This window comes from Magallana gigas, chromosome 8 (genome assembly GCF_963853765.1).
Source record: "Magallana gigas chromosome 8, xbMagGiga1.1, whole genome shotgun sequence".
Classification (NCBI taxonomy): domain Eukaryota; kingdom Metazoa; phylum Mollusca; class Bivalvia; order Ostreida; family Ostreidae; genus Magallana; species Magallana gigas.
Genome location: NC_088860.1, coordinates 46879952 through 47011745, shown reverse-complemented (window position 1 = coordinate 47011745; position 131794 = coordinate 46879952). Strand labels below are relative to the sequence as shown.

At 36.3% G+C, this 131794-nt stretch overlaps 4 protein-coding genes across 8 annotated transcripts; all 4 read right to left on the bottom strand.

The window, feature by feature from the left end:
- Positions 1–70622: 70622 nt before the first annotated feature.
- LOC136270879 (dynein axonemal heavy chain 2-like) lies at positions 70623–80055 on the bottom strand. 2 transcript variants are annotated; one of them, XM_066069775.1, is made up of 18 exons: positions 79902–80055; positions 79690–79822; positions 79056–79200; positions 78583–78782; positions 78004–78130; positions 77653–77839; positions 77090–77295; positions 74647–74772; positions 74327–74518; positions 73782–73973; positions 73455–73639; positions 72923–73148; positions 72678–72794; positions 72165–72314; positions 71688–71864; positions 71501–71575; positions 71225–71375; positions 70623–70847 (listed from the first exon to the last, which is right to left on the bottom strand). In XM_066069775.1, exons 1-18 carry the CDS (start codon positions 80038–80040, stop codon positions 70693–70695), a joined length of 2883 nt encoding a protein of 960 aa, XP_065925847.1. In that variant the 5' UTR covers positions 80041–80055; the 3' UTR covers positions 70623–70692. The 2 variants fall into 2 exon arrangements, with proteins under 2 accessions (XP_065925847.1, XP_065925848.1); XM_066069776.1 differs by lacking the exons at positions 79690–79822; positions 79902–80055 and adding an exon at positions 79582–79610.
- A 1600-nt stretch (positions 80056–81655) lies between these two features.
- On the bottom strand, positions 81656–89606 carry LOC136270881 (dynein axonemal heavy chain 2-like). Of its 2 annotated transcripts, XM_066069777.1 has the most exons (7): positions 89561–89606; positions 89154–89299; positions 88689–88899; positions 88241–88357; positions 87892–88033; positions 82589–82714; positions 82195–82334 (listed from the first exon to the last, which is right to left on the bottom strand). In XM_066069777.1, exons 1-6 carry the CDS (start codon positions 89582–89584, stop codon positions 82593–82595), a joined length of 762 nt encoding a protein of 253 aa, XP_065925849.1. In that variant the 5' UTR covers positions 89585–89606; the 3' UTR covers positions 82195–82334; positions 82589–82592. The 2 variants fall into 2 exon arrangements, with proteins under 2 accessions (XP_065925850.1, XP_065925849.1); XM_066069778.1 differs by lacking the exons at positions 88241–88357; positions 88689–88899; positions 89154–89299; positions 89561–89606 and adding exons at positions 81656–81796; positions 85745–85909; positions 86085–86371 and having other exon boundaries at positions 82119–82334; positions 87892–88031.
- A 465-nt stretch (positions 89607–90071) lies between these two features.
- LOC117690516 (E3 ubiquitin-protein ligase TRIM71-like) lies at positions 90072–94210 on the bottom strand. Of its 3 annotated transcripts, none has more exons than XM_034474885.2 (2): positions 94152–94210; positions 90072–92239 (listed from the first exon to the last, which is right to left on the bottom strand). In XM_034474885.2, exon 2 carries the CDS (start codon positions 92204–92206, stop codon positions 90566–90568), a length of 1641 nt encoding a protein of 546 aa, XP_034330776.1. In that variant the 5' UTR covers positions 92207–92239; positions 94152–94210; the 3' UTR covers positions 90072–90565. The 3 variants fall into 3 exon arrangements, with proteins under 3 accessions (XP_034330776.1, XP_034330777.1, XP_034330775.1); XM_034474886.2 differs by having other exon boundaries at positions 94139–94190; XM_034474884.2 differs by having other exon boundaries at positions 94143–94190.
- A 5353-nt stretch (positions 94211–99563) lies between these two features.
- LOC105336490 (dynein axonemal heavy chain 2) lies at positions 99564–131418 on the bottom strand. Its single transcript, XM_066069774.1, is given in 55 exon segments — positions 99564–100236; positions 100589–100739; positions 100866–100940; positions 103393–103569; positions 103847–103996; positions 104366–104482; positions 104610–104835; positions 105142–105326; positions 105469–105660; positions 106080–106271; positions 106400–106525; positions 106650–106855; positions 107213–107399; positions 107564–107690; positions 108158–108357; positions 108606–108750; positions 109203–109335; positions 109447–109596; positions 111041–111191; positions 111488–111703; positions 111958–112083; positions 112814–112978; positions 113165–113451; positions 113929–114070; positions 114293–114409; positions 114728–114938; positions 115215–115360; positions 116265–116397; positions 116769–116908; positions 118424–118584; positions 118903–119070; positions 119440–119589; positions 119834–119964; positions 120256–120341; positions 120437–120625; positions 120956–121060; positions 121211–121435; positions 121885–122083; positions 122233–122477; positions 122915–123073; positions 123794–124074; positions 124390–124507; positions 124790–125005; positions 125185–125310; positions 125741–125893; positions 127078–127205; positions 127461–127641; positions 127842–128138; positions 128381–128812; positions 129171–129263; positions 129618–129835; positions 130106–130244; positions 130663–130843; positions 131088–131170; positions 131262–131418. Coding segments are annotated over 55 exon segments (9324 nt in total). The 5' UTR covers positions 131394–131418; the 3' UTR covers positions 99564–100081.
- Positions 131419–131794: the final 376 nt, after the last annotated feature.

The following is a 131794-nucleotide window of genomic DNA, read 5'->3' as shown; positions in this document are numbered from 1 at the left end:
TGTTTGTATTACCTCTCTTTTTCAAATCAATGTTATAAAGAAAAGCGTTCTTGTGAGAGAAAAAAAATTTGAAAAACTAAGCAAAAGATTTTGAAATATTGTAATTGATGATTTTGAATAAATATCATATAATATAGTTCTGGTTGGAACGCGCTTTTTGATTGGCTAAAAAATTATTTAAAATCGTAAAAGAATGTTGCCTACATCAAAGTAAGACTAATGTCAAAATGTATCAATCTGCCCGACGTTACGTTTAAATTTTGTACAATTTGACGTCATTTTAAAGGTCAAATAATTGTTTTTATCTACAATTAAGAAAAAAAATTTAAATCATATTCAATGAATTCAATATCTCTTAGTTTTAAACGATATAAAATGGTTTGAAACAGTTTACGCTATTTGTTAAAAAAAAAATCGGGGTTCATAAAATGTAAACTGTCCCAAAGAATTTTATACCGCATAAAACAAATAAATACTGCATTCATTCCTTAATCTAAAAATAGATCATGTCCTTTATTTCGGTTTTATTTGGGGCACATGCCAAAGTGCAATTTGTCGTTATTTTTCTTTATTTTTTCTTGAGAAGTACTGCGCAAACTAAAAACGAAAAAGTTTTTGTACATTATTTAGAGGTTTATTAATGAAACAAAACAATTATCCGAGTATGCTTAACATTGGTGTATGATAAAATACTTCATAACGTAAGCACAGGGGCGGTTTTAGACCATTTTCGATACGAGTATTAAAGCGGATCGAAATGTAAATAGTTTGTTTACTTCCTCAAACTTTGTAAACTAACCTATGTAGATGATTTTAAATAACTTAAGCTCACATATAGAACTCACTACTCTGACATCTCCGAAAGAAATTTGTGCATACCACATGTAAATGATGTTAAAAAGCGTATTGTACCAATTTGATTTATAGCAAGGTCAGCCACTACGTGAACTACATAAAGTGTGTATTGATAACGTAGAACAACTATACATTTCATAAGCGATTTCTTTAATTGGGTTTCAGTAATTGTGACGTAATATTGAGAAATCAATGTTTGTAACAATTACTCTTTTTAGGTGTGCAAAAAATCTGCGCAAATCGAATTAGATCCATCGTCCTTAACTTTTACTATATATCTTTACCAAAATGCAGATATTTAAATACAGCTAATAAATTTAAACGAACTTCTGGACAAAATCCACTTGACATCCGCTTAACATCTTTATAACTAACACTTCATTTACAATTAAGTAGCAAAAAGTAGCAAAAAACACAGCTGCATCCAGCGTTGCATGAGAGTTTGTTTATGTCGCCCGGACCTCCCTAAGTCAATTCAAGTGACCTCGTATTATAACAAAATTTGGATAGTCAGATATCTTAAAAATTATTTTTTTAATCTTAAAAAGGGGAAAACAGTTAGCCCTGTCACAGACGGAAACGCTATTTGAAGGAAATTCGGAAATAATTTTGCCTTAGCCAGGTTTTGACGTAAACCTACGGTGAAATACTTTTATGACACTAGCGTAGGAGCAAATAAAAACACATTTTTATGAAATTTGTTAAACAGCGACAAACCGTACCTCTCATAAAATGTAAACTTTCATTTAATTCAATGATATATCCTGAAATATACCTCAGAAAAGGTTGTCTAACAGATACTAAAATTGATGAGAAGCGGCTCTATTTTGTTTAATATTCTAACTTCCGGTAATGTTAATATATTGGAGGTCTTAGGCCCATCTTTGCATAAGGGTATTGGAGCAGAGGAGACGAAATATCGTTCGATTAAAGCTAGCAAATAAACATAAACAAATATAAAATATCATCTGATCTTTGTTATTGGCGACATTCGTATTTTCTATATTTTCTTCACAAAAAGCATTTACTGTGTAGTTGCTACATATTAGCAAAATTATAGTAAAACAAACTAGCAATATAAATATAAAATGATTGCAAAAGCGCTTGGTTTCAAGAAATGTCAAATCAATTACGATATTTTTAAATAAACTCTACGGCAGATTATTATTTTGTAAAATATAAATTTTGACTTTATAGTCTAATGGATAAAAATCTATGCTTCCAAGACAAAGATGCAGGTAAATTAATTGTTAGATGCTATAGTTGTGATATATTTTTTAAGTCATAAGCATTTTCTCTTCAGTGTACATGACATTATGAATATGCATTGATCAATTAAAAACATAAAGTTTCTATAAATAAAACATATCCGAATTCTGTTTCATTTCAGATTTCTGAGTAAGTGCATTTTTACAATACCGAACAAATTACGACTCAAATATGACTCTTAACTATATATATATATATATATATATATATATATTTCTAAGGAAAACAATTTCATAACTTATGTACATTCACCTAAAGAAGGATGTAAATCCAGAAAGCGCTAGTGAATAGAAACTTTGGAACTGTTCATTTTCTTTTTCTTTTTTGATTATTTATACTGTGTGATATCACCTTTCACTCATTTTGGATTATATATATATATATATATATATATATATATATATATATATATATATATATATATATATATATATATATATATATGAAAAAATGACAATAACAAACTGTCAGCCATCTCAAAAAATCCATAAAACGAAATACAAATTCAAAGCAGAGCAACACGGACCTTTAATAAGATAGAGGTAGGATCAGGTGTCATGGAGGAGAGAGCATTCTCTGCTGACCGGTCACACCCGCCCTGTGCTTTATATACATATTTAACATTCAGTATTTTTAAAAGCATTTTCTTCAAGGCTTGGTGCTTTTCAGTACTTTCAGGAGTTTGATTTTATTTACGACCCGCATTTTAAAACGCGCGGGTTTTTTACTAGCAAATGTTTCCCAAGTATTACAACTAAATACCAAATACATGTACCTGCTAAATCATTAAGTCATTTCGTTCGTTCAAAAGAGGTGAAGGGCTTGTTGTGAACGTGTAAACCTGTTTTAAAGTAGTCCGAGTATCGCACTACGTCATAATACGGATTTTACAATATTGGTTCGACTTTTACAAAGCGTTTTAGATACCCGGTATTGATTTTGCTCTACATCGCTGTTGTAAACAATGGCAATAATAAGCAATTACAACGGTAATATATGTATTCTATGAGAGATAGAAATGATTAAGGTTGAGAAACTCGATTCTGTTAAAGTAAAATGAAAAACGAGGTTTCTAATTAACCAGGATCTCAGGTATGCTTATATCTTCTTTGTTTTGATGCCCCCCCCCCCCCGAATTTTTCTTTTTCTTTTACTAAAACCGGTTTAAATTTAGAGACAGAAGCTATTTCGAATTGAACAAATCGTCAATTAATTAAATTTAAATGTTTAAATGATATCTAACATTGTTGACAGATCTAGGCAGAAAACTGTAGCAAAATGTGATTTTTACGGATTTTTTCATCAGGGTCTACTTGGTTTAGAGCTTATAGCGTGAAAAGTAATCCGTCAACATATAGTTTATTTTACCAAATTTTTCTAAGATGCCAATCTAAGAATAAACACCATGAATTTAAGTTTAAGTCCATAAAAATAACCAACGCGATACTAGCATTGCATTTTTTGCATTTTATTTTGATACATCAGGTCCATAAAGCGTACTTACTTACAAAAATTTGCGCAAAATTATTGATGAGATATGGCGTAAATAAATATTTATACTCTATTTTGTATGTTCAGTTCTAATTTTCCCAAAATTGGTAATTATTTTTAGGAAGAACGGACGTCTGGCAAATTTCATAATTGTCAATAATTTATAAGGGGGTACACCCGTCTGAGAGATGATAACAAACAAACTAGCATGTAAATATACATAATTTTTTTGTATACGTATTGCTAGAATGTATATTTATCATTTAAAGCTAAGCTTTAAATGATTGAGCCCATTTAGTGCCGAGTATAGGACTACCTTAATTATGGTTTATTTTAAATGGTTTATAATATCAAGCATTGTATCCAACTTTTTAACAAAAAATGTAACGTATTTTAGATAATTTTAAATCATCTTTAAATTTGCTTATTATTCTAATGACTTGTAAAATAATATAATAATAAAATGTCACCATGCTGCTCAAGATCTAGCTCTAGAATAACATTTTTACTAAAAATGGTAAGACTTTAAAAACCTCAAAGGAAAGAAATGGGGAGGTAAATGATATTGTTATTGATTTTTATTGCTATTTTTTTTTTACTGTTGTACGAGTGATATGAACATTTTGATTTAATCTTCTGATAATGTAACATCTAATTTTTTCTACAAAATTATAAACTAACATATTTTTATAGAAAGAATTAACTAGTATCGAGGATTGGCTTTGCTTTTATCTATATAAACAAACTTTCCTCGTTTCATTTCAGAAGTGTTTGTCAAATGTCATAGTTGAGTCCTAGTTGTTCAATTTATTTTTAAAAAAAGGTATACACTTGAAACAAACGAAAACGTTTGCAATTACACTCTATTTCACAAGCTTAAAATCAAACAAGAAATATTATTAAATATGATACATATGCATTCACCAGTTGTTTTTTTCTCAAGAAAGTAATATATATTAAGCAATATCAATCAAAATGACAGCAACAAACCATTTATGTTACCAAAACTTTAAATAAAGAGTTCAACTTGTAAATGGTGGATTTTCTGTTGTGTGTTTAAATATTTGAAAACTTTAAATAAATCGACCTATTCTATGCCATTGATATAAAAGTAAAATATATTACTTACACAGTCGGAAGAATGCTACTAATGACAAAGAAGCCACCGATTTTAACAATGCACAAAACTATTTTGAGAATATTCAATTGCGTTTCATTCAAAAAACACGTGGTTTCTTTTCTTGTATGCATTTCTACATTTCAGGGCGCTTATCTGTAACTAACCAGAACGTCAAATGTTTACCGGGAATAGCACCTGGATATCCAATACCTGGTTTTATGACTAATCATAAATCATCTTGTTCGTACAAGAGGGTAGAGAGGCTTGTGGTATCAGAATATTATATCGAGATATTCTTTCTAGATAAAATTGCATTTTTGGAAAATATATCTGTACAACATCGATACAAAATTTGTCCGAGTCATTTTTTTTCATACCTGATGTTAATATTTAACTAAGAATAAGTAATTTCTTGATACAAAATGTGCATAGAGGCACGTTATTTGTTTAAACTTTCTTGTATCTCTTATATATTTGTCTAACCACATAAAATGTTATAGCTCTTTATTATGAGAATATTTTGTATTGCATCTTCCTATTGCTAAAGATTTATTTTGACCATCGTATAAAGATTGATATGTTAACGTGTGATAGAAATATCTATAATGAGATATAAAACATGGAATGTAAAATATTGATGCAGTGAGATTCAGTCAAGGAGAAAAAAGGATGACATACCAAAATGAAAGGGAATTAATTAAAGTTATGTTTATCAAGATATTTTTAATTTTTAACAGACTATGCTGCGAACACAGTGTAATAAACTTTGCAGAAACCGACGTATAATAGAACAACACATACACAGGAATTAGCTTTAGACATCATATATGAGTTTACGTTGGTAAAAATTCAAACGTATCGAATTACGAAATACTACAGTAGTGTTTCTGTTTGCCATTCAATTAACTACATATTCTTTAGCAGGAATACTGGTAAGTCTGTTTATCTCATAAAGGTTGTCTCATAAAGGTGATGCCTCATAAAGGTGATACCTCTGAGTCTGTGTGCCCATCACCAGAGTCAGTACACCCATAACCAGGGCCAGGATGCCCATCACCAGGGTCTAAATACTTATCACCAGGAATAGTTTACGAATCAATAGGGTCTGTGTGCCCATCATTAGGGTCAGTATATCTATCACAACAGTCAGTGCACTTATCATCAGGGTTTGTACATCCATTACTTTGATCAGTAGACTTTCACCAGGATAACTGTACCTATTACCTATCACCAGAGTTAGTTTACCTAACGGCCGTGTCAGTGTACGCATCCGTGGGTCTGAGGGCCCATCTCCAAGGTCAGTATACCTATCACAAGAGTCAGTACATTTATCACCAGTATATCTATCACATTCTCTATCACCAGGGTCAGTATACCTATCGACAGAGTCAGTGTACGTATCACAAGGGTCTGTAGCCAATCACAGGGGTCAGTATGTATCCATCACCAGAGTCGGTATACAAAAACGTGTAGATATTCTAAGGGTCAGCATACGTAACACCAGAATCTCAAAATCTATAACCAGGGTAAGTATAACCATCACCTGAGACAGTATACCTATCACAAGGGTCATGAGTGTCCGTATCACCAAGGTATGTGTAATCTTCACCAGGATCAGTATACCTATCACCAGGGTCACTCTACTTATCAACAGGGTCAGTATTACCTGACTCAGGTAATGGATATACAAACCCTAATGATAAGTGCACTGACTGTTGTGTTAGGTATACTGACCCTGGTGATGGGCACACAGACCCTATTGATGCGTACACTATCCTGGTGAAAAGTATTAAGACCCTGGTGAAGGGTAAACTGACCTTTGTTATGAATATACAGACCATGATGATGGGCACACAGACCCTAGTACTACGAACACTGACCCTACTAAAAGGAATAATGACCCAGGTGATATGTTTACAGTTCTGGTGATACGTACTTTGACTCTGGTGATAAGCATTATGACCCTGGTGATAGGTATTGAGACCCTGGTGATGGGTATACTGACTTTGGCTACGGATGTACAGACCCTGGTCATGAGCACACAGACTCTGGTGATACATACTCTGACCCTGGTGATAGGTATTGAGACCCTGGTGATGGGTATGCTGACCCTGATTATGGGTGTACATACCCTGGTGATGGGTATACTGACCCTGGTTATGGGTGTACAGACTCTGGTGATACGCACTCTGATCCTGGTGATAGATATGAAGACCCTGGTGATGGGTATACTGACCCTGGTGATGGGTGTACATACCCTGGTGATGGGTATACTGACCCTGGTTATGGGTGTACATACCCTGGTGATGGGTATACTGACCCTGGTTATGGGTGTACAGACTCTGGTGATGGGTGTACAGACTCTGGTGATACGCACTCTGATCCTGGTGATAGATATGAAGACCCTGGTGATGGGTATACTGACCCTGGTTATGGGTGTACAGACCCGAGTGATTGGTATACTGACCCTGGTGATGGGTGTACAGACCCCGTTGTTGGGCACAAAAACTCTAGTGATGGATATAATGACCCTGGTGATAGGTATGGAGACCCTGGTGATGGGTATACTGGCCCTGGTTATGGGTGTACAGACCCTGGTGATAGGCACACAGACTCTGGTGATACGTATTCTGACCCTGGTGATAGGTATGGAGACCTTGGTGATAGGTATACTGACCCTGGTTATTGGAGTACAGACTCTGGTGATGGGCACACAGACTCTGGTGATACGTACTCTGACCCTGGTGATAGGTATGGAGACCCTCGTGATGGGTATACTGACCCTGCTTATTGGAGTACAGACACTGGTGATGGGCACACAGACTCTGGTGATACGCACTCTGACCCTGGTGATAGCTATTGAGACCCTGATGATGGGTATACTAACCCTGGTCATGAGTGTACAGACTCTGGTGACTGACACACGGACTCTGGTGATACGTACATTGACCCTCGAGACCCTGGTGATGGGTATACTGACCCTGGTCATGGGTGTACAGACCCTGGTGATAGGCACACAGATTCTGGTGAGACGTACTCTGACCCTGGTGATAGGTATGGAGACCCTGGTGATGGGTATACTGACCCTGGTTATGGGTGTACAGACTCTGGTGATAGGCACACAGACTCCGGTGATACGTACTCTGACCCTGGTGATAGCAATGAAGACCCTGGTGATGGGTATACTGGCCCTGGTTATGGGTGTACAGACCCTGGTGATGGGCACGCTGATTCTGGTGATACGTACTCTGACCCTGGTGATAGGTATGGAGCCCCGGGTGATGGGCATACTGGCCCTGATTATGAGTATACAGACCCTGGTTATGGGCTCACAAACTCTGGTGATACGTACTCTGACCCTGGTGATAGGTATGGAGACCCTGATGATGGGTATACTGGCCCTGATTACGGGTGTACAGACTCTGGTGATGGCCACACAGACTCTGGTGATACGTACTCTGACCCTGGTGATAGGTATTGAGACCCTGGTGATGAGTATACTGGCCCTGATTATGAGTAGACAGACCCTGGTGATGGGCACACAAACTCTGGTGATACGTACTCCGACCCTGGTGATAGGTATGGAGACCCTGGTGATGGGTATACTGACCCTGGTTATGGGTGTACAGACTCTGGTGATGGGCACACAGACTCTGGTGATACGTACTCTGACCCTGGTGATAGGTATGGAGACCCTGGTGATGGGTATACTGACCCTGGTTATGGGTGTACAGACTCTGGTGATGGGCACACAGACTCTGGTGATACGTACTCTGACCCTGGTGATAGGTATGGAGACCCTGGTGATGGGTATACTGACCCTGGTTATTGGTGTACAGACTCTGGTGATGGGTACACAGATTCTGGTGAGACGTACTCTGACCCTGGTGATAGGTATGGAGACCCTGGTGATGAGTATACAGACCCTGGTGATGGGCACACAAACTCTGGTGATACGTACTCTGACCCTGGTGATAGGTATGGTAACCCTGGTGATGGGTATACTGACCCTGGTTATTGGTGTACAGACTCTGGTGATGGGTACACAGATTCTGGTGAGACGTACTCTGACCCTGGTGATAGGTATAGAGACCCTGGTGAAGGGTATACTGGCCCTGGTTATGGGTGTACAGACTCTGGTGATGGGCACACAGATTCTGGTGATACGTACTCTGACCCTGGTGATAGGTATGGAGACCCTGGTGATGGGTATACTGGCCCTGGTTATGGGTAAACAGACAATGGTGATGGGCACACAAACTCTGGTGATACGTACTCTGACCCTGGTGATAGGTATGAAGACCTTGGTGATGGGTATACTGACCCTGGTTATGGGTGTACAGACTCTGGTGATGGGCACACAGACTCTGGTGATACGTACTCTGACCCTGGAGACCATGGTGATGGGTATACTGACCCTGGTTATGTGTATACAGACCCTGGTGATAGGTCATGGGTAGATCTACAAGGGGTCAGTGACCTGTTCACCCCAAATCCCCCCCCCAACAAAATAGGTCCTGAGTAAAAAAAAAAAGGAAAATAGATTTCTCCTTTTTTCCCCTCCTAGTCTTGGATTTTTTTATTTATTTTGGACTAAGGTGTTTGTAGAACCTGGTGAAAGGAACAATGCACGAGATAATATTGGTTTACATAAAGTCTTTATACTAGCATACATGTATGTAATGAAACCATGATATTTTGTTCAGGCACCTAGCATCGTAGCAAAGTGGAGGTATAGAATAGGGTACTTTTTATATCCTATAACCAGGCACTATAACCAGGATGTGCGCATGCGTAAACCAACTTTCCATCGGGATCGGTAAACGATTGGGAGGAAATTCGAAAGCTATTTGGAGGAACTTCGAACTGATATATGTGCAATTTAAAAATGCGATTTTTATATGAAAAATATGATCAGAAGTGATAAAAATGTTATGTACATTAGATTTTACACCAAAAAATTAAATAAACAATTGAGAGAACAATCAAAATCAATGTTACAGGAAAACAACAGGCACTTAGCATCGGAGGGGGGTTGGAATGGGGACAGGGACAGGGGGACGGGACTGCCCCCCTCCAGCACACGTTTTCTCGCAGCAAATATTTTTTTTGAATTAACTTATAAAAAAGTAAATTAACATACAGTTGCACCCCCCCCCCCCCAATTTTTTGGGGACCATGTAAAATTTGAAATGAAAGAGAGGAAATAAACTGTGAAATTGAAGTTAAAGGTACACTTAGCCCCCTACCCCCACGGATTAGGATTTTCAATTATTTAAAAAGTATTTTTGAGTTGGAGTTTTTTTCAAGGCAAGATTGGATGAGTCTGCCCTCAACCCACTTTGGAGGTATAGAATAGGGTACTTTTTATATCCTATAACCAGGCACTATAACCAGGATGTGCGCATGCGTGAACTAACTTTCCATCGGGATCGGTAAACGATTGGGAGGAAATTCGAAAGCTATTTGGAGGAACTTCGAACTGATATATGTGCAATTTCAAAATGCGATTTTTATATGAAAAATATGATCAGAAGTGATAAAAATGTTATGTACATTAGATTTTACACCAAAAAATTAAATAAACAATTGAGAGAACAATCAAAATCAATGTTACAGGAAAACAACAGGCACTTAGCATCGGAGGGGGGTTGGGGGTTGGAATGGGGGCAGGGACAGGGGGACGGGACTGCCCCCCTCCAGCACACGTTTTCTCGCAGCAAATATTTTTCTTGAATTAACTTATAAAAAAGTAAATTAAGATACAGTTGCACCCCCCCCCCCCAATGTTTTGGGACCATGTAAAATTTGAAATGAAAGAGAGGAAATAAACTGTGAAATTGAAGTTAAAGGTACACTTAGCCCCCTACTCCCACGGATTAGGATTTTCAATTATTTAAAAAGTATTTAAATTGATTTGGGGTTTTTTTCAAGGCAAGATTGGATGAGTCTGCCCTCAACCCACTTTGCTACGATGCTAGGTGCCTGAACAAAATATCATGGTTTCATTACATACATGTATGCTAGTATAAAGACTTTATGTAAACCAATATTATCTCGTGCATTGTTCCATTCACCAGGTTCTACAAACACCTTAGTCCAAAATAAATAAAAAATCCAAGACTAGGAGGGGAAGAAAGAAGAAATCTATTTTCCTTTTTTTTTTTACTCAGGAGCTATTTTGTTGGGGGGGGGGGGTATTAGGGGTGAACAGGTCACTGACCCCTTGTAGATCTACCCATGACCTATCACCAGGGTCTGTATACACATAACCAGGGTCAGTATACCCATCATCATGGTCTCCAGGGTCAGAGTACGTATCACCAGAGTCTGTGTGCCCATCACCAGAGTCTGTACACCCATAACCAGGGCTAGTATACCCATCACCAGGGTCTCCATACCTATCACCAGGGTCAGAGTACGTATCACCAGAGTCTGTGTGCCCATCACCAGAGTCTGTACACCCATAACCAGGGCCAGTATACCCATCACCAGGGTCTCCATTCCTATCACCAGGGTCAGAGAACGTATCACCAGAGTCTGTGTGCCCATCACCAGGGTCTGTACACCCATAACCAGGGCCAGTATACCCATCACAGGGTCTCCATACCTATCACCAGGGTCAGAGTACGTATCACCAGAGTCTGTGTGCCCTTTGTAATGAAGAATAATGACCCCCGTAGAATAATGACCGGGGGTCATTTTTCTACGTAGAATAATGACCCCCCTAGCTGAAGAATAATTGGATTTTTCTGAAGAAAAAAGACCCAGGGGTTATTTTTCTTCATGTTACACATGAAGAAAAATGACCCCCATAGAAAAATGACCCCCCCCCTGTAAACATGAATAGAAATTGGTTACACCGTATCCAAGATATGACTTTAAAATTTGCTTAATTTTTTACTCTGTTCAACTGCTTTTGAAGTTATAAACACCGAATTTGTAAATAAATCGCTGTATGTAGTTTTTCATATCCGTAGCAGGCATGCACAAAACACTCTTATATTGCCGTAAATTGATTGTTAACAGTTACGTCACTTCTCTCATCGACATACGACGGGAAATGACGCAAATAAAGACAGGTTCATACACAATGAGGATATTGTGTGATAATTAACGAACAATAATCATGAAAGAATAATAAGCAATATTCACTGGTGAATGAATTGTCAATCTTAGAATGATACATGTATATATCTTTATGGAAAAAGACTAGGGGGACAAGTAACGTAGGAATATGAATTCTTTTTATTTACATTTCGTGAGGAAAGTGATTTTTAAAAAATCATTTTGCGTTAGTTTTGTTTTCTTCTATGTGATACATGAACATCAATATTCTAAACATTTGTTGTAATGTTGTCTTTGTGATCATGAATAAACTTTATTCTTCTAGAGCAAATGTGTGAAGAGTACCTGACTATAGTAAATCTTAATACATAACACGCTTGGGGCGAATTACATTGTAAAGTAATGCATTACATTACCATTACTTCATGAATTTGGGCATTAAATTACCATTACCATTACTTGATTTTCTTGAAGTAATGCATTACCATTACCATTACTTTGTTTTAAAAAAGTAACGCTAATAAAGAGTTTTTGCAAATGTTTCAAATATAAAACACTCTTTAACATATCTACAGGTTCATGATCAGTATCAGGTTCAAATTCAATGACTTTACATGAGTTATTCTTTATTTGCTCAATATATAATCATCTTGTGGCATTATGAACTACATATTACATAAGTAAAATGATATTTATAGACATTTGGCATGATACAATGTAGGATACGAAATAGAGACACAGAATTACATACATAACAAAAAACAATTTATGGAATAATGTTGCGGTTATCAAAAGCTAAATAGAGATATTTCCCCAGATTACACAAATCTTTATAATTTTGGACACTTAATTGTATTAATTCATAAACAGATGGTTTTTCCGGGTTATATTTCTTAAGATACTGTATTTGAATCGTATTTCTTTCTACTGAGGACACTTTAAGACAAAAGATTGCTGTTGCACTTTATGATCGAAGTTTCAAAGGGTTTATCTTTTAACTGCATCCTGTTAGTTTGAAAATCTTCCCAGCTATACTAAATAAATTTTTTACAGGAGCAGTCGAAGCTTGGACTGAAAAGTACTGTTTGACGATCTTTATCTTAGGATATATTAAGTGCAATAATAGAAAAAAACACATGAATCTTGTATTTTCTAACAGTCCAAACTAATGTACGGTATACTTAATATACAAGAGAGAGACGAGAGAGAGAGAGAGAGAGAGAGAGAGAGAGAGAGAGAGAGAGAGAGAATAAGTAAGTAAAATTATTTTCAAATGGGTTGTAATATTGGAAGTGATATTGTTTTTCATCATGGATGGACAGTGCATTCATTTTGCTTTCAAAGGTGCATGTCTGTCGCCTATTCTATTGGGACATAGCGAAGGAAAGGGGATTGGGGTGTTTAGCACTTCTTATAACAATAGATTGTTTTGATACTTAGATTATCCTGGGGGGGGGGGGGCATAGTGTGTTGTTGACACATTTTTTATTGAAGTGCAAACTAATTGGAGTAAATTGTTTAAATGATTAAAAACTCTTAATAACAACACTCTTAAAAATGTAATATTAACAATTCAAAAAAGAATTTTTTAAAAATCTTTTTTTTAATAATACAATTAAAACATTTTTATCTCAAGAATTATTTCTTTCTTCTGAAAAAATAAATTTAGTCAAATTCAATTTCAACTATTCATTTATTCATCACATTTTTTAAAGTGAACATGCATAAATAAGCATAGTAATGCAAAGTAATGCCATGTATTGCCAGCATTACACTAGATTTTGGAAAGTAATGAATTACATTACCATTACTTGTAATGCTAATTTTGTGGCATTACACATTACTAGCATTACTTTGAAAACATGTAATGCATTGCAATGCATTACCATTACATTTAGCATTACCCCAAGCCTGATACATAATAAATACTGATCGATTATAATAAGAAAAGATTGTTTCTTAAAGCGTTGATAAGAGGATAGGGCCCATGTTAGGGGGTTTATATCCCCCTTGATTTTGATCACACGATCTTTATTGTATCCAAAGTAACAAATGCTCATACAAACTATTGTTGCATTAATCATCTTGGTATTAACTAAACTTACTAAAGTATGCCGACGATAAAGTAAAATATATTTTCTCAGTACTTTGACGATTTTCCTTATTGGCTGTTAACCTCTACTGGCGTAATGGCTGCTGTCAGTGCCTACTAACTTCAGCTTGGTTATAATCCCTAACAGTGGAGTAAACTTTAAATAATTTTGGTTTCATCATTAATTCCGCGTGATGCACTTGCATACCCAGCAGTTTGTAATAGTGGAAATCCTCAATGCAAGTATAATTCATGAACAATAGGAAGAATATAAAAGATGCTACGCCGAAGCGCGAACATGCAAAGACGAAAGTGCCAAGTTGGTGATAGGACAATACTATCGCTTCTTTGCCTTTGCAACTTCGCACTCTCGCCTTCGAATCTTCGCGCTTTCGCCTTTTTAGCTCACCAAGACGAAAGCAAGGGGAGCATTGGCGTCCGGAGCTGGTTAAAGTTTTTGGTGCAGGTCCTGTATCTAAGCTATTACTACTTCACCCAACCTGAATAGATGGTGAGTCTTATGATACAGATGCACCTGACAGGCATGGATGCTGAATCAGAGCCATAGGTTTGGGATGCCTGAGGAGGTAAAGTTTTTAATTGCTGGTGCCCTCTGATGATGATATCTTAGTTATTACTGGTCCTAACTTCACCAAACTTTCATGGATGGTGCGTCTTATGATACTGATGCACCTGGCAGGCTTGAATGCTGAATCTGAGCCACAGGTTTATGATGCTTGATGAGGTTTAGTTTTTCGGAACAGGTCACATGTTTTATAGATGATAGGTTGCATAGTTGATTTAACTATATTATAAATGAAACGCAGAGGTTGCTTCAGATGCAGAGCCTGATCTGCATTATCAAGGATGCTAAAGAAATTTCCTACCTCACTCAAACCTGCTTGATAATTAGATGTAGATGTTGTTAAATGATATAACATGATATCTATGATACAGTATTGTATGATATGAAACACTCTTGTTTAATAGGAGTCAATATAATACCATATGTTATAATGTAAAACGTTATATGATACGATATAATATTGTATTTTTTTTATATTTATGATATGATATTGTATCATGATATTGTTCAGTATATTATTGTATATTATGATACAATATTGTATAATATTATATTGTTTTATTAAGTAATTATTAAATCACATTATACTATTACATATGATATTGCAAAATGTAATATTGCATTCTATGATATAATATTGTATATTCTGTGATATTGCATCATACAGTATTGTATAATATGATATTGGTTTCTGTAATATTAAATTATATCAAATGAAATTGTATAAATGATATTGTAATATTATACAATATCGTATCATACGATATTGTATAATATGATATTGGTTTATATGATATATTATAATATTACATAAAATTGTATTTTATGATGTTGTAATATATTTTATTGTAGCACATGATACAATATGTATAAAATAATTGTATTAGAAAATATTTTATCTTATCCCATGATATTGTATCATTTGATATGATACAATGTTGTATCAAATTATATTGTATCACATAATACAATATCATATTATTTATCAAATATGATACAGTATCATACAATACAATATCATACTATATCATACAATATAATAACACAATGTTATGATGCTTTATTGCAATATGATATTGTTTCATATAATAATATATTGTATTATGTTTTATGATATTGTTTTATTTGATAAAATAAAATAATGTATAACACAATACAATGTCATACCATACGATACAATATCATATCTCACAATTTTTGTACGGTATTTTATGCTATTATATGATATATATTGTAAGTATATAGTATGCACTTTTTAATTTTATATTATTGTATTGATTAACATATGATCAAATGATTATCATACAATTTTTTAACAGATGATATGCGATAATGTGTCATAACAGAATCCATGAATATCCAAGATCATAAAGGATGGTTTTCATATAATATGATAAAGGTTGTCTCATAAAGGTGAAGTCTCATAAGGGTGATGTCTCGTCTCGGTGAGCTTTGTAATCTGTGATTACCTATGTTTGAAAATTTGGGTCAACTCGGGGTTTACTTTGGGTTTACTTTGAAATTGCTTTTGAAATCAACTGTATGCACTGAAGTGTGAAGCAGAATAGTATTTTATCTTACCATCCCCTGTAATTCCTACCGTTTTGTATATTCGGAATACACAGTTAGCGTCTGCTTTCAGGGGTATACTTCTGACTGGGTATACTCTCTGTGTCCACTCTGGGTTTACTTTCGTTTTACTCTGGGTTTACTCTGGGTCCACTCTAGTAAACTCAGAGTAAACCCAGAAAGTAAACCCATGGTTTAGTTGGGGTTTACTTTCTGTTAGGCTGGGTCTGATCGGTACTGTACCTGAATGTTGAGTTGAAGGCAACAGCAAGTGATACAAAATTTTCACGTACAAGCTTTTGAATATATTCTGATTCATAAAATTACAAAAATAGATCTGCTAACAATCAGGCACAATTGGTACCCATGGAAATTCCAACAGATTGTTGGAAGACTTGATTTCCAAACACTACATAGATGTTGTCTATCAGAAACTCAAGCATCTTTTTAATGTCAACGTCAGAGCACTTGTGTGTGCAATCAATGGTTTTAACAAAATAATTTTTTAGATTTCCAGTGACAAGATAAGCATTTTTACGGCTTCCATTTTTATTGAAGAAACGACTGTCGATGATATAAAAAAGTCTAGATTTTTATTTGTTATGGGGAACAATTGTATCAAGCGTTGAAAAATCGTACGTTCTGATGCTATTGATTTTGGTAAGATTTTGTGACCTCAAAGTTTCTAACAATTCTCTAGAGTTTGTTAGTATCCACATCTGATTCACACCACTTCTGTAGTATATTGTTGTACTGTACTCTTGAAGTTTCTCCTTCACTACTGTAAGAGTTTTAGTAAGGAGTAAAGATAGAGGTTTGGTAGAACATTTACTGGAACCTGCTATATATCTCTGTTTGTAAGGACTTTTGTGAAGCTTTGGAATCCAGAATAATACAAATCAAATTCATTTTGTGTATTGAGGATATTGAAGATATGCAGTCTGTCTAGTTCTTTTTTCACCTCTGCTTTACTGAAAACAGAAGGAGAGATGGTTTTCATTTGACCTCTCAGTCGTTTAATACGAGATTTTAATATATAACTGATGCTTTTAACCCACTCTGACAAGGTATCAAGTTCTTCTTTTACAGATTTTGCCAATCGCTTGGCGTAATCTTCACCAGAATTCATGACATGTATAAAATTACGACGCCATGTGAAGGGTCTAGGTTCCATGTGTGTGTTTATATATTAGATGCTAATTTGTTTTATTGTAATGTGCATGCTTGTAAATATGCTTAAATGCTGGACAACGTAAACATTGTCCACAATTTTAAGTCTTTAGATATTTATAAATACAGTTTTTATAAAACATTTTAAAACTTTAAATCTTCTATCGTGATGTAGTCTGTATGGTGTACCTCATTGTCATACGTCATCTCAAGCTATTTTCAAAGTAGCAGAGGACATTTAAATGAATTTCATTAAAAATGAAAAAGCGAGGTCAGCTGACGAGACAGCGCTCGGTCATAAAAATCGTGTCGACTGAGGTAAAACACCAATAGAACCAAAACAAACGATGGAGGAAGCAGGGCAAACATAGAAATATCCTAGTTTACTTATCCACAAGTATCACAAGCGATATTTTGATGGAGTTTGCGATTGTACCATCTTGCCAAACAGTGAACGCGGCAAATTACTCCCAGGACTATGACGTTATAGAAGCGTCGTCATAACTCAACCTCAGTTAGGCAATGTACATATAATGATAATTCCAATACAAAAATGTGTATTGCTCTGATTTTTATACGTATGCATTATTATCCTCTATATTAAAATATCATACTTTACTGAAAATGGCACCGTTATTTTGAATAAAATTACACGTGTCTACGAACTTTTTGGACAACCCTCGTAATTTAATATTATAAGGGATTTACATAAGCAAAATTATGCAAATACCAATTTCTACATCATTTATTTGTCAAAAAAAATGTTATTAAACATGTAACAAATTTTCCGTTGAATTGATTAATAATTTATATAATCATTACAAAATTAACTCCTTAATCTATATAGACGGTGTTTGTCATTAGATTTCATTAGCGGAAAGCTAGTTTGAGTAAAACTTGTGTGGATGGTCAAAGTGACATTATTTTATTCAAATTGTCAGATTGTTATTTCGCATCACAAAAAACCGTAATAAATTATTTTGAATTGGCGCAATAAAACAATAAAATTCATATTTTATCAACTTATCGAGCAAAGTTTATTGAATTTCAAGATAGCTATCGTGAATTGACGAGGTAATTTTGTTGACCAAACGTTATGTGTATGGCAGAAATATAGCATCATACGTATTTATTACAGGTGTCATTACAGTATTAAGGACGTCAGACCCAATTCACGTCTACAAAAGTGATTTCCATGAAAATTTATCATGAGTTAGAGTTGCCAAAGATTTGAACATCAAAATCATTCAAAAATAACAACAAAATTGTATAAGATTTTTAGTAGAGACCATTTCACAAAATGTTTGTATTACCTCTCTTTTTCAAATCAATGTTATAAAGAAAAGCGTTCTTGTGAGAGAAAAAAAATTTGAAAAACTAAGCAAAAGATTTTGAAATATTGTAATTGATGATTTTGAATAAATATCATATAATATAGTTCTGGTTGGAACGCGCTTTTTGATTGGCTAAAAAATTATTTAAAATCGTAAAAGAATGTTGCCTACATCAAAGTAAGACTAATGTCAAAATGTATCAATCTGCCCGACGTTACGTTTAAATTTTGTACAATTTGACGTCATTTTAAAGGTCAAATAATTGTTTTTATCTACAATTAAGAAAAAAAATTTAAATCATATTCAATGAATTCAATATCTCTTAGTTTTAAACGATATAAAATGGTTTGAAACAGTTTACGCTATTTGTTAAAAAAAAAATCGGGGTTCATAAAATGTAAACTGTCCCAAAGAATTTTATACCGCATAAAACAAATAAATACTGCATTCATTCCTTAATCTAAAAATAGATCATGTCCTTTATTTCGGTTTTATTTGGGGCACATGCCAAAGTGCAATTTGTCGTTATTTTTCTTTATTTTTTCTTGAGAAGTACTGCGCAAACTAAAAACGAAAAAGTTTTTGTACATTATTTAGAGGTTTATTAATGAAACAAAACAATTATCCGAGTATGCTTAACATTGGTGTATGATAAAATACTTCATAACGTAAGCACAGGGGCGGTTTTAGACCATTTTCGATACGAGTATTAAAGCGGATCGAAATGTAAATAGTTTGTTTACTTCCTCAAACTTTGTAAACTAACCTATGTAGATGATTTTAAATAACTTAAGCTCACATATAGAACTCACTACTCTGACATCTCCGAAAGAAATTTGTGCATACCACATGTAAATGATGTTAAAAAGCGTATTGTACCAATTTGATTTATAGCAAGGTCAGCCACTACGTGAACTACATAAAGTGTGTATTGATAACGTAGAACAACTATACATTTCATAAGCGATTTCTTTAATTGGGTTTCAGTAATTGTGACGTAATATTGAGAAATCAATGTTTGTAACAATTACTCTTTTTAGGTGTGCAAAAAATCTGCGCAAATCGAATTAGATCCATCGTCCTTAACTTTTACTATATATCTTTACCAAAATGCAGATATTTAAATACAGCTAATAAATTTAAACGAACTTCTGGACAAAATCCACTTGACATCCGCTTAACATCTTTATAACTAACACTTCATTTACAATTAAGTAGCAAAAAGTAGCAAAAAACACAGCTGCATCCAGCGTTGCATGAGAGTTTGTTTATGTCGCCCGGACCTCCCTAAGTCAATTCAAGTGACCTCGTATTATAACAAAATTTGGATAGTCAGATATCTTAAAAATTATTTTTTTAATCTTAAAAAGGGGAAAACAGTTAGCCCTGTCACAGACGGAAACGCTATTTGAAGGAAATTCGGAAATAATTTTGCCTTAGCCAGGTTTTGACGTAAACCTACGGTGAAATACTTTTATGACACTAGCGTAGGAGCAAATAAAAACACATTTTTATGAAATTTGTTAAACAGCGACAAACCGTACCTCTCATAAAATGTAAACTTTCATTTAATTCAATGATATATCCTGAAATATACCTCAGAAAAGGTTGTCTAACAGATACTAAAATTGATGAGAAGCGGCTCTATTTTGTTTAATATTCTAACTTCCGGTAATGTTAATATATTGGAGGTCTTAGGCCCATCTTTGCATAAGGGTATTGGAGCAGAGGAGACGAAATATCGTTCGATTAAAGCTAGCAAATAAACATAAACAAATATAAAATATCATCTGATCTTTGTTATTGGCGACATTCGTATTTTCTATATTTTCTTCACAAAAAGCATTTACTGTGTAGTTGCTACATATTAGCAAAATTATAGTAAAACAAACTAGCAATATAAATATAAAATGATTGCAAAAGCGCTTGGTTTCAAGAAATGTCAAATCAATTACGATATTTTTAAATAAACTCTACGGCAGATTATTATTTTGTAAAATATAAATTTTGACTTTATAGTCTAATGGATAAAAATCTATGCTTCCAAGACAAAGATGCAGGTAAATTAATTGTTAGATGCTATAGTTGTGATATATTTTTTAAGTCATAAGCATTTTCTCTTCAGTGTACATGACATTATGAATATGCATTGATCAATTAAAAACATAAAGTTTCTATAAATAAAACATATCCGAATTCTGTTTCATTTCAGATTTCTGAGTAAGTGCATTTTTACAATACCGAACAAATTACGACTCAAATATGACTCTTAACTATATATATATATATATATATTTCTAAGGAAAACAATTTCATAACTTATGTACATTCACCTAAAGAAGGATGTAAATCCAGAAAGCGCTAGTGAATAGAAACTTTGGAACTGTTCATTTTCTTTTTCTTTTTTGATTATTTATACTGTGTGATATCACCTTTCACTCATTTTGGATTATATATATATATATATATATATATATATATATATATATATATATATATATATATATATATGAAAAAATGACAATAACAAACTGTCAGCCATCTCAAAAAATCCATAAAACGAAATACAAATTCAAAGCAGAGCAACACGGACCTTTAATAAGATAGAGGTAGGATCAGGTGTCATGGAGGAGAGAGCATTCTCTGCTGACCGGTCACACCCGCCCTGTGCTTTATATACATATTTAACATTCAGTATTTTTAAAAGCATTTTCTTCAAGGCTTGGTGCTTTTCAGTACTTTCAGGAGTTTGATTTTATTTACGACCCGCATTTTAAAACGCGCGGGTTTTTTACTAGCAAATGCTTCCCAAGTATTACAACTAAATACCAAATACATGTACCTGCTAAATCATTAAGTCATTTCGTTCGTTCAAAAGAGGTGAAGGGCTTGTTGTGAACGTGTAAACCTGTTTTAAAGTAGTCCGAGTATCGCACTACGTCATAATACGGATTTTACAATATTGGTTCGACTTTTACAAAGCGTTTTAGATACCCGGTATTGATTTTGCTCTACATCGCTGTTGTAAACAATGGCAATAATAAGCAATTACAACGGTAATATATGTATTCTATGAGAGATAGAAATGATTAAGGTTGAGAAACTCGATTCTGTTAAAGTAAAATGAAAAACGAGGTTTCTAATTAACCAGGATCTCAGGTATGCTTATATCTTCTTTGTTTTGATGCCCCCCCCCCCCCCCCCCGAATTTTTCTTTTTCTTTTACTAAAACCGGTTTAAATTTAGAGACAGAAGCTATTTCGAATTGAACAAATCGTCAATTAATTAAATTTAAATGTTTAAATGATATCTAACATTGTTGACAGATCTAGGCAGAAAACTGTAGCAAAATGTGATTTTTACGGATTTTTTCATCAGGGTCTACTTGGTTTAGAGCTTATAGCGTGAAAAGTAATCCGTCAACATATAGTTTATTTTACCAAATTTTTCTAAGATGCCAATCTAAGAATAAACACCATGAATTTAAGTTTAAGTCCATAAAAATAACCAACGCGATACTAGCATTGCATTTTTTGCATTTTATTTTGATACATCAGGTCCATAAAGCGTACTTACTTACAAAAATTTGCGCAAAATTATTGATGAGATATGGCGTAAATAAATATTTATACTCTATTTTGTATGTTCAGTTCTAATTTTCCCAAAATTGGTAATTATTTTTAGGAAGAACGGACGTCTGGCAAATTTCATAATTGTCAATAATTTATAAGGGGGTACACCCGTCTGAGAGATGATAACAAACAAACTAGCATGTAAATATACATAATTTTTTTGTATACGTATTGCTAGAATGTATATTTATCATTTAAAGCTAAGCTTTAAATGATTGAGCCCATTTAGTGCCGAGTATAGGACTACCTTAATTATGGTTTATTTTAAATGGTTTATAATATCAAGCATTGTATCCAACTTTTTAACAAAAAATGTAACGTATTTTAGATAATTTTAAATCATCTTTAAATTTGCTTATTATTCTAATGACTTGTAAAATAATATAATAATAAAATGTCACCATGCTGCTCAAGATCTAGCTCTAGAATAACATTTTTACTAAAAATGGTAAGACTTTAAAAACCTCAAAGGAAAGAAATGGGGAGGTAAATGATATTGTTATTGATTTTTATTGCTATTTTTTTTTTACTGTTGTACGAGTGATATGAACATTTTGATTTAATCTTCTGATAATGTAACATCTAATTTTTTCTACAAAATTATAAACTAATTCTATGGTTGAGTCATTGAAATAGGGTCATATTTTTATAGAAAGAATTAACTAGTATCGAGGATTGGCTTTGCTTTTATCTATATAAACAAACTTTCCTCGTTTCATTTCAGAAGTGTTTGTCAAATGTCATAGTTGAGTCCTAGTTGTTCAATTTATTTTTAAAAAAAGGTATACACTTGAAACAAACGAAAACGTTTGCAATTACACTCTATTTCACAAGCTTAAAATCAAACAAGAAATATTATTAAATATGATACATATGCATTCACCAGTTGTTTTTTTCTCAAGAAAGTAATATATATTAAGCAATATCAATCAAAATGACAGCAACAAACCATTTATGTTACCAAAACTTTAAATAAAGAGTTCAACTTGTAAATGGTGGATTTTCTGTTGTGTGTTTAAATATTTGAAAACTTTAAATAAATCGACCTATTCTATGCCATTGATATAAAAGTAAAATATATTACTTACACAGTCGGAAGAATGCTACTAATGACAAAGAAGCCACCGATTTTAACAATGCACAAAACTATTTTGAGAATATTCAATTGCGTTTCATTCAAAAAACACGTGGTTTCTTTTCTTGTATGCATTTCTACATTTCAGGGCGCTTATCTGTAACTAACCAGAACGTCAAATGTTTACCGGGAATAGCACCTGGATATCCAATACCTGGTTTTATGACTAATCATAAATCATCTTGTTCGTACAAGAGGGTAGAGAGGCTTGTGGTATCAGAATATTATATCGAGATATTCTTTCTAGATAAAATTGCATTTTTGGAAAATATATCTGTACAACATCGATACAAAATTTGTCCGAGTCATTTTTTTTCATACCTGATGTTAATATTTAACTAAGAATAAGTAATTTCTTGATACAAAATGTGCATAGAGGCACGTTATTTGTTTAAACTTTCTTGTATCTCTTATATATTTGTCTAACCACATAAAATGTTATAGCTCTTTATTATGAGAATATTTTGTATTGCATCTTCCTATTGCTAAAGATTTATTTTGACCATCGTATAAAGATTGATATGTTAACGTGTGATAGAAATATCTATAATGAGATATAAAACATGGAATGTAAAATATTGATCCAGTGAGATTCAGTCAAGGAGAAAAAAGGATGACATACCAAAATGAAAGGGAATTAATTAAAGTTATGTTTATCAAGATATTTTTAATTTTTAACAGACTATGCTGCGAACACAGTGTAATAAACTTTGCAGAAACCGACGTATAATAGAACAACACATACACAGGAATTAGCTTTAGACATCATATATGAGTTTACGTTGGTAAAAATTCAAACGTATCGAATTACGAAATACTACAGTAGTGTTTCTGTTTGCCATTCAATTAACTACATATTCTTTAGCAGGAATACTGGTAAGTCTGTTTATCTCATAAAGGTTGTCTCATAAAGGTGATGCCTCATAAAGGTGATACCTCTGAGTCTGTGTGCCCATCACCAGAGTCAGTACACCCATAACCAGGGCCAGGATGCCCATCACCAGGGTCTAAATACTTATCACCAGGAATAGTTTACGAATCAATAGGGTCTGTGTGCCCATCATTAGGGTCAGTATATCTATCACAACAGTCAGTGCACTTATCATCAGGGTTTGTACATCCATTACTTTGATCAGTAGACTTTCACCAGGATAACTGTACCTATTACCTATCACCAGAGTTAGTTTACCTAACGGCCGTGTCAGTGTACGCATCCGTGGGTCTGAGGGCCCATCTCCAAGGTCAGTATACCTATCACAAGAGTCAGTACATTTATCACCAGTATATCTATCACATTCTCTATCACCAGGGTCAGTATACCTATCGACAGAGTCAGTGTACGTATCACAAGGGTCTGTAGCCAATCACAGGGGTCAGTATGTATCCATCACCAGAGTCGGTATACAAAAACGTGTAGATATTCTAAGGGTCAGCATACGTAACACCAGAATCTCAAAATCTATAACCAGGGTAAGTATAACCATCACCTGAGACAGTATACCTATCACAAGGGTCATGAGTGTCCGTATCACCAAGGTATGTGTAATCTTCACCAGGATCAGTATACCTATCACCAGGGTCACTCTACTTATCAACAGGGTCAGTATTACCTGACTCAGGTAATGGATATACAAACCCTAATGATAAGTGCACTGACTGTTGTGTTAGGTATACTGACCCTGGTGATGGGCACACAGACCCTATTGATGCGTACACTATCCTGGTGAAAAGTATTAAGACCCTGGTGAAGGGTAAACTGACCTTTGTTATGAATATACAGACCATGATGATGGGCACACAGACCCTAGTACTACGAACACTGACCCTACTAAAAGGAATAATGACCCAGGTGATATGTTTACAGTTCTGGTGATACGTACTTTGACTCTGGTGATAAGCATTATGACCCTGGTGATAGGTATTGAGACCCTGGTGATGGGTATACTGACTTTGGCTACGGATGTACAGACCCTGGTCATGAGCACACAGACTCTGGTGATACATACTCTGACCCTGGTGATAGGTATTGAGACCCTGGTGATGGGTATGCTGACCCTGATTATGGGTGTACATACCCTGGTGATGGGTATACTGACCCTGGTTATGGGTGTACAGACTCTGGTGATACGCACTCTGATCCTGGTGATAGATATGAAGACCCTGGTGATGGGTATACTGACCCTGGTGATGGGTGTACATACCCTGGTGATGGGTATACTGACCCTGGTTATGGGTGTACATACCCTGGTGATGGGTATACTGACCCTGGTTATGGGTGTACAGACTCTGGTGATGGGTGTACAGACTCTGGTGATACGCACTCTGATCCTGGTGATAGATATGAAGACCCTGGTGATGGGTATACTGACCCTGGTTATGGGTGTACAGACCCGAGTGATTGGTATACTGACCCTGGTGATGGGTGTACAGACCCCGTTGTTGGGCACAAAAACTCTAGTGATGGATATAATGACCCTGGTGATAGGTATGGAGACCCTGGTGATGGGTATACTGGCCCTGGTTATGGGTGTACAGACCCTGGTGATAGGCACACAGACTCTGGTGATACGTATTCTGACCCTGGTGATAGGTATGGAGACCTTGGTGATAGGTATACTGACCCTGGTTATTGGAGTACAGACTCTGGTGATGGGCACACAGACTCTGGTGATACGTACTCTGACCCTGGTGATAGGTATGGAGACCCTCGTGATGGGTATACTGACCCTGCTTATTGGAGTACAGACACTGGTGATGGGCACACAGACTCTGGTGATACGCACTCTGACCCTGGTGATAGCTATTGAGACCCTGATGATGGGTATACTAACCCTGGTCATGAGTGTACAGACTCTGGTGACTGACACACGGACTCTGGTGATACGTACATTGACCCTCGAGACCCTGGTGATGGGTATACTGACCCTGGTCATGGGTGTACAGACCCTGGTGATAGGCACACAGATTCTGGTGAGACGTACTCTGACCCTAGTGATAGGTATGGAGACCCTGGTGATGGGTATACTGACCCTGGTTATGGGTGTACAGACTCTGGTGATAGGCACACAGACTCCGGTGATACGTACTCTGACCCTGGTGATAGCAATGAAGACCCTGGTGATGGGTATACTGGCCCTGGTTATGGGTGTACAGACCCTGGTGATGGGCACGCTGATTCTGGTGATACGTACTCTGACCCTGGTGATAGGTATGGAGCCCCGGGTGATGGGCATACTGGCCCTGATTATGAGTATACAGACCCTGGTTATGGGCTCACAAACTCTGGTGATACGTACTCTGACCCTGGTGATAGGTATGGAGACCCTGATGATGGGTATACTGGCCCTGATTACGGGTGTACAGACTCTGGTGATGGCCACACAGACTCTGGTGATACGTACTCTGACCCTGGTGATAGGTATTGAGACCCTGGTGATGAGTATACTGGCCCTGATTATGAGTAGACAGACCCTGGTGATGGGCACACAAACTCTGGTGATACGTACTCCGACCCTGGTGATAGGTATGGAGACCCTGGTGATGGGTATACTGGCCCTGGTTATGGGTAAACAGACAATGGTGATGGGCACACAAACTCTGGTGATACGTACTCTGACCCTGGTGATAGGTATGAAGACCTTGGTGATGGGTATACTAGCCCTGGTTATGGGTGTACAGACTCTGGTGATGGGCACACAGACTCTGGTGATACGTACTCTGACCCTGGAGACCATGATGATGGGTATACTGACCCTGGTTATGTGTATACAGACCCTGGTGATAGGTCATGGGTAGATCTACAAGGGGTCAGTGACCTGTTCACCCCTAATACCCCCCCCCCCCAACAAAATAGCTCCTGAGTAAAAAAAAAAAAGGAAAATAGATTTCTTCTTTCTTCCCCTCCTAGTCTTGGATTTTTTATTTATTTTGGACTAAGGTGTTTGTAGAACCTGGTGAATGGAACAATGCACGAGATAATATTGGTTTACATAAAGTCTTTATACTAGCATACATGTATGTAATGAAACCATGATATTTTGTTCAGGCACCTAGCATCGTAGCAAAGTGGAGGTATAGAATAGGGTACTTTTTATATCCTATAACCAGGCACTATAACCAGGATGTGCGCATGCGTAAACCAACTTTCCATCGGGATCGGTAAACGATTGGGAGGAAATTCGAAAGAGTCTGTGTGCCCTTTGTAATGAAGAATAATGACCCCCGTAGAATAATGACCGGGGGTCATTTTTCTACGTAGAATAATGACCCCCCTAGCTGAAGAATAATTGGATTTTTCTGAAGAAAAAAGACCCAGGGGTTATTTTTCTTCATGTTACACATGAAGAAAAATGACCCCCATAGAAAAATGACCCCCCCCCTGTAAACATGAATAGAAATTGGTTACACCGTATCCAAGATATGACTTTAAAATTTGCTTAATTTTTTACTCTGTTCAACTGCTTTTGAAGTTATAAACACCGAATTTGTAAATAAATCGCTGTATGTAGTTTTTCATATCCGTAGCAGGCATGCACAAAACACTCTTATATTGCCGTAAATTGATTGTTAACAGTTACGTCACTTCTCTCATCGACATACGACGGGAAATGACGCAAATAAAGACAGGTTCATACACAATGAGGATATTGTGTGATAATTAACGAACAATAATCATGAAAGAATAATAAGCAATATTCACTGGTGAATGAATTGTCAATCTTAGAATGATACATGTATATATCTTTATGGAAAAAGACTAGGGGGACAAGTAACGTAGGAATATGAATTCTTTTTATTTACATTTCGTGAGGAAAGTGATTTTTAAAAAATCATTTTGCGTTAGTTTTGTTTTCTTCTATGTGATACATGAACATCAATATTCTAAACATTTGTTGTAATGTTGTCTTTGTGATCATGAATAAACTTTATTCTTCTAGAGCAAATGTGTGAAGAGTACCTGACTATAGTAAATCTTAATACATAACAGGCTTGGGGCGAATTACATTGTAAAGTAATGCATTACATTACCATTACTTCATGAATTTGGGCATTAAATTACCATTACCATTACTTGATTTTCTTGAAGTAATGCATTACCATTACCATTACTTTGTTTTAAAAAAGTAACGCTAATAAAGAGTTTTTGCAAATGTTTCAAATATAAAACACTCTTTAACATATCTACAGGTTCATGATCAGTATCAGGTTCAAATTCAATGACTTTACATGAGTTATTCTTTATTTGCTCAATATATAATCATCTTGTGGCATTATGAACTACATATTACATAAGTAAAATGATATTTATAGACATTTGGCATGATACAATGTAGGATACGAAATAGAGACACAGAATTACATACATAACAAAAAACAATTTATGGAATAATGTTGCGGTTATCAAAAGCTAAATAGAGATATTTCCCCAGATTACACAAATCTTTATAATTTTGGACACTTAATTGTATTAATTCATAAACAGATGGTTTTTCCGGGTTATATTTCTTAAGATACTGTATTTGAATCGTATTTCTTTCTACTGAGGACACTTTAAGACAAAAGATTGCTGTTGCACTTTATGATCGAAGTTTCAAAGGGTTTATCTTTTAACTGCATCCTGTTAGTTTGAAAATCTTCCCAGCTATACTAAATAAATTTTTTACAGGAGCAGTCGAAGCTTGGACTGAAAAGTACTGTTTGACGATCTTTATCTTAGGATATATTAAGTGCAATAATAGAAAAAAACACATGAATCTTGTATTTTCTAACAGTCCAAACTAATGTACGGTATACTTAATATACAAGAGAGAGACGAGAGAGAGAGAGAGAGAGAGAGAGAGAGAGAGAGAGAATAAGTAAGTAAAATTATTTTCAAATGGGTTGTAATATTGGAAGTGATATTGTTTTTCATCATGGATGGACAGTGCATTCATTTTGCTTTCAAAGGTGCATGTCTGTCGCCTATTCTATTGGGACATAGCGAAGGAAAGGGGATTGGGGTGTTTAGCACTTCTTATAACAATAGATTGTTTTGATACTTAGATTATCCTGGGGGGGGGGGCATAGTGTGTTGTTGACACATTTTGTATTGAAGTGCAAACTAATTGGAGTAAATTGTTTAAATGATTAAAAACTCTTAATAACAACACTCTTAAAAATGTAATATTAACAATTCAAAAAAGAATTTTTAAAAATCTTTTTTTTAATAATACAATTAAAACATTTTTATCTCAAGAATTATTTCTTTCTTCTGAAAAAATAAATTTAGTCAAATTCAATTTCAACTATTCATTTATTCATCACATTTTTTAAAGTGAACATGCATAAATAAGCATAGTAATGCAAAGTAATGCCATGTATTGCCAGCATTACACTAGATTTTGGAAAGTAATGAATTACATTACCATTACTTGTAATGCTAATTTTGTGGCATTACACATTACTAGCATTACTTTGAAAACATGTAATGCATTGCAATGCATTACCATTACATTTAGCATTACCCCAGGCCTGATACATAATAAATACTGATCGATTATAATAAGAAAAGATTGTTTCTTAAAGCGTTGATAAGAGGATAGGGCCCATGTTAGGGGGTTTATATCCCCCTTGATTTTGATCACACGATCTTTATTGTATCCAAAGTAACAAATGCTCATACAAACTATTGTTGCATTAATCATCTTGGTATTAACTAAACTTACTAAAGTATGCCGACGATAAAGTAAAATATATTTTCTCAGTACTTTGACGATTTTCCTTATTGGCTGTTAACCTCTACTGGCGTAATGGCTGCTGTCAGTGCCTACTAACTTCAGCTTGGTTATAATCCCTAACAGTGGAGTAAACTTTAAATAATTTTGGTTTCATCATTAATTCCGCGTGATGCACTTGCATACCCAGCAGTTTGTAATAGTGGAAATCCTCAATGCAAGTATAATTCATGAACAATAGGAAGAATATAAAAGATGCTACGCCGAAGCGCGAACATGCAAAGACGAAAGTGCCAAGTTGGTGATAGGACAATACTATCGCTTCTTTGCCTTTGCAACTTCGCACTCTCGCCTTCGAATCTTCGCGCTTTCGCCTTTTTAGCTCACCAAGACGAAAGCAAGGGGAGCATTGGCGTCCGGAGCTGGTTAAAGTTTTTGGTGCAGGTCCTGTATCTAAGCTATTACTACTTCACCCAACCTGAATAGATGGTGAGTCTTATGATACAGATGCACCTGACAGGCATGGATGCTGAATCAGAGCCATAGGTTTGGGATGCCTGAGGAGGTAAAGTTTTTAATTGCTGGTGCCCTCTGATGATGATATCTTAGTTATTACTGGTCCTAACTTCACCAAACTTTCATGGATGGTGCGTCTTATGATACTGATGCACCTGGCAGGCTTGAATGCTGAATCTGAGCCACAGGTTTATGATGCTTGATGAGGTTTAGTTTTTCGGAACAGGTCACATGTTTTATAGATGATAGGTTGCATAGTTGATTTAACTATATTATAAATGAAACGCAGAGGTTGCTTCAGATGCAGAGCCTGATCTGCATTATCAAGGATGCTAAAGAAATTTCCTACCTCACTCAAACCTGCTTGATAATTAGATGTAGATGTTGTTAAATGATATAACATGATATCTATGATACAGTATTGTATGATATGAAACACTCTTGTTTAATAGGAGTCAATATAATACCATATGTTATATTGTAAAACGTTATATGATACGATATAATATTGTATTTTTTTTATATTTATGATATGATATTGTATCATGATATTGTTCAGTATATTATTGTATATTATGATACAATATTGTATAATATTATATTGTTTTATTAAGTAATTATTAAATCACATTATACTATTACATATGATATTGCAAAATGTAATATTGCATTCTATGATATAATATTGTATATTCTGTGATATTGCATCATACAGTATTGTATAATATGATATTGGTTTCTGTAATATTAAATTATATCAAATGAAATTGTATAAATGATATTGTAATATTATACAATATCGTATCATACGATATTGTATAATATGATATTGGTCTATATGATATATTATAATATTACATAAAATTGTATTTTATGATGTTGTAATATATTTTATTGTAGCACATGATACAATATGTATAAAATAATTGTATTAGAAAATATTTTATCTTATCCCATGATATTGTATCATTTGATATGATACAATGTTGTATCAAATTATATTGTATCACATAATACAATATCATATTATTTATCAAATATGATACAGTATCATACAATACAATATCATACTATATCATACAATATAATAACACAATGTTATGATGCTTTATTGCAATATGATATTGTTTCATATAATAATATATTGTATTATGTTTTATGATATTGTTTTATTTGATAAAATAAAATAATGTATAACACAATACAATGTCATACCATACGATACAATATCATATCTCACAATTTTTGTACGGTATTTTATGCTATTATATGATATATATTGTAAGTATATAGTATGCACTTTTTAATTTTATATTATTGTATTGATTAACATATGATCAAATGATTATCATACAATTTTTTAACAGATGATATGCGATAATGTGTCATAACAGAATCCATGAATATCCAAGATCATAAAGGATGGTTTTCATATAATATGATAAAGGTTGTCTCATAAAGGTGAAGTCTCATAAGGGTGATGTCTCGTCTCGGTGAGCTTTGTAATCTGTGATTACCTATGTTTGAAAATTTGGGTCAACTCGGGGTTTACTTTGGGTTTACTTTGAAATTGCTTTTGAAATCAACTGTATGCACTGAAGTGTGAAGCAGAATAGTATTTTATCTTACCATCCCCTGTAATTCCTACCGTTTTGTATATTCGGAATACACAGTTAGCGTCTGCTTTCAGGGGTATACTTCTGACTGGGTATACTCTCTGTGTCCACTCTGGGTTTACTTTCGTTTTACTCTGGGTTTACTCTGGGTCCACTCTAGTAAACTCAGAGTAAACCCAGAAAGTAAACCCATGGTTTAGTTGGGGTTTACTTTCTGTTAGGCTGGGTCTGATCGGTACTGTACCTGAATGTTGAGTTGAAGGCAACAGCAAGTGATACAAAATTTTCACGTACAAGCTTTTGAATATATTCTGATTCATAAAATTACAAAAATAGATCTGCTAACAATCAGGCACAATTGGTACCCATGGAAATTCCAACAGATTGTTGGAAGACTTGATTTCCAAACACTACATAGATGTTGTCTATCAGAAACTCAAGCATCTTTTTAATGTCAACGTCAGAGCACTTGTGTGTGCAATCAATGGTTTTAACAAAATAATTTTTTAGATTTCCAGTGACAAGATAAGCATTTTTACGGCTTCCATTTTTATTGAAGAAACGACTGTCGATGATATAAAAAAGTCTAGATTTTTATTTGTTATGGGGAACAATTGTATCAAGCGTTGAAAAATCGTACGTTCTGATGCTATTGATTTTGGTAAGATTTTGTGACCTCAAAGTTTCTAACAATTCTCTAGAGTTTGTTAGTATCCACATCTGATTCACACCACTTCTGTAGTATATTGTTGTACTGTACTCTTGAAGTTTCTCCTTCACTACTGTAAGAGTTTTAGTAAGGAGTAAAGATAGAGGTTTGGTAGAACATTTACTGGAACCTGCTATATATCTCTGTTTGTAAGGACTTTTGTGAAGCTTTGGAATCCAGAATAATACAAATCAAATTCATTTTGTGTATTGAGGATATTGAAGATATGCAGTCTGTCTAGTTCTTTTTTCACCTCTGCTTTACTGAAAACAGAAGGAGAGATGGTTTTCATTTGACCTCTCAGTCGTTTAATACGAGATTTTAATATATAACTGATGCTTTTAACCCACTCTGACAAGGTATCAAGTTCTTCTTTTACAGATTTTGCCAATCGCTTGGCGTAATCTTCACCAGAATTCATGACATGTATAAAATTACGACGCCATGTGAAGGGTCTAGGTTCCATGTGTGTGTTTATATATTAGATGCTAATTTGTTTTATTGTAATGTGTATGCTTGTAAATATGCTTAAATGCTGGACAACGTAAACATTGTCCACAATTTTAAGTCTTTAGATATTTATAAATACAGTTTTTATAAAACATTTTAAAACTTTAAATCTTCTATCGTGATGTAGTCTGTATGGTGTACCTCATTGTCATACGTCATCTCAAGCTATTTTCAAAGTAGCAGAGGACATTTAAATGAATTTCATTAAAAATGAAAAAGCGAGGTCAGCTGACGAGACAGCGCTCGGTCATAAAAATCGTGTCGACTGAGGTAAAACACCAATAGAACCAAAACAAACGATGGAGGAAGCAGGGCAAACATAGAAATATCCTAGTTTACTTATCCACAAGTATCACAAGCGATATTTTGATGGAGTTTGCGATTGTACCATCTTGCCAAACAGTGAACGCGGCAAATTACTCCCAGGACTATGACGTTATAGAAGCGTCGTCATAACTCAACCTCAGTTAGGCAATGTACATATAATGATAATTCCAATACAAAAATGTGTATTGCTCTGATTTTTATACGTATGCATTATTATCCTCTATATTAAAATATCATACTTTACTGAAAATGGCACCGTTATTTTGAATAAAATTACACGTGTCTACGAACTTTTTGGACAACCCTCGTAATTTAATATTATAAGGGATTTACATAAGCAAAATTATGCAAATACCAATTTCTACATCATTTATTTGTCAAAAAAAATGTTATTAAACATGTAACAAATTTTCCGTTGAATTGATTAATAATTTATATAATCATTACAAAATTAACTCCTTAATCTATATAGACGGTGTTTGTCATTAGATTTCATTAGCGGAAAGCTAGTTTGAGTAAAACTTGTGTGGATGGTCAAAGTGACATTATTTTATTCAAATTGTCAGATTGTTATTTCGCATCACAAAAAACCGTAATAAATTATTTTGAATTGGCGCAATAAAACAATAAAATTCATATTTTATCAACTTATCGAGCAAAGTTTATTGAATTTCAAGATAGCTATCGTGAATTGACGAGGTAATTTTGTTGACCAAACGTTATGTGTATGGCAGAAATATAGCATCATACGTATTTATTACAGGTGTCATTACAGTATTAAGGACGTCAGACCCAATTCACGTCTACAAAAGTGATTTCCATGAAAATTTATCATGAGTTAGAGTTGCCAAAGATTTGAACATCAAAATCATTCAAAAATAACAACAAAATTGTATAAGATTTTTAGTAGAGACCATTTCACAATATGTTTGTATTACCTCTCTTTTTCAAATCAATGTTATAAAGAAAAGCGTTCTTGTGAGAGAAAAAAAATTTGAAAAACTAAGCAAAAGATTTTGAAATATTGTAATTGATGATTTTGAATAAATATCATATAATATAGTTCTGGTTGGAACGCGCTTTTTGATTGGCTAAAAAATTATTTAAAATCGTAAAAGAATGTTGCCTACATCAAAGTAAGACTAATGTCAAAATGTATCAATCTGCCCGACGTTACGTTTAAATTTTGTACAATTTGACGTCATTTTAAAGGTCAAATAATTGTTTTTATCTACAATTAAGAAAAAAAATTTAAATCATATTCAATGAATTCAATATCTCTTAGTTTTAAACGATATAAAATGGTTTGAAACAGTTTACGCTATTTGTTAAAAAAAAAATCGGGGTTCATAAAATGTAAACTGTCCCAAAGAATTTTATACCGCATAAAACAAATAAATACTGCATTCATTCCTTAATCTAAAAATAGATCATGTCCTTTATTTCGGTTTTATTTGGGGCACATGCCAAAGTGCAATTTGTCGTTATTTTTCTTTATTTTTTCTTGAGAAGTACTGCGCAAACTAAAAACGAAAAAGTTTTTGTACATTATTTAGAGGTTTATTAATGAAACAAAACAATTATCCGAGTATGCTTAACATTGGTGTATGATAAAATACTTCATAACGTAAGCACAGGGGCGGTTTTAGACCATTTTCGATACGAGTATTAAAGCGGATCGAAATGTAAATAGTTTGTTTACTTCCTCAAACTTTGTAAACTAACCTATGTAGATGATTTTAAATAACTTAAGCTCACATATAGAACTCACTACTCTGACATCTCCGAAAGAAATTTGTGCATACCACATGTAAATGATGTTAAAAAGCGTATTGTACCAATTTGATTTATAGCAAGGTCAGCCACTACGTGAACTACATAAAGTGTGTATTGATAACGTAGAACAACTATACATTTCATAAGCGATTTCTTTAATTGGGTTTCAGTAATTGTGACGTAATATTGAGAAATCAATGTTTGTAACAATTACTCTTTTTAGGTGTGCAAAAAATCTGCGCAAATCGAATTAGATCCATCGTCCTTAACTTTTACTATATATCTTTACCAAAATGCAGATATTTAAATACAGCTAATAAATTTAAACGAACTTCTGGACAAAATCCACTTGACATCCGCTTAACATCTTTATAACTAACACTTCATTTACAATTAAGTAGCAAAAAGTAGCAAAAAACACAGCTGCATCCAGCGTTGCATGAGAGTTTGTTTATGTCGCCCGGACCTCCCTAAGTCAATTCAAGTGACCTCGTATTATAACAAAATTTGGATAGTCAGATATCTTAAAAATTATTTTTTTAATCTTAAAAAGGGGAAAACAGTTAGCCCTGTCACAGACGGAAACGCTATTTGAAGGAAATTCGGAAATAATTTTGCCTTAGCCAGGTTTTGACGTAAACCTACGGTGAAATACTTTTATGACACTAGCGTAGGAGCAAATAAAAACACATTTTTATGAAATTTGTTAAACAGCGACAAACCGTACCTCTCATAAAATGTAAACTTTCATTTAATTCAATGATATATCCTGAAATATACCTCAGAAAAGGTTGTCTAACAGATACTAAAATTGATGAGAAGCGGCTCTATTTTGTTTAATATTCTAACTTCCGGTAATGTTAATATATTGGAGGTCTTAGGCCCATCTTTGCATAAGGGTATTGGAGCAGAGGAGACGAAATATCGTTCGATTAAAGCTAGCAAATAAACATAAACAAATATAAAATATCATCTGATCTTTGTTATTGGCGACATTCGTATTTTCTATATTTTCTTCACAAAAAGCATTTACTGTGTAGTTGCTACATATTAGCAAAATTATAGTAAAACAAACTAGCAATATAAATATAAAATGATTGCAAAAGCGCTTGGTTTCAAGAAATGTCAAATCAATTACGATATTTTTAAATAAACTCTACGGCAGATTATTATTTTGTAAAATATAAATTTTGACTTTATAGTCTAATGGATAAAAATCTATGCTTCCAAGACAAAGATGCAGGTAAATTAATTGTTAGATGCTATAGTTGTGATATATTTTTTAAGTCATAAGCATTTTCTCTTCAGTGTACATGACATTATGAATATGCATTGATCAATTAAAAACATAAAGTTTCTATAAATAAAACATATCCGAATTCTGTTTCATTTCAGATTTCTGAGTAAGTGCATTTTTACAATACCGAACAAATTACGACTCAAATATGACTCTTAACTATATATATATATATATATATATATATATTTCTAAGGAAAACAATTTCATAACTTATGTACATTCACCTAAAGAAGGATGTAAATCCAGAAAGCGCTAGTGAATAGAAACTTTGGAACTGTTCATTTTCTTTTTCTTTTTTGATTATTTATACTGTGTGATATCACCTTTCACTCATTTTGGATTATATATATATATATATATATATATATATATATATATATATATATATATATATATATATATATATATATATATATATATATATATGAAAAAATGACAATAACAAACTGTCAGCCATCTCAAAAAATCCATAAAACGAAATACAAATTCAAAGCAGAGCAACACGGACCTTTAATAAGATAGAGGTAGGATCAGGTGTCATGGAGGAGAGAGCATTCTCTGCTGACCGGTCACACCCGCCCTGTGCTTTATATACATATTTAACATTCAGTATTTTTAAAAGCATTTTCTTCAAGGCTTGGTGCTTTTCAGTACTTTCAGGAGTTTGATTTTATTTACGACCCGCATTTTAAAACGCGCGGGTTTTTTACTAGCAAATGTTTCCCAAGTATTACAACTAAATACCAAATACATGTACCTGCTAAATCATTAAGTCATTTCGTTCGTTCAAAAGAGGTGAAGGGCTTGTTGTGAACGTGTAAACCTGTTTTAAAGTAGTCCGAGTATCGCACTACGTCATAATACGGATTTTACAATATTGGTTCGACTTTTACAAAGCGTTTTAGATACCCGGTATTGATTTTGCTCTACATCGCTGTTGTAAACAATGGCAATAATAAGCAATTACAACGGTAATATATGTATTCTATGAGAGATAGAAATGATTAAGGTTGAGAAACTCGATTCTGTTAAAGTAAAATGAAAAACGAGGTTTCTAATTAACCAGGATCTCAGGTATGCTTATATCTTCTTTGTTTTGATGCCCCCCCCCCCCGAATTTTTCTTTTTCTTTTACTAAAACCGGTTTAAATTTAGAGACAGAAGCTATTTCGAATTGAACAAATCGTCAATTAATTAAATTTAAATGTTTAAATGATATCTAACATTGTTGACAGATCTAGGCAGAAAACTGTAGCAAAATGTGATTTTTACGGATTTTTTCATCAGGGTCTACTTGGTTTAGAGCTTATAGCGTGAAAAGTAATCCGTCAACATATAGTTTATTTTACCAAATTTTTCTAAGATGCCAATCTAAGAATAAACACCATGAATTTAAGTTTAAGTCCATAAAAATAACCAACGCGATACTAGCATTGCATTTTTTGCATTTTATTTTGATACATCAGGTCCATAAAGCGTACTTACTTACAAAAATTTGCGCAAAATTATTGATGAGATATGGCGTAAATAAATATTTATACTCTATTTTGTATGTTCAGTTCTAATTTTCCCAAAATTGGTAATTATTTTTAGGAAGAACGGACGTCTGGCAAATTTCATAATTGTCAATAATTTATAAGGGGGTACACCCGTCTGAGAGATGATAACAAACAAACTAGCATGTAAATATACATAATTTTTTTGTATACGTATTGCTAGAATGTATATTTATCATTTAAAGCTAAGCTTTAAATGATTGAGCCCATTTAGTGCCGAGTATAGGACTACCTTAATTATGGTTTATTTTAAATGGTTTATAATATCAAGCATTGTATCCAACTTTTTAACAAAAAATGTAACGTATTTTAGATAATTTTAAATCATCTTTAAATTTGCTTATTATTCTAATGACTTGTAAAATAATATAATAATAAAATGTCACCATGCTGCTCAAGATCTAGCTCTAGAATAACATTTTTACTAAAAATGGTAAGACTTTAAAAACCTCAAAGGAAAGAAATGGGGAGGTAAATGATATTGTTATTGATTTTTATTGCTATTTTTTTTTTACTGTTGTACGAGTGATATGAACATTTTGATTTAATCTTCTGATAATGTAACATCTAATTTTTTCTACAAAATTATAAACTAATTCTATGGTTGAGTCATTGAAATAGGGTCATATTTTTATAGAAAGAATTAACTAGTATCGAGGATTGGCTTTGCTTTTATCTATATAAACAAACTTTCCTCGTTTCATTTCAGAAGTGTTTGTCAAATGTCATAGTTGAGTCCTAGTTGTTCAATTTATTTTTAAAAAAAGGTATACACTTGAAACAAACGAAAACGTTTGCAATTACACTCTATTTCACAAGCTTAAAATCAAACAAGAAATATTATTAAATATGATACATATGCATTCACCAGTTGTTTTTTTCTCAAGAAAGTAATATATATTAAGCAATATCAATCAAAATGACAGCAACAAACCATTTATGTTACCAAAACTTTAAATAAAGAGTTCAACTTGTAAATGGTGGATTTTCTGTTGTGTGTTTAAATATTTGAAAACTTTAAATAAATCGACCTATTCTATGCCATTGATATAAAAGTAAAATATATTACTTACACAGTCGGAAGAATGCTACTAATGACAAAGAAGCCACCGATTTTAACAATGCACAAAACTATTTTGAGAATATTCAATTGCGTTTCATTCAAAAAACACGTGGTTTCTTTTCTTGTATGCATTTCTACATTTCAGGGCGCTTATCTGTAACTAACCAGAACGTCAAATGTTTACCGGGAATAGCACCTGGATATCCAATACCTGGTTTTATGACTAATCATAAATCATCTTGTTCGTACAAGAGGGTAGAGAGGCTTGTGGTATCAGAATATTATATCGAGATATTCTTTCTAGATAAAATTGCATTTTTGGAAAATATATCTGTACAACATCGATACAAAATTTGTCCGAGTCATTTTTTTTCATACCTGATGTTAATATTTAACTAAGAATAAGTAATTTCTTGATACAAAATGTGCATAGAGGCACGTTATTTGTTTAAACTTTCTTGTATCTCTTATATATTTGTCTAACCACATAAAATGTTATAGCTCTTTATTATGAGAATATTTTGTATTGCATCTTCCTATTGCTAAAGATTTATTTTGACCATCGTATAAAGATTGATATGTTAACGTGTGATAGAAATATCTATAATGAGATATAAAACATGGAATGTAAAATATTGATGCAGTGAGATTCAGTCAAGGAGAAAAAAGGATGACATACCAAAATGAAAGGGAATTAATTAAAGTTATGTTTATCAAGATATTTTTAATTTTTAACAGACTATGCTGCGAACACAGTGTAATAAACTTTGCAGAAACCGACGTATAATAGAACAACACATACACAGGAATTAGCTTTAGACATCATATATGAGTTTACGTTGGTAAAAATTCAAACGTATCGAATTACGAAATACTACAGTAGTGTTTCTGTTTGCCATTCAATTAACTACATATTCTTTAGCAGGAATACTGGTAAGTCTGTTTATCTCATAAAGGTTGTCTCATAAAGGTGATGCCTCATAAAGGTGATACCTCTGAGTCTGTGTGCCCATCACCAGAGTCAGTACACCCATAACCAGGGCCAGGATGCCCATCACCAGGGTCTAAATACTTATCACCAGGAATAGTTTACGAATCAATAGGGTCTGTGTGCCCATCATTAGGGTCAGTATATCTATCACAACAGTCAGTGCACTTATCATCAGGGTTTGTACATCCATTACTTTGATCAGTAGACTTTCACCAGGATAACTGTACCTATTACCTATCACCAGAGTTAGTTTACCTAACGGCCGTGTCAGTGTACGCATCCGTGGGTCTGAGGGCCCATCTCCAAGGTCAGTATACCTATCACAAGAGTCAGTACATTTATCACCAGTATATCTATCACATTCTCTATCACCAGGGTCAGTATACCTATCGACAGAGTCAGTGTACGTATCACAAGGGTCTGTAGCCAATCACAGGGGTCAGTATGTATCCATCACCAGAGTCGGTATACAAAAACGTGTAGATATTCTAAGGGTCAGCATACGTAACACCAGAATCTCAAAATCTATAACCAGGGTAAGTATAACCATCACCTGAGACAGTATACCTATCACAAGGGTCATGAGTGTCCGTATCACCAAGGTATGTGTAATCTTCACCAGGATCAGTATACCTATCACCAGGGTCACTCTACTTATCAACAGGGTCAGTATTACCTGACTCAGGTAATGGATATACAAACCCTAATGATAAGTGCACTGACTGTTGTGTTAGGTATACTGACCCTGGTGATGGGCACACAGACCCTATTGATGCGTACACTATCCTGGTGAAAAGTATTAAGACCCTGGTGAAGGGTAAACTGACCTTTGTTATGAATATACAGACCATGATGATGGGCACACAGACCCTAGTACTACGAACACTGACCCTACTAAAAGGAATAATGACCCAGGTGATATGTTTACAGTTCTGGTGATACGTACTTTGACTCTGGTGATAAGCATTATGACCCTGGTGATAGGTATTGAGACCCTGGTGATGGGTATACTGACTTTGGCTACGGATGTACAGACCCTGGTCATGAGCACACAGACTCTGGTGATACATACTCTGACCCTGGTGATAGGTATTGAGACCCTGGTGATGGGTATGCTGACCCTGATTATGGGTGTACATACCCTGGTGATGGGTATACTGACCCTGGTTATGGGTGTACAGACTCTGGTGATACGCACTCTGATCCTGGTGATAGATATGAAGACCCTGGTGATGGGTATACTGACCCTGGTGATGGGTGTACATACCCTGGTGATGGGTATACTGACCCTGGTTATGGGTGTACATACCCTGGTGATGGGTATACTGACCCTGGTTATGGGTGTACAGACTCTGGTGATGGGTGTACAGACTCTGGTGATACGCACTCTGATCCTGGTGATAGATATGAAGACCCTGGTGATGGGTATACTGACCCTGGTTATGGGTGTACAGACCCGAGTGATTGGTATACTGACCCTGGTGATGGGTGTACAGACCCCGTTGTTGGGCACAAAAACTCTAGTGATGGATATAATGACCCTGGTGATAGGTATGGAGACCCTGGTGATGGGTATACTGGCCCTGGTTATGGGTGTACAGACCCTGGTGATAGGCACACAGACTCTGGTGATACGTATTCTGACCCTGGTGATAGGTATGGAGACCTTGGTGATAGGTATACTGACCCTGGTTATTGGAGTACAGACTCTGGTGATGGGCACACAGACTCTGGTGATACGTACTCTGACCCTGGTGATAGGTATGGAGACCCTCGTGATGGGTATACTGACCCTGCTTATTGGAGTACAGACACTGGTGATGGGCACACAGACTCTGGTGATACGCACTCTGACCCTGGTGATAGCTATTGAGACCCTGATGATGGGTATACTAACCCTGGTCATGAGTGTACAGACTCTGGTGACTGACACACGGACTCTGGTGATACGTACATTGACCCTCGAGACCCTGGTGATGGGTATACTGACCCTGGTCATGGGTGTACAGACCCTGGTGATAGGCACACAGATTCTGGTGAGACGTACTCTGACCCTGGTGATAGGTATGGAGACCCTGGTGATGGGTATACTGACCCTGGTTATGGGTGTACAGACTCTGGTGATAGGCACACAGACTCCGGTGATACGTACTCTGACCCTGGTGATAGCAATGAAGACCCTGGTGATGGGTATACTGGCCCTGGTTATGGGTGTACAGACCCTGGTGATGGGCACGCTGATTCTGGTGATACGTACTCTGACCCTGGTGATAGGTATGGAGCCCCGGGTGATGGGCATACTGGCCCTGATTATGAGTATACAGACCCTGGTTATGGGCTCACAAACTCTGGTGATACGTACTCTGACCCTGGTGATAGGTATGGAGACCCTGATGATGGGTATACTGGCCCTGATTACGGGTGTACAGACTCTGGTGATGGCCACACAGACTCTGGTGATACGTACTCTGACCCTGGTGATAGGTATTGAGACCCTGGTGATGAGTATACTGGCCCTGATTATGAGTAGACAGACCCTGGTGATGGGCACACAAACTCTGGTGATACGTACTCCGACCCTGGTGATAGGTATGGAGACCCTGGTGATGGGTATACTGACCCTGGTTATGGGTGTACAGACTCTGGTGATGGGCACACAGACTCTGGTGATACGTACTCTGACCCTGGTGATAGGTATGGAGACCCTGGTGATGGGTATACTGACCCTGGTTATGGGTGTACAGACTCTGGTGATGGGCACACAGACTCTGGTGATACGTACTCTGACCCTGGTGATAGGTATGGAGACCCTGGTGATGGGTATACTGACCCTGGTTATTGGTGTACAGACTCTGGTGATGGGTACACAGATTCTGGTGAGACGTACTCTGACCCTGGTGATAGGTATGGAGACCCTGGTGATGAGTATACAGACCCTGGTGATGGGCACACAAACTCTGGTGATACGTACTCTGACCCTGGTGATAGGTATGGTAACCCTGGTGATGGGTATACTGACCCTGGTTATTGGTGTACAGACTCTGGTGATGGGTACACAGATTCTGGTGAGACGTACTCTGACCCTGGTGATAGGTATAGAGACCCTGGTGAAGGGTATACTGGCCCTGGTTATGGGTGTACAGACTCTGGTGATGGGCACACAGATTCTGGTGATACGTACTCTGACCCTGGTGATAGGTATGGAGACCCTGGTGATGGGTATACTGGCCCTGGTTATGGGTAAACAGACAATGGTGATGGGCACACAAACTCTGGTGATACGTACTCTGACCCTGGTGATAGGTATGAAGACCTTGGTGATGGGTATACTGACCCTGGTTATGGGTGTACAGACTCTGGTGATGGGCACACAGACTCTGGTGATACGTACTCTGACCCTGGAGACCATGGTGATGGGTATACTGACCCTGGTTATGTGTATACAGACCCTGGTGATAGGTCATGGGTAGATCTACAAGGGGTCAGTGACCTGTTCACCCCAAATCCCCCCCCCAACAAAATAGGTCCTGAGTAAAAAAAAAAAGGAAAATAGATTTCTCCTTTTTTCCCCTCCTAGTCTTGGATTTTTTTATTTATTTTGGACTAAGGTGTTTGTAGAACCTGGTGAAAGGAACAATGCACGAGATAATATTGGTTTACATAAAGTCTTTATACTAGCATACATGTATGTAATGAAACCATGATATTTTGTTCAGGCACCTAGCATCGTAGCAAAGTGGAGGTATAGAATAGGGTACTTTTTATATCCTATAACCAGGCACTATAACCAGGATGTGCGCATGCGTAAACCAACTTTCCATCGGGATCGGTAAACGATTGGGAGGAAATTCGAAAGCTATTTGGAGGAACTTCGAACTGATATATGTGCAATTTAAAAATGCGATTTTTATATGAAAAATATGATCAGAAGTGATAAAAATGTTATGTACATTAGATTTTACACCAAAAAATTAAATAAACAATTGAGAGAACAATCAAAATCAATGTTACAGGAAAACAACAGGCACTTAGCATCGGAGGGGGGTTGGAATGGGGACAGGGACAGGGGGACGGGACTGCCCCCCTCCAGCACACGTTTTCTCGCAGCAAATATTTTTTTTGAATTAACTTATAAAAAAGTAAATTAACATACAGTTGCACCCCCCCCCCCCCAATTTTTTGGGGACCATGTAAAATTTGAAATGAAAGAGAGGAAATAAACTGTGAAATTGAAGTTAAAGGTACACTTAGCCCCCTACCCCCACGGATTAGGATTTTCAATTATTTAAAAAGTATTTTTGAGTTGGAGTTTTTTTCAAGGCAAGATTGGATGAGTCTGCCCTCAACCCACTTTGGAGGTATAGAATAGGGTACTTTTTATATCCTATAACCAGGCACTATAACCAGGATGTGCGCATGCGTGAACTAACTTTCCATCGGGATCGGTAAACGATTGGGAGGAAATTCGAAAGCTATTTGGAGGAACTTCGAACTGATATATGTGCAATTTCAAAATGCGATTTTTATATGAAAAATATGATCAGAAGTGATAAAAATGTTATGTACATTAGATTTTACACCAAAAAATTAAATAAACAATTGAGAGAACAATCAAAATCAATGTTACAGGAAAACAACAGGCACTTAGCATCGGAGGGGGGTTGGGGGTTGGAATGGGGGCAGGGACAGGGGGACGGGACTGCCCCCCTCCAGCACACGTTTTCTCGCAGCAAATATTTTTCTTGAATTAACTTATAAAAAAGTAAATTAAGATACAGTTGCACCCCCCCCCCCCAATGTTTTGGGACCATGTAAAATTTGAAATGAAAGAGAGGAAATAAACTGTGAAATTGAAGTTAAAGGTACACTTAGCCCCCTACTCCCACGGATTAGGATTTTCAATTATTTAAAAAGTATTTAAATTGATTTGGGGTTTTTTTCAAGGCAAGATTGGATGAGTCTGCCCTCAACCCACTTTGCTACGATGCTAGGTGCCTGAACAAAATATCATGGTTTCATTACATACATGTATGCTAGTATAAAGACTTTATGTAAACCAATATTATCTCGTGCATTGTTCCATTCACCAGGTTCTACAAACACCTTAGTCCAAAATAAATAAAAAATCCAAGACTAGGAGGGGAAGAAAGAAGAAATCTATTTTCCTTTTTTTTTTTACTCAGGAGCTATTTTGTTGGGGGGGGGGGGTATTAGGGGTGAACAGGTCACTGACCCCTTGTAGATCTACCCATGACCTATCACCAGGGTCTGTATACACATAACCAGGGTCAGTATACCCATCATCATGGTCTCCAGGGTCAGAGTACGTATCACCAGAGTCTGTGTGCCCATCACCAGAGTCTGTACACCCATAACCAGGGCTAGTATACCCATCACCAGGGTCTCCATACCTATCACCAGGGTCAGAGTACGTATCACCAGAGTCTGTGTGCCCATCACCAGAGTCTGTACACCCATAACCAGGGCCAGTATACCCATCACCAGGGTCTCCATTCCTATCACCAGGGTCAGAGAACGTATCACCAGAGTCTGTGTGCCCATCACCAGGGTCTGTACACCCATAACCAGGGCCAGTATACCCATCACAGGGTCTCCATACCTATCACCAGGGTCAGAGTACGTATCACCAGAGTCTGTGTGCCCTTTGTAATGAAGAATAATGACCCCCGTAGAATAATGACCGGGGGTCATTTTTCTACGTAGAATAATGACCCCCCTAGCTGAAGAATAATTGGATTTTTCTGAAGAAAAAAGACCCAGGGGTTATTTTTCTTCATGTTACACATGAAGAAAAATGACCCCCATAGAAAAATGACCCCCCCCCTGTAAACATGAATAGAAATTGGTTACACCGTATCCAAGATATGACTTTAAAATTTGCTTAATTTTTTACTCTGTTCAACTGCTTTTGAAGTTATAAACACCGAATTTGTAAATAAATCGCTGTATGTAGTTTTTCATATCCGTAGCAGGCATGCACAAAACACTCTTATATTGCCGTAAATTGATTGTTAACAGTTACGTCACTTCTCTCATCGACATACGACGGGAAATGACGCAAATAAAGACAGGTTCATACACAATGAGGATATTGTGTGATAATTAACGAACAATAATCATGAAAGAATAATAAGCAATATTCACTGGTGAATGAATTGTCAATCTTAGAATGATACATGTATATATCTTTATGGAAAAAGACTAGGGGGACAAGTAACGTAGGAATATGAATTCTTTTTATTTACATTTCGTGAGGAAAGTGATTTTTAAAAAATCATTTTGCGTTAGTTTTGTTTTCTTCTATGTGATACATGAACATCAATATTCTAAACATTTGTTGTAATGTTGTCTTTGTGATCATGAATAAACTTTATTCTTCTAGAGCAAATGTGTGAAGAGTACCTGACTATAGTAAATCTTAATACATAACACGCTTGGGGCGAATTACATTGTAAAGTAATGCATTACATTACCATTACTTCATGAATTTGGGCATTAAATTACCATTACCATTACTTGATTTTCTTGAAGTAATGCATTACCATTACCATTACTTTGTTTTAAAAAAGTAACGCTAATAAAGAGTTTTTGCAAATGTTTCAAATATAAAACACTCTTTAACATATCTACAGGTTCATGATCAGTATCAGGTTCAAATTCAATGACTTTACATGAGTTATTCTTTATTTGCTCAATATATAATCATCTTGTGGCATTATGAACTACATATTACATAAGTAAAATGATATTTATAGACATTTGGCATGATACAATGTAGGATACGAAATAGAGACACAGAATTACATACATAACAAAAAACAATTTATGGAATAATGTTGCGGTTATCAAAAGCTAAATAGAGATATTTCCCCAGATTACACAAATCTTTATAATTTTGGACACTTAATTGTATTAATTCATAAACAGATGGTTTTTCCGGGTTATATTTCTTAAGATACTGTATTTGAATCGTATTTCTTTCTACTGAGGACACTTTAAGACAAAAGATTGCTGTTGCACTTTATGATCGAAGTTTCAAAGGGTTTATCTTTTAACTGCATCCTGTTAGTTTGAAAATCTTCCCAGCTATACTAAATAAATTTTTTACAGGAGCAGTCGAAGCTTGGACTGAAAAGTACTGTTTGACGATCTTTATCTTAGGATATATTAAGTGCAATAATAGAAAAAAACACATGAATCTTGTATTTTCTAACAGTCCAAACTAATGTACGGTATACTTAATATACAAGAGAGAGACGAGAGAGAGAGAGAGAGAGAGAGAGAGAGAGAGAGAGAGAGAGAGAGAGAATAAGTAAGTAAAATTATTTTCAAATGGGTTGTAATATTGGAAGTGATATTGTTTTTCATCATGGATGGACAGTGCATTCATTTTGCTTTCAAAGGTGCATGTCTGTCGCCTATTCTATTGGGACATAGCGAAGGAAAGGGGATTGGGGTGTTTAGCACTTCTTATAACAATAGATTGTTTTGATACTTAGATTATCCTGGGGGGGGGGGGGCATAGTGTGTTGTTGACACATTTTTTATTGAAGTGCAAACTAATTGGAGTAAATTGTTTAAATGATTAAAAACTCTTAATAACAACACTCTTAAAAATGTAATATTAACAATTCAAAAAAGAATTTTTTAAAAATCTTTTTTTTAATAATACAATTAAAACATTTTTATCTCAAGAATTATTTCTTTCTTCTGAAAAAATAAATTTAGTCAAATTCAATTTCAACTATTCATTTATTCATCACATTTTTTAAAGTGAACATGCATAAATAAGCATAGTAATGCAAAGTAATGCCATGTATTGCCAGCATTACACTAGATTTTGGAAAGTAATGAATTACATTACCATTACTTGTAATGCTAATTTTGTGGCATTACACATTACTAGCATTACTTTGAAAACATGTAATGCATTGCAATGCATTACCATTACATTTAGCATTACCCCAAGCCTGATACATAATAAATACTGATCGATTATAATAAGAAAAGATTGTTTCTTAAAGCGTTGATAAGAGGATAGGGCCCATGTTAGGGGGTTTATATCCCCCTTGATTTTGATCACACGATCTTTATTGTATCCAAAGTAACAAATGCTCATACAAACTATTGTTGCATTAATCATCTTGGTATTAACTAAACTTACTAAAGTATGCCGACGATAAAGTAAAATATATTTTCTCAGTACTTTGACGATTTTCCTTATTGGCTGTTAACCTCTACTGGCGTAATGGCTGCTGTCAGTGCCTACTAACTTCAGCTTGGTTATAATCCCTAACAGTGGAGTAAACTTTAAATAATTTTGGTTTCATCATTAATTCCGCGTGATGCACTTGCATACCCAGCAGTTTGTAATAGTGGAAATCCTCAATGCAAGTATAATTCATGAACAATAGGAAGAATATAAAAGATGCTACGCCGAAGCGCGAACATGCAAAGACGAAAGTGCCAAGTTGGTGATAGGACAATACTATCGCTTCTTTGCCTTTGCAACTTCGCACTCTCGCCTTCGAATCTTCGCGCTTTCGCCTTTTTAGCTCACCAAGACGAAAGCAAGGGGAGCATTGGCGTCCGGAGCTGGTTAAAGTTTTTGGTGCAGGTCCTGTATCTAAGCTATTACTACTTCACCCAACCTGAATAGATGGTGAGTCTTATGATACAGATGCACCTGACAGGCATGGATGCTGAATCAGAGCCATAGGTTTGGGATGCCTGAGGAGGTAAAGTTTTTAATTGCTGGTGCCCTCTGATGATGATATCTTAGTTATTACTGGTCCTAACTTCACCAAACTTTCATGGATGGTGCGTCTTATGATACTGATGCACCTGGCAGGCTTGAATGCTGAATCTGAGCCACAGGTTTATGATGCTTGATGAGGTTTAGTTTTTCGGAACAGGTCACATGTTTTATAGATGATAGGTTGCATAGTTGATTTAACTATATTATAAATGAAACGCAGAGGTTGCTTCAGATGCAGAGCCTGATCTGCATTATCAAGGATGCTAAAGAAATTTCCTACCTCACTCAAACCTGCTTGATAATTAGATGTAGATGTTGTTAAATGATATAACATGATATCTATGATACAGTATTGTATGATATGAAACACTCTTGTTTAATAGGAGTCAATATAATACCATATGTTATAATGTAAAACGTTATATGATACGATATAATATTGTATTTTTTTTATATTTATGATATGATATTGTATCATGATATTGTTCAGTATATTATTGTATATTATGATACAATATTGTATAATATTATATTGTTTTATTAAGTAATTATTAAATCACATTATACTATTACATATGATATTGCAAAATGTAATATTGCATTCTATGATATAATATTGTATATTCTGTGATATTGCATCATACAGTATTGTATAATATGATATTGGTTTCTGTAATATTAAATTATATCAAATGAAATTGTATAAATGATATTGTAATATTATACAATATCGTATCATACGATATTGTATAATATGATATTGGTTTATATGATATATTATAATATTACATAAAATTGTATTTTATGATGTTGTAATATATTTTATTGTAGCACATGATACAATATGTATAAAATAATTGTATTAGAAAATATTTTATCTTATCCCATGATATTGTATCATTTGATATGATACAATGTTGTATCAAATTATATTGTATCACATAATACAATATCATATTATTTATCAAATATGATACAGTATCATACAATACAATATCATACTATATCATACAATATAATAACACAATGTTATGATGCTTTATTGCAATATGATATTGTTTCATATAATAATATATTGTATTATGTTTTATGATATTGTTTTATTTGATAAAATAAAATAATGTATAACACAATACAATGTCATACCATACGATACAATATCATATCTCACAATTTTTGTACGGTATTTTATGCTATTATATGATATATATTGTAAGTATATAGTATGCACTTTTTAATTTTATATTATTGTATTGATTAACATATGATCAAATGATTATCATACAATTTTTTAACAGATGATATGCGATAATGTGTCATAACAGAATCCATGAATATCCAAGATCATAAAGGATGGTTTTCATATAATATGATAAAGGTTGTCTCATAAAGGTGAAGTCTCATAAGGGTGATGTCTCGTCTCGGTGAGCTTTGTAATCTGTGATTACCTATGTTTGAAAATTTGGGTCAACTCGGGGTTTACTTTGGGTTTACTTTGAAATTGCTTTTGAAATCAACTGTATGCACTGAAGTGTGAAGCAGAATAGTATTTTATCTTACCATCCCCTGTAATTCCTACCGTTTTGTATATTCGGAATACACAGTTAGCGTCTGCTTTCAGGGGTATACTTCTGACTGGGTATACTCTCTGTGTCCACTCTGGGTTTACTTTCGTTTTACTCTGGGTTTACTCTGGGTCCACTCTAGTAAACTCAGAGTAAACCCAGAAAGTAAACCCATGGTTTAGTTGGGGTTTACTTTCTGTTAGGCTGGGTCTGATCGGTACTGTACCTGAATGTTGAGTTGAAGGCAACAGCAAGTGATACAAAATTTTCACGTACAAGCTTTTGAATATATTCTGATTCATAAAATTACAAAAATAGATCTGCTAACAATCAGGCACAATTGGTACCCATGGAAATTCCAACAGATTGTTGGAAGACTTGATTTCCAAACACTACATAGATGTTGTCTATCAGAAACTCAAGCATCTTTTTAATGTCAACGTCAGAGCACTTGTGTGTGCAATCAATGGTTTTAACAAAATAATTTTTTAGATTTCCAGTGACAAGATAAGCATTTTTACGGCTTCCATTTTTATTGAAGAAACGACTGTCGATGATATAAAAAAGTCTAGATTTTTATTTGTTATGGGGAACAATTGTATCAAGCGTTGAAAAATCGTACGTTCTGATGCTATTGATTTTGGTAAGATTTTGTGACCTCAAAGTTTCTAACAATTCTCTAGAGTTTGTTAGTATCCACATCTGATTCACACCACTTCTGTAGTATATTGTTGTACTGTACTCTTGAAGTTTCTCCTTCACTACTGTAAGAGTTTTAGTAAGGAGTAAAGATAGAGGTTTGGTAGAACATTTACTGGAACCTGCTATATATCTCTGTTTGTAAGGACTTTTGTGAAGCTTTGGAATCCAGAATAATACAAATCAAATTCATTTTGTGTATTGAGGATATTGAAGATATGCAGTCTGTCTAGTTCTTTTTTCACCTCTGCTTTACTGAAAACAGAAGGAGAGATGGTTTTCATTTGACCTCTCAGTCGTTTAATACGAGATTTTAATATATAACTGATGCTTTTAACCCACTCTGACAAGGTATCAAGTTCTTCTTTTACAGATTTTGCCAATCGCTTGGCGTAATCTTCACCAGAATTCATGACATGTATAAAATTACGACCCCATGTGAAGGGTCTAGGTTCCATGTGTGTGTTTATATATTAGATGCTAATTTGTTTTATTGTAATGTGTATGCTTGTAAATATGCTTAAATGCTGGACAACGTAAACATTGTCCACAATTTTAAGTCTTTAGATATTTATAAATACAGTTTTTATAAAACATTTTAAAACTTTAAATCTTCTATCGTGATGTAGTCTGTATGGTGTACCTCATTGTCATACGTCATCTCAAGCTATTTTCAAAGTAGCAGAGGACATTTAAATGAATTTCATTAAAAATGAAAAAGCGAGGTCAGCTGACGAGACAGCGCTCGGTCATAAAAATCGTGTCGACTGAGGTAAAACACCAATAGAACCAAAACAAACGATGGAGGAAGCAGGGCAAACATAGAAATATCCTAGTTTACTTATCCACAAGTATCACAAGCGATATTTTGATGGAGTTTGCGATTGTACCATCTTGCCAAACAGTGAACGCGGCAAATTACTCCCAGGACTATGACGTTATAGAAGCGTCGTCATAACTCAACCTCAGTTAGGCAATGTACATATAATGATAATTCCAATACAAAAATGTGTATTGCTCTGATTTTTATACGTATGCATTATTATCCTCTATATTAAAATATCATACTTTACTGAAAATGGCACCGTTATTTTGAATAAAATTACACGTGTCTACGAACTTTTTGGACAACCCTCGTAATTTAATATTATAAGGGATTTACATAAGCAAAATTATGCAAATACCAATTTCTACATCATTTATTTGTCAAAAAAAATGTTATTAAACATGTAACAAATTTTCCGTTGAATTGATTAATAATTTATATAATCATTACAAAATTAACTCCTTAATCTATATAGACGGTGTTTGTCATTAGATTTCATTAGCGGAAAGCTAGTTTGAGTAAAACTTGTGTGGATGGTCAAAGTGACATTATTTTATTCAAATTGTCAGATTGTTATTTCGCATCACAAAAAACCGTAATAAATTATTTTGAATTGGCGCAATAAAACAATAAAATTCATATTTTATCAACTTATCGAGCAAAGTTTATTGAATTTCAAGATAGCTATCGTGAATTGACGAGGTAATTTTGTTGACCAAACGTTATGTGTATGGCAGAAATATAGCATCATACGTATTTATTACAGGTGTCATTACAGTATTAAGGACGTCAGACCCAATTCACGTCTACAAAAGTGATTTCCATGAAAATTTATCATGAGTTAGAGTTGCCAAAGATTTGAACATCAAAATCATTCAAAAATAACAACAAAATTGTATAAGATTTTTAGTAGAGACCATTTCACAAAATGTTTGTATTACCTCTCTTTTTCAAATCAATGTTATAAAGAAAAGCGTTCTTGTGAGAGAAAAAAAATTTGAAAAACTAAGCAAAAGATTTTGAAATATTGTAATTGATGATTTTGAATAAATATCATATAATATAGTTCTGGTTGGAACGCGCTTTTTGATTGGCTAAAAAATTATTTAAAATCGTAAAAGAATGTTGCCTACATCAAAGTAAGACTAATGTCAAAATGTATCAATCTGCCCGACGTTACGTTTAAATTTTGTACAATTTGACGTCATTTTAAAGGTCAAATAATTGTTTTTATCTACAATTAAGAAAAAAAATTTAAATCATATTCAATGAATTCAATATCTCTTAGTTTTAAACGATATAAAATGGTTTGAAACAGTTTACGCTATTTGTTAAAAAAAAAATCGGGGTTCATAAAATGTAAACTGTCCCAAAGAATTTTATACCGCATAAAACAAATAAATACTGCATTCATTCCTTAATCTAAAAATAGATCATGTCCTTTATTTCGGTTTTATTTGGGGCACATGCCAAAGTGCAATTTGTCGTTATTTTTCTTTATTTTTTCTTGAGAAGTACTGCGCAAACTAAAAACGAAAAAGTTTTTGTACATTATTTAGAGGTTTATTAATGAAACAAAACAATTATCCGAGTATGCTTAACATTGGTGTATGATAAAATACTTCATAACGTAAGCACAGGGGCGGTTTTAGACCATTTTCGATACGAGTATTAAAGCGGATCGAAATGTAAATAGTTTGTTTACTTCCTCAAACTTTGTAAACTAACCTATGTAGATGATTTTAAATAACTTAAGCTCACATATAGAACTCACTACTCTGACATCTCCGAAAGAAATTTGTGCATACCACATGTAAATGATGTTAAAAAGCGTATTGTACCAATTTGATTTATAGCAAGGTCAGCCACTACGTGAACTACATAAAGTGTGTATTGATAACGTAGAACAACTATACATTTCATAAGCGATTTCTTTAATTGGGTTTCAGTAATTGTGACGTAATATTGAGAAATCAATGTTTGTAACAATTACTCTTTTTAGGTGTGCAAAAAATCTGCGCAAATCGAATTAGATCCATCGTCCTTAACTTTTACTATATATCTTTACCAAAATGCAGATATTTAAATACAGCTAATAAATTTAAACGAACTTCTGGACAAAATCCACTTGACATCCGCTTAACATCTTTATAACTAACACTTCATTTACAATTAAGTAGCAAAAAGTAGCAAAAAACACAGCTGCATCCAGCGTTGCATGAGAGTTTGTTTATGTCGCCCGGACCTCCCTAAGTCAATTCAAGTGACCTCGTATTATAACAAAATTTGGATAGTCAGATATCTTAAAAATTATTTTTTAATCTTAAAAAGGGGAAAACAGTTAGCCCTGTCACAGACGGAAACGCTATTTGAAGGAAATTCGGAAATAATTTTGCCTTAGCCAGGTTTTGACGTAAACCTACGGTGAAATACTTTTATGACACTAGCGTAGGAGCAAATAAAAACACATTTTTATGAAATTTGTTAAACAGCGACAAACCGTACCTCTCATAAAATGTAAACTTTCATTTAATTCAATGATATATCCTGAAATATACCTCAGAAAAGGTTGTCTAACAGATACTAAAATTGATGAGAAGCGGCTCTATTTTGTTTAATATTCTAACTTCCGGTAATGTTAATATATTGGAGGTCTTAGGCCCATCTTTGCATAAGGGTATTGGAGCAGAGGAGACGAAATATCGTTCGATTAAAGCTAGCAAATAAACATAAACAAATATAAAATATCATCTGATCTTTGTTATTGGCGACATTCGTATTTTCTATATTTTCTTCACAAAAAGCATTTACTGTGTAGTTGCTACATATTAGCAAAATTATAGTAAAACAAACTAGCAATATAAATATAAAATGATTGCAAAAGCGCTTGGTTTCAAGAAATGTCAAATCAATTACGATATTTTTAAATAAACTCTACGGCAGACTATTATTTTGTAAAATATAAATTTTGACTTTATAGTCTAATGGATAAAAATCTATGCTTCCAAGACAAAGATGCAGGTAAATTAATTGTTAGATGCTATAGTTGTGATATATTTTTTAAGTCATAAGCATTTTCTCTTCAGTGTACATGACATTATGAATATGCATTGATCAATTAAAAACATAAAGTTTCTATAAATAAAACATATCCGAATTCTGTTTCATTTCAGATTTCTGAGTAAGTGCATTTTTACAATACCGAACAAATTACGACTCAAATATGACTCTTAACTATATATATATATATATATTTCTAAGGAAAACAATTTCATAACTTATGTACATTCACCTAAAGAAGGATGTAAATCCAGAAAGCGCTAGTGAATAGAAACTTTGGAACTGTTCATTTTCTTTTTCTTTTTTGATTATTTATACTGTGTGATATCACCTTTCACTCATTTTGGATTATATATATATATATATATATATATATATATATATATATATATATATATATATATATATATATATATATATATATATATATATATATATATATATATATATATATATATATATGAAAAAATGACAATAACAAACTGTCAGCCATCTCAAAAAATCCATAAAACGAAATACAAATTCAAAGCAGAGCAACACGGACCTTTAATAAGATAGAGGTAGGATCAGGTGTCATGGAGGAGAGAGCATTCTCTGCTGACCGGTCACACCCGCCCTGTGCTTTATATACATATTTAACATTCAGTATTTTTAAAAGCATTTTCTTCAAGGCTTGGTGCTTTTCAGTACTTTCAGGAGTTTGATTTTATTTACGACCCGCATTTTAAAACGCGCGGGTTTTTTACTAGCAAATGTTTCCCAAGTATTACAACTAAATACCAAATACATGTACCTGCTAAATCATTAAGTCATTTCGTTCGTTCAAAAGAGGTGAAGGGCTTGTTGTGAACGTGTAAACCTGTTTTAAAGTAGTCCGAGTATCGCACTACGTCATAATACGGATTTTACAATATTGGTTCGACTTTTACAAAGCGTTTTAGATACCCGGTATTGATTTTGCTCTACATCGCTGTTGTAAACAATGGCAATAATAAGCAATTACAACGGTAATATATGTATTCTATGAGAGATAGAAATGATTAAGGTTGAGAAACTCGATTCTGTTAAAGTAAAATGAAAAACGAGGTTTCTAATTAACCAGGATCTCAGGTATGCTTATATCTTCTTTGTTTTGATGCCCCCCCCCGAATTTTTCTTTTTCTTTTACTAAAACCGGTTTAAATTTAGAGACAGAAGCTATTTCGAATTGAACAAATCGTCAATTAATTAAATTTAAATGTTTAAATGATATCTAACATTGTTGACAGATCTAGGCAGAAAACTGTAGCAAAATGTGATTTTTACGGATTTTTTCATCAGGGTCTACTTGGTTTAGAGCTTATAGCGTGAAAAGTAATCCGTCAACATATAGTTTATTTTACCAAATTTTTCTAAGATGCCAATCTAAGAATAAACACCATGAATTTAAGTTTAAGTCCATAAAAATAACCAACGCGATACTAGCATTGCATTTTTTGCATTTTATTTTGATACATCAGGTCCATAAAGCGTACTTACTTACAAAAATTTGCGCAAAATTATTGATGAGATATGGCGTAAATAAATATTTATACTCTATTTTGTATGTTCAGTTCTAATTTTCCCAAAATTGGTAATTATTTTTAGGAAGAACGGACGTCTGGCAAATTTCATAATTGTCAATAATTTATAAGGGGGTACACCCGTCTGAGAGATGATAACAAACAAACTAGCATGTAAATATACATAATTTTTTTGTATACGTATTGCTAGAATGTATATTTATCATTTAAAGCTAAGCTTTAAATGATTGAGCCCATTTAGTGCCGAGTATAGGACTACCTTAATTATGGTTTATTTTAAATGGTTTATAATATCAAGCATTGTATCCAACTTTTTAACAAAAAATGTAACGTATTTTAGATAATTTTAAATCATCTTTAAATTTGCTTATTATTCTAATGACTTGTAAAATAATATAATAATAAAATGTCACCATGCTGCTCAAGATCTAGCTCTAGAATAACATTTTTACTAAAAATGGTAAGACTTTAAAAACCTCAAAGGAAAGAAATGGGGAGGTAAATGATATTGTTATTGATTTTTATTGCTATTTTTTTTTACTGTTGGACGAGTGATATGAACATTTTGATTTAATCTTCTGATAATGTAACATCTAATTTTTTCTACAAAATTATAAACTAATTCTATGGTTGAGTCATTGAAATAGGGTCATATTTTTATAGAAAGAATTAACTAGTATCGAGGATTGGCTTTGCTTTTATCTATATAAACAAACTTTCCTCGTTTCATTTCAGAAGTGTTTGTCAAATGTCATAGTTGAGTCCTAGTTGTTCAATTTATTTTTAAAAAAAGGTATACACTTGAAACAAACGAAAACGTTTGCAATTACACTCTATTTCACAAGCTTAAAATCAAACAAGAAATATTATTAAATATGATACATATGCATTCACCAGTTGTTTTTTTCTCAAGAAAGTAATATATATTAAGCAATATCAATCAAAATGACAGCAACAAACCATTTATGTTACCAAAACTTTAAATAAAGAGTTCAACTTGTAAATGGTGGATTTTCTGTTGTGTGTTTAAATATTTGAAAACTTTAAATAAATCGACCTATTCTATGCCATTGATATAAAAGTAAAATATATTACTTACACAGTCGGAAGAATGCTACTAATGACAAAGAAGCCACCGATTTTAACAATGCACAAAACTATTTTGAGAATATTCAATTGCGTTTCATTCAAAAAACACGTGGTTTCTTTTCTTGTATGCATTTCTACATTTCAGGGCGCTTATCTGTAACTAACCAGAACGTCAAATGTTTACCGGGAATAGCACCTGGATATCCAATACCTGGTTTTATGACTAATCATAAATCATCTTGTTCGTACAAGAGGGTAGAGAGGCTTGTGGTATCAGAATATTATATCGAGATATTCTTTCTAGATAAAATTGCATTTTCGGAAAATATATCTGTACAACATCGATACAAAATTTGTCCGAGTCATTTTTTTTCATACCTGATGTTAATATTTAACTAAGAATAAGTAATTTCTTGATACAAAATGTGCATAGAGGCACGTTATTTGTTTAAACTTTCTTGTATCTCTTATATATTTGTCTAACCACATAAAATGTTATAGCTCTTTATTATGAGAATATTTTGTATTGCATCTTCCTATTGCTAAAGATTTATTTTGACCATCGTATAAAGATTGATATGTTAACGTGTGATAGAAATATCTATAATGAGATATAAAACATGGAATGTAAAATATTGATCCAGTGAGATTCAGTCAAGGAGAAAAAAGGATGACATACCAAAATGAAAGGGAATTAATTAAAGTTATGTTTATCAAGATATTTTTAATTTTTAACAGACTATGCTGCGAACACAGTGTAATAAACTTTGCAGAAACCGACGTATAATAGAACAACACATACACAGGAATTAGCTTTAGACATCATATATGAGTTTACGTTGGTAAAAATTCAAACGTATCGAATTAAGAAATACTACAGTAGTGTTTCTGTTTGCCATTCAATTAACTACATATTCTTTAGCAGGAATACTGGTAAGTCTGTTTATCTCATAAAGGTTGTCTCATAAAGGTGATGCCTCATAAAGGTGATGCCTTTGAGTCTGTGTGCCCATCACCAGAGTCAGTACACCCATAACCAGGGCCAGGATGCCCATCACCAGGGTCTAAATACTTATCACCAGGAATAGTTTACGAATCAATAGGGTCTGTGTGCCCATCATTAGGGTCAGTATATCTATCACAACAGTCAGTGCACTTATCATCAGGGTTTGTACATCCATTACTTTGATCAGTAGACTTTCACCAGGATAACTGTACCTATTACCTATCACCAGAGTTAGTTTACCTAACGGCCGTGTCAGTGTACGCATCCGTGGGTCTGAGGGCCCATCTCCAAGGTCAGTATACCTATCACAAGAGTCAGTACATTTATCACCAGTATATCTATCACATTCTCTATCACCAGGGTCAGTATACCTATCGACAGAGTCAGTGTACGTATCACAAGGGTCTGTAGCCAATCACAGGGGTCAGTATGTATCCATCACCAGAGTCGGTATACAAAAACGTGTAGATATTCTAAGGGTCAGCATACGTAACACCAGAATCTCAAAATCTATAACCAGGGTAAGTATAACCATCACCTGAGACAGTATACCTATCACAAGGGTCATGAGTGTCCGTATCACCAAGGTATGTGTAATCTTCACCAGGATCAGTATACCTATCACCAGGGTCACTCTACTTATCAACAGGGTCAGTATTACCTGACTCAGGTAATGGATATACAAACCCTAATGATAAGTGCACTGACTGTTGTGTTAGGTATACTGACCCTGGTGATGGGCACACAGACCCTATTGATGCGTACACTATCCTGGTGAAAAGTATTAAGACCCTGGTGAAGGGTAAACTGACCTTTGTTATGAATATACAGACCATGATGATGGGCACACAGACCCTAGTACTACGAACACTGACCCTACTAAAAGGAATAATGACCCAGGTGATATGTTTACAGTTCTGGTGATACGTACTTTGACTCTGGTGATAAGCATTATGACCCTGGTGATAGGTATTGAGACCCTGGTGATGGGTATACTGACTTTGGCTACGGATGTACAGACCCTGGTCATGAGCACACAGACTCTGGTGATACGCACTCTGATCCTGGTGATAGATATGAAGACCCTGGTGATGGGTATACTGACCCTGGTGATGGGTGTACATACCCTGGTGATGGGTATACTGACCCTGGTTATGGGTGTACATACCCTGGTGATGGGTATACTGACCCTGGTTATGGGTGTACAGACTCTGGTGATGGGTGTACAGACTCTGGTGATACGCACTCTGATCCTGGTGATAGATATGAAGACCCTGGTGATGGGTATACTGACCCTGGTTATGGGTGTACAGACCCGAGTGATTGGTATACTGACCCTGGTGATGGGTGTACAGACCCCGTTGTTGGGCACAAAAACTCTAGTGATGGATATAATGACCCTGGTGATAGGTATGGAGACCCTGGTGATGGGTATACTGGCCCTGGTTATGGGTGTACAGACCCTGGTGATAGGCACACAGACTCTGGTGATACGTATTCTGACCCTGGTGATAGGTATGGAGACCTTGGTGATAGGTATACTGACCCTGGTTATTGGAGTACAGACTCTGGTGATGGGCACACAGACTCTGGTGATACGTACTCTGACCCTGGTGATAGGTATGGAGACCCTCGTGATGGGTATACTGACCCTGCTTATTGGAGTACAGACACTGGTGATGGGCACACAGACTCTGGTGATACGCACTCTGACCCTGGTGATAGCTATTGAGACCCTGATGATGGGTATACTAACCCTGGTCATGAGTGTACAGACTCTGGTGACTGACACACGGACTCTGGTGATACGTACATTGACCCTCGAGACCCTGGTGATGGGTATACTGACCCTGGTCATGGGTGTACAGACCCTGGTGATAGGCACACAGATTCTGGTGAGACGTACTCTGACCCTGGTGATAGGTATGGAGACCCTGGTGATGGGTATACTGACCCTGGTTATGGGTGTACAGACTCTGGTGATAGGCACACAGACTCCGGTGATACGTACTCTGACCCTGGTGATAGCAATGAAGACCCTGGTGATGGGTATACTGGCCCTGGTTATGGGTGTACAGACCCTGGTGATGGGCACGCTGATTCTGGTGATACGTACTCTGACCCTGGTGATAGGTATGGAGCCCCGGGTGATGGGCATACTGGCCCTGATTATGAGTATACAGACCCTGGTTATGGGCTCACAAACTCTGGTGATACGTACTCTGACCCTGGTGATAGGTATGGAGACCCTGATGATGGGTATACTGGCCCTGATTACGGGTGTACAGACTCTGGTGATGGCCACACAGACTCTGGTGATACGTACTCTGACCCTGGTGATAGGTATTGAGACCCTGGTGATGAGTATACTGGCCCTGATTATGAGTAGACAGACCCTGGTGATGGGCACACAAACTCTGGTGATACGTACTCCGACCCTGGTGATAGGTATGGAGACCCTGGTGATGGGTATACTGACCCTGGTTATGGGTGTACAGACTCTGGTGATGGGCACACAGACTCTGGTGATACGTACTCTGACCCTGGTGATAGGTATTGAGACCCTGGTGATGGGTATACTGACCCTGGTTATGGGTGTACAGACTCTGGTGATGGGCACACAGACTCTGGTGATACGTACTCTGACCCTGGTGATAGGTATGGAGACCCTGGTGATGGGTATACTGACCCTGGTTATTGGTGTACAGACTCTGGTGATGGGTACACAGATTCTGGTGAGACGTACTCTGACCCTGGTGATAGGTATGGAGACCCTGGTGATGAGTATACAGACCCTGGTGATGGGCACACAAACTCTGGTGATACGTACTCTGACCCTGGTGTTAGGTATGGTAACCCTGGTGATGGGTATACTGACCCTGGTTATTGGTGTACAGACTCTGGTGATGGGTACACAGATTCTGGTGAGACGTACTCTGACCCTGGTGATAGGTATAGAGACCCTGGTGAAGGGTATACTGGCCCTGGTTATGGGTGTACAGACTCTGGTGATGGGCACACAGATTCTGGTGATACGTACTCTGACCCTGGTGATAGGTATGGAGACCCTTGTGATGGGTATACTGGCCCTGGTTATGGGTAAACAGACAATGGTGATGGGCACACAAACTCTGGTGATACGTACTCTGACCCTGGTGATAGGTATGAAGACCTTGGTGATGGGTATACTGACCCTGGTTATGGGTGTACAGACTCTGGTGATGGGCACACAGACTCTGGTGATACGTACTCTGACCCTGGAGACCATGGTGATGGGTATACTGACCCTGGTTATGTGTATACAGACCCTGGTGATAGGTCATGGGTAGATCTACAAGGGGTCAGTGACCTGTTCACCCCAAATCCCCCCCCCCCCCAACAAAATAGGTCCTGAGTAAAAAAAAAAAGGAAAATAGATTTCTCCTTTTTTCCCCTCCTAGTCTTGGATTTTTTTATTTATTTTGGACTAAGGTGTTTGTAGAACCTGGTGAAAGGAACAATGCACGAGATAATATTGGTTTACATAAAGTCTTTATACTAGCATACATGTATGTAATGAAACCATGATATTTTGTTCAGGCACCTAGCATCGTAGCAAAGTGCGTCCATCGTACAAACGTGTAGGGGGTAAATTCGTCACTTGGTTAATTCGGTACCCAATAAACTCGTCAATGATATAATTATATGGAACTTACGAAATCGTATTAGGGCCGCAGCAGTTATTTTCATTTTTATTAATTTGTTATAACAATATATTTATATAATTTATTTTATTGTATCCTTGAATAATTTTTAAACTCTTTCAAATCTTATTTACGATTTCTAGAGGGTACGTTTGCTCCAAGATGAAATGTCATTATGTGCCTGTACGTTTTTCGTGGAGCTGGAGACACGTTTTCTCCTGGATACGTTTCTCCGGTATTCTATAGTATGTTGTCTTCGGTATATTTTTAACAAGAGGCCCATGGGCCACATCGCTCACCTGAGCAACAATGGCGAACTACATTGACTTAACACACTTTACGGTCAGACGCGACCTATCTTCCATTATTTTCTATTTTTTCCTATCTCCACAATGTGAAGATTTCCACCAAGTAATTCCATAATTATATTTTCCTGTTATAAAGTGTTCAATTGAAAATATATACTATGACTTTATTTATAAGCATTCAAATGCATTTTGCATGCTATTTAAAGGAAAATTCTAAATATTATAGCTCTAAAAATAGCCTGGTAATAAACCTTGAATCTTTTGGAATTAACAGGTTTAAATGTTAATAAATAAGGAATAATTTATCAAGGAAAATAATATAAAATTGAGGAACGTCTCGTGTGTCCTTAAATAATTATGAACTGTAAAATTTAATATTTAGCAAAGTTAAGTACCATGATAATTTTCTGACCTAAAACTCAATATTTTATGAAGGGGTAGGGGTGAAAATATATTGTGATATATTAATTATATATAACACCGGTATATTATTTCCTACAGTTTTTGCACATATGTGAACAGTATTAGCTCATTTAAGATAAAAAAAAATCATACATTTCCGAAGACGTATATCAGTTAAAACATCAGCACCCATTGTGGGCCTACCTTATTGTGTGTAATCATAAATTGAACATTTTGAATCTACACAATTAAAGGATGCCAACATTTTATTTCATTAATATGTTGTCTTAGAGGCTATGCAATGCATATTTATTTTATATGATGAAAATACTGGAAAAGGTAGTTACCATTTACTGCAATATTTCTTGTTTGGTATATTGGTATTCATGAAAAAAAATATCGAACTTAAATTAGTGTAATTATCATTTTCCACATCTAAGTGAATATTTTTTGTTTGTTTATTTAAGATGCCAAGCTCTATGAATATACCATGCAGATGAGATACATTTCATTTTCACAGCTGATATCTCATATGTGAAAGTTAACAAAGATTGACGGACAGAGAATCGCCAGCTAGTCTGAGAAGCAGTACGCAGTGTTTGAACTCTGTGGCAAAAGTTGCTAAGGCTACATTAAAAAACTTAATTGGTCTTCTTTTAAATAATTGTTTACCTGATGTAAACTTGTGTGACGTTTTATATCCTGACTCACTTGACCGATGAAAACATTTGACTGGAAACTGTTGTCACATGATGTGTTAAAAAGCTATATATTAATTTAATGTATAGTCAGGCATACAGGTATCAGTTCTGTACTAAGGCCCATTAATTATTTCATATTCCCTCAAAAACAACAAACGGCTACAAACCAAGATGAGTTTCTGCTGCAATATTTTCTTTAAAATAATGATAATGCACGGATATCCTCATAATTATAATGTGTCAGAACTGTTAAAAAGAAGTTTTTATTTACTCGTTTGAAAAATACCAAAATTGTTGCAGATTTCAAATAATTTATCAAATGAGAAAGGACCCCAGAAAGTAGTTATAGCACATCATCCTTTTGATTTTTCTGTACACAAGTATATAATGTTTACCAAGACAATTCCAATGATCAACAAACATTTCAGCGTCAGTCGTAGAATGATAGGCAACTTTTAAAAACTTATCCAATTTGTTAAATTTCATTTTATTTCATGCATTCATACATTATATAGATAAATGTTTTGTAATTGAGTTAGCCAGGTGACACAAAATCAGTTTATGCACTGTGTATTTTGGAGAAATTAGTCCTACCCTATGACCCAATTACAACAGTTTTTAGTTTTGAAGATAACTGTAAACAAACGGTTTTGCATTAATTTGGCAGAGTTATTAAATAATTACAAGTTACCTTCTTATTGTAGTATCATCAAGAAATGTAATGATTATCGATTGTAATTTTCAATGCACGGTATTATAGCATTGAATGATTTATTTTTGACGTCGTCGTGTCAATAACTGCCGTCAGGTGAGCAGACAAATTGAAGAACGCGCGTTAGCGCGTTATGATAATTTGTTTGCTCACCTGACGGCAGTTATTGACACGACGACGTCAAAAATAAATCATTTAATGCTTATATTTACATTCCCTTACTGAAGAAATCAATTGTTTACTTAAATAAATCGATATAAAGTGCAGATCACGGAGGGAGTGAGTAAGTAACAGAAAGAACAGCTGTTTTGCAAAACCGGTTCAAACTGGTTTTCACATAGACTGTTGAGATGTGATCGACGAGCATGAAAATATAATCCATGATAAATAACTCTTGAAATGTTGTTTTTAACAATAAAGTCAACTTTTTTGTTGAATAATTATAAAACATGGTGTTTTGACAACATTCATGCAATGCATTTTTAACAGATAACATAGGAATCACTGTTTGAGAACTACTTATGTAAATTACTAGTAAATTCATACGGTGAATAGGTGTTGCATTTAGAGGCATTTAAACATCACGGAATTTAATGGAAAAACACAGAAGAATGTAAATATATGTGTTTGCATCACCCGTATTTATAACCTCTAAAGATAAGACAGTCGCGGGTGATTCATCACAACAGGGTTTAACTGAGGCTGTGAAAACGTCTTTTCAAATTCATAAACATCTTTTTATTGTCTTTGAATTTAATTTACACGATTATGAACTCGGAATACATGGCTACTTCAAATTCTCTTTCGGAGGAAATTTCGGCGAAGTTACCGATCAAAAATCGATTATTTCAATCAAAGTCGCTCCCTTGTTTGATTTTTGTTGACACAATTAGAATCTAATAAACAATAAAAACAGAGGGAAATGCACTTAAGTACGTTCTAAATGCATCAGATTTTATCATTTTCGCAGGTTAACAATCAACTGCCTATTTACCGAAGTTTATGTTCCAAATACATGGCGACTGTTTCCCAAGTTAAAAAGCAAAATGAAACGAAAAATTCAAAACAAGCTAAAACCACCCTCACAAGTGAAAATGACAACGCGTTGAAATATTTAACCTCCATTTACTTCACAATAATCGGCACCAATGTTATTTCCATGTTTCATAGATTATATTTCGCACGTGAACTGTTGCACAACAAACTGCCAGCTTCAAACAAAGAACCTCGATCGTTTTCGAGATGCGGTAGACTGGCGATGCCTGTCATAAGACCAGTCTATCGCAATGAATTGCCAGTCTACGATATATGGAATAACGAGCCATTCTTTATTAGTATTTTCGCAATTATCTCAAATTTGGAACAGAATTCGCGTATAATTTTTGCAATTTATATTTTCCTTTCCCTAAGGATGATTTATGCTTAATTACGTCAAGATTAGCTCAGTACAGTCATTTCATGCATATCTTTTACAATTTAATGCTATGCTATGGTATGCGATTTTAATGATATGCTATGAGATTTGTATGCTATGCTATGAGATTTGTATGCTATGCTATGAGAAATTAAAATGAAGGGCTTAATGATATGGTATGCTATGCTATGCTATGGTATGCTATGAGATTTGAACAAAAACGCCCCAATACACAGAAGAGTTCCACACAGTTCGAAGTAAAATAATAAAAAGCCAAAGTTTACCACAAATCTATCATGTAAACATTTATTTTTTCAAATAAAAACATTTAAAACCGAGTTAAAAAAAATGTTTATGCTATGGTATGGTATGCTATGGTATGATATGACGAATGCGATTCTATGAGATTGTATGCTATGGTATGAGATTCCAATGCTATGCTATGAGATTTCAATGCTATGCTATGAGATTTCAATGCTATGCTATGCTATGGTGTATGTTGTAAAAGATATGCTTGAACTGACTGTAGTTCTTGAGAAGAAGATTTTTTAAAATGCACCCCCCCCCTTTTTTACAGTTTCGAGGTAATACACCCTGGCCTTTTATTTTTGCAATTTATATTCACCTTCTTATAAGGACGATTTGTGCCAAATTTGGTTAAATTTGGCCAAGTGGTTTTAGAGAAGAAGATCAAAATGTAAAAAGTTTACAGACGGACAGACAGACGGACAGACAGACGGACGGACAGACGGACGACGGACAACGGGTGATCAGAAAAGCTCACTTGAGCTTTCAGCTCAGATGAGCTAAAAATCTATAAAATGTTTTTTTGGGGGGTTTTTTTTGGTGATGATGGATATGATATAGGTAGCAAAATTGCAGAGAAAATATATAACTCGTCATATATTTATATTTTTACCCCCACCGAGTATGATTCCTTCCATTTTTTTACAGAAATTGATTGTAGTTTATAGCTCTGGAAAAACTGACAGGACTGAAATCACCGTTTATCGATTGGTCAAAACCTTCAACTAACTATTTAGAACACGAGGCCCATGGGCCACATCGCTCACCTGAGGAACAATAGGTATGATAAAATCAGCTTAATGGAATCATAATACAAACTATCTGATCATGATTTTCACAACTTTGAATCTACACGACCTGAGGATGCTTCCACACAAGTTTCAGCTTTCCTGGCTGATTAGTTTCTGAGAAGAAGATTTTTAAAGATTTACTCTATATATTCCTATGTTAAACTTCAACCCCCATTGTGGCCCCACCCTACCCCGGGGGTCATGATTTTCACAACTTTGAATCTACACTACCTGAAGATGCTTTCACACAAGTTTCAGCTTTCCTGGTCTTATGGTTCATGCGAAGAAGATTTTTGAAAATTTCTCGAAAATTATCATAAATTCCTAATTATCTCCCTTTACAAATAGGCGTGGTCCTTAATTTTCACAACTTTGAATCCCCTTAGGCTAAGGATGCTTTGGGCCAAGTTTGGTTGAAATTGGCCCAGTGGTTCTTGAGATGTTGAAAATGTGAAAAGTTTACAGACAGACGGACGGACAGACAGACGGACGGGCGACAGACAAAATGTGATCAGAATAGCTCACTTGAGCTTTCAGCTCGGTGAGCTAAAAATCACGGAATGCACAAAAAAATATTGACGATATGTCATAATTTTTCTGTTTCTTTTATCTAATGTACTTATGACATGTACATTAAAAATGATGTAGTTAATTTTATTTTTTTAATGATCAATTTATTTAATTGTTAAAAAAGATGTAAATATATGGCACGGTACGCCAGAGGTTCGAGTCGCGGTTGAGACTTGACTTTCCACAATCTGTTACAAATATCGCCCAAGGTACAATTCCCAAGGTCACTCCCTAGGAACACGTTTCACAACTTTTCCCTAACTCGTAGAATTCTACTCGTAAATTCGAGGACGAATTTCTACCAGAGAGTATGTGACAGGGTTAACAGGTGTGTGACTTTCAATCAATAATCGGGTCTCTACATCTCAGTGGTTAGAGCGCTGGCACGGTATGCCAGAGGCCCTGGGTTCGAGTCCTGGTTGAGACTTGACTTTTCACAACCTGTTACATATATACAACATTGGTTATCAGTACTAGCTGTCACCAGATGTGGTCAGAAACGCTGTCACATAAATCATATGATTGGTCAGAATCCAGGTCATTACATTGTCACCTTCTACAGAAAAATGAAACAAAAGTATGAGATTCTTTATAATTCAACAAGTTTAATAGATTCAATAAATTAATGTTCAAAAATAAAACAATGGAATGTTAATACACAGACGGACGGACAGACGGACGACGGACAACGGGTGATCAGAAAAGCTCACTTGAGCTTTCAGCTCAGATGAGCTAAAAATCTATAAAATGTTTTTTTGGGGGGTTTTTTTTGGTGATGATGGATATGATATAGGTAGCAAAATTGCAGAGAAAATATATAACTCGTCATATATTTATATTTTTACCCCCACCGAGTATGATTCCTTCCATTTTTTTACAGAAATTGATTGTAGTTTATAGCTCTGGAAAAACTGACAGGACTGAAATCACCGTTTATCGATTGGTCAAAACCTTCAACTAACTATTTAGAACACGAGGCCCATGGGCCACATCGCTCACCTGAGGAACAATAGGTATGATAAAATCAGCTTAATGGAATCATAATACAAACTATCTGATCATGATTTTCACAACTTTGAATCTACACGACCTGAGGATGCTTCCACACAAGTTTCAGCTTTCCTGGCTGATTAGTTTCTGAGAAGAAGATTTTTAAAGATTTACTCTATATATTCCTATGTTAAACTTCAACCCCCATTGTGGCCCCACCCTACCCCGGGGGTCATGATTTTCACAACTTTGAATCTACACTACCTGAAGATGCTTTCACACAAGTTTCAGCTTTCCTGGTCTTATGGTTCATGCGAAGAAGATTTTTGAAAATTTCTCGAAAATTATCATAAATTCCTAATTATCTCCCTTTACAAATAGGCGTGGTCCTTAATTTTCACAACTTTGAATCCCCTTAGGCTAAGGATGCTTTGGGCCAAGTTTGGTTGAAATTGGCCCAGTGGTTCTTGAGATGTTGAAAATGTGAAAAGTTTACAGACAGACGGACGGACAGACAGACGGACGGGCGACAGACAAAATGTGATCAGAATAGCTCACTTGAGCTTTCAGCTCGGTGAGCTAAAAATCACGGAATGCACAAAAAAATATTGACGATATGTCATAATTTTTCTGTTTCTTTTATCTAATGTACTTATGACATGTACATTAAAAATGATGTAGTTAATTTTATTTTTTTAATGATCAATTTATTTAATTGTTAAAAAAGATGTAAATATATGGCACGGTACGCCAGAGGTTCGAGTCGCGGTTGAGACTTGACTTTCCACAATCTGTTACAAATATCGCCCAAGGTACAATTCCCAAGGTCACTCCCTAGGAACACGTTTCACAACTTTTCCCTAACTCGTAGAATTCTACTCGTAAATTCGAGGACGAATTTCTACCAGAGAGTATGTGACAGGGTTAACAGGTGTGTGACTTTCAATCAATAATCGGGTCTCTACATCTCAGTGGTTAGAGCGCTGGCACGGTATGCCAGAGGCCCTGGGTTCGAGTCCTGGTTGAGACTTGACTTTTCACAACCTGTTACATATATACAACATTGGTTATCAGTACTAGCTGTCACCAGATGTGGTCAGAAACGCTGTCACATAAATCATATGATTGGTCAGAATCCAGGTCATTACATTGTCACCTTCTACAGAAAAATGAAACAAAAGTATGAGATTCTTTATAATTCAACAAGTTTAATAGATTCAATAAATTAATGTTCAAAAATAAAACAATGGAATGTTAATACCATGATAGATGAAACAACACATAGAGATGAGTTTTTATGCACACAAAAAAAACCCTATAACTATTCATAGAACAAGTTGCACAATTATCAATATAGTTGATATCACAAAAATAAGAGCACTGCTTTGTCAGCTGTGTGTGGTGTACAAACTCGCAGAAAACCAATATAAATAATTATAGAAGTATTTGCACAATCATTCCTCATTATAATTGATATCACAAAAATAAAAGCACTGGTTTGTCAGCTGAGTGTGAGTGGTGTACAAGTCAATTCACAGATCTATCAAAAGTCACACAAGATTCTTGTCTTGACAATATAGTATTATATTCGTATTTGGATCCTTCTAAACTATCTTGGATATCACAGAAATCTCATTACATGGGTTATACATGTATGTACACAGAATCATTCAGAGATGAATTTTTACACACAGATAGTTAAAGATCACAGAAGTATGTAGTCTTCAGGGATTCAATATTCACAGATTTTTTTCCCCACACAAAATAGAATACATATTTCACAGAAAGGAGGATCTCTCCATTTTATAACAGGGAGATGTTATTGTCAGAGTTAGTAGTCCAGACTCATCAGCAGGGCGGTTCCCCTCTTGACCCAGTGGTCCGGTGATTTCTCTCCCGCCTTCAGCTCCACGGCCACCACAAAGGAGGGTCTGCCCATGCCTCCCGCTCGGTTGGGGTAGTAGTAGCAGGGGGCCATGTACATTCCTGTTGACACAAAAAGACATTGGTCACTACGACTCTACAGCTTGATATAGTCAATCTGTATATGGATTGATTTTTACAGATACATGTATTATCAATTTTGGCATACTGTAATTAAATTCTTTATTTCACGCAAGTACGCGTGTACTTAATTCCGTGATTCTGCTGTTTCGCATCAAATCGCCAGAATATTAAATTGCAAACACTTATTTTTTTTAATTTCATATACAACTGTAGTTCAACACTGTCTGAAAAATAATTACATCGACTTTGTAATATTTGAGGGTTGTTTCCTGCAATTTTACGCGAATATTAATTCCTTGTGTTTAATAAGGAATTTACAGTTACTGTATTTACCGGTAATCATTGGAGAGACGAACCTTTAGCAACTTTCTTCTTGTTCTCAACAGGCTTGAAGTGGATGGTGGGCATCAGACACACCAGCTGCATGGGGTTAGCCTCCACCAAGATAGAGTTCTTCTTCTCCCAACCCGCTCCCTGCAGGAACAGGCCTTTGATGTACACACCGTCCTGAAATCAAACAAGCCCTTTATGAATACTGTACAATTTCACTTTAATGATAACACGTCGTGAATACTGTAAATTGTATGAGGTAAAATTAAATAAATGTTGTATATATAAACATTGGGGGTTACCTTGGGTGGTCCGGTAATGTTGGAGTCATCCACCGTCATCACACTGAATTCCCATGACAACGAGTCCACGGATACCTATAAAACACACAATGACAAATGAATAATCAGATTATGTTATTTATAAAAATTATTTAAAACTTAGATTTCATTGATTCCTACAACAGTGACATAGAAATGTACAACTTACGCTGTTCATACGAGCAGAGGTTTGAAGGACAGCTGTCAGGAATCCAGTGGGGAACGTGAACCCAGACATCCAGAAGATGGTTGGGGGGTGGGCGGTCAGGGCCCACTTCTCAAACTGCTCCACTCTCTGTACCAGGTCTCTGGTCCAGGCTGCCAGGGGCTTCAGTGAGGGGTACGCCTACAAAACATGTAATAATACATCAAATATGGGACAAATAGGGAGTCAATGCTGTTGGTTGTGAGGACTGTGTCTACAAAACATGAAATTATGGAAGGCTAAAAACCTAACAAACAGGGTCGTCTGTAAGGGGTACCGGTACATGTATGCCTACAAACAATAAAATGGGGAAGGGGGGAGGGGTATTAACTGACAAACCTGGGAATTATTCTATTCAACATAAAAGAATTCTTTATAATTGACACACTTTGAACTGTTTGACAGTGTAAATGTAACACTGAATGTTGTAGAGAGACGTACCCTTAACCAGGACGGGGGGACATTGCCGTCAAAGATACACTGGAATATGTTCTCCAGTTCCACAGTCATCACCACCAGACCCTGGATACCTTTCTCCAGGTCGGTCAGCGAGCGACGAATCTCCTCCATCAGGGCATTGTACCGCTGTATCTGTATATAAAACAAAGTCACAGTCAGTTAATTTACTGAGAGAGAGAGAGAGAGAGAGAGAGAGATAGATAATATCTCCATTAGTGAGGGCATTTTATCGCTATATAAGTATATATGTATTAAACAGAGTCAGTTATAGATTTAAGGATTGCGAGAGAATCTCCTCAATCAGGGCATTGTTCTATTAAATCTGAACAGTCAGTTACTTTACTCACAGCAATAAGGAGAGAGAGAGCGTGAGAGAGAGAGAGACATACAGAGAAAGTGAGAGCGATTGAGCTAGGGAGACAGTAAGATATCAAAAGAAACACAAACAGATTGACAGATGGACAGACAGACAGACATCACATGTGTAACACCCACCTCTTGAAGCAGCACCACATTCAATGGTGACGGATCGACAGACAGGATTTTAGCGGTGTTGTCGTAGTCGATGTTCTCTGGGATCTGTTTGAAGATGTTGGCTGCTAGATCTAGGACCTGTAGTAATACATAGGAAGCAATCAGAAATACATGTCAAACAGTGTCATTGATTTAACATATATAGTGTAGGTTAGAGTCTGACAATGGCCTTATCCTTGCATTTTTTCCTCAAATCTAAAACTGACCTTGTCCTCGCGACTCTCGCCCCCGCTGGCAGCAGAGATCTGGGGCTGTAGGGACAGCAGCGTGTTGAACAACATCCTGGTCTCCTGGATCTGGGACTGGATGTCCGCGTTGGGGTGCTGACCGAACGCCTCGGGGGGGTCCACATTGGGCAGCATGCTGACATACTCCTTGTAGGAGGACAGGGGGCCGTCCTTGGGCACGTAGTACGTCGGCACAGAGGACACTCTGGGCAAGGAAAAATAAAACAAATAAATGACTTTTTACCAGTACTTTGGTTTAATTATATATTACTTAAGAAATTCTTAAATTCAACAGTTTTACTTCTTTTTTTTAAGAAGTAACACTGGGAAAATTCTTTTAATTTTTAGTCCTGTTCCATCAAAAATCTTAATATTAACTAAATAAAATTGAAATCTATCTTCATCTTATTATTTCATACAAAAAGCGAAAATATTTATCTAGAATTAACATACAGAGATAAAGATCCATTAATACTAGTATCAGAGCAGTCTTAAAGTAGATATAACCTACTTGTAAAAAGGCACACTGAGGACTTGGTCTTGGAACAAATCGGAGACGTAAGTCATCAACAGTCGCCGATCCCAGTCATCCGTGACATGACCACCATAGCTGATTCCAGCGATCAGGTATTTCAGGGCCTCCCATGGGGTTTCCTCATACTCGTCCAGGTAAATACTCAGAATGCTCTCCGATACCTGGGGAATATTGTCAACAATCAGTAGTTAGCATAGGACCTTTGTTAATTTTGTCAAATCCAACAAAAATGACAACAAATACAGAGACAAGAAAATATTTGGAGTTATAAAACAATTCAGAAAGGTGGTCCATTTTCTATACCTCAAAGTCTGAATCGTTGAACTCGTAGGCGATGTTCCATCCAAGCATCAGGAACTTACGTCGCTCGAGCAGCACAGAGTGGAAGAAGCAGAGCGAGAAGAGCAGCTTCCTGTACTTGTCCTGTTTGGTGCAGCGCTGGAACTGAGGCTCCGTGATCAGGTTGTACAGACGCTTCATGTTGGCCTTCAGTCCCTGTAACAAAAACATTTACTTGATTTTTTATAATTTTTGTACATGGCATACATTATAATTGTATTTTTAAGCCAACATTCATTATTTGTCTATCCAACTATGAAAATTTTTGTAAGACAAATATTTAGACTTAGATCAGCTTGCCGAGAAATTAGCACACACCCACCAATCTTTCTTGCCTGATCAATTTTGATTGACAGTCTTCCCCAAGACTTTTCATTGCCCTACCATCAGTGGCTTTTGTTTGCCCCTCCCCTTCCTAAACTTTTGATTGCTTTACCTTTTGTGGTTTTGCAATCCTCTTTATTAAAATTGTATTGCCCCTCCCCTCTTTAGAGTTTTGATTGTTTTACCTTTGGTGGTTCTGTGGTCATTTTGATGCCGGTCTGTAGGATGGAGATGGGGAAGTCAGGGTGGGGGCTGCTACTGAGCCACAGGCGGAACTCTGGGTGGGGGTCCTCCACCTGTAGCTGCTCCACTAACTTGTCCAGCTGGGGCATCCAACTCAGCGACAGATGACAGTTGGCCAGGAACACCCAGTTACCCTGAAACAATCAGACAAGTGAAACAGTAACCCATATTGAACTAACGGTCATATGACAGACGGCCAAAATTACCCAGATGTTGCCACCCAGAAAAGGTTTTGGAAAAACGACACATAAAATGGTCCTACCTCTCTCACGCCCTGTTTGATCATCCTGGTTGCTATGGGAGCCTGTCCTTGCCCCAGGGAGAGGGAATAGAACCTCTGGGCCATCCCACTGGACTCAGACAGCTGGATCAGGGAACTTGTAGGGTCCTGTACAAATACAAAGAAATAACCAGGTTATTGAGTATAGAATTGTTAATTTTGTAAAATCCCTTATACAGTCGCACCTGTTTTAAGCGGCCACCTGTGGGACAATGCCAAACTGGCCGCTAAAGACAGGTGGCCTCTTATTCCAGGTTTCAAATTAATGGGGAAAAAACATCGAGTATTTTCATTTTGGCTCTATTGCATAGATTTATTAATAGCATCTGTAATGGCGGCGTACACAGAGATGGTGAATGCACAGCTCGGATTGCTAAAAAAACAGTTTATATTAATTTTAAATGGCCATTTTAATTCCATTTATCTATCAAGGGATTAAGAACAAAACATTTTCTGCTAAATACGCCCAAATGATAATTTTTGACGGGATTAAATGCAGTAAACAAACAGAAGTAGCGTTTCCGTACAAAGGCTACTTACTGAACTACGATAGCTGATGTTTTACCTTTTAACAAGAATAGAATTCCACGGTCCCCCGCCGGTCAAGCAGTATACTAGTATACTGTATATTGGAATATTTTCAAACATTCAGGGCTGTTCCAGAATTAAATGTGTGGGGAGGTTGGGAGGAACATTTTTTTACCCCCACCACCCATTTTTTTTTCTATTTTTCCTGTCGCAAATAAATCCAAAATACTACAATCTAAAAGAACTTGACCAAGATAATAGTGGTATAAACATTTGGTATAAATTTAATGAAAATCCGTCAAAATTTGTAGGCATGAGAGCGCTTACAAAAAAGTGTGATAAATCCGTCACAAAGTTCCATAACTCCAACAAAAAGTATCAACCAATGCTGATTTTCGAACTTGACCAAGGTAATAGTAGTATAAACATTTGGTATAAATTTAATGAAAATCGGTCAAAATTTGTAGGTATGAGAGCGCTTACAAGGTCAATTTTTTTATAAAACGGAGACGTTATTGTGGTCAAAGTCCCATTACTCCAACAAAAAGTATCGACCAATGATGATTTTCGAACTTGACCAAGGTAATAGTAGTATAAACATTTGGTATAAATTTAATGAAAATCAGTCAAAATTTGTAGGTATGAGAGCACTTACAAGGTCAATTTCTTTATAAAACGGAGTCGTTATTGTGGTCAAAGTCCCATAACTCCAACAAAAAGTATCGACCAATGATGATTTTCGAACTTGACCAAGGTAATAGTAGTATAAACATTTGGTATAAATTTAATGAAAATCCGTCAAAATTTGTAGGTATGAGAGCACTTACAAGGTCAATTTCTTTATAAAACGGAGTCGTTATTGTGGTCAAAGTCCCATAACTCAGACAAAAAGTATCGACCAATGATGATTTTCGAACTTGACCAAGGTAATAGTAGTATAAACATTTGGTATAAATTTAATGAAAATCTGTCAAAATTTGTAGGTATGAGAGCGCTTACAAGGTCAATTTTTGGATAAAACAGAGTCATTATTGTGATCAAAGTCCTATAACTCCAACAAAAAGTATCGACCAATGCTGATTTTCGAACTTGACCAAAGTATTAGTGGTATAAACATTTAGTATAAATTTAATGAAAATCGGTCAAAATTTGTAGGTATGAGAGCGCTTACAAAAAAGTGTGACGGACGGACACACGGACGCACGGACACACGGACACACGGACGCACGGACGCACAGACGCACGGACGCACGGACGGACGCCCGGCATTTCTATGTCCCCGCACCGCGTTGCGGCGGGGGACAAAAAAGTATCAAAATTCCATTCTTATATATATTAAGAACCCGTTTTATTATCTCAAAGAAATTTTCTAGGAAAAAAAGTGCATATTACCGGCTAATTGCTGCACATGTTAAGCTGTTCCGCGCAAGACTGGCCATATACAATGACTTTGTAATGAAGTATATAAGTACGTGTCGATATATAAACAACACAAAACAGGTGTTATGATAATCAATTTTGACATTAAATCTGAGCAGACTTCAAATAACACACTCAATTATTTGTCATTAACTCATTATCAGCTTTCGAAGTTTGGCTTCTTTCGATACGGGGTCACATGTCAGATTCAAAAGTCATGTGACAAAACAGACAAAATGGCCGTTGAAAACAGGCATGTTGAAGCCACGGGACCTAAAAACAGTGGCCGCTGGCCGCGTTAGACAGGTGGCCGCTTAAATCAGTTAAAATGTAGTGTAAAACTAAACGGGCGGGATTAAAACTGGCCGCTCATGGCGAGTGGCCGCTGATTAAAGGTGGCCGTAACAGCAGGTGCGACTGTACTTTCAATGTAACACTTTGTTACAAGAATATCCTACAGCCCAGGACAAATACTGACCACTCCTGGGGACAGGACAAATATGAGGGGGGTCCTGGTTGTGGAGTCCTCCACCACCTGCTGCATGTCAAGGACAGGTGGCTCTGTGAACTTTGACCCCAGGTTGTTGATGATGAAGGAGGTGGCACAGAAGGAGACTCGGTCAGGACGCAGGGAACGGACCAGTAACATCCTCTGTAGCTCATTACACGCATTGTCCCATTCACCTGTGATTAAAGACAGAGGTAAAGAGACTAATTACATCACCTGTTACTTAATGAACATTCATAGAGGAAAGCCTTAATTTCTCTAACTTCCATATCTAGAAATTGAATCCAGAGGATCACAGTGCCACTTGTACAATAATAATATTCTTACTTCCAGGTGCAAGGATTATTGAGATCTCACACTTATGCAAGATATATCATATACAACTTTAAGTTTTCGTATATGCCTTGTAAACTGCTTATGCAGAGAATATAAATTGCTTTTCAAATGTCATCCCTGTATAAGGCTGTTACAGAAACTATTTTTTACAGTACCAGTACCTACCATTCCAAACAGTGACTACAAACAGTACAGACCTGGTAGGGGGGCGGTCTCTGGCTGGGCCGCAGTGTACCAGATGTTCCAGTCACGGGGGTACTGCTCGAAGGAGGTGATGATGCCGTGGAAGTTGGTCAGCTTCTCCATCTCTGTGATGTTGTCCCAGGCCACATCTCCCAGCCATCCCGAGCACGGGTTGTCCATCTGGTTCTCACGGTCCAGTACCTGGGGACAGAGTCAGAGGTCAGGGGTCAAACAGTGACCTTGAAACACTGCATTAACATCATATGACCAAAATGCTTAATACTGAACCCACGAAAATTTCTCTTGAAGTTCCCAAAATTATTTTACAACAAACACATTTTTCAATAATACTCTTAGATACTGACCACTCCTCCACGCAGGAAGAAGTTGTACTCGTCCATGTTGATTTTGCTGGCTGCCTCCAGGATCTTGGCGCACATTTGGAAGGAGAAGAGCAGCTTGTGTCGCTCAAACAGACCGCGACAGGTGTACCTATATACATCACACAATTATCACAATTTAATGTCCAATGTTTTTTTTAAATTCTAATTCATTATGAAGCAATAAATAGAAAAAAATATATCTTAAATTTTGTTGTAACAATAAACGTACCAAAAAATATTTGTCACTTTTTAAGACTAATTCTAAAATTTGGCACCATCATTGACAGATAGCAAATCAAATAAGCATTTTATATAAAAAAAGCTTCCATGGGAAAAAACTTAAAGTAAAGCAATAGGCACGATGGGTAAAAGAAGTGTGACTTGATGTGTAAAGAAACATAACTAATAAGAAGAGAAACACGGCACGATGGGTAATGAAACATTGCATGATGGGTAGAGAAACATGGCATGATGGGAAGAGAAACATGACATGATGGGTAGACAAACATGGCATCATGGGAAAAGAAACATGGCATCATGGGTAGAGACATTTAGCGTTACCTGTAAACAGCGTAGGTGTGGTACTCATTCAGGTTCTGAATTCTCTCCTCCAGTTTAGAACTCCTCCGACTCTTCTCAATGGACATGATGAAGAGTTCTATGTAGGCATCCAGAGAGAACTGGTACATGGGATCTATGCGGCCCATGTCATTCAGGACAAAGAACAAGATGGAGGCTCTCTGAGCAGACGGTCTGTAGCCCTGCAGGCAGAAAACAAAATTGAAGCTACAGAATCTCTATCAAATTAAATTGAAATCACATCTAAAGACAATTAGAAATGTACAGATTTTTTTTCATCATACATCTTATAAAATCCAATTTTCAGTGCATAAAATCACTACGTACACTTTATCTCATGGATAAATTACATGTATGTACGCATTATCTCAAGGATAAATTATGTACACTTTATCTCAAGGATAAATTATGTACGTCACTTTATCTCATGGATAAATAATGTCCTTGTCACTCACCTCTCTGGCAGCGTCAATCTTGACCTCGGTCGTCTCGGAGATCTGTAGCTGCTCCGTCACTTCCTGTGAGGTAATCTTGGACGTCTGCAGTGTGTTGACCAGCTGTTCATCGTCCAGCAGTGAGCCCTTGGTCTCATTCAGCAGCCTACAATCAGAATCAGTGGATGTCAAATACTGATAATTAGTTGAAGTTTGTCTTGTATTATTTTATAGAATCCCTCTACAAATCATTACATGTACATTGAATTCCTCTTTAGCTTTTGAAGGATCATTTCCCCAAAGAGTATCTGATCAACTTTTTTTGCTTTGAGATGGGGGGGGGGATAGTAGAAAATGTCAATTTTTAAATGATTTCATAAAAATTATTTTCGTACAATAGTTTGAATATATATTGTGCCTTTATTGCAAACACTACAAGATAAGAGTGGAGCCTATCCTGACAAAACAATTGAGATCCCTTAGTGGTACAAGATTTTATCCACAGATATCAGTTATGATTCTGACGGTGCTACCCCTTTGGACAGACCTGAGAATCTCATCCTCTAGCCTCATAAGTTTTTTTTTTCATGTATATTTAATAATAGATACTACATATCATATATAAAGATCTGTAGATATAGACAAAGACACAGACCTGAGAATCTCGTCCTCTAACTCGACAAGTTTCTTTTTCCTGGCCGCGATGCTCCGGACCGGGCTGTCCTTCTGCTCCTCCAGATCCGGACGTTCCTTTCTGACCACGATTCCCAACAGTTGGGCCTCCAGACCTACAAGGAGATGCAGTACATTACATCATCCACATTCCTTGTTGTACAATCAATCAAAACACATAGACAGAGACCGTACCTTGCTCTTTGATAGCAAAGTTGACAATGGTGGACTTGGTGGAGATCTCGGGTGTGTAGTGGGGGTTACTCAGCTTAGTGGTGATGTAGAATCGGAACTCTGGGTAGTACTCAATCTCTTTGTCTCCCAGCTTTATCATGTAAGCTCCACCTACAAACATACAAACAAACAAATTCTCAACTCAAAAAAAGTTTAAAAAGAATAGAAATAGTTCCCATGGTAGGAAAATTCTCATCTTAACAGTTTAAATCTGCTTATTAATAAGTGCCGTAAGTACAGAATAACCTTCTTAAACTATTGAAGTCTCTAATTATTTTGACCAGTGACTCCTATAAGGAGGTTCCTAACTATTTTATCAGTGACTCATAAGGTAGGTCCTTACCCATCTTCATCAGTGACTTGAATAGGGAGGTCAATATATTTACTCGTTGGTGATTTGTTCATGGAGTTTTCAACCTATTCTGTGACTTGTACAATGAGGCCCCTACTTATTTTAATCTGTTCAGTAATTTGATTAAGTTCAAAAGGTCCCTTCAAATATTCATCACACACTTGTACAAGTTAAGGAGGGCCAAACCTTTTCTCACCGCTGACTTGTATGATGTCCCTACCTATTCCTATGTGACTTGTATAGGATGGTCCAAACCTTTAATCACCACTGACTGATTTGAGGGGGTCCCTATCTATTTCCATCAGTGACTTGTATAGGATGGTCCTAACCTTTATTCACCACTGACTTGTATGATGTCCCTACCTATTCCTATGTGACTTGTATAGGAAGGTCCTAACCTTTATTCACCACTGACTTGTATGATGTCCCTACCTATTCCTATGTGACTTGTATAGGAAGGTCCTAACCTTTATTCACCACTGACTTGTATGATGTCCCTACCTATTCCTATGTGACTTGTATAGGAAGGTCCTAACCTTTGTTCACCACTGACTGGTTTGAGGGGGTCCCTATCTATTTCCATCAGTGACTTGAGTAAGCTAAGGAGGTCCCTACTTATCAGAGACTTGTACAAGGAGGTTCATATATTTTGTATTCAGTGACTTGTATAAGGAGATCCCACCCTATTTACATCAGTGATTGTTTGAAAAGTTCTGAGGTCCCTATCTAGTATCTTTTCTAAACAGTGACTTGTATAAGGAGGTCCCTACCTATTTTCATCAGACTTGTTTAACTAATTATTGAGGTCCCTACCTATTCTTAGCAGTGACTTGTTTGATATGTTTTTGAGGTCCCTACCTATTTTCATCAGAGACTTGTTTAACTAATTATTGAGGTCCCTACCTATTCTTAGCAGTGACTTGTTTGATATGTTTTTGAGGTCCCTACCTATTTTCATCAGAGACTTGTTAAGCTAGTTATTGAGGTTCCTACCTATTCTCATTAGTGACTTGATCAATTACTTTTTAAGGGTCCTACTTTTTTTCATCAGAGACTTGTTTGATAAGTTTTTGAGTTCCCTATCTATTTTCATCAGTAACTTGTTTAACTAGTTCTTGAGGTCCCTCGCTATTCTCTTTAGTGACTTGTCTAATTACTTTTTAAGGTCCTTACCTATTCTAATTAGTGACTTGCTTAACAAGGTTTTGGGGCCCCTACCTATTTTCATCAGTGACTTGTTTAACTAGTTATTGAGGTCCCTACCTAATCTCATCAGAGACTCGTGTGATAAGTTATTGAGGTCACTACCTATCCTCATCAGAGACCTGTTTTATTAGTTATTAAGATCCCTACTTATTTTCATCAGAGACTTGTTCAGCACTGGATCCAGGGAAGGATCCAGCTTTTCCTGTACGTTCTGCAAGACGACCGGCAGACAAAACTGGATGGCAGACTCTAGAGTCCTCATATAATCTGACTGCTGCAAGTCTATCACTTTGAGGCCCTAGACAGACACAGAATAGCAAGTGATCAGTACAATGGATCAAAAAAATTAGTTATTGAATGAAAAGTTAGATATTATGATCAGGTGAACAGACCAAAGACTAAAATCAGAATGTTTCAATAGATAATATGCAATTGTAAACATATCTGTTTACACTAGTCATTTAATCATTGTGAAGAGTGTTAATAATCATATGAACAAGAAAACAAATTGAGAGTCAACACAGAAATGTCATGATTTACAAAAGTATACCTATCCAGGAATGTTTCAATTACTGATAAAATTTTCACAGTACATGCTTTCAGAGACAGAGCTGACTTACTCATGAGGCCTCCATGTTCTTGATCCACTTGATGGCCTGACCTTGAGGGTCCACCATCAGGGGCCACCGATTGGATGAGGTCACGATGACTCCATTCTCCGTGGAGAAGGCATCGCTAGGCAACCCCTGGATGTTCCAGTCCCTGACCTGGGTCGGCTTGGCCATGAACTCACAGAAATTGAAGTTTGGTGCACAGGGAATTCCCAGCTTACGAACCTGTCAATTACAACAATTCTATCATTGTAAAATGCAAAATATAGGACTAGCAGGTTCAAGTAAAACAAACAAAACCAGGTTAAACCTGCCTCAAAGTTCAATGCATCGAATTGCAACCTTCATATGAAAACAATTATCATCAATAAACACTTAACACAAAAATTTAAGTCAAATTTTGATAACCGTCGACAAAAATGTCCTCCAATCAGTTCATCTAGATCTTGAATTCACTGTTTACAATTTTCACACAGTACCTCCTCAATCCATTTCTTCTGGACCAGTTCGTCTCTGTAGTTGGACAAGAAGGGCCCCATGTAGGACATGAAGGCAGCGGCCATTAGGCAGTCTCCAGAGAGGTAGCCCATTCTCTCCTCCAGATCCTGAAGAGTTACACAAATTCCAGATTAGTTAAGGTACAAAATATATCAACATAACCTTCTACATATTAAACCTACAAATGACAAAAGCTTAGAGAAGGCAGTGGTACATAGTAAGGCAGACCAGTTGATACAATGGTAGATAGATAGACTGGTAGATTGATTGATAAACTGATACATATAGTTAGTCACAGACAGGTAATACAATGGTAGATAGATAGACTGGTAGATTGATTGATAAACTGATACATATAGTTAGTCACAGACCAGTTAATACAATGGTAGATAGATAGACTGGTAGATTGATTGATAAACTGATACATATAGTTAGTCACAGACAGGTAATACAATGGTAGATAGATAGACTGGTAGATTGATTGATAAACTGATACATATAGTTAGTCACAGACAGGTAATACAATGGTAGATAGATAGACTGGTAGATTGATTGATAAACTGATACATATAGTTAGTCACAGACAGGTAATACAATGGTAGATAGATAGACTGGTAGATTGATCGATAAACTGATACATATAGTTAGTCACAGACAGGTAATACAATGGTAGATAGATAGACTGGTAGATTGATTGATAAACTGATACATATAGTTAGTCACAGACCAGTGGATACAATGGTAGATAGATAGACTGGTAGATTGTTTGATAAACTGATACATATAGTTAGTCACAGACCAGTTAATACAATGGTAGATAGATAGACTGGTAGATTGACTGATAAACTGATACATATAGTTAGTCACAGACCAGTTGATACAATGGTAGATAGATAGACTGGTAGATTGATTGATAAACTGATACATATAGTTAGTCACAGACAGGTAATACAATGGTAGATAGATAGACTGGTAGATTGATTGATAAACTGATACATATAGTTAGTCACAGACAGGTAATACAATGGTAGATAGATAGACTGGTAGATTGATTGATAAACTGATACATATAGTTAGTCACAGACCAGTTGATACAATGGTAGATAGATAGACTGGTAGATTGATTGATAAACTGATACATATAGTTAGTCACAGACCAGTTAATACAATGGTAGATAGATAGACTGGTAGATTGATTGATAAACTGATACATATAGTTAGTCACAGACAGGTAATACAATGGTAGATAGATAGACTGGTAGATTGATTGATAAACTGATACATATAGTTAGTCACAGACCAGTTAATACAATGGTAGATAGATAGACTGGTAGATTGATTGATAAACTGATACATATAGTTAGTCACAGACCAGGTAATACAATGGTAGATAGATAGACTGGTAGATTGATTGATAAGCTGATACATATAGTTAGTCACAGACCAGGTAATACAATGGTAGATGGATAGACTGGTAGATTGATTGATAAGCTGATACATATAGTTAGTCACAGACCAGTGGATACAATGGTAGATAGATAGACTGGTAGATTGATTGATAAGCTGATACATATAGTTAGTCACAGACAGGTAATACAATGGTAGATAGATAGACTGGTAGATTGATTGATAAACTGATACATATAGTTAGTCACAGACCAGTGGATACAATGGTAGATAGATAGACAGGTAGATTGATTGATAAACTGATACATATAGTTAGTCACAGACAGGTAATACAATGGTAGATAGATAGACTGGTAGATTGATTGATAAACTGATACATATAGTTAGTCACAGACAGGTAATACCATGGTAGATAGATAGACTGGTAGATTGATTGATAAACTGATACATATAGTTAGTCACAGACCAGTTGATACAATGGTAGATAGATAGACTGGTAGATTGATTGATAAACTGATACATATAGTTAGTCACAGACAGGTAATACCATGGTAGATAGATAGACTGGTAGATTATAGCATTGAATCATGATTTTTTGAAGTATACACTCTCATAACTGCAGCGGTGTGTGCATACAAATTGAGTAACGCGCGTTAGCGCGTTATGAAAATTTGTATGCACACACCGCTGCAGTTATGAGAGTGTATACTTCAAAAAATCATGATTTAATGCTTATATTTACATTTTTTTTAACTTCTTGCCTTGTCTGCAAATGTGATTCATACCTTAAAATTCCTATCTTATCCTAAGGGTAAGTTCATATTAATGGAAGAGCCACAGTAACAGCCACAAGCGTGAACTTTGATTTTCGCTTGTGACGTTGCAGTTTACAGCGTTCAACGTTTGTGACGTCATAATAAAACTCGTCAATTTGACCTTTGACTACTTGTTGCATTTAGAGGCATTTAAACATCACGGAATTTAATGGAAAAACACAGTAGAATGTAAATATTGATTGATAAACTGATACATATAGTTAGTCACAGACAGGTAATACAATGGTAGATAGATAGACTGGTAGATTGATTGATAAGCTGATACATATAGTTAGTCACAGACAGGTAATACAATGGTAGATAGATAGACTGGTAGATTGATTGATAAACTGATACATATAGTTAGTCACAGACCAGTTAATACAATGGTAGATAGATAGACTGGTAGATTGATTGATAAACTGATACATATAGTTAGTCACAGACAGGTAATACAATGGTAGATAGATAGACTGGTAGATTGATCGATAAACTGATACATATAGTTAGTCACAGACAGGTAATACAATGGTAGATAGATAGACTGGTAGATTGATTGATAAACTGATACATATAGTTAGTCACAGACAGGTAATACAATGGTAGATAGATAGACTGGTAGATTGATTGATAAGCTGATACATATAGTTAGTCACAGATAAGTCGTTACATTGGTGGAAACAGTGGTAAATAATGGTACTAGATCCACCAGTAGATAGAGTGGTATACAGTGGTACACAAAATGGTAGACAAAGTAGGAGTAGTAGACAAGAATGGAAGACCATGGTAAACAAACTGGTAGATAGAGTGGTATACAGTATGGTAGACAAAATGGTAGGCAGTGGTTGACAGAATGGTAGACAAAATGGTAGGCAGTGGTTGACAGAATGGTAGGCAGACTTCTAGTGCCATTACCTTGACAGTCTCTTGCCAGCGCTCCTTCTCGCCGGCGAGTCCAGACATAAGTTTGGTTGCTCGTTCCAACATGAGCTCAGTGTACTCAGCCTTCCTCTTGAGCTCCTCCTTCTGAGCGAGCTTCTCGTCATACTGCTGCTTCAACTCAGCCATCTTGGCTTCAACCTGTTAATAATTTAAATTACTTTAATATAGATTTGACATAGTCGGTTCAGCCACATGCATGCCATGCAGTTTGTAATAGTACGCAATAATAGTCATTCTAAATCTCCAGCAATACTCTGTCTTCCTGTTTCTATGACAACATACACCATACATCTGACACACACTTTCACTTTACCTCAGCGAGCTTGGCTTTAGCGTCGGCCAGTGCGTCCTGTTTCTCCTTGAGCTGTGACATGGCGGCATTCAGTCTCTGTTTCTTGGGCTCCACTACTCTGTAAACGCGTCCATACACCTCCATGGCCCTGACCCACATACACAGTGACTTAGCGGCCCTGGACACGCGCCTGATGATGTCTGGCTAGAAGTCTGACTGGGAGCAGTAACTCCCGATCTTCTTTAGGACACGGTCCGAAATGTTGTCCTTGTCAAAGTTCATCAACTGCTTGATGAAGGTAGACTCTCCTGTATAATTATAAAAAAGAAATTCTATTATTGCAACTTTTTGAATAAACTGGATATTAAACTATGTTTCATCAATCTCCGTATGGTACGAAGAATTCTATTGGCTGAAGATAGGTCACATGAGGGAAAGAAAATAGAGAAGGATAGGACAACATTTATTGAAATAACAACACCTCAAGTTGTTCATTAGGTTAAGAAAGACGTTTTCTGAATAGAGTTCAATAACTGACAGAAAAAATCTATCTAAGGTAAAGTGTTTAATCCGGCTATGTAACAATATTGTTTGGGCACTGACCAATTAAGCTGTCTCTTGGCCTTTCTATACATTACAATTATTGTATTACAAGCATTTTGGGGGCTGTGAGTTAATTCATTCACTGACCAAGCTCTCTTTTTGCTTCCCTATACATAAGAATATATTATATTTACCGTATTTCACGGAATTTAGGTCGATACTTTTTTCCCCTGACATGTGGACCTCGCCCTATTCATCGCTTCGCCCAATTTATGTTTTTTTTTTTGGTTGGCATTTTGCAAAAATTTATGCAACCCTCCAATAAAATCATGAGTGTTTACTGTAATACTGCTTGAATTTCTGTGTAAAAATCGTATGGATTTTAATCAATATACTGTAGTAATTTATCATTTAAACAAAATTAAATGTAAATAGATTTATTTCTTCTTACATTTCTTACTTAGATCACTGACTGAATCATTAAATGCTGTCATGCATTTTGATCGTGTGCTTACGATAAACAGGAAATCGATTTCGCGCGGTAAAAGTAAAATGAGAACCATACAAAGGGTAATTACGGGGGGAAATATCGTCGGGTAGAAATTAAAAAAAAACAATTTGTTTTCATAATAGAATACATGAACAAGTCTTTTTCTGTATATTCAACATAAAACTTTCGATGAAATTTTAGCCAGGTGTCTCTGAAATCAGTCTGGGTAGCGCTGACTTTATTTATACACAGTTGAACTCTCGGCACGTGCTACTCATGCCTGCAGGCTTCAATAAGATCAGAGGTTGACTCGTGTGTACTATATACACAGTAAAAAGTCACATAGAGACACAGGGTGGCATGTGCTACCGTAGTCATGCCTCTAGGCTAGGTAACTATCCCCTGGTTAACACCAGTTTGTACACATGGCAGGGAAGTAATAAAAAACGATCTTAAATTAAAACCGGCCGTACTGAATTATTTGGTTTGAAAATTTTGACGCAATTTCAGACATTTTCTTACGATGTTTTCAAGAAATACATTTTATTTCCCTTTTGTTTAAAACTGTGAAATAAGATTAAAGGCTACTATATGATAACGTTATTGGTTTAAACCATTTATTCATTAGAACTAGCGGTAATTTTTCGACCAATTCTTCGAAGTCGACCTATTTATACTTTTTTTTATTTTATGGCTAAAAACGGCCTCCTTCGCCCAATAAACCGTATCGACCTAAATTCCGTGAAATACGGTATTGTATAGAATTATTTGTGTATAGCTTTGTAGAGTACTGACCGAGCTGTCTTTTGGCCTCGGCCCAGGTCGGCTCGCTGCCCCTCAGAATCATCACAGCCTCCATCACCTTCTCTACCAGCAAGGGCGGACGTCCGTACGACTTAATCTCTGTCATGTCCTTCTTGTTCAATGACTCAAGAGCCTGAAAACATTATTGATTCAGTTCTTTATTCACTAGAGTAGGTGATCTTAATATTCTTCAGAGAAAGAGAATTTAATGGGTGTATTTAACACAAAGACTGTTCCTTGCATGCTCTAGAGCCTGGAAAATTGAACAACACATTGCTTATATAACCTCTCTGAGCGATTCACTTAAACTAAACAAGTCAAAGCAGAGACTGTTCCTTACAGCAATGGCTTCCTGTAGAGTGGGCAGGGCTTCATCCAGATCGTGCTGAGCCAGATCGGCCATGTGTTGACACTTGGTCTCTTCCTCTGCAATCCTTTCTCCCTTCTGAGCCACAGACTGAAAGTCAGACAAATTCAAAAGATTTGTTTATCAAGTTGTTGACAAAATCAAAAGATTTGTTTATCAAGTTGTTGACATAATCTTTAAGAGGGACTTATTTATTCTTTTTGTATTTCCTACTTATAATCATACTGTTCACATATTATACCGGGTAGTCATTTTTTGGTGGAGAGGTGCCTCCACAATAAATGCAGAGAGGAAATTACTGACGTGAATATTTATGAATGTATTGATTTACTACTTAAATTAAATTTCTTTCTTTGAATGTTAAAGCCTTTTTCTTCAAAATCTACACTATGACACCCGACAGTTATTTAGCCCCCATTACCTTCTGTTGTTCGTCGGCCTCTCGTTTCTGCTGTACAATGATCACCAGGTACTCGTCACACTGCTTCTGGAACTGGGCCACCTTCGTCTTCGCGTCCTCCAGCTCGATCGACATCTTCTCCACTTTCTGTCTCGTGTCGTCTATCTTACTCAGACCGTTCCTCAGTTTGTCGGCTGCTCCTCCCAACTCGTTCTTCTTGTCAAACAGCAGTCTAAGAAATCACATCATAACAAAACATAAACCTTTTTGTAAAATGATTCTGTAATTTTTTTAGTTCCGAAAAGATTGGCGGTACTTTTATTTATTGTACAGGCAATACACGTATTTTACTGAACCAAATATAATTTCAGCATCAAAGAGAAAACTGGAAATTTACAGTTTCACTACATTTTGCCAATTACTTCACAACTGCACATATGTTTCTGAAATTCAATATGAGATTTATGACGAGAATAAATTGTATACTTCTTGTATCCAGACACCAGTTCCAGATAGTTGGTTGGAGTGACGTAGTTATGTCTGCGGAGCTCCGCCAACATCCTCTTGGAGTACTCCGATACAGACTTGTGCATCACAGAGAACATCTTGGCTAACGATGGCTTCAGTTTGTCCTGAAATTGAACGAACTCTCGATTAGTCCAGTTTTTTATTTTATATCTGAAACATTTTGTGGGATAAGACACATCATTAACTGAATAATTTTTGATATGCAAAATTTTGGTAAGGAAAAAAAGTTGTCATCATATAATATTAGTATGAAAGTTAAAAACTAGTCTCTTTTCTATGCGGTACATGTACTAATAAAAGAATAACATACTGATAGAATTTTGACATCTTGGCAGGATCTCGTTTTAGGGGAGACATAACTTTACCCCCTCCTCTGATCCCAGAGACATACAGGTACATTTCCTCTTGGAGACAACGCACCCTAGAGAAATCGTAAATAAGATATGATTCATAGTACATCGGTCCAATTAGAGGTTATTCCCTGGCATATTTTTTCATCCGGAACCCATTACAGTTGTGTGGGTGTTGACAATAAAGATAAAGTTCCTTGTCTATATAAGGACACATGGTCCCACTAAATCAAGTGACCACATCAGGACTTGAACCAGTGACCTTTGGGTGACTGACCTAATACTTATGACCACTTAGCATATATATTCTTTTGACATTAAAAACTAAGGAACCAAGCACAGTACAGAGTCAGGTGAGACAAATATCACTGCTGAGCCATCTGCTTCACCTTTCCCATCAAGATATGCATTAATCAAAATGAATTTGAAAATTAAATTTGAAAATTTGAAAAATGCAAAAATTCACAACTATTGATCCGACATTCTGTCATCCATAAAATCAAATAATTGAACATAAAGGACATAATTCAGATAAACAAATGTACAGTGGTTGTTTTATTAAACTCAATATGTTATGAGTAGTGCATCCACATAATTTACCAGTAATATCTAAATACGGTAATCATGCAAAATCATAAAAGGATACATCAAATGTAGAACAAATGATGTCAACACGAGTTTTCTTTGTCGACTACTCAATATGAAGTCAATAACAAATGAAGCCATCATGCACATTATGCATCAATGTTTTGTTAGTAAAATGCATCTTATATAAAACTGAACTGTGTTGTATAAAACATGTGAGCCCTCTGGACTTATTTAAACTAACGGACATCCCTATGTAGAACAATTCTTTATGTGGAATCAATAAACATGTACACAAAATGTCCATATGTAATTTGTTTACATGACAAACAAGCAGTTTTCATCAATACCAGTGTATATACGGAGTCTATCTAAATGTAATTACACATCATCTTATGTTTGTGTATTGTCACATGTATTGTTTATTTACATCAATTACATGTAATATTGTATTTTCTTCACTTTACCCATTACCTCAGCCACAAAGAGGTTGTCTCTGGTGTCCACACATAAACCCCATGGATACTGTAGATGACAGTTGTCAATGTAGCGGAGGAACTGTCCGTCCTGATCCAGGATGTGGATACAGTGGTTGGTACAGTCTGCTATCAGGATCCGACCCTGGCTGTCTGTTGTGATGCGGCGGGGATCAAATGGTTCCTCAGAAGAAGAGGGAAGACCAGTGTAGGAAAACCGGAGTTTCCCGGACTGATTGACCACCACTACTGCATGGGCTTCATAGTCTGACACACAGATATCTAGGTTCCTGTTCTCACTGATGGATTTATAGTCACCAAATGAGTAGAGAGTTTGTCCTTTGTCGTCGTACTGAATACTTTGTTTCTCTGTGGAGCCAGAGTAACGCACAACTTTTGTTTGTTTACAATCATCACTGACCAAGACAACCAGGAGGTCACCAGAGGAGGTACTACAGACACCACGAGGTCTCCACCCCTGTAGTCCGATCACTGTCTCTATCTGTGTATTCTTCACTATGTTCACAGTTCTATCATTGTCATCAGTATAAACTAGATCCCCACTCCTTGTCACTGCTATGTCCCATGGAACAATCCCTGACTTGGTTTGGACTGACTTCACTATTTCCCTTTGCAGGTTGTAGAGACTCATCATGTTGTCATATAAGCTACACGTCCAGATATCTTCATCACTCACACAGGACACACTGGATAATCCAAAAACCGCAGTGTTTATCTCTGTGATAATCCGTGGTACTTCAATGAGCAGTCTGTCCCAGTAAGAATCCATTGTGTAGCCATGTTCTTCTGTTTTGATAGATGACGCTGACAGAGAACCAAACTGTTGATAAAGCTGTTCTTTGTTGATCTTCTGAGAAATAAAACTTGGTAAGGAAACAGTGAGTTTAGGAGGCAATCTTCTGAATTCATCATTCCTGGATTTGTAGGCAGAGACACGGCTGACATCATTGGAGTCCAGTAACTTCTTCAGATCAGCAATGGTCTGTGTGATTTCAGAAATGGTGCGTGTGATTTCATCTTCCTGTTTGTTTAAGACAGCCAGGTGTTTGGTGTCCATTTCATCAAGATCAGATTTCAGTTTCTGTATGATGACGTCTATTTCTCTGTGCGAGTCTTCTCCGTGTTTGTCGATTGCTGTTGTCAATTTCTGGGAGTTTTCATTCAGATCAGCCTTTTGCTCTGAAATGCTAGATAAAATCTCTTGATATTTAGGATGAATTAATTTTTCAAAATCTTGTAAATCTTTCTGTAAGAATTGTGTTTTGCGTTTTAATCTTTCCAAAATGTCCACTACATCATGAGTTTGGTGTTCCTGAGAGGAAACACAGAGTTCACAAATAGGAATGTTGCATTGCTCACAGTATTGGTCACATATTTTTGTGCAAAGTTTTTGACATTTAGGAAAAGATTCCCGATATTTGAATGGCACCACTTTGTGTTGTTTGGATTTATCAGAGAGATGTTTCCCCTCACAGTCTCCACACAGATGTATGTTACACATGACACAGTGTAGAGGGGGGACCGGGGTCTCACAGAGATGACACCGTACCACATCCTGGAGGCTGTACTCAGGGTCCATGGTCAAACGATTTCTTCACAACTGTGGACAATTCTGAAATTAAGAGAACAGCAATTCTTAGATCATTTTTGCCAATGAATTATACAACGTAACTTAGCTTCCTGACTTTATTACAATTTGAAGATGATCGAGTTTAGAAATTTAATTATGTTATGAAAGTATCCAATCAATAAAAACACTGGAAAAGATCAGATTGAAAATATGGGTTTGTTTTATTTTTTAAAACAATGATTCATCATGGTCATATGTCAGTACTTAATATGTGCATTAAATAAATAATCCGTTCTATAACCCTCAGCATTAGCAACACACTTAGCAACTGGTAACACTATATAAATAGTGCCTGTTTGGGAGGGTAACAGTTGAAATTGACTCCCCGAGAAAACCATTGTCAACCGACGCGAAGCGGAGGTTGACAATGGTTTTCGAGGGGTGTCAATTTCAACTGTTATCCTCCCAAACAGGCACTATTTATTTTGTTATACTGAATGTCTTTTTTAAAATTTTTAAGAAAATTTTACTGCTTTTATATAGGAATAACGTGAATTCTACAGCGAACCGTACGCGCATAATTTTCGCGCATGTAACATTTTTTAATGTTACCCGTTGCCAAGTGCGTTGCTAACGCTGAGGGTAATAGTAAATATTATTAACTGCGTCTTAACCAATCAGATTTCAGTATTTAACATGAAAGTATAACAATTCGTTTTGTTATACTTTCATGTTAAATACTGAAATCTGATTGGTTAAGACGCAGTTAATAATATTTTCTATTACCCTCAGCGTTAGCAACGCACTTAGCAACGGGTAACATTAAAAAATGTTACATGCGCGAAAATTATGCGCGTACGGTTCGCTGTAGAATTCACGTTATTCCTATATAAAAGCAGTAAAATTTTCTTAAAAATTAAGACATTCAGTATAACAAAATAAATTGTGCTTGTTTGGGAGGATAACAGTTGAAATTGACACCCCTCGAAAACCATTCGCGTCGGTTGACAATGGTTTTCTCGGGGTGTCAATTTCAACTGTTACCCTCCCAAACAGGCACTATTTATATATTGTTACATGCGCGTAAACTATGCTCATACGGTTCACCAAAGAATTCACGTCATTCATATATAAAAGTTTTCTTTAAAATTAAAATTTTCTTTGCGTCGGTTGACAATGGTTTTCTCGGGGTGTCAATTTCAACTCTTACTCTCCTAAACGGGCACTATTTATATACTAGTATATATTGGCTAGTATCTACAGTAACTGTTAATTCCTTGGAAAATTAAAAGGTTCTGTTTTTGTTACAAAAATGTGTTGCCTATATAGATACAATATTTTTTTTGAAGGAATTAAAAAATATTAAAGATGAACTTTTTGACATATTATTTGAAAAGCTTCTTCAATTGTAGTTTCATTTGAAATTATCTATTACGTGGAAACGAAATTTTATTTCGTGGGAACGACTTTGATTTTGTGGCCACAACTTTTATTTCGTGGCCACGAACTTAAAAAAAAAATATCTCAAGCATATGTCCTATGGCAGCCACCGTAATTTATATTAGCGATCGACTCATTGAGAGAAATTCAGAGGCCGGTGGCAGTTCAAAATGATTTTTAAAAAGCATTCTTCGGTACTTACATGTGTGTACAATTGGAACAAAAAACCCTTTAATCGATTGGTTTTTTTTTTAATACCTTTTAACATATTTAACAGCAGATTTGGTCAGTTTTAAGAATAAACAAGTCAATTCAAGAAATATGTACATTTTTGGTCCTCATATGTATATACACAAGATCCCTCAAGTTTCACCCACACTATTATTATTGAATTATGTGTGTGTACCGATATTATTGATGCCTTATGTCATACATGTAACTAAGGTGATGAAATGTAATCCGATATTATCATATTCATTTCTTATTTACTTGTGCTTGTACAAACCCCTCTTACATGGCAACCGCAGGTATGATATTACTTCCTGGTCTGAAGCTCATTCCCACCAATGGTCGTTTGCTGCGGTACAAACGTGTAGACGGGTAAATTCGTCACTCGGTTAATTCGGCACCTAATAAACTCATAACAAAAAAAATATCAATTTGTTATAACAAATAATGAGTAATTTCATATAAATTAATTATTAATAATTTGTTATAACAAGTAATCAATTTGTTATAACAAACTAATATTTTGTTTTAACAAAGTAATAATAGCATAGAGATATCATAGCATTGCGTAGAAATCTCATTGCATTGCATTTTTATGCTATTTTTTGGTAAATTGAAATGAAATGCTTTATGATGATACAGTAACTACATGATTTGGTATGCTGCGCCAGGTTATGTTATGCTATGATGAATGGTAATCAAGTGATATGCTGTAAGATTCCAATGTTATGTAATATATTATTTAAATTTCATAGCTAGCTAGAGCGTAGCATTGAATTACATTATTTATATAGCATTGAAATCCTATATTATATTATCATATGATTCTCATTAATCATAGCATAGCGTACCACGTCATCATTAAGCATTTCGTTTCAGTTTAAAATAGCATAGGATTCTTACAAAATTGCATAGGAATCTCATATCATTGCTTATCAATCTCAAAGCATTATTTGTAATATTGTAGCACAGCATAGTATGAGATTGTAATAGATATGCACAAAATGACGGTCAAATAACATAGCAATGGTATCTCATGACATTAACACATTGAAAATATTATAGCATTGCATAAATATCTAATAGCATTGCACTTTTATGCTATTCTTTGATAAATTGAAATAAAATGATTTATGATGATATGATATGATATTCTTTGTTATGCTATGACGAAAGAGAATCAAATGAAATGCTATGATATTTCGATTCTATGCAATGTTATTGAAATGAATTGCTTAATGATGTGGTATGCTATGCTATGATGAATGAGAATCAAATGATATGCTATAAGATTCCAATGGTATATAATGTAATTCCAATGCTATGCTATGTTTGAAAAACATACATGTATCATTGGAACTACATTGCATAGGAATGGAATCATATAGCATATCATTTGATTCTCATTCATCATAGCATAACAAAACCTAGCAAAGCATAGCATATCGTGTATCATCATCATCATCATATCAAAGCATTTTATTCAAGTTTATCAAAGAATAGCATAAAATGCAATGCTAAAAAATTTCTTTGCAGTGCTATGATATTTTTAACTATATCTAAAAATATATAGTACAGTCATGCACCAGTGACTCATCCCAACATAACGTGGTCCAACCTACTGGAGCCCCAGTCCCGATTCTCTCAGTCTCTCATACCATACACCCGTGTCTGATGTACGTGGTTATGTATAAAGATAAATTACAGAACAAAAGATAATGATACAAATTTTTATTATATTTGTATAATTTATTTTATTGCATCCTTGAATAGTTTTTAAACTCTTTCACATCTTATTTACGATATTTCACTAGGGTACGATTTCTCTAAGAGGAAATGTACCTGTAGGTTTTTCGTGGAGACACGTTTTCTCCTGGATACGTTTCTCTGGCATTCTGTAGTATGTTGTCTTCGATATATTTTTCGATATAAAATTTCTTTTTTTTTTGTTTTTTGTTGATGATGGATATGATATAGGTAGCAAAATTGCAGACAAAATGTATAACTCGTCATATATTTACCACCACCAAGTATGATTCCCTCCATTTTTTACAGAAATTGATTGTAGTTCATAGCTCTGAAAAAAACTGACAGGACTGAAATCACCGTTTATCGATTGGTCGAAACCTTCATCAACTAACTATTTAGAAAAATCACGGACTGCACGATATAATAATGACGATGTCAGACTTTTCCTTTTTATTTATGTAAATATATAGCACGGTACGCCAGAGGCCCTGGGTTCGAGTCGTGGTTGAGATTTGACTTTTCACAACCTGTTACATTTATTGCCCAAGGTACAAATCCCAAGGTCACTCCCTAGGAAAAATTGTTTCACAACTTTTCCTTAACTCGTAGAATTCTACTCGTAAATTCGAGGACGAATTTCTACAAGAGAGTATGTGACAGGGTTAACAGGTCTGTGACTTTCAATCAATAATCGGGTCTCAACAGCTCCGCAGTACAGTTAAGGCGGTCAATAAAAATATGGGCAAATTTTTGTGATGAAAACACGTATACTTTAGTTAAACTGGCATGTCCTTTTTAAAATCAATAACAGTCACTCAAATGCAATATATTTCTAAGATATATATATATAACAGTACAATATTTTATGTTCATAGTGGTCACGTGATATGGCAGTCGCATGGTACAAGCAGATGTATTTGTGGTTTTGAGGTCATTTAAAAAATTCAATATTGCAAGGGCATAATTATGTCAAAATTCACAACTGAATTATGAAATAACTTGATGTTATATCGTAGATTTTGAAAAACGGTGCGAACTTTTTAAGATAAGAATATTTGTTATTAGAAACCGTAATTTATGATGCATATGTTGAATAATTTTGAAGGTCACAGGGTTAATTTCATTAAAACATAATTAATTTGTAAGATTTTACAAGGATCGTAGAAGTTTTTAAGTTTCATAGCATATTTCAAATTCACATGTAAAAGTTTGTTGGGATCAGGTAAGTGTATGCCCTTGCAATTAAGTGATTTATTTATGTACTCAGATTTTAAATATACGATATTTTATACAAAACCGAGGTGGCTTCTTTATACGATGCATACTTTTAACAAAATGAAAATAAGACTATATAGGTAGCATTCTACTACTAATAATTTTAAACAAAATATTCATTTTTATCACATGTTTATCCCAATATACGGTGGATATCACTCATAAGATAAATTTTTGATATTCCACTGTGTGTTCTTACGCCTCGTGACGTCATAGTTAATCATTACGTAGGTTTAGGCGGTTGATTGACGTAGAATGAAAAAGTAAATAATTAATTCAGTTGAGGGGTGTTGAGATATAAATTTGAAACATTTAATGTTGTTTCAATTATTATCATGAATTCATAAAAAAAATGTTTAAAAATGAAATGTCTGTTTGTTAAACTTCAAGGAAGTCTTTTTCCATGCGTAACGTTGTTGACGTGTTGTAAATAATGTGTTGTGCGGCTCACAATTACAAAGGACTATATATGATAAGGGCCTAAAATGGCCCCCTAAAATGAACATCATCATTTTACTTTCATTCTTTGTTTTCTTAGTACAGATATGTGTGTGATGTGTTTACATAATATTCATTTTGGTTCAAGTGCCCACAATTTAGAAATATGACATTGTAAAGACAACCTTTTTCCGCCATTTTTGCATTTTTAGCGTAAAACAGCTTGTTTTCAAGCAGTTTTTCCTTCTGAAAACATAGAGCGCATTCTTGAACAAATAAAATATTTTAATCAGAGATGTATCTAGCCAAGACTAATAAGTGACAAAAAAATTTTCCTTGTTCAAGCATGCGCTCTATATTTCCCATTCGTAAATAGATAAGAAAAATGTCTATTTTTGGCTGATTTTGATTGAATTATAGAAATGGCGTCACTTTTGACGTCATATACTACCAGTGAGTGCAAATAAATCAAATAAATAAATGAAAAATATATTTTATATCAACTCTTCTAAAAAATTAGTTAACATTTTATTGTACCCGAAACACTTAAAAACTGGCGAATTATGGGGGCCAAATTTAACTCTTATCATATATAGTTCTTTACAGAAAAAGTTGGGATTAACAAAATACTTGGTAAAACATGTGATAAAAAGAATCTCTCATGAGAGATCCTATATATTTTCCGTTAATGTATGACATTTATTTTTCTTCGCTATAAAACTGCACGATAGCCTTCAATGATTTAACTTAATGCGTCATTTTGAAGCATATGACGTCATATTTTGTAGTACAGCAACGACATCTCGCTTATTTTTCAGTGTGTACGATATAACGGACATCAAAATTGTAAGTAATAGCATTTGTTGTTTTTAATTAAAAGATTATATAGTATAAGTTAATTTTACTAATAAATAGATTAATAAGTACTTTCGAGGTTTGTAATATACAGTAGGTAGTTGGTCATAAGTATGTTCCCAAATTGGTCGACGTTAACGTAGATCTCGTCATCGCCTGAAGTTTTATGACTAACAACAACAAAGTAAAATGACTAGGCAAACATATATATTACTTTGTATTATATCCTAGGGTATGAAATATTCTTGCAATTTTCCTCGTTTAACGATGTAAAGGCTCGCAATCAATATAAAGTGAGACTACTCGAAATGTCAACTACAACTTTTTCTAGGTCACGGAAAATTCGGATTTCGTTTTTTGACCTTTGTAACCGTATTGTTAGCATTTTTCACATAATTTCAATGATATTAATGTCTGAACAGTATGTTAGCCAAAGTATGTGTTGATGCTGTCATTCTGCTCTGTTTAATTGGGCCTAGAAGTCTGGTTATCTTTTTCTAACAAACTATTGGCGATTTGTGAAGTGACGAACAATTACTGATGAGAAGCAGTCTACTTACAGTTTTATTCATCACATTATACTTTGGTCTTGCTGTAAATCAAGCTGTTTGATTTTTGAAAGCATGTTTTTGGTTGGTTCTGGGGACTTTGAAATGGGATTCAGTCATCTCGTGGTTACCTAATCTTACAACTTTCAGATCGAGTTACGATTTTACCATTATTCCGGTCTTCCGTATTTTTAAACTTTACATAACAGTTTCGGCTGTTTATTCCGTTGATCCTTCCAGTTTTATTTATGTATAAATACCAAATCTGACATCTGTATTACGACTTGTTTCTGTCTTCCCATACGTTTTTTGTCGTTCGTCGCCATGTTGTTGTGCAGACGATAAATGTTTACCAAAGGGGAATAACTCCAAAAAAAACTCGGCAAAAGAAGAAAAAAGTCGGACAATCATAGGACAAATTTTTTTAATCTGGCCATCAAAGAAAAATATATTTATTTCCTTTTAAAATGTACCTTACAGAAAACAAAATGTTACGGTGGCCATTTTGGGAACATACTTATGACCAACTACTGTACTGTGATGTCATAATGCACATTTCCCGTACTTTTTGTCTGAACGGAGTTTATTGACAGCCTTAACTGTGCTGCGTCAGTGGTTAGAGCGCTAGCTAGCTGACACGGTATGCCAGAGGCCCTGGGTTCGAGTCGCGGTTGAGACTTGACTTTTCACAACCTGTTACATATATATACAACATTGGTTACTACCTGTCACCAGATGTGGTCAGAATCGCTGTCACATTAAATCATACGATTGGTTAGAAATCAGGTCATTACATTGTCACCTTCTCCAGAAAAATGAAACAAAAGCATGAGATTCTTTATAATTCAACAAGTTTAATAGACTCAATAAATTAATGTTCAAAAATAAAACAATGGAATGTTAATACCATGATATATGAAAAAACATATAATAGAGATGAGTTTAATGCACACAAAAAACACTAAAAATATTCATAGAACAAGCTGCACAATCATCAATATAATTGATATCACAAAAATAAGAGCACTGCTTTGTCAGCTGTGTGTGGTGGACAAGTCAATTCACAGATCTATCAAATGTCACACAAGATTCAAGTCTTGCAGATCAGCTATCCAAGATAGTATTATATTCTTATATGGATTGTTTAAGTATCTGATATCACAGAAATCTCATTACATGGGTTACACATGTTTGTACACAAAATCATTCAGAGATGAATTTTACACACAGACAGTTAAAGATCACATAAGTATGTAGTCTTCAGGAATTCGATATTCACAGATTTTTTCCCCACACAAAAATAGAAGACATATTTCACAAAAAGGAAGATCTCTCCATGTTATTGTCAGAGTTAGTAGTCCAGACTCATTAGCAGGGCGGTTCCCCTCTTGACCCAGTGGTCCGGTGATTTCTCTCCCGCCTTCAGCTCCACGGCCACCACAAAGGAGGGTCTGCCCATGCCTCCCGCACGGTTGGGGTAGTAGTAGCAGGGGGCCATGTACATTCCTGTTGACACAAAAAAACATTGGTCATTATGACTCTACAGCATGATATTAATAGTCAATCTGTATATGGATTGATTTTTACAGATACATGTATTATCAATTTTGGCATACTGTAAATTCCTTATTTTACGCAAGTAATTAATTCCGTGATTCTGCTGTTCCCACCATATCAAATTGCAAGAATATTAAATCGCGAACCCTAATTCATTTGTTTTAATTTCATATACACCTGTAGCTAAAAACAGTCTGAAAAATATCAGCAAGACTTTGAAATATGTGAGGACTATTTTCTGCAATTTTAGGCAAATATTAATTCCTCACATTTACAGTATTTGATCATTGGAGAGACAAACCTTTAGCAACTTTCTTCTTGTTTTCAACGGGCTTGAAGTGGATGGTGGGCATCAGACACACCAGCTGCATGGGGTTAGCCTCCACCAAGATAGAGTTCTTCTTCTCCCAACCCGCTCCCTGCAGGAACAGGCCTTTGATGTACACACCGTCCTGAAAGTCAAACAAGCCCTTTATGAATACTGTACAATTTCACTTCAATGATAACACGTTGTGAATACTGTAAACTGTATGAGGTAAAATCAAATTAATGTTGTATATATAAACACTGGGAGATACCTTGGGTGGTCCGGTAATGTTGGAGTCATCCACCGTCATCACACTGAATTCCCATGACAACGAGTCCACGGATACCTAAAAAACACACAATGACAAATAAACAATCAAATTAGGTTATTTATAATCAAAGTACTGAGAGTACTGAAAGACAGGGGTCTTGAAAGTTTGAATTTGTAATTGTCCTGGATTTCCTCGAATATGCTTCCAAAATTTATGGGTTTGAATTAGTTGTTACAATCTATGTTAATTCGGCTTTTTGCAATTGTCTGATATTTTGTCTAAATTTTACTCAATCCTGGCCTTCATAATTGTAGAAAATTGACACAACTGTATATTATGTAAAATAAGACCCCAAGGGAACATTTTAAAAATTACAACTAACCGGGAAAATCAAACAACCATATCAAAGTAGATAATTTTAATCATTAGATTTATTCAACTTTTTGATCCAATGGAAAATCCACAAGTCGGACGGTTTCCGTAATTAAAGTATTATGAAAACCCCGAAAACTCTAAAACTGCTGAATTAACAAACAAAGTGAACATTTCTATACCGATAACAAACACAGGCACCTGACGTTAGAAATATTTTTTTACAATAAGATTCCAAGAACTTTGACAATAAAAAGATTTGTCACGGTCGCCATTTTGATTTTTAAGACCGACTTATCTAACACGATTTTCTTCATTTGCGATTCATGCAAAATTAATAGGTAAAAATAAACCCGTTCGCCACTTACTATTTTTTTGTGTAAACGCGTGCATCACGGTGATTCACCTACACGTATTACGATACAGCCGTTCCTTTCATTAAAAATCATACTCTGAAAATCAGAGACATAAATAACAGAGATTGTCAACTCCGGCATTAGCGTGTAAATGTTACGGGACCAACCTTACTTTGAGAACTACAAGTGCAACAGCAATCTTGTATAAAGAATTAAATTTGAACCTGATAGTGAACATGAACATGAACCTGTAAATATTTTAAGCATGTTTTATTTATGAAATATTTACAAAAAATCTTTATTTTGTTTTTAAATTACTAAACTTATTGACTTTTCACAAAGTAATGGTAATGCATTACTTTACTCGCGTAATGGTAATGTAATGCATTACTTCAAGAAAATTAAGTAATGGTATTTTAATGCCCTAATTCATGAAGTAATGGTAATGTAATGCATTATTTTACAATGTAATTCACCCCAAGCTTGATTCCAAATAAGCCGGAATACATGAACATTAACATTTAACTTGGTTCTTCAATCGATAAGATTGTATATATTATATGATGTATAAGTGGCGATGTTTAGATGTGGTGTACTCCCCCTGAGGATCGAAACAGGTCGCTACAGAGGAGAACCGGTGGAGGATAGAATATGTAACTTATGTGATCTTAACGAAATTGAAACTGAAAAGCACTTTTTATTACTTTGTCCATTCTTTAATAACCAGAGAAGTCAATTATTTTATAAAATTGGATATGATGTAACTGTAAGTCAAAATAATACAAATGACAGTACTCTTTTAGTTGACCTAATATGTAACTACCCCCACCAAATCGCTTATTTTATTCATGAATTATACAATTTAAGACAGAAACAATTGACAAAGCCATCTTGCTCCCAATTTATCATGTAAAATTTATTCACATTGTAATAGTTTGAAAGTGACTTATAGGTCCGTTGGGCCGGGTGTATTGCGTTATATTTGTAAAATGAATCTTGTAATCATGCTATATACACATGTCACTATAATAAATTATTTACTTACTTACTTACTTATAAGTCTTCCAAAGTGTATAATCTATTATAGATTTTGCTTACAATGCATTGTTTTAAATTTAAATTCAGTTTAATCAACTAAAGAGCCAACGAACGAGAAGGCAAATTCAGACTTGTTTTTATTTTCTTTGTACAAAATTCAAAAAACGAACAGCAGTCATACCGCAACCTGACAATGAAACACCTATTTAATTTGTAAAACATCTGTGTATAACCCGTCCCGATTTTAACTTCGGCTTGAGCATGAAGTTTGGTAGTATAAAGGTGAAAGATTGTCAAAATAAAATTCACAACTTTTCAAAAATGGCACATTGCGTTTGTAAACTTTAATTTCGATTCCACCTTCAACCTCTTCTATTGATTAATGAGCTCGTACACCAACTGAATCGTCAACGGCGCTGTGCATTCAGTTACGTAACTCATTCCACATTTGAATCCGAGCAAGAATATTTTGATCAATGAAACTATTTCTTTATTTTCTAAATAGAATTTTGTTTATACACAGAGGACTTAAAAAGATTTAATGTGTGTTTTTATAATACATATTTACTGAAATGCATGAAAACTTTCTGCACTATTTTCTTACGCGTAGACTCAATTCATGTGTTCTACGCGTGCCTACCGGTTTGAGATTTCAGCTGACAGTAAACCAATAGACGGGGTCACGTGACCCCGTCTACAAATTATTTAAAACTTAGCTTTCATTGATTCCTACAACAGTGACAAAGAAATGTACAACTTACGCTGTTCATACGAGCAGAGGTTTGAAGGACAGCTGTCAGGAATCCCGTGGGGAACGTGAACCCAGACATCCAGAAGATGGTTGGGGGGTGGGCGGTCAAGGCCCACTTCTCAAACTGCTCCACTCTCTGTACCAGGTCTCTGGTCCAGGCTGCCAGGGGCTTCAGTGAGGGGTACGCCTACAAAACATGTGATAATACATCAAATATGGGACAAATAGGGACTTAATGCTGTTGATTGTGAGGGCTGTGTCTACAAAAAATGAAATGGGAGGCTGAAAACCTGACAAACTTCTGTAAGGGGTACATGTATGCCTACAAACAATAACATGTAGGGGGGTATTAACTGACAAACCAGGGAATTATTTTATTCAACATCCAAGAAGTCTTTATAATTGATTCACTTTGAACTACTTGACATTGTAAATGTAACACTGAATGTTGTAGAGAGACATACCCTTAACCAGGACGGGGGGACATTGCCATCAAAGATACACTGGAATATGTTCTCCAGTTCCACAGTCATCACCACCAGACCCTGGATACCTTTCTCCAGGTCGGTCAGCGAGCGACGAATCTCCTCCATCAGGGCATTGTACCGCTGTATCTGTATATAAAACAAAGTCACAGTCAGTTAACTTACTGAGAGAGAGAGAGAGAGAGAGAGAGAGAGAGAATCTCCATTAGGGCATTTTATCGCTATATAAGTATATATGTATTAAACAGAGTCAGTTATAGATTTAAGGATTGAGAGAGAATCTCCTCAATCAGGGCATTGTTCTATTAAATCTGAACAGTCAGTTAGTTTACTCACAGCAATAAGGAGAGAGAGAGCGAGAGAGAGAGAGAGACATACAGAGAAAGTGAAAGAGAAAGCAATGGAGCTAGAGAGACAGTAAGATATCAAAAGAAACACAAATAGATTGACAGACAGTCAGATGGACAGACAGACAGAAGTCACATGTGTAACACCCACCTCTTGAAGCAGCACCACATTCAATGGTGACGGATCGACAGACAGGATTTTAGCGGTGTTGTCGTAGTCGATGTTCTCTGGGATCTGTTTGAAGATGTTGGCTGCTAGATCTAGGACCTGTAGTAATACATAGGAAGCAGTCAGATATACATGTCAAACAGTGTCATTGATTTAACATATATAGTGTAGGTTAAAGTCTGACAATGGCCTTATCCTTGCATTTTTCCTCAAATCTAAAACTGACCTTGTCCTCGCGACTCTCGCCCCCGCTGGCAGCAGAGATCTGGGGCTGTAGGGACAGCAGCGTGTTGAACAACATCCTGGTCTCCTGGATCTGGGACTGGATGTCCGCATTGGGGTGCTGACCGAACGCCTCTGGGGGGTCCACGTTGGGCAGCATGCTGACATACTCCTTGTAGGAGGACAGGGGGCCGTCCTTGGGCACGTAGTACGTCGGCACAGAGGACACTCTGGATAAGAATATATAAAACAAATAAATGACTTTTTACCAGTACTTTGGTTTAATTATATATTACTTAAGAAATTCTTAAATTCAACAGTTTTACTTCTTTTTTTTAAGAAGTAACACTGGGAAAATTCTTTTAATTTTTAGTCCTGTTCCATCAAAAATCTTAATATTAACTAAATAAAATTGAAATCTATCTTCATCTTATTGTTTCATACAAAAAGCGAAAATATTTATCTAGAATTAACATACAGAGATAAAGATCCATTAATACTAGTATCAGAGCAGTCTTAAAGTAGATATAACCTACTTGTAGAAAGGCACACTGAGGACCTGGTCTTGGAACAAATCAGAGACGTAAGTCATCAACAGTCGCCGATCCCAGTCATCCGTGACGTGACCACCGTAGCTGATTCCAGCAATCAGGTATTTCAGGGCCTCCCATGGGGTTTCCTCATACTCGTCCAGGTAAATACTCAGAATGCTCTCCGATACCTGGGGAATATTGTCAACAATCAGTAGTTAGCATAGGACCTTTGTTAATTTTGTCAAATCCAACAAAAATGACAACAAATACAGAGACAAGAAAATATTTGGAGTTATAAAACAATTCAGAAAGGTGGTCCCTTTTCTATACCTCAAAGTCTGAATCGTTGAACTCGTAGGCGATGTTCCATCCAAGCATCAGGAACTTACGTCGCTCGAGCAGCACAGAGTGGAAGAAGCAGAGCGAGAAGAGCAGCTTCCTGTACTTGTCCTGTTTGGTGCAGCGCTGGAACTGAGGCTCCGTGATCAGGTTGTACAGACGCTTCATGTTGGCCTTCAGTCCCTGTAACAAAAACATTTACTTGATTTTTTATAATTTTTGTACATGGCATACATTATAATTGTATTTTTAAGCCAACTTTCATTATTTGTCTATCCAACTATGAAAATTTTTGTAAGACAAATATTTAGACTTAGATCGGCTTGCCGAGAAATTATCACACACCCACTAATCTTTCTTGCCTGATCAATTTTGATTGACAGTCTTCCCCAAGACTTTTCATTGCCCTACCATCAGTGGCTTTTGTTTGCCCCTCCCCTTCCTAAACTTTTGATTGCTTTACTTTTTGTGGGTTTGCAATCCTCTTTATTAAAATTGTATTGCCCCTTCCCTCTTTAGAGTTTTGATTGCTTTACATTTGGTGGTTCTGTAATCATCTCTATTTATTGCCACTCCCCACCCAAGACTTTTGATTGTTTTACCTTTGGTGGTTCTGTGGTCATTTTGATGCCGGTCTGTAGGATGGAGATGGGGAAGTCAGGGTGGGGGCTGCTACTGAGCCACAGGCGGAACTCTGGGTGGGGGTCCTCCACCTGTAGCTGCTCCACCAACTTGTCCAGCTGGGGCATCCAACTCAGTGACAGATGACAGTTGGCCAGGAACACCCAGTTACCCTGAAACAATCAGACAAGTGAAACAGTAACCCATATTGAACTAACGGTCATATGACAGATGGCCAAAATTACCCAGATGTTGCGACCCCAAAAAGGTTTTGGAAAAATGACACACAAAATGGTCCTACCTCTCTCACGCCCTGTTTGATCATCCTGGTTGCTATGGGAGCCTGTCCTTGCCCCAGGGAGAGGGAATAGAACCTCTGGGCCATCCCACTGGACTCAGACAGCTGGATCAGGGAACTTGTAGGGTCCTGTACAAATACAAAGAAATAACCAGGTTATTGAGTATAGAATTATTAATTTTGTAAAATCCCTTATACTTTCAATGTAACACTTTGTTACAAGAATATCCTACAGCCCAGGACAAATACTGACCACTCCTGGGGACAGGACAAATATGAGGGGTGTCCTAGTTGTGGAGTCCTCCACCACCTGCTGCATGTCAAGGACAGGTGGCTCTGTAAACTTTGACCCCAGGTTGTTGATGATGAAGGAGGTGGCACAGAAGGAGACTCGGTCAGGACGCAAGGAACGGACCAGTAACATCCTCTGTAGCTCATTACACGCATTGTCCCATTCACCTGTGATTAAAGACAGAGGTAAAGAGACTAATTACATCACCTGTTACTTAATGAACATTCATAGAGGAGAGCCTTAATTTCTCTAACTTCCATATCTAGAAATTGAATCTAGAGGATCACAGTGCCACTTGTACAATAATAATATTCTTACTTCCAGGTGCAAGGATTATTGAGATCTCACACTTATGCAAGATATATCATATACAACTTTAAGTTTTCGTATATGCCTTGTAAACTGCTTATGCAGAGAATATAAATTGCTTTTCAAATGTCATCCCTGTATAAGGCTGTTACAGTAACTATTTTATAAAGAACCAGTACCTACTATTCCTAACAGTGACTACAAACAGTACAGACCTGGTAGGGGGGCGGTCTCTGGCTGGGCCGCAGTGTACCAGATGTTCCAGTCACGGGGGTACTGCTCGAAGGAGGTGATGATGCCGTGGAAGTTGGTCAGCTTCTCCAGCTCTGTGATGTTGTCCCAGGCCACGTCTCCCAGCCATCCCGAGCACGGGTTGTCCATCTGGTTCTCACGGTCCAGTACCTGGGGACAGAGTCAGAGGTCAGGGGTCAAACAGTGACCTTGAAACACTGCATTAACATCATATGACAAAAATGCTTAATACTGAATCCACGAAAATTTCTCTTGAAGTTCCCAAAATTATTTTACAAAAAAACCATATTTCAATGATACTCTTAGATACTGACCACTCCTCCACGCAGGAAGAAGTTGTACTCGTCCATGTTGATTTTGCTGGCCGCCTCTAGGATCTTGGCGCACATTTGGAAGGAGAAGAGCAGCTTGTGTCGCTCAAACAGACCGCGACAGGTGTACCTACATCACAATATTATCACAATTTAATGTCCAATGCTTTTTTAAAATTCTAATTCATTATGAAGCAATAAATAGGAAAATATATCTTAAATTTTGTTGTAACAATAAACATACCAAAAAATATTTGTCACTTTTTAAGACTAATTCTAAAATTTGGCACCATCATTGACAGATAGCAAATCAAATAAGCTATTATATAAAAAAAGCTTCCATGGGAAAAAACTTAAAGTAAAGCATTAGGCACGATGGGTAAAAGAAGTGTGACTTGATGTGTAAAGAAACATAACTAATAAGAAGAGAAACATGGCATGATAGGTAATGAAACATTGTATGATGGGTAGAGAAACATGGCATGATGGGTAGAGAAACATGGCATGATGGGAAGAGAAACATGACATGATGGGTAGACAAAAATGGCATCATGGGAAAAGAAACATGGCATCATGGGTAGAGAAATGTAGCGTTACCTGTAAACAGCGTAGGTGTGGTACTCATTCAGGTTCTGAATTCTCTCCTCCAGTTTGGAACTCCTCTGACTCTTCTCAATGGACATGATGAACAGTTCTATGTAGGCATCCAGAGAGAACTGGTACATGGGATCTATGCGGCCCATGTCATTCAGGACAAAGAACAAGATGGAGGCTCTCTGAGCAGACGGTCTGTAGCCCTGCAGACAGAAAACAAAATTAATGCTACAGAATCTCTTTCAAATTAAATTGAAATCACATCTAAAGAAAATTAGAAATGTACAGATTTTTTTTCATCATACATCTTATAAAATCCAATTTTCAGTGCATAAAATCACTACGTACACTTTATCTCATGGATAAATTACATGTATGTACGCATTATCTCATGGATAAATTACATGTATGTACACTTTATCTCGTGGACAATAATGTCCGTGTCACTCACCTCTCTGGCAGCGTCAATCTTGACCTCGGTCGTCTCGGAGATCTGTAGCTGCTCCGTCACTTCCTGTGAGGTGATCTTGGACGTCTGCAGTGTGTTGACCAGCTGTTCATCGTCCAGCAGTGAGCCCTTGGTCTCATTCAGCAGCCTACAATCAGAATCAGTGGATGTCAAATACTGATAATTAGTTGAAGTTTGTCTTGTATTATTTTATAGCATCCCTCTACAAATCATTACATGTACATTGAATTCCTCTTTACTTTTGAAGCATCATTTCCCCAAAGAGTAACTGATCAACTTTTTTTGCTTTGGAATGGGGGGGGGGGGGGGGGAGATAGTAGAAAATGTCAATAGTTTGAATATATATTGTGCCTTTATTGCAAAGAGTGGAGCCGATCCTGACAAAAAAATTGAGATCCCTTAGTGGTACAAGATTTTATCCACAGATATCAGTTATGATTCTGACTGTGTGCTACCCCTTTGGACAGACCTGAGAATCTCATCCTCTAGCTTCGTAAGTCATTTTTTCATGTACATTTAATAATACCAGATACTACATATCATATACAAAGATCTGTAGATATAGACAAAGACACAGACCTGAGAATCTCGTCCTCTAACTCGACAAGTTTCTTTTTCCCGGCCGCGATGCTCCGGACCAGGCTGTCCTTCTGTTCCTCCAGATCCGGACGTTCCTTCCTGACCACGATTCCCAACAGTTGGGCCTCCAGACCTACAAGGAGATGCAGTACTTTATACCATCTGTATTCCTTATTGTACAATCAATCAAAACACAGACAATATTACACCATCTAGATATTAAATACACAGACAGAGACCGTACCTTGCTCTTTGACAGCAAAGTTGACAATGGTGGACTTGGTGGAGATCTCGGGTGTGTAGTGGGGGTTACTCAGCTTAGTGGTGATGTAGAATCGGAACTCTGGGTTGTACTCAATCTCTTTGTCTCCCAGCTTTATCATGTAAGCTCCACCTACAAACATACAAACAAACAAATTCTCAACTCAAAAAAAGTTCAAATAGAATAGAAATAGTTCCCATGGTAGGAAAATTCTCATCTTAACAGTTTAAATCTGCTTATTAATAAGTGCCGTAAGTACAGAATAACCTTCTAAAACTATTGAAGTCTCTAATTATTTTGTCCAGTGACTCCTATAAGGAGGTTCCTAACTATTTTATCAGTGACTCATATCGGAAGGTCCTTACCCATCTTCATCAGTGACTTGAATAGGGAGGTCAATATATTTACTCGTTGGTGACTTGTTCATGGAGGTTCCAACATATTTTGTGACTTGTACAATGAGGTCCCTACTTATTTTAATCTGTTCAGTAATTTGATTAAGTTCAAAATGTCCCTTCAAATATTCATCAGACACTTGTACAAGTTAAGGAGGTCCAAACCTTTTCTCATCACTGACTTGTATGAGGTCCCTACCTATTCCTATGTGACTTGTATAGGAAGGTCCTAACCTTTGTTCACCACTGACTGGTTTGAGGGGGTCCTTATCTATTTCCATCACTGACTTAAGTAAGCTATGGAGGACCCTACTTATCAGAGACTTGTAGAAGGAGGTTCATATCTTTTCTATTCAGTGACTTGTATAAGGAGATTTCTACTTATTTTCATCAGACTTGTTTAACTAACTATTGAGTTACCTACCTATTCTCATCAGTAACTTGTTTGATAAGTTTTTGAAGTCCTTATCTCGTATCTGTTATATTCAGTGACTTGTATAAGGAGGTCCCTACCTATTTTTATCAGATTTGTTTGATAAGTTTCTGAGGCCCTACCTCGTATCTTTTCTATTCAGTGACTTGCATAAGGAGGTCCCACCCTATTTACATCAGTGAATTGTTTGATAAGTTTTTGAGGTCCCTATCTAGTATCTTTACTAAACAGTGACTTGTATAAGGAGGTCCCTACCTATTTTCATCAGAGACTTGTTTAACTAATTATTGAGGTCCCTACCTATTCTCATCAGTGACTTGTTCAATTACTTTTTAAGGGTCCTACTTTTTTCATCAGAGACTTGTTTGATAAGTTTTTGAGTTCCATATCTATTTTCATCAGGGACTTGTTTAACTAGTTCTTGAGGTCCCTCGCTATTCTCTTTAGTGACTTGTCTAATTACTTTTTAAGGTCCTTACCTATTCTAATTAGTGACTTGGTTAACAAGGTTTTGGGGCCCCTACCTATTTTCATCAGTGACTTGTTTAACTAGTTATTGAGGTCCCTACCTAATCTCATCAGAGACTCGTGTGATAAGTTATTAAGGTCCCTACCTATCCTCATCAGAGACCTGTTTTATTAGTTATTAAGGTCCCTACTTATTTTCATCAGAGACTTGTTTGATAAGTTTTAGAGTTCCCTACCTATTCTCATCAGTGACTTGTTTGATAAGTTTTTGAGGTCCTACCTATTCTCATCAGAGACTTGTTCAGCACTGGATCCAGGGAAGGATCCAGCTTTTCCTGTACGTTCTGCAAGACGACTGGCAGACCAAACTGGATGGCGGACTCCAGAGTCCTCATGTAATCCGACTGCTGCAAGTCTATCACTTTGAGGCCCTAGACAGACACAGAATAGCAAGTGATCAGCACAGTGGATCAAACAAATTAGTTATTGAAAGAAAAGTTAAATATTATGATCAGGTGAACAGACCACAGACTAAAATCAGAATGTTTGAATAGATAATAAGCAATTGAAAACATAGTTGTTTACACTAGTCATGTAATCATTATGAAGAGTCTTAATAATCATATGAACAAGAAAACAAATTGAAAGTAAACACAGAAATGTCATGATACACAAAAGCATACCAGGAATGTTTCAAATACTGATAAGATTTTCAGAGCTGACTTACTCGTGAGGCCTCCATGTTCTTGATCCACTTGATGGCCTGACCTTGAGGGTCCACCATCAGGGGCCACCGATTAGATGAGGTCACGATGACTCCATTCTCCGTGGAGAAGGCATCGCTAGGCAACCCCTGGATGTTCCAGTCCCTGACCTGGGTCGGCTTGGCCATGAACTCACAGAAATTGAAGTTTGGTGCACAGGGAATTCCCAGCTTACGAACCTGTCAATTACAACAATTCTGTCATTATAAAATGCAAAATATAGGACTAGCAGGGTCAAGAAAAACAAGCAAAACCAGGTTAAACCTGCCTCAAAGTTCAATGCACCTAATTACAACCTTCATATGAAAACAATTATCATTAATAAACACTTAACACAAAATTTTAAGTCAAATTTCCATAACTGTTAACAAAAATGTCCTCCAATCAGTTCATCCAGATCTTGAATTTACTGTTTACAATTTTCACACAGTACCTCCTCAATCCATTTCTTCTGGACCAGTTCGTCTCTGTAATTTGACAAGAAGGGCCCCATGTAGGACATGAAGGCAGCTGCCATTAGGCAGTCTCCAGAGAGGTAGCCCATTCTCTCCTCCAGATCCTAAAGAGTTATACAAATTCCAGATTAGTTAAGGTACAAAATATATCAACATAACCCTACAAATGACATAAGCTTAAAGAAGACAGTGGTACATAAGCAGACCAGTTAATACAATGGTAGATAGATAGACTGGTAGATTGATTGATAAACTGATACATATAGTTAGTCACAGACAGGTAATACAATGGTAGATAGATAGATTGGTAGATTGATTGATAAACTGATACATATAGTTAGTCACAGACCAGTGGATACAATGGTAGATAGATAGACTGGTAGATTGATTGATAAACTGATACATATAGTTAGTCACAGACCAGGTAATACAATGGTAGATAGATAGACTGGTAGATTGATTGATAAACTGATACATATAGTTAGTCACAGACCAGTTGATACAATGGTAGATAGATAGACTGGTAGATTGATTGATAAACTGATACATATAGTTAGTCACAGATAAGTCGTTACATTGGTGGAAACAATGGTTGATAATGGTACTAGATCCACCAGTAGATAGAGTGGTATACAGTGGTACACAGAATGGTAGACGGAGTAGTAGACAGAATGTAAGACCATGGTAAACAAAATGGTAGGCAGTGGTTGACAATATGGTAGATAGAGTATACAGAATGGTAGACAAAATGGTAGATACAGAGGTATACAGTATGGTAGACAAAATGGTAGGCAGTGGTTGACAGAATGGTAGACAGACTACTAGTGCCATTACCTTGACAGTCTCCTGCCAGCGCTCCTTCTCGCCGGCGAGTCCAGACATGAGTTTGGTGGCTCGCTCCAACATGAGCTCAGTGTACTCGGCCTTCCTCTTGAGCTCCTCCTTCTGAGCTAGCTTCTCGTCATACTGCTGCTTCAACTCAGCCATCTTGGCTTCAACCTGTTAATAATTTAAATTCCTTTAATCAAATATATAGATTTGACATAGATAGTCGGTTCAGCCACATGCATGCCATGCAGTTTGTAATAGTACGCAATAATAGTCATTCTAAATCCCAAGCAATATACTGTCTTCCTGTTTCTACGACAACATACACCACACTTCTGACACACACTTTCACTTTACCTCAGCGAGCTTGGCTTTAGCGTCAGCCAGTGCGTCCTGTTTCTCCTTGAGCTGTGACATGGCAGCGTTCAGTCTCTGTTTCTTGGGCTCCACTACTCTGTAAACACGTCCATACACCTCCATGGCCCTGACCCACATACACAGTGACTTAGCCGCCCCAGACACGCGCCCAATGATGTCCGGCTGGAAGTCTGACTGGGAGCAGTAACTCCCGATCTTCTTCAGGACACGGTCCGAAATGTTGTCCTTGTCAAAGTTCATCAACTGCTTGATGAAGGTAGACTCTCCTGTATAATTATAAAAAAAGAAATTCAATCATTGCACCTTTTGAATAAACTGGATATTAAAATCTGTTTCATCATTCTCTGTATGGTATGAAGAATTCTATTGGCTGGAGATAGGTCACATGATAGAAAGAAAATAGAGAAGGATATGACAACATTACAACATTTATTGAAATAACAACACCTTCAAGTTGTTCATTAGGTTAAGAAAGACGTTTACTGAATAGATTTTAATAACTGACAGAAAAAATCTATCTAAGGTAATCTGTTCAGTCTGGTGTTGTAATAAATTGTTTGAGCACTGACTAATTAAGCTGTCTCTTGGCCTTTCTATACATTACAACCATTGTATTACAAGCATTTTGGGGGCTGTGAGTTAATTCATTCACTGACCAAGCTGTCTTTTTGCTTCCCTATACATAAGAATATATTATATTTATTGTATAGAATTATTTGTGTATAGCTTTGTTGAGTACTGACCAAGCTGTCTCTTGGCCTCAGCCCAGGTCGGCTCGCTGCCCCTCAGAATCATCACGGCCTCCATCACCTTCTCTACCAGCAAGGGCGGACGTCCGTACGACTTAATCTCTGTCATGTCCTTCTTGTTCAATGACTCAAGAGCCTGAAAACATTATTGATTCAGTTCTTTATTCACTAGAGTAAGTGATCTTAATACACTTCAGAGAAAGAGAAGTTAATGGGTGTATTTAACACAAAGACTGTTCCTTGCATGCTCTAGAGACTGGAAAATTGAACAACAAATTGCTTATATAACCTCTTTGTTCACCTCAGAAAAGAGCGATTCACTTAAACTAAACAAGTCAAAATAGAGACTGTTCCTTACAGCGATAGCTTCCTGTAGGGCGGGCAGGGCTTCGTCCAGATCGTGCTGAGCCAGATCGGCCATGTGTTGACACTTGGTCTCTTCCTCTGCAATCCTTTCTCCCTTCTGAGCCACAGACTGAAAGACAAATTCAAAAGACTTGTTTATCAAGTTGTTGACAAAATCAAAAGATTTGTTTATCAAGTTGTTGACATAATCTTTAAGAGGGACTTATTTATTCTTTTTGTATTTCCTACTTAAAATCATACTGTTCACATATTAGTCATTTTTTGGTGGAGAGGTGCCTCCACAATAAATGCAGAGAGGAAATGACTGATGTGAATATTTATGAATGTATTGATTTACTAGTTAAATTAAATTTCTTTCTTTGAATGTTGAAGCCTTTTTCTTCAAAATCTACACTATGACACCAGACAGTTATTTAGCCCCCGTTACCTTCTGTTGTTCGTCGGCTTCTCGTTTCTGCTGTACAATGATCACCAGGTACTCGTCACACTGCTTCTGGAACTGGGCCACCTTCGTCTTTGCGTCCTCCAGCTCGATCGACATCTTCTCCACTTTCTGTCTCGTGTCGTCTATCTTACTCAGACCGTTCCTCAGTTTGTCAGCTGCTCCTCCCAACTCGTTCTTTTTATCAAACAGCAGTCTAAGAAATCACATCAAAACCAAACATAAATCTTTTTGTAAAATGATTCTGTAATTTTTTTAGTTCCAAAAAGATTGGCAGGACTTTTATTCATTTTACAGGCAATACACATATTTTACTGAACCAAATATAATTTCAGTATCAAAGAGAAAACTTCACGTCTACTGATCCCTGTCAATGGAAATCTACAGTTTCACTACATTTTGTCAATTACTTCACAACTGCACACTTTTCCGAAATTCAATATGAGATTTATGACAAGAATAAATTGTATACTTCTTGTATCCAGACACCAGTTCCAGATAGTTGGTCGGAGTGACGTAGTTATGTCTGCGGAGCTCCGCCAACATCCTCTTGGAGTACTCCGATACAGACTTGTGCATCACAGAGAACATCTTGGCTAACGATGGCTTCAGTTTGTCCTGAAATTGAAAGAACTCTCAATTAGTCCAGTTTTTTATTATGTATATGAAATATTTTGTAGGATAAGACACATCATTAACTGAATAATTTTTTTTATCAAAGGGGCATGGTCACGATTTTGGTCATTTTTTTCTTTCCGATTTTAATATTTGCAATGCTTCAGTAAGACATTTTCAATAGGCAACCAAAATTTGAGTGTTATTCGTTGAGTTATAAGCAAGTTACAGAGCTTGAAATTCTTTGCTATGTAAACAAAGCGTTTGTTTATATTTTAAATGTTAAAGTTGAAAATTCCAGTTGTAGAGCTAAAATGAATGTGTTAAATGTTAGAAACTCTTTAATTATGCTTAAAATAAATAAAAAGATGCACAAATCAGGTTGAAAAAGATTTTTTACTGGTATATTGAACCCATGTAAACAAAAACAGGGCACGAGCCTAATTGTTTACATGACAACGAATTGTGAGCCCTGTATCTTGCTTATAACTCCACGGATGACTCTCAAATTTCAATTGATCATTTATTTAGAAATGCATTTCTAAAGCATTGTAAATAATAGAAACAGAAATATAGATTAAAGAGTATTTTTGGTAATGAAAAAAAGTTGTGATTAATATTACCCCGGTAGTATAAAAGTTAAAAACTAGTCTCTCTTCTATGCGGTATTGATAAAAGGGTAATATGCTGAGAGAATTTTGACATCCTGGCAGGATCTTGTTTTGGGGGAGACATAACCTCATCCTCAGATTAGCATGATCTTATTACACAGTGGGGCCGAGACCTTGACAATTACTTTACTCTTTCCTTTGACTCCAAAGAGAAGATTTTGGCAAGATCTTATTTTGGGGTCATTAGATTTAACCCCTCATCTGACCCCTGAGAGAAACTTGTCACTAAGCATTACCTCCTCCTCTGACCCCAGAGAGATCTCACTCAGGTACTTGTCTGCCACCTCCAGAAGGGCGTCGGCCGGCCACTCACTGAACCAGTCAATGGTCGTACAGTTCACAAACGCCGGGTACATACGGATACGGTTCCTGGAGAGATCAAAGGTAGATATAATAGCTGTTAAACTAAGATATTACTTCCCAAGATATCGATCCCAAAAAATTCAATGTCTAGTTTCCAAGATTCAAGCTGCCTCAAATATATCAAGGAATGCTGACACAATAATTAATTTTATTGAAAAAGGAATACCATGTGGGTTTTTTTTTTAATTTTAAAAATGAAAAAGGAAAAAAAATGAGCTATTACCCTTTCCCAAATTGAAATTTAGTCACACCCTTTTGTTTTGTTATATTTGTGCATAAAAACTACCGGTAGATTTAAACTTATATTGCGTTAACATATTTTGTTTACTCTCTATAAAAGGTATTTTGAAAAATTATACGTGAGGTTCTCAGCTCACCTGAAGGGCTCTCCCACTGGACTCATACACAGCACAATGTGCATATTGGCTCGCACTCGCTCAATCAAGTATGCAAAGATGCTCTGAGGGCTGTCGTCTACTCCTTCTTTCTTTGCGATGTCACTCAGAGCATTTCGCACCTGGGATTGTCAAACACAAGATGCACAAGATAAAATGATTGATAGCAAGTCTCTATAGCCAGACCTGCTATGTGTCTGGCTACTCACTGCTAAACATTGTACATCATGTGGTTGCTCATAGTATATCATTGTCAGGCTGCTTACTTTCTCTTTGCTCTTAAATTAATGTGTTAGTGCATATTTATCCAAACTTAATTACAAAATTCATTTAAAATTATGTGTCTTTCCTTCATTTTAATTAATTAAAATTATTTTTTTTCTTTGTAGAAAGTAAAACTCTTTCATTTATATTTTATTTGAAAAATTACATCTTCAATAAATTTGAATTAAAACACAAGTTCTTTATTTACATAACGTAAATGCTGTACCATTGTACAAAGTGCCTGAGCAAAGAGAAAGAAATTTGGTCCGTGTATTATTGGTTTCTGCACTACACAATGCCACAACAACCACAGTATCACACATGGATACTGTAAATGGGGATATTTCCACGCTGATCTACGCAATAATTAACTCAAAATTCATGGGGAAAAAACATTTTAGCCAAAATATTCATTTGCAGTCAAATCAACTTAACATTACTTTTTATAGAATTTACATTCACCACTTTAAGTTTTTGCATTTTTTTTCTGCGTAATACTACATTGTATCAATTAGTGGAAATAATCAAGTTTACAGTATCCGTCGGTGATCAGACTTGTCCACCTGACCACCAATCAAATCCGAGTAAATAGATGTACACGCTAAACTACTGTGTCAATAGATTAATCATTCTCCATCAATTAACACTGATTAACAAAGAGTTCAAATGTCAATCTCTGCATATCAAAACACAGCTATTAATTGCTTCACAACACATGTGCATTAAAACATAAAAAGCCATCAATCCAATTTTTTCCGGTTTTTTTTTTAATATTAACTTGAATCAATATAATAAATTATTGCTGAATGATAAATTGAATCAAATCAAACTTTTTGCAATTTGACATATATATTTTCAGTCTTTTGATGAGTTAATATTAATAAACATTCTGAGTGATGGACCTGTGGGACCAGTGATTCTGAGTCTCCTTGTGTGTGTTCAATACAAGAAGACACTAAACCTACCATGTTTAACAATTTTTTATATCTTTAGTGAGAGTAAATTAATTTATTAATTAATCAATCAATAAACTTAAGAAACAATTTCCTTCAGATAAGTATTGCACATAAGAAATTATTGTGTTGGTTGTTTATCATAATTAATGTTGTTAAACATGTTTCCAACTGAATCATTAGAAATGGTAGGTTAGTGTCTTATGAAGCGGTGAGACCCACACAAGTGGTGTTTATGTGGGACCTACACAGTGGTGCCTAGAGTGGAACCACACAATGGTGCCTAAAGGGGAACCATACAGGTGGTGCCTATGGGGAACCCACACAGGTGGTGCCTATGTGATACCCATATGGCAGTGCCTATGTAGGACCCAACACAGCTGTGCCTATGTGAGACCCACACAGTGGTGTGTATAATACCTCCTCAAACTCGTCTGGCTTGTACAGGTTGGGAACCTCCCCACTGCTTAGGACGTTGTTGATGTCCTCAAGGAACCCTTCCTCTACGACCTGGGTGTCATTGAAGATGAACACGGATGTCTTGTTGTCTACGCCTGCCTGCCAGTACAACCGCTTTAGATCTACAACCACAAATAATGGTGGATCTGTGACATCAACAACTAAATGCTATTATTTGTTTACTATGATATATACCCTCTCTGAATTTGTTTTTGCTGGTTAAGTTCAAGTAACAGTGAAACTTATCGTCTCTGGAAATTTTGTTTGTGGCTGTGATCACTGTCCTCAATACTCACCGTCTCTGAACTTGTTTTTGCGATAGTTTTGGTGTTCTAAATACTCACCATCTCTAAACTTGTTTTTGCGGTAGTTTTGGTGTTCTAAATACTCACCGTCTCTGAACTCGTTTTTGCGGTAGTTTTGGTGTTCTTAATACTCACCGTCTCTGAACTCGTTTTTGCGGTAGTGTTTGGTGACCTCGATCTGGAAGGTTGTGTATTCACAGATGTAGGCAGAGAGTCGGGTCAAACTCTGACGTCCACTGCCTCCAATACCGATCAGCAACATGTTCCCCCGCGGCTGTCTGATCACTCGGACAATCTTGGACACTAATAGAGACAACAAATCAAATCATTCGACAATGTGTTGAAAAGACCTCAAGAAATACATTACAAGCAGAAGAGGTAAGCTATTCTTTGTTAGTATTAGAATAAGTGTCAATCATTTCGTACTTAATTGTACTCCTTATTCAAAGAGTCATCATTTATTATAAGTTTACCATAATTAAACAATAAAACCATCAAACAAAATCATTGCAAATCTTCTGGATCAAATTCCTTTCATTTTACAACTCTTCTCAAAATATTTTATAGCTTCCATTCAACATTATTAAAGTTGGAATGCAGATTTTTTGGTTAAAATATTGTTAATAGCCTCCTGAATATGTCATTAAGTAAGTTACTGAGATGGGCGCGTACCGTGTTCGATGGCGTCCCTGAAGAGTACGAGGTCCATGTTGATGACCCCCGGGGTACTGTTGTACTCCTCCAGGAAGTCCGTCATCTGCTTCTTCAGCTGGCTGATGTCCTGAATGTCCTCGTACACGTTGTCAGGGTTCATGTAGTCACCTATGTACAGAAAACATTATAACTTCTTTATAAAAGTGTTTGTTATTTTAGAAAGTGTTTGTTAGTACTCTCAGTACCTTGATTACTCGCAAAATAGGGGGCTGTTTGTTGGGACAGATGTTGTGGTAGATAGTTTTTCAGTACTCTCAGTACGTTGATTACTCAACAAATATAAGTGGCTGCTTGTTGGGACAGATGTTGTGGTAGATAGTTTGTCAGTACTTTCAGTACGTTGATTACTCACCAAATATGGGTGGCTGTTTGTTGGGACAGATGTTGTGGTACGTCTGATCAAACAGGGTTCCCAGCTTCTCTGTCATGATGTTGATAAACGTCTCTGTGTCTTTCTCCTCGACCAGACGGTCAGAAAACACCCTGAGAATAAACACAACCCAAACTCAAAAACATCATCTACAGATTCATGTTTTCTACCGTTTAATTCAAACCCTGCCACAAATATCACTAATATTTCAATTAAGATATAGTTACCATGCACAAAAACTTATTTTTAGGGGGGGGGGAATGGTGATGTTGATGGCGCTACGTTTGTTAAAGTTTATCACTACAAAATGGGTCTATGGTCAGCACTTTTCTTGAGCATTAGTGGAAGCTATAAAAACTAAACCTTGGCTGTGAGGGGGGTCTGTGTATTGGGTGCACAATTACCTGAAGCATTCATGGATCCAGAGTCGAGTCATGGCGTGCTTTGTATCGTGGAAGTCTTTGTGAGCTCTCAGTAAACCTTGGAATATCTGCAAAATAAAATTTAAATCTCTCATTCACAAACCCTCACAATAAAAGTTATTGTGAAATCACAAAAACACAGATGGAGGCCTATTAAGGGTACCTTGGAGATGTCCCTGAGGTTGAAGAGGTAGTGTATCTTGGTGGGTGTGGGCAGGAACTTCTGGACGACCGCCTCGTACATCTCGATGGTGGCCTGAGTCATGATGTCTCCGATCGGCTTCACCTCTTCTTCAAAGTCCTGAAGCTTCTGGTTGATCATGCTGCCGAAGATTCGCTTGATCTGGGACTCCTGTTATACACATAGAAACAATTATAGAGAGATAATACACACATATAGTTCGACATAAACAGAGAGAATAAACTATTGGTGTATCACGCTGCTGAAGATACGCTTGATTTGTGACTCCTACAATAGTAGAATAGGAGATATGTTATACCTGATCTGGGATTCCTGTAATTTGATCACTAATACACGCACAGAGAATAAAAGATCTTGTTTATAAAACTGTAAGATTTTCAAACCAAACCTTACACACAACATAATTGAGCATTTAATACCTTGCACATTTTGGATGTGATACACGCTTGATGGTACTAAAATTAATAAGAAGAATCTTACGTGTGGGAAGGTCATGTTGATGAGGTTGAAGCGGCTCTGTAGTCGTCTGGAGATGACCATTCTGCCACCACCGGGTGGTCCCATACCCGCCAACAGGAACATGTCCTACAAACACCAAAACAGTAGAAAAAATTAAATATAATTATTTTATCATTCGCAGACATTAATATAACTGGGTGGGAGACTGTATAGACGGTATTGGTAGTCAGGTTCTACATTGATGTTTAGTTCAAGAGAAGATAAAAGTCCACTGACCTTGATGTACTTCTGAGTCTGTTTCTCGCGGTCGTACCAGAAGCCGTAGTCCAGCCACAGCTTCATCAGTTCCAGAGGCGGCTGTGAGCCGAACGTGTCCTTGGCCGGCATGTTGAAGTCGTCCATGAAGGTCAGGAGCTTCTTACCCCCGATCGGGACGTACACCCCCTTGGTTCTCTTCTCCACACGGCTCTCTATGATGTCCTGTACATTGTTGGAGGAAGTCTACAATAGAGAATACCACTGATTCTCTGCTCCTTTAATCACATCAATTCAACCCAATGCTCGAAAAAAATTTCAAAAGGGACTATTTTCTTGCTCATCTGTTTGAATCTTATCCCACTTACATCATTTTGTGATTAACCACTTGACATGCAACTGTACAGGCACATACCTAAGCGAACATTTGACATACCTAAGCAAACATTTGACATACCTGAGAAGATATTTTGACATACACGAGAGTACATTTTGACGTACCTGACATGTTGACATACCTGATTGGACATGCTGACATACCTGAGCAGACATTTTTTACATACCTGAGCGGACATGTTAATGTACCTTAACAGACATGTTGACATACCTAAACAGACATGTTGACATATCTGCGCGGACATGTTAACGTACCTGAGCAGACATTTTGACATACCTGAGCAGACATGTTAGCGTACCTGAGCAGACATGTTGACGGTCAGGAAGCTGTAAACCTTTGGGTCCAGTTTGGTCAGTGTGTTCTCCACCATGGAGGTTTTCCCGGTTCCCACGGGACCGACCACCATCACCGGATTGAAGGATCAGACGAGGGCGGTCACTAGATACTGGTAGCGGACCGTGTCCACGGTGGGGACGATCAGCTTGAAGAACGGCACACTGAAAGGAAGAGGGCAGGAATTACATATCAATAAACAGTGTATATCTTGGTCCTCAACAAATTACCTTGATTTCAGAGTAAATTGTTGTTGACTTTTTATATGAAAATGATATGAACAGAACAGTATATGGAGGCAGCAGTGCCTTACTTTTGTTGGTACTTCCAGCCCGTCTTGAGTTTTTCCTCCCAGTGGACCCAGGTCTTGCCCTTGGGGTCGACGTAGTACTCGTATATCATGTCTTTGTTGGGGAAGGTTCCCTCCATCTCGCGGATGTAGTTGTCAATCTTCTTCCGTCCGTCCTCGTCGACGGAGGCACAGATTGACCAGATCATACAGAACTGGAACCACAGCTCCACCATCCGTGTGAAGTTCTCGCTGTCATGAGGATCCACCTACAATCAAAGTACTGAATGTACTGACAGGGAAAATAGTACTAAAACAAGGAAAGTACAGGTTCTCCAAAATGAGTTTTCTAAACATAACTAACAACCTATCTTCACAAGAGAGAACTCTTAATTAAATTTTCTTCTTAACATATTGACACAATTTTTTTCAAACTGATAGCATACTTAATAATAGCAATCTACACTAATCAAGGTTTTCATTTTTTCATCTACACATAAACTTGTTTATTTAAGAAAGGAACTCAATGTCTACCCAAGTTATGCGAGTGTAACCTGGGTTGGGGGAGTTTACACTTTATAATCCGCAAAGTGGATTATAAAAAAGCGTAAATTGCTCCAACCGAGGTTATACGAGTTTACAACCAGAATTTTTTTACAGGTATATACATCTAATGTTATCCTGTTCTTAGAATCAGTAGACTTACCCCATTTTCTACAGTTCCCAAGGAATCAAAGAGTTTACAGAGAGAAGACACCCCGTTCAGCTGAGCGATGGAAATCAGCTCCTTGCAGTTCTGCTGTTTGAAGTCTAGAATCTTCACCAGATATTTCTCAAACAGTCGGCGAAGCTCTTCCACAAGGGGCTGATAAAAAGAAAACATCTGGATGTCACAACATGCAATCAAATGAAATTTAAAATTAAAATCTTGAAAAGAGTCTAACATATGAATATATGTATATGAAACAAACAATACATATTTATCTCTGATGAATCTGTTTGATGAGTATTTTGGCCCAAGTCAACTTGTAATGTTAGATCACCTATTTATAATTTACTTATAAATTTAATTAGAACATCATTGTGTTTTCTTTATGACATTTTGGTGCCTTAATTTTGTTTAAACAAAAAGGAAATTTCTATCTCATTATCCTTCTTAAGTACATGTGTACTAGGCCTGAAGTCTATAAGTGTCAATGTTTTATTGTACTAGGCTGATGTCTATAAGTGTCAATGTTTTACTGTACTAGGCCTGATGTGTATAAGTGTCAATGTTTTACTGTACTAGGCTGATGTCTATAAGTGTCAATGTTTTACTGTACTAGGCTGATGTCTATAAGTGTCAATGTTTTACTGTACTAGGCCTGATGTGTATAAGTGTCAATGTTTAACTGTACTAGGCCTGATGTCTATAAGTGTCAATGTTTTACTGTACTAGGCCTGATGTCTATAAGTGTCAATGTTTTACTGTACTAGGCCTGATGTGTATAAGTGTCAATGTTTTACTGTACTAGGCCTGATGTGTATAAGTGTCAATGTTTTACTGTACTAGGCCTGATGTGTATAAGTGTCAATGTTTAACTACCTTGTTGTCCTTCTTCTTCTCCAGCCAGGACTCCACATACGGCTGCCAGCCGATGTCCGCATAGTCCGCAAACACCATCCCACACCGCGACACGGTGGCAGGCGAAGCCACTGCCAGATCCTCCACCTCAAACAACAGGGACACCTGCTCGGGCATCGCGATACGTTCACCGTTAATCAGCGTCAGGATCTTGTTATCGTCCATCACAGAGTTCATGCTCTCGATCCACAGTGTGTCCACTGGCCCGTCAAACACCAGCCACTTCTCGTCCGGCTTCTCATCTATTCAACAGGGAACAATAACTCTATACTCATTCCAAATATAACTATTGACCATTATGTTTTGCAGCATTAGTTTTGATATGTATCATTCTGTCCTACATTTTTGAAGATTAAGGAGGCTCTTAATTTTTATGAATTAAAACAAAAATCTTTATCAAAATCTAACAAATAAAAATTTAAATCCTTTGAAGTCATCTAAATTTTAAATGGTTGAATAAGTGATTTGCTAATCCAATATTTAATACTGTAATATCAAAGCCAGATATGATATAGAAATGAGTTAACATAATGGTAGTGCTGGATTCTGACACGGACCTGCACAGGTTTGCCTCATCACGCTGGAGAGAACCCCGTCCGTCCACTCGTTGGTGTTGATGTCAAACTCTCCATACAGCTCCCCTAGAGACAGAGATTTGGGATTCAGAGGGAAGTCCTGGAAATAAGCAAACATCATAAATATAAAATAAAAAGTTATCTGGCTTTTTTAACATTATTTTAAACAAAAAATAATGAACAGTTCTAGTTTATACACATAAACGTAACTAAATACTTATAAAACTGATCTTATTTCAATTATTTGGGAAACTCTTCTCTTTTTATCTCTTCATTGACAAATTGTTCATTCACTTTCTTAAGGCTAGGCACCAATAATCTTGTTAATCAAATTATGAAACTGATCAGCTTCTACTCCAATCAAGAAAAAAAAAAAACTGACCTTGACTGCCTGATAGGCTGCGCCCTCTTTGTTGAGGCGTGTCATGGATGCCTGTAACATCCTCCAGCAGACGGTCTTCCCGGACTGGGTGTTTCCGACAATCATGACGGAGTGGCGGGAACTCTTGGTCTCGTAGAGCTGGATGATCTTGGTCAGTGTGTAGTTGTTAACCTGCAGACAGTTGGCCTTTAGCTCCTCTGTGATCGCTTTCTTCATCTACAAACAACAAAGAAACGCATTAATTTAAGAATATTACCCAGTGTATGGTCCTAGTACGTGTAGTCCTAATCATATAATGTCACTAAAAAAATTTGTTAAAATTGCTTACTTCTCATTTCAATATATTTAATAATCATCAATAGGCCATAAACCCTAATTATTCTGTAAATGAGTACCTCTGAGTAGTCAATGGTGGGTGTCTCCACCCCGGGGAACAGATCGGACATGATGCCGTTAAACAGCGGTAGATCTGTGGACGTCAGCTTGGCTACGTTCATGTCTTTCATAGACAGGAGCAGAATCTACAATCAACAATACACTCATAAATACAATAAATACCTACAATCAACAATACACTCATAAATACAATAAATACCTACAATCAACAATACACTCATAAATACAATAAATACCTACAAACAATAATTCATAAATACAATAAATACCTACAATCAACAATACACTCATAAATACAATAAATACCTTCAAACAATAATTCATCAATACAATAAATACCTACAAACAAACAATAACATGTTAATCAATAAATACTAAAAAATATACCATCCTCATGCGAGGGTTAACATGCATTAACAACAACAGTCAGGTCATGAAGTCAATTTCAGTGAATAGCTTGTCTGATGTCATTTCTATGCACTGGTCTGGACTTGATTTATTTTTTCAAAAGAATTGCAAAATTTGTTCACTGCCAAGTGTCATTTTGTTACAGACCTCCTCGTCTGGCATGGTGGGGTTGGACCTCTTCTTTGAGCCGGCATAGCGGAGCACGGACACCAGGGCTCGGAGTCCGAAGTCGTAGTGGTCCTGTTTTGACAGCTGCTGCTCGGCCAGGGAGTATAGCGTGTACACCTTCTTGGCCAGGACCTGTCAAACGAAAAAACCATGACATTATTAGATGTCACTACAGTGTCTGTACACCTTGGCCAGGAGCTGTCAAACGAAAAAACCATGACATTATTAGACGTCCATACAGTGTCTGAACACCTTGCTTATTTCATATTATTTTGATAGTTATACATGTATTAATATATATATATTAGAGAAGATTATACAGTCGCACCTGCTGTTACGGCCACCTTTAATCAGCGGCCACTCGCCATGAGCGGCCAGTTTCAATCCCGCCCGTTTAGTTTTTCACTATATTTTAACTGATTTAAGCGGCCACCTGTCTAACGCGGACAGCGGCCACTGTTTTTAGGTCCCGTGGTTTCAACATGCCTGTTTTCAACGGCCATTTTGTCTGTTTTGTCACATGACTTTTAACTCTGACATGTGACCCCGTATCGAAAGTAGCCAAACTTCGAAAGCTGATAATGAGTTAATGACAAATAATTGAGTGGGTAATTTGAAGACTGCTGAGATTTAATGAGATAATTGATTATCATAACACCTGTTTAGTGTTGTTTATATACACGTACTTATATACTTCATTACAAAGTTATTAAATGGCCAGTCTTGCGCTAAACAGCATGTACAGCCGGTAATACGCACCTTTTTTCTATAAAATTTCTTTGATAGAATAAAAGGGTGTTTATTATATATCCCAATGGAATTTTGATACTTTTTAAAGAGGTAAAACATTGGCTATCGTAGTTCAGCATCTACCCTGTGTACGGAAACGCTACATCTTTGTTTACCGCATTTAATCACTTGAAAACTATTATTTGGGCGTATTTAGTAGAAAATGTTTTGCTCTTAATCCTTTGATAGATACATGGAATTAAAACGGTCATTCAAAAATTAATTTAAACTTTTTATTCATCAATCCGAGCTGTGCATGCACCATTACATATGCTATTAATAAATCTGTGCAATAGAGCCAAAATGAAAATACTCTGTGTTTTTTTTTTATTACTTTGAAACCTGGAATAAGAGGCCACCTGTCTTTAGCGGCCAGTTTGCCATTGTCCCACAGGTGGCCGCTTAAAACAGGTGCGACTGTAAATGTTAATTAGCCTACACAACAGTGACTAATCAATAGTTTATGAAACCAGTATCTAATCAGAATCTACATCAAAGACTATAAATACACAGAGTTTATTACTCACCCTAGTGTTGCCGAAGCCTTCTCCGAACAGAATGATCTCAGAAATCATGCCCGAGTCTGGGACGACCATAGCGATGGGTCGGAACATGGACTTCAAGTTGTCCGGTAACTCCGTTCTACCCGCGTAACCTTGACAACACAGATATCACACAAGTACATTACTTATGTAACAATGTAATAAAACAGAGACAATATAAACTGCCCTATTCATAATTGTTCAATATTAATTGTTTTTCAAAGATATGAGGTGGAGGTTTGTAATAAAGGGCTGTATATTTTCTGGCAAACTTCCATCTTGCATATTTTGTAGAAATATAATAATGCTCAAAACTTTCACTATTAACAGCAATATGACATTTATAAATCAATAAAAGCAATACATACCAGGGTTCATGGTGATGAAGATTCCACAGGACCAGACCAAGTCAATCTCGCGCCCCTCAAACACGAACCGTGCCTGACCGGTGGAGAGAGCCAACAGAATGGCCAAGATCTGTTGGGCGACCACCGACAACACCTCAATGTTGATTCTGTTGAACTCGTCAAAGCAGCCCCAAGCTCCAGTCTACAATCATTGCATTATATTATTAATTTAAAGTAAAAAATTTAAGAGTCAACAATTTGAAATGCTGCCTCTCATTTTATCTAAGTTGTTATGCACTGTCAGTAAATTGTATACTTTCATATATAATATACAAAGAACAAATTACAGTGTAGACAATGCTCAGGTAAACAAACAACCTTAATACTCATCTTGTGACATACCTGAGCCAGACCGGAGAACATTTTGCCCATGGACTTGTAGTCCAGACCCTCAGAGCAGTTGACGACGATGACATACATTCCAAGGGATTTTCCGAGATCCTTGACGGTCTCTGTCTTGCCTGTCCCGGCGGGACCCTTGGGGCTTCCCCCGCGGTGTAGGTGGAGGGCAGTGGTCAGGGTGATGTAACAGCGGTCAGTGAGGGGGGTGATGACCAGACGACCTGAATTACCCAGGTACTCGTAACCGTACGGGAACTGGGTGTTGGTCTGCTTCACTACGCAGTTATCAATAGGAGGCTACAACAGAGTAGGGTTAAAACAATAAACATCATATAACTCATACAATAAATGAAAAGTTTTAGAACTCTAGTAAGAGTGATGACAAGGTTGAAACACTCATTATACTAGTTCTCTATCAAATGATGAAGAAATATGAAATCATTGGTCATTTTTTAATTTGTGGGTTAAAGTTCCTTCAGAGAGGTAGGAATTCTGTTTATGGTATTAGATATCCATTAGGATTTCACAGAGTTCCTCACCTTTTCCCAGTAAAGCCTAAGCTGACTCAGCCACTCGAACGCATTCTCGTCGGACACACCCCCCTTAATCAGCTTCTCTATAATGTCTCTAGCGTGGATCTCAATAGTCACAAGAGCCACGATCTTGAGTCGCTGCATCTTCTCCAGTTTCCCCCGGATGGCCTCCGACAGTTTATTGAGCATGGCCACCTGTTTCTTCTTCATGGTTTTGAGGGCCTTCTTGTCGCCGCGGTCCTTGGTCAGTCGGAGGGCTTTCTCCACGTCGGCGGTCCACTGGATCTGACTCGCGGTGATACACAGCTGGCCGGGATGGTCCTTGATCCACTTGTCTCGCTTGGTCATGCCGTGTTTCTGTTTCAGGTTCCCTTTACATTTCTTCAGCTCGTCCTGTAGCGTCCATCTCATGGTCTTCTCCACATCACACAGCCACGACTGGAACAGACAGACACACAGATAATATCAGTACACACAGAAAGTATTCAATCCTACACTACAAAGTTAACATATTAAATCCTCAATCAAAAACATTGAGCTTAAACAACAAGGTGTTAGTGTCTGTTAGCATGTCATGACAGACTTTTCTACAAATCGCTCCTTAGAAATGCTGACTAAATCTTCTCCACACACCTCCTCTTATAAATTAATTCAATATTTCCTGTTGCTTTGAAAGTTACAAGATCCATGACCAAATGCATCTATTTATCAAGAGCTCCATTATCCCCCCTTAATACCCCCCCCCCCCACACACACACACACAAAAAGATTTCTGTAGTATTTAGTTCTAATTTACCTCCACAGGTCCGTCCAAGTAGACGGGTCTCTCATACGGAACGACCTCTCCGTCAGATGACACCATGGCGTTCGCCTCCCACTTCAGTCCTGGCTGTAACAAAATATTATTTTTAAGATCATTAATTTAATTTATTGATATGTACTGTAAATTATTCTTAGTTCTATATGGAAAATAAAATCCTTCTGCAATCATAATTATATTTTATCTCAAGATTTTATTCAGGCTTTAGATTTAACGAATAACATTTTAGTGCCAACCAGTTTCTATGAAAACTAACTTTTTTGCAAGCAAGTCAAGTCAATTTTTGCCCAAATATGTCATCTGCAATACCTTAAGGTTATATTATAAAATAATGTTTTCTCAAAAAAATCTTTGAGTCTGAAACCAAAATCATCCTAATATAATAACAAGTGTTTGTATCTAAGTGTCTCCTTATTTACGAACCTTGTTCATCTCCAGGCTCTTGATATTGTCGAAGCATTTCTTGAGGTGGGGCTGCACAGCTTTGGGGTTTTTAGACTGACCTAGGATCTCCAGCAGGTCATCGTTGGACAGGAAGTAGAATCGTGGGAAGATCTGTCGCTTGGTCTCCAGGTACATGTCCAGGGATTTCTGGATCTCCTCCAGTTTGACGTTCATGTCGTTCAGTTCTTCCAGTAGACCTGTTGACACAGAAAAGTCAGTTCTTATTAAGCTACCATGTAGTGCACTGGTATCTCAGTTCTTCCAATAAACCTGAACAATATACCGGTTTAGAACTGACTCGCAGGAAGAAATATTCAGGATGACAACGATCTCGCAAAATAAAATATGGTTACAGTACAATTTGTAGTTGGAGATAAACATTGACAGACATCCACAAATCTGCTCTAATCTGTTGATTTTACAGGCCTAGTTTATCCAGTTAAATACAGTGTGATCTAGCCCCATACCTTCATGATGGGTTCCTCTGAGGGCGTTCCTGTCCTTGTTGAGTCGTGTCATGATGACCTTCCACTTGGCGTTCACGTCGTCAAAATCTGCTGACTCGCGGGGCAGCTGTTTCCTAATGTCCTCGCCCAAGAAAATGTTCTGCAGGCAAAATGTACATAACAAATTAAATTACAGACATGTATACGTAAAAATAAAATTTGTTAACTCAACTATTGATGACATCTGTAGCAGAGCAAAGCACCTTATGTTCTTATGTTTAATGGGTAAGTGAATTTTTCGTAAATACAATTTTTAAAGGTGATTCAATCTGTTAACAAATATGTTCATGAAGCAAAAATTAACTTCATTTGATCTAGTACCAAGAATTTTTGACCAAAGTACAACTTTGAACAAGAAGTTTGTTTTTGGTAAATAAAAGAAAAGAAAATCTTTCATATGACTGATTAAAACTGATGACAAAAACAAGAATTGTGCCTGTTGATAATCAAATTTTTGAAGTATGTAATTCCATAACTGGCAGGCATTAGTATGTAGCTGTATCTGCCTTCCCACCCACCTCCAGGTACATCCACTGTCTCTGCACTGTTAGCAGCATCTCCACCACCTCCAGAATGTGTGACAGAGTTCTCTCCCATTTATCCACTTCCTGTTCAAACGCCTTCACGAATCGGGATGCCTTCATCGTCGACAGCTGAACCTGATAGTCTTCCAGGGCCTGGAACACATCGTCTGTGCTCCTGTAATTATAAAGTCATGCTAATTAATTAACTGTACCATAGTAGCACCAAAATATTTAAGAGACAATTAATTACCGATAGTTGGAAGATAAAACCAAACACTGATTTTCACAGATCAAATCAAAACTGTGTGAAGTGGTATCAACAAATTTGACTTGTAAGTGTTTTGCAGGTTTATGTTTATACATCCACCTATCCAAATGTTAAAGTCTTAAAGGTCAAGGTCATGATACTGCGAACTCACCTGACTTTGTAATGACCTCTGTCCTTGTAGGTCGTGATGTCCAGTTCCGTGCTCTCCCAGGTTTTGGCAATGGCCTCAATACCCTGTAAAAGGAGATTACCAAGATTATAAGAAGAAATGTGAATTTTTAACAGTGGGTAACAAAGAGATATTAGGAAAAACTAAATTTCTGACCTGTTCAATGGCCAATTCCTTGGTGGCGGCACCAGAGATGTCGCCGATAGTCTCAGCATACTGATCGAATCCAAACTCAATGATCTTCTCCAAGGTAAAGTCCACAGATGTGTGGTCAAACTGTCGCTGCATCTCCGTCTGTTTGAAAAAATGTTCTTTAATGATGTCCAGTTGTTGTAAAGAGAGATAAAGATAAGGCAGTTGCAATCATTACAGTCACTGCCAGATAATTTGATGAACAATTATCATTCCCACAATCACATTTTTTATAACAGAGTACCGATATTCAGAATTCACTTAAATATTTCTGCCTATGTCTTATTTCTCATTAAAGAGTATCAACGACATTGATCATCAAGATTTTACTTAAATATTAGCGTCCAAAAAATGTCTGACTACCACAGCCATGATGCCCTCAATCTGAGTTTCTTACCTGGATTTTTTCCTAGTGGAGTGGTCTCAGATAGACAGGTAGATTGATAGATAAACTGATACATATAGTTAGTCACAGACCAGTTGATACAATGGTAGAT

Coding starts and splice junctions, on each gene's coding strand:
- LOC136270879 (XM_066069775.1), bottom strand. CDS start 80,040: ATGATAAAGCTGGGAGACAAAGAGATTGAGTACTACCCAGAGTTCCGA. Junction 74,519..74,646: donor TCAAACAGGGCGTGAGAGAG/GTAGGACCATTT, acceptor TGATTGTTTCAG/GGTAACTGGGTGTTCCTGGC. Junction 71,576..71,687: donor CCTCTGCTCGTATGAACAGC/GTAAGTTGTACA, acceptor TGTGTTTTATAG/GTATCCGTGGACTCGTTGTC.
- LOC136270881 (XM_066069777.1), bottom strand. CDS start 89,584: ATGTCTCTGGGATCAGAGGAGGGG. Junction 88,358..88,688: donor AGGCCGACGAACAACAGAAG/GTAATGGGGGCT, acceptor TCTGACTTTCAG/TCTGTGGCTCAGAAGGGAGA. Junction 82,715..87,891: donor CGAGGCCAAAAGACAGCTCG/GTCAGTACTCTA, acceptor GTAACTCTTCAG/GATCTGGAGGAGAGAATGGG.
- LOC117690516 (XM_034474885.2), bottom strand. CDS start 92,206: ATGGACCCTGAGTACAGCCTCCAGGATGTGGTACGGTGTCATCTCTGT.